Genomic DNA, 144,179 nt, shown 5'->3' on the forward strand with positions numbered 1-144,179 from the left:
AAGAAATTGAACACAAGGATGAGAATTTTCAAATTGAGCAGTAGGTGGACCAGAAACACAATGTAGGTCAGCGAACTCAGTGAGCAGGACTTGCTGTAGACTATGATACAAGCAGTAGAGTTTTGGATGAGCCCCAGTTTATGGAGAATGGAAGATGGAAGACCACCCAAAGAGCATTGGAATAGTTGTGTCTGTTGATAAAAAAAAGCATGATGAGGGTTTCAGCAGCAGATAAGTTGAGGCAGGGGCAGAGATGGGCAATGTTACATAGATCGAATTTGGAGATCTTTTTTGATAGAGAGGACATAGGGTCAGAAGCTCAGTTCAGAGTCAAATAGCAATGTTGTGGCACATTAGCCAGTCACAATACAACTGCTATGCATGTGTATATTTTTATTTGAAAGTCAAGAAAAATGTCAAATCTTCATTTCCATTTTTGTTCTTGCTTAGTGCCAATATACTAAGTTTTTAAGGGTCTTTTCAAAGAAATGTAAAAATATTAATTACAGTATCATGCTAAGATACTACAGAGCATAATCTTAAGGAATCCACTCCCAAATCCCTGCAGACTCATCCTATGGTCAGGTCATGTACTAATGTTTAATGAATGAATCTCGAAGAAGACATTTTTATGGTGCATTGACAACTTGGAAGTGATTTTGTGGTGGTCAGCAGAAGTGATATAAAGACAGCTTAAAAACAATTCTGAAACAGTGCAAAATACATGTACTTAAGTGGGAACAATTTACTCAAGAAAAGAAAGCATGGTGAAAACAATCCATGGAGACACCTCCTGCTATGAAGTCCACTGTGTTGCTGATACTGAATGTAAAGACTGAGCTGAGGAAGTCTCGACTGAAAAGTCAAGATTCTCAACCTGGTGTATTAGAGATCTATTGTTGACTCTACGGACGCTCATTCTGAGCAAATATCGGTCTCGCCAGTCATTAAAGAGATTATTGCAGAAAATTAGATGCTATTTTGATGTCAAAGAACGAACAAACAAATTTGGCTTTATTTTTGTCCCTCTGTCTTTGGAAATACAAAGGAATACAGAACCAGCAAGATGTACTTCATCAGGCAACTACATCACAATTCCAAGACTTAGCATGCAGCAACCCTTATACATCTACTCCCAGGATATAAAGAGTGTGAGGTAAAGCATGGAGGTGGAATCTCTAAGCACTGAAGAGCAGAAGCAGGAAGGGCAGGAGGATAAAGAGCTTTCATTGGAGGAGAGTTCCGAAGAAGGGTCACTGACCTGAAACGTTAACTCTGCTTCTCCCTCCACAGATGCTGCTAGACCTGCTGAGTATTTCCAGCATTTCTTGTTTTGTTTCAGATTTCCAGCATCTGCAGTATTTTGCTTTTATTTCATTGGAGGAGATTCTCTACTTCACCAACAGCTGCAGAGACTGTACATCCAGATTTCCATGGTCTTGCATTCAAAAGAAAAATGCTTTCCCAGCATGTTGCAATTATTGAGTGACAAGCTGAGCAGCTTCTGTATCATGGCTACAAGTGTGGAGTCCATATTTCATGTGTGACCTGCTGATGTACATGCGGATATCCTAGAAATGAGTAGCAGATTTGGTACTTTTAGCGGTGCAGCCCCCTCATAGCTGGGACCTTGTTGTCATGCTTAAATTGTCTCATAAATACTCAGTCTGCTGTGATACAGGCCCTTGGCTGCACTGTGGCAGCTTCCATGGGCAGGTTCACAGAAGAGAAAAATAGTGTCTGCCATGTTCCCTGCCAATCTTTTATAGAATCTGGCAACCTTTGGGCCTACAGGCAGAATATTAGAGAGAGCTGGAGTGGGGAAAGGTTGGAAGCCATTTGGATATTGATGCTCTCTCTCCAGATGGCTATCCTACTACAGCTATTGACTGCCAAGGGGCCTGAATACCTTCAAGGCCAGGCTGCTCCCACAGCAGCATAAGTGCTGCAGCCTGAAGCTGGCCCATCTGGTGTGCAAGCTCACAGTGATGGAAAGCCAGCTCAAAGAACAAAGAACAAAAGAACAAAGAAAATTACAGCACAGGAACAGGCCCTTCAGCCCTCCAAGCCTACGCCGATCCAAATCCTCTATCTAAACCTGTCGCCTATTTTCTAAGGGTCTGTAACTCTTTACTTCCTGCCCATTCATGTATCTGTCTAGATACATCTTAAAAGACGCTATCGTGCCCGCGTCTACCACCTCCGCTGGCAAAGCGTTCCATGCACCCACCACCCTCTGCGTAAAGAAATTTCCACGCATATCCCCCCTAAACTTTTCCCCTTTCACTTTGAACTCGAGTCCTGAAGTCTGACAGTATGAAACAATTCCCATCCTCCTGCTCAGGGAACCACGCAGATGAAGTATCAATTTAATTAGTTGAGCACAACGACATCAACTGTTACAAAGAGAAAGCACCATTTGGAAAGAGTTAGATTGATAATAAGAAGCTAGATTTCTGTGAAATGTAAGCTGGGATCCAGATGATGCTTTGTGCTGAGTATTTTACAGATCAAACGGTTAGGTTTCTGTAGTGTGCGTAATGTTGGTAAGAGGGACAATTGATGAATAAAGGCTTGACTTTGCATGGATATTTTTATTATACAAGATAGTTAGTAGGCAGGCCTGGAAAGGCTGTACTGTATTAGTCATGGAGTCACAGAGTTATTATGGGACAGAAAGAGGACATTCGGCTCTTTGTGTTCATGCTGGCTCTCTGTAGAGCAACCAGATCGTCTCATTCCACCGCTCGATTCCCATAGCCCTGCAAGTTTATTTTCCTTCAGTGCCCATCCAATTTCCTTTTAAAATCATTAATCTTCTCCGCTTCCACCACCCTTGGAGGCAGCGAATTCCAGATCATTACCACTCACTGCATAAGAAAGTTCTTCCTCACATCCCCCCTGCATCTCTTGCCCAAAAACTTAAATCTGTGACCTCTAGTCATTGTTCCATCAAGAACAACTTTTCTTTGTCCACCTTAACTAAATTTGTCATAATCTTGTACACCTCTATCAAATCTCCCCTCAATCTTTTTTTCTCCAAGGAGAACAACCCCAGCTTCTCCAACCTAACCTTGTAGTTAAAGTCCATCATCCCTGGAACCATTCTGGTATATCTACTCTGAACCCTTTCAAGGACCCTCACATCATCTCTAAAGTGTGGTGATCAGAATTGCACACAATACTCTACTTGTGGCCTAACCAGGATCCTATATGCTTTGCTAATTACTCTCTCAATATGTCAGACCACCTTCAAGGATCTGTGCACATGGACCCCAAGGTATCTCTGTCCCTGCACACTCTTCAGAACTGTGCCATTAAGTCTATATTGCCTCTTCCTGTCCCTTCTGCCAAATTACAAAACCTCACACTTCTCTGTATTAATTTCCATCTGCCACTTGTCTGCCCATTCTTTCTTTATTATTTATTTGTTTATGGGGATGTGGGCATTGCTGGTCAGGCCAGTATTTATTGCCCATCCCTAATTGCCCATGAGAAGGTGGTGATGAGATGCCTTCTTGACCTGCTGCAGTCCATGTGGGGTAGATACACCCACAGTGCTGTTAGGAAGTGAGTTCCAGCCAGCGACAGTGAAGGAACAGCGATATAGTTCCAAGTCAGGATGATGTGTGGCTTGGAGGGGAGCTTGCAGGTGGTGGTGTTCAGTTAGTCTATCTATGTCCTGTTGCAGTCAATTATATAATCCTCACTATTTGCCACTCCTCCAAGTTGGTATCACCGTCAAATTTTAAAATTTTTCTCTGTCCTCCCATATTCAAGTCAGAGTCATTCCAGCGCAGATGGAGGTTATGCAGCCCATTGAGTGCATGCTGGCTCTCTGTAGAGCAATGCAATAGGTTACACGCCCCCACTCTATCCCCATAGCCCTGCAAGTTTATTTCCCTCATGTGCCCATCCAACTTCCTTTTGAAATCATTCAGCTTCACTGCTTCCACCACCCTCGTAGCCATCACGTTCCATGCCGGCTGTCTGTAGAGCATCTCTACTTCAACCAATGTTTTTTGGCATCCTCTTCCTTCATAAGTACCGATACTCCATTGCTGTACTTTGCACTGGCGTCTTCCTCGGAGCTATAGTTAGCAGGATAAACTATTACAAAGCAAATGCCTCTTGTTATGTTACTCTTACTTTTGTTTTAAAATCTGTGGTGTACCTTTAAGGCTGTAAAAGGATCAGTACTGCTTTAAGAACAAGCAAGCCTCAGAAATTACTAAGAAGATGCATTTTGGATACAATCATACGGAGAGGGAACCAACCAGCTTCAAAGAATGCATCCTGGTTACCGGCAATAGCCATTCGGAGAACAAGGACAAAATATACAAAGTTACAATTACATTTTTGAACTGGCTTTTAGTGGAGACAGACTGTTCTAACAGACTCAGAGACACAGACAATCTGTCATCATATACTGAAGGAAAAGAGAGCTCTCCCTCTGTTTGTTTAAACCCTATTTATTATACTCTCAGAATTCTGATAAATCAAGCCAGATTAATTTCTTAAAAGAAAATAACCAATTACTTTAACTACTGAACTGTATTTGCTGACTTCATCACTGGAGAAGAAGAGCATCACTTCAACTTCTTAAATAAACTACTGATTGTCCGATTGTTGAAGAACCTTTTTTTCCCCATCGGATGGCTACGAGGCCTTCAAGCAACCTTGGACTGTTCCACATTGGATGTTCTACTTCGGCAGGAGCGTAGATCTGCAAGGACACTAATTTTTCTATTTTAAATGTTGTTTATATCTTTTAGTTTTTCCAATTAAACAGTTAATTTGTTGATCGAAAGACACCCGCTTTGGTTCACCTCATTCGGGGGTTAATAGATGGTTCAATTTGGTTGTAGTTTTCTATAATTTGGAAAGTTTAAAGTGATATGCGATCTGTGGAGTGGCGGGACTGATTTGACAGTGCGTTGCTCCCACCACAATCATAATCATATATTTTGACTGTGGGCTTTGTCTTGAGCGGTCGGTCGTAACACTCTTTAAGCAGCAATGCAAAGCGATATTGGATTATTTGCTTTTGCAAATCTCCTGAGGCATGCTTCACAGTATCCTAACAGCTCTACCTCTTCTCAGCAACCGCACCCCCCCACTCACCCCCACCTTTCTTATTGGAGGGAGCTTATTGCCACAACCTGTGACTGCTGTGTACTGTGGCAATGCTTCCTATAACACCATAAATGTGATGAAAGCTCCGAATGTGCATTGCCACACTTCATTGGCACTGCCCAATTGGGACCCTTAGCATTCATGGCAGGAAATACATGGGGAGCATTGTTATGGTGGAGACTCGGTGTCATGGATTCTTGACAGGTGGTTCAGTAAGGCTAAAGCTAGGAAAAAAATCAGTCCCTGTGTTCTATTGCTAAAAAAAACTGCAGTAACAACCAGATGTGCTTTTATTTGAAGAGATAAAATGGCACATGTACAAACATTTTTTTCACTGTAACACATTTACCGTACTCTGCTAAGACTCAGGTCACAGTGAGGCTTTTCTCTGGCTATAAGAAGAGTGCCCATCAGAAAACTCCTGTGCCATCCCTGACAGCTCAGATAATTTATTCATTGCACAATTGAGCCATACAGATCAGCAAGGTCCCAGATTCTGTCCTGAGTTTCCTCAATTGAGCCAAGGAGAGGGTGGGATCAATACAGAGTGGCCTCAACAACTCTGCATAAATGGAGAAATGGATAGATATGTACATGTGGAAATGCACTGGTATTTTTTTTAAACTGGTGGGATGTCAGTGGCGGTGTTGTCCAAGAATCTGTGCTGGAACTGCTTTTGTTTTCTATTTATATAAATGTTGCGGATATTTACCAGGGATAGGCACCAACATGTTGCACTATGGACATTTGACAAAATTATTGACTTACCCATGGACATGAGGGAAATTAATCTGTATATAAAGTGTGTAGCCAATCTAATGCCATCAAAACACAGTCCAATTTAAAACACATTTCTCCCTATTTGGTGAGATACCTAGTATTGTGTATGCTTGCACATGTAGTCAATGTCTGCCCGCACACGTGATGTAGCAATGCAGCGTATTCGGATAATTGTTCATCTGTCGTGAGTGATCTTGATCTCTCTCTCTCCCCTCTCTACATCTCTCTTCCCTCTCTTCCCCTTCGCTCTGCTCTCTGTGTCCACCTCTCTCCTCTCTGTGTCCAGCTCTCTCCCCTCTTTTTCTCCCTCTCTGTGTCCCCCTCTCTTTCTCCCCTCTGTGTCCATTGGTCTCCCTCCCTTCTCTCTCCTCTCTATATCTATTTCTCTCTTTTCTCTCTCTACCCTCTCTGTGTCCATATCTCTCTCTCTATTCCTTCGTTGTGTCCCTTTCTCCCCACTCTGTGTCCCCCTCTCACTCTCTCCCCTGGTTCCTCCCTCTCCTCCTGCTGTGCCCCCTGTGTCCCCATCTCTCTCTCTCTGCACTCTGTGTCCCCTTCTCTGTTGCTCCCTCTCTTTCCTGCCTCTGTGACCCCCCCCCCATCTCACATGTCTCTCCTCTCCCCCTCTGTGTCTCCCTCTCTCTCTCCCCCGCGTCCCCTATTTCTCACCCCTCTCTCCCCCACCGTGTCCCTCTCTCTCTACCCTCGTGCCTCCTCCCTCCCTCCCCTTCTGTGTCCCCCCTCCCTCTGTGTCCCATTCTCAGTCCCCCCTCTCCCCCATGTCCCTTCTCTCTCTTTCCGTGTCCCCCTCTCTCTCCACCCCTCTGTGTCCCCATCTCTCTCTCTACCCCCTTCTGTGCCCCCTTGCTCTCTGTGTCCCTTTTTCTCTTCCCCCCCCCCCGCCCCCCATGTCCCTCTCTCTTTCCCTCTGTGTTCCTCTCTCTCCTCCTCCTCTTTTCACCACCGCCCCCCCCCCCCTTCGCCCACCATGCAGCGGAACAGAAAAACTTGCTGCTCGGCGCTGGCCTGGCACTCTGAGAGAAACCAGGGCCTTTGGAGAGCTGAAAATGTGGACGGTTTGCCTTAAGAACAGAGCTTGCTCTGGTTCAAAGAAGTATTGCCTTTCCAGTTGTATCAATACTTTCATGTGCGTTATCCAATCTGGTCTACTCACACAAACACTTTCTATGGCTGATTCTGCAGGTCGGACAAGGACGGCATCAGTCTCCCCAGCGAATCCCGCTTACCCTACACTCCAATTTGATGGAGGTCCACACACAGGCAAACGATTCGCACTTTTGATTGATGTATTGGCGGGCCGGATCCAAATCAGAGGACCTAGCCCAATGCCCCGATGATTGAAATCCTTTGTAATGACTTTCGCTCCTGGTAACTTTAAATATCTTGCTCCAAGCTTTAAACATTTTAAAACATTTAAAATTACCACGGACCTCAAAGTTTTTAACACAGATACTGGTGTTAATGTATGGACATGTTGCCGACCCCTGATATTTGCACAGGAAAAGGGATATCAAAGTTTTATGACAATACCAAATTAGGAGCCACAATACACTGTGATGAAGATACAGAATTCAGGAGTTTGCTGGAGAACAGAGTCAGGCAGAATGAGGAAATCGATGTCTGATGTCATTCAAAGTAGAGAAACATGTATTTTAGGAAAACAGCAAAAAATAAAATCCATCTTTTGTGCCAGGATGTCTGGCTGTCAGGGTGAGGTTAGCCCATTGCACATTAAGCTGACTGCATGATTTTGCTTGGTCAAGGTCATTTAAATAATTGGCATTTGGGCGGCACAGTGGCGCAGTGGTTAGCACCGCAGCCTCACAGCTCCAGCGACCGGGGTTCAATTCTGGGTACTGCCTGTGTGGAGTTTGCAAGTTCTCCCTGTGTTTGCGTGAGTTTCCTCCGGGTGCTCCGGTTTCCTCCCATATGCCAAAGACTTGCAGGTTGATAGATAAATTGGCCATTATAAATTGCCCCTAGTATAGGTAGGTGGTAGGGTAATATAGGGACAGGTGGGGATGTGGTAGGAATATGGAATTAGTGTAGGATTAGTATAAATGGGTGGTTGATGGTCGGCACAGGCTCGGTGGGCCGAAGGGCCTGTTTCAGTGCTGTATCTCTAAATAAATAAATAAGATTTGAGCACAGTTTTGGACTTGAGCCAGCAGCTAGCCTAATAGAGCAGACAGAAAATCTATCTAGTAGCTCAAGTTTCCCCGACTGCATCGGATTGATTTCCTGACCCCCTCACACATGCCCAACTGTAACTTTTCCTTTCTGTGCTTCTGGTGCACTAGATAACCACTGGTGAGCAAGGACTCAGAAATCGACCTATTGTTCCACCCTTTGTAAAGATCCAAACAGATTTGAAATATTTGTCAGCTTTTTGCTAAGGCTGGAGTGCAGGAGGGAAAGGAGCACTAGGCAAAGCTGAACTGAAAGGAAAATGAAAGAGGAGGCACAAAACAGAATCTGTAGGCAACTGAGAGTGAGGCAGCACCTAATATCTTGTTTGATGACTGTCAAAATGGTTGTGCTATTGCACAAAGTAGGTGTGAGGAACATTGTTTAGCAGCCCAGGCTATTCCCTCTACAGGACAACAGTGCAATATGCATGCCAGGTGGTTGGGGCTAGGTTCAATAATCTGTATTGTCCATGGGTACCATCTGCCACGTTCTGCATTATCACTGGAACAGCTCTATGCCATGTAAAGCTGATCCTTCTGTTTCACAGAGAAAGTGATGAATATGTAGGCCTTTGTAAACAATGCCTTGATACATGTGGACTTATTTACATATCCCACCTTGGGGTGACTTGCAAGGATCCAATGATGTAAAAGTTTAATGCAGTAAAGACTTCCATATCCACAGGAAAAGCTGTCACTGTGGTGTAAGTGGTCTCCAGATTTGCCTCCAAGGATGGTATAGATTTATGGCAACCCCTATTTGTGACAGTGGCACTGAAAATAGATCTCTGAAATGCCCAGGGAAGACTGCCTGGGATAAAGATTGATGTGTACATAACACATGGTACAGTCAAGCATTATGTTACCTTTCCCTGTGTCTCCTTAAACTGCTCTTCCTCCTCCAAATCTAGGAGCATCATTAGAACATTCAAAGGAATTCGTAGCCTGATGACTTTGCTTGGTGTAAGTGAAATGAAGCAAGATTTTAAAATAAATGTGTTACAATACAAAATAATCAAGCATCGAAGCAACACAAGTTAATAAGCAATTAAAGTGAATTACAGTTAAAAAATAGTATGCAGGCACTTGTCTTTAAATTTGAGACACATTTTCTGCATGCTCCATTCAGCTAGCTACCAGCCAAAAGTGATAAAATGGTACTCAGCATTAAGATGTATATAGCTACTGTCCAAGCCATTCACACACCACTTCACCTCTTTCAAACGATCGAGCAGTGCTGCCAACAGGCAAGTAACAAGAGGGAAGGCGCAGCATGGGTGCCATTTAAATGAAAATTGTATGTTTCATGCAGGTTGCATTGGTTACTGGCAAAGATTTGATAATCCTGGTATGCACTGTGAAGCAGGCATACCAGAATGTACACAGATGAGGGTGTATGGCAGAAACATGGCGTTAAGGTAACAGCAATGTTTCGGGTGGGAGAAGACCCTTGTTTCATAACGTACATTTCCAATTCACCCATCAGCTTCTTTTTGAAATGCCATTCTGTATAAATGCCTGTATCTAACAAGAATTCATGCTATCTTTTTTGACATTCTGCTATGGCTTTCTGTCGGAGTTGTCATGCAGGCCCCCATCTGCCAAGAATGAGGCACACATATTTCGCCACATGGACATTAAGTTTTAAAATTGTTGCTGGGAAGAAAAGAAGGCCTATGACCAGGGGTAGCCAAGCCCCGACTGGAAAGACTTTTTTTCATAATAGCAGACAATGTTGGAACAAAGGAACCAGTCCTTGCCCCAATACACAGAAGAGACCTGGTCTAAGCACTCGGTCAAGTGACCATCTGCTGGCCAACTAGGGAGTTTTAAATTGGCGAAACAATGTTTGAAGACAGAAAGCTGTTTGCTCCTGGACTGGAAAAGACCTCTCTCCTGTCTGCTCTCATCTCATTCTCACCAGCTTCGGAATCCATTGAAGACATATGAACCCCGAGAGAGAAAAGTCTCCTACAGTGAACAAGGTTTAAGAAGAATACTGGGCCCCAACAAAAAGCAAAATCTATGTACAGCAAGGACTAAAGCGAGCTCGAAGCACAGTAACAAAAACCCCTCTTCAGAGATTGCCTCAAACCTCTCCACTACTTTTCTTCTGCTCTCTTCTGTCTCTATTTGCATGTGCATATTGTGTATGCATGCTCGTGTGTGGTGTGGCGTGTATCCGTAGGCGTTAACCGAATTAGAGTTTAAGTTTTCATAAATTTCACTTTTCTTCTTTAAACTTAAGAAAGCCTGTTTGTGCTCACTTCTTCGCCTTATAATTGGAAAGCGATGAACAAGGATTTACCAAAGGGGAGCCCAAAACACAGTGTGTTTAAAAACAGAACCTTTTTATAGTAAGAACAGGTGAAGGCTAAAAGGACCCCGAGACACCTTTCTCACCTGGTCATAACAGGATACATTGACCTCCAATCTCCAAATGCCTGAAGTTTACAATTCTGATCTTTGTGATTAAATCCCTCCATGGCCTCAGAGTTTCCTATCTCTGTAACCTTCTGCACACTAATACCCACACCGCAGACTCTGCACTCCTTTGATTCTGCCTCTTGTGCAACTCCCTGTCAAATTTCACCACTCCGCTGGCAGCTGTGCCTTTAGTCACCTCAGTGCCACCTCTGTACTCCCCCCGCCCCCCAACCTCTATGCTTCTCTATCACCCTCTCCACCTTGAAGATCATCCTTTAAACCCATTCTTAGATCAAGCTTTTGGTCACTCTTTCTAATATCTCCTTTTTTGGCTCCATGTCCATAAAAATGCAAGTTGCTGTTAAACCCTAGAGCAGTAAGTTCTTGCCCCAGTGATTTATGTTATGTTTTGTACCCCAAGCATGAAGAAACTAGACCCACGATTTTTGTGTGTGTAGGCTTTATTCAAGCTGGCTGCCTGGATCTGTCTTAGTTTCACTTTTGGAACCACACCCCCTTAGGGTTGACTGAAAGCATAGTGAGCAGTCTTACAAACATAACACAGAACAATCAAACACTGAGCAGACACAATAATTTACTTCTGTTTTATCGGACAGTTACATTTCTGGCCCACCATCCAATATTTGAACAAGCTGACCACATTAACTATGGTGAGAACAGGGACCAATGGCACACTTCACCAGTAGGTGGACGAGCTGCCCATCAAGCATCACTGTAGTGTAAACAACCTTCTGGATTTTTAGGCCCATGGATCTTGCAGATAAAGTTTTTAGGATACTGAAGCAACACTTGTGATGCTTGAACTGCAAAATTGGCTTTGCTGTATTCCCAACTAAAGTTGGGCAAAGATCTGAGTGTGTGTTGCATGCTGACTGACATTGCTATAGGGAGCCAAGATGGGTAGTGGAAAGGCAGGGAAATAAAAAGTGGCAAATAGCTGTTGGCAGGTGGAGAGTTGCTGAGGCTGGGATAGAGACGTGTAAGGGTTTTATAGCTTCTTTCAGTGCAGCAATGCCTGAAAATAAATTTGACCACTCTGATGTTTCTACTGCTCACCCTCACATTCCAGAACCTCTGTGTTGTAATGTCGCAGACCTCAGCACCTGGGAAGCAACATGCCATTTATAGAATGATATGCAGATATGGTTAAATGAAGTAGGAGAAAGCTTGTGTGGTGTATAAACACCAGAAAAGACCAGTTGGGCTGAATGGCCTGTTTCTGCACTGTAAATTCAATGTAAGTTTGATCTTTTAGCTTTAAAATCAATTGAGTAGACATACTTTTTCAAGAAAACGATGACAAATGTAAATTTGTATTTGCATTTCCTGTTCATATATTAGTATCTACGTGAATTTTGTATGCAGGTAGGGAGTAATTTTCTGTTTCTGGGTCCATTAAAACAAACTGATGGAAAATTGTGGGCAGTTGTGCTTAAATTGCCACGATGTGCTGTAAGCAGACAAACTGCCTATCAGTAAGGCAGACTCGGAAATTACATTTGTAGTATGTGGTCATTAAGTGCATGTATTGTAACTTTTTTTGTAATAATTTCTAGTTAGTTACTTCAGCTGCTTTAGAAGTGTGAAACTGACCATCGGTGCAAGTTGAGCAATTTCAAATGGGCAAAGGACTACACCTTAAAAGGGCAGGAAATCACCAGGAAAAACCTGGAAGCAGCAGCCAGTTTGAGGAAAAGCACCATATACAATGACAAAAGAGGAACATATACCCAAGCATGGTTGTCATTATTTAGCAATGATGGTGAATTTACATTCTAATTAGTTTCAATATGCAATTATATAACATTTAATCTGTTCATTCCAGAGTCTTAGAGTTTTACAGCACAGAAACAGTCCCTTCGCCCACCACCTCTGTGCCGGCCATCAAGCCTATCTATTCTAATCCCATTGTCCTGTACTTGCCCGTAGCCTTGTATGCTATGGCGTTTCAAGTGCTCATCTAAATACTTCTTAAATGTTGAGGGTTCCTGCCTCTTCCACCCCTTCAGGCAGCGTGTTCCAGATTAAAGGCCTGCTACCCAATCCAAACCCAACGGGACCCAACCATTTGTTGGGTTTGGGTTGGGTCGGGCCCCTCTTCCAGGTCCAGCTTTCGGGCTCGGGTTGGTCCTGGTCAGACACACATGGTAAGTGCTCTGCTGGTAAGTATTGAAATTTAAAAAAACTTACCTGAGCTGGGAGTCCGGGACGAAACTGAATCTGTGCAGTGAGCAAGTGACGTCACTATAACTTCATCATGCATGCGCTGCAGCTTCCTGGAGGTTCCGAGTCCAAAGGTAAGTAAAGGGATGGTCGGGTCAGGCTTGGGTCAAAAATCGGAGGGACACGGGCTGGGTGGGGCTCGGTCTGTTGTGGTTCAGTCGGGTTCTTTTTCCCGACCTGAGCAGGCCTTTAACCCCTGACTTGGTCCCCTTAAATGCTTCACCCTCTAACCATGCTAAACCTGAATATTGCTTAAAATATGCAATTTATATGCCTGTTACCTATTTTTAAAGTATGTGGCTGTTCCACATTTTTAGCGTCAGCAGTGACTCTGGTAGCATTTGTCTCCAAGTCAGAAGGTTGTGGGTTCAAGCCCCACTCCAGTCTTGAACCCATAATCCAGGCTGACTCTTCATATACGTTGCCAATCAGAACTAAAGGTTTGGAGTATTGCCAAATTTGGAGACGAGATGGCCCAGCCGGCAGTAAGAAATGTATAAATGTACACGGCGATTGGGGTATGTTGCTGTCCCTGCAGGCAGTTAAGGAAGATGGTAGAGCTTGGTCAACTCCACTGTGGGACTTACAAACACCATCAGCAGACCAACCGAGGGGTAATTGTAAGTATTAAGAAATTAAGTTGGGAAATTAAGTTAGGGATAGGGGAGTTTAATCTATGTTTAGCCTGTAGCAGGACAGAGTCCTGGTCACAAAATTGTAGTTGCAACTATAACTTGTGATTTCCGTCATGTACGCCTTCTAGAGCGCTTCCATCAGCACTGCCTCTGCAGCACCCTCAAGGTCCGCTGGCAGGACCGCATCACTGAAATCCTGGAAACAGCCAACATCACCAGCATCGTGGTCATCTTCCTGCAAAGCCAACTGCGTCGGGTGGGTCACGGTGCCTGGATGGACGACAGTCGCCTGCCCAAGATCATGTTGTATGGAGACCTGACCACTGGTAAAAGGAACAGAGTGGCCTCATGGAAATGTTTCAAGAGTCCCCGAAGAAGTTCCTTCCTGTGGGCCGCATCAACCATCGCCAGTTGGAAACGCAGGCCATAGATCATGATGCCCGGAAATGCGACATCAGGAAGGCTACAGACACCATTGGGACTGAGCAAAGAACCGGCATGGAAGAGAAAAGGCGGAGGAGGATAGATCCAATTGCCCCCAGCAGCAACTACACCTTCACTTGTACCCGCTGTGGGAGAATCTGCCGTCAATGGATAGGCCTGACTAACCATCAGCAGGCCTGCAACCTAGGAGTACAACCTTCCCAAAATCTTCATCTGTGAAGAAATGCCAAGAAACCTCTAGCAGGACGGGGTCCTGGGTCACATAATTGTAGTTGCAACTGTAACTTGAGATTTCTGAGTGTAACCCTTCTCTAAGGACTGTGGATAATTCAATAAAGTAATTGTGAGTTATCAGAAGAAACTTATCTCACTGGTCATTCGGGTGTCACAAACTCGAGTGTGGGAGGGGGTGGTCTTTAAGGAAGAGAATCTCCCACAACTGGATTTTTAATGGTGTACTAACTTCATAATTACTGCTAAACAGCATCATTGGCTCAGAGTAGCTAATTTTATATATTTGGAATGTCAAATTTCTTCATAATAAAAAATCCATTTAAAAAATGTAGTTAAAAAAATTATCTAATCCAATCAGTCATTTATTTTGCTTTCTGAAAATGTAAAGTGAAGGATATGAAGGGCTTTTAAATTCCTGGTTTGTTGTGCATGTATACTTCAATGTGATTGGTTGCTTACCTGCTTGCTAATATTACTGCTGCTGCACGCCAGGACATCCCTTGACTTGCTGCTAGATTTAAACTGCTGTTGGAGATGGGGAAAACTATTCCAGATGTCGCTAGATCTTTATAGGCAGCTTCCTTCGAGGTCAGTAGCGAGCACCGTTGCTTTGCTGCGGACTGCAAAATCCAGGCCTTTATTTCTAAGTGCGAGGAGCAGATATGTTGTTGTCTAGCATTTGCATCATAGTTCTCCAAAAATTTGTATGGGTCAAGCTATGAGAATGATCTGTGAATCCATGCCACTGATTACACTTGTGTCATTGCATTGTAATTGGATGTCATATGCCCATTCTTCAATCAACCTGTGTAATCCTGCAAAGTCTAAAACAGGCCGTTAGTGATTCATTATTCATTACGTTTTTGACATGCCCCCCAGAAAATTGGTCCGCATTGCACCTGTTTTCCATGCATGCCTGAAATACATACAATCCCATAGGATATGTTAATGCGGGCCTAACACCTACGTTAGAACCCCTCTACCAAATTGGGCTGCACTAAGCAGAGCAGGCACTGGAGGCAGCCGAGCAACCAACAGTCACCAAAGCGATAATTTCTTTTTTGTAAAGCTTGATGTAGAGTCAGGAGGAGTGCTCCTCCTGGCTCCTTGGCTTCCTTAGGGCTACCGGTCTGCTTTCAGCTTCTCCTTGGAACTTACCTGAGGGTTGCTTGCATTTCTCTGTCCCACCAATTGAGAATGGGCAAGCTGTCTCTGGAGGCAGTTGCCCAAAGTATTCAAATGAAACCCAAGGTCCAACTTAGGGTGAGCCTCATGCCTCCCAGCCCAGGCATATGCTGTCTACACATTATTGGCTGTGCACTCAGAAGTGGTTCACAATTCATTTCTACTACAATAACTCCTTTCCTGAAGAACAGGGGGAATGGAGCTATATATTTTATTTTTCTGCATTTATCAAATGGCCAGAATTTACTGTAAGTAGAGACCGAATGGCACCCAGCATTTGTTAGACTTACCAATGCCCATATATTTTCAATGAGCTTTTGCTGTAAGTTAGAGATTCCAATAGTGCAGTGCTCTCTACAGGGAATCTGGGACCTGTGTGAACAGGGCAAGTAACTACATGTCTCCTTCCCGACCCGAACTGACCAGACCCAACAACGTGTGTCGGGTCGGGTCTCTCTTCCAGGTCCAGCATTCAGGCTCAGGTGGGGTTGGGCTGGATGTGGACAGTGCTGCCTTGCTCCTGGAAGTAACCTTCAAATGAACATTCAGGATGTCAAGACGGGAAACGTGCAGTCTGGACTCCGCACTCTCCAATAAAGTCTGGTTTCCCGACCAAACCAACTACGTGTCGGGTTCGGGTTGGGTCGGGCATTTAAAAATATTAAAGGACACGGGCCCGGGTCGGGTTTAAATTTTATACCCGAGCCAGGCTTTTGATCAGATTGAAGAATCGTTAGTGAACAGCACAGATTCTGAAGGAGGAACAGTAAGTTAGAATAGTGAGTTCAATGTCAAATCAGGTTTAAATGATATGGTTTTGTTCCATCAATTTCAGATTGCCTAGGGGTTTTAGTTTTTCCTTAAAAGAGTGTTTATAAGTAACTGCTCAGTTCAAAACCAAAAAGAATCTTATAGTCCATATCAATTTTGCTTGCCACAAAATGGAGAAGGAACAAATTACTATTTTAAATTAATATCTTCCTTTATGTCTACTTGTTGCTTGAAAATAAAGAAACAATTACTGAATTATATTCCGGTTGGGATTTATTACTGTCGACACCAGGGAAGCGTAGAGACAGGGATGATGTAAACAAGATTTTAATGTGTATATATGTCATTTTTCTGGTCACATGGTGGACATTCCATCCACTGCTGCGATTTCACTTTTACAATTTTTGCTCATGAGCATACTATGGGTGATCAATTGTTACATTTTTACTAGTAACATAAAATCACGACGTGTGATGTGACACATCAACCAATATTACATAAAATTATTGTGCGTAATGACACACCAAAATCAGACATAGAACCAGTTAAGTTAGCCTGTTCTAAGACATTAAAGTAATAACCTAAACTATGAATGGGAAACATTCAACTTTTAACAAGTAACTGTAAGTATTGATTACAGACCTTCCAAATCTTTTGCTCCCACTGCTCTCAGAAAACTGTTTTACCAGTGATTTCATGGGTTTAACGCTAACTATATTCTTCCCAGTCATTACCTCACACAGATGCTAGAATCCCAATTATTGGAAGATCTCAATAGGACTTTGGCAATAAAATCTGAGTCATAGGTTCAGGAATTTTCTATCTGAACAGTGGGTTTCAGAAAAGTCTCTTACGTGTTATAACTGGTTAAAATGATATAAATGTTTACGGTCAGTATTTTTGGCTCAAGGAGTTTCCTAGAACTTTCCCTTAATAGTTACCTTTATACTTGTTATGAAGCATGTGCTGTTTTCTAGTTTCACACAGATCCACAATGCCAAACTGACAACCCTGTTCAGCCACTTCACGTTATGTGTGTCTCACAATTACTCTATTCACTTCCATTGCCGTCAGAACTTTGGCCTGACCTTGGAGCTGCCTGACCCAGTAGCAGCATGTTTTCTTTCCCCCAAGGTAGGCAGACACTGGATTGAGTGTCAGGGTGTTTTGAGGTGCGAACTTTCACTAAAGTGAATGGAGTCACTCTGGCACAGTCCAGGCTCTCCTGTAACATATATCACAGAGCTTAAGCAGAAATAAAACTGAAGTGTGGAAAGTCTGTGAGACTACAAAATCCCATATATTTTATAATAGGTAAAATATGACCATATAGGTTTACAGCACACAAGGACAAATGGTTCATTGTCTCTTGCCAGCTCTTGGGTGGAGCAATCTAAAACTAATCCAACTGCCCTACTTTCTTTCCATAGACCTATATTTTTTTCTGCTTCAAATATTTAGCTATACTGCCATACTGTAGCAAAGCATCTCATACATTGAGAACTCTCTGCATAATGGCATTTCTCTTAACATCTCCCTTCACTCTGACAATTTTAAACTGATGACACCCCGAACAGAAGAAACTGCCCTTTTCCACTTCACCCTACCCAAACACTTCATAATTTGAAAAAATCCATTAACTCTTCTCAGATTGCTCCAATCTAGTGGAAATAGTCCTAATATTTTGTTTTTCCTCATAACAATAGCTTCTCACCCTCAGTATCAAATCAGAAAGATAAATATTGAGAGCTGGGTGTCAATATTTTGTAAGAAAGTAGTCTCATGGTCTTTCCACCTCTTTAAATGTGATGTTAGATCAGGCATTAAACCAGTAGTAAAAAGTAGTAAAATAATCATTCATTATTCAACTTGCAAAATACTTGCTTTTACACGTGAAAGATTACTTCCTGTCTACTGACAATCAAGTTTCTCAAGACAAAATAACTATAACACAGAAAGGCACTGTATAACAAATAATATTTTGTAGATTGTTTCTGTAGGTTAACATTTGCCAAATGGGCCATGAAAGCACCTAAAGCAATTAATGCATCAGAGCATTGTTTTGTTCTTGTCCCTGGCGATGAATTTTCCATTATTTGCATCAATCATTTCTTTCCAGGAATGGTCCCCATGTACTTGCATATGATGGACAGCATGACTTCATCTGCACCAGCTCCTATTGACATCAACCTCATATCCCTCAAGGATAAAATAAGAAAACAGTCATTCATTGGCCTCACATACAGATATATAAATGCTTACATTTCTGTTGTATTTGGGAAATAACACATTGCAATGTCCAGCCAAGTGAAGCAATGTTACAAAGAGTGTTATAGAGCCAGAATTCTGACCCATTTTATGTTCCTCTCTGTGACCTATTGCAGGAGGTACCACAGTCTCAAGTGAGCATCTCTCACAATTCTAAATCAGTAAAATGACTAGGATAAAAACCATTTTGTTAATTATTTTAACTAATCGAAATATCTACGTCTTCACAGGATCATTCCTGTCTTTGATAAGTGGTAGAAGCATTGCCACACTCACAAGAAGTGCAGTGATGAAAATACAGAACCAAAGTGAAGAGTTATAAAAAAATTAGAACAATTTTTATAAGACTGAAACATGTGCTGTCAACAAAATGGAGGACAAGGCACATGACCCTCAGCATCTCTTGCACTCAAACCCACATCTGTACCTATTAAGACTGAAAATCAATTATGTCCCGTATGCATGGAAATGCGAAGATAATCACACCTGGGTGTGAGCTATACTCAAACAGTGAAACAAGACCTTTCTGAGACTGTTCGTCTTCAAATGACTTCCATTACAATGGAGTGTAAACCACCCTCATCTCCTCAGAATAGGGCCATCATCAAGGCCATTATACAGCCTAGGTAGGACTGAAACCTGAAGCCAATGGGCAAAAGCAACCCTTGTAAATTTGACCTTAAAAGGCAATCGTTTTGAGGAGCAAAGGGGGAGTCTTTTCAGGACAGGACTAGAGACATCGTCATTAGTGTGGTCTGTCCTCAGCACAACAAAAAAAAGAGGGGCAGGAGGGGGAGAGGGCGGGCGCGTTTTTTGTTTGGGTCATTGAACTGACCTGCCCCTTTAATTTTAAAATCTCCATTAAGAGCGGTAAGCCCTTTAGAAATGATGCTGGTGCCTACACATTGCCTGTGGTGGCTCGCCCGCTTTCTGCACATCATCGCAGGGGATGGGCGCTGCGGCCATGCACATGAGCCACCACGTTTGAAATCGCCGCGGTGCCCATGCGGGCGGGACGCATTTTTTTTTTACATCCGCCACTTACTTTGGTGGCAGACTCATAAAATCCAGCCCTACATTTTTCCTTCAGTCCATGTAGGATTCATTATTTTGAGAATAAAGTCATAGTTTACTCTGTTTCTCCATCACTAACGGCAAACTTAAAATCAGTAACTTACCATGTGAGGAACATGCTGCCAAGCAACTCTGTGGTTAAACAAAACCAGAAATGTACCAACTTTTTTTTTTAAAAGAGGGGTTTTGTGACCACTATTACAGGTTTTTCAGTTAGTAAAGTTACTTATATCAAAATGTTCTTCCTTCAATCTTGCAGAAATGAAGTTCCATAGGCTTCAGCTGCCCTTCTGTATGTTCATGAATTGAGAATGAGTGGTAAATTTAAAATTAAGTGTGTACTTCCAAAATAAAATTTGACATTTAAATCTCAGATTTTAAAAAATTGGAAATGTGCCATGACAGTTTCATACCATTGTCACTTTCCGTTTCTACATGCAGCCCAAAAAACATACTCAACAAGTACTGTAAAACAGCCCGTCTTTGTGCATCCCTTGCGATTTTAGTCACTCAACCCCACAGTTACTACCAGCCCTGCTTCCTGCCTGCTGCTTCTCACCTTCCATGTCTTGAACTCACCTGCTTCTCATTTGCTCCTTCTAACTTCCTTCCAGCTGCTTCCTCAGTGCCTCTGGCCCATCCTGTTTTTCTCTAAAGTTAAAGAGCACTCCCTGAATTTCAGGAGCACAGCAACCTATTAATTTAGAGGAGGAATGGAAGTCCTAAGGCTCCTGCAGAGGCTCACTCAGTATTTGAGGCCAACAGGTGAGCTGATTGTCCAAGCTGCTTGATCCAGCTGCTTCTAAAAATATAATTCCACAAACTGTCTCTAAACTGTATAAGCTTGTGTGGTAACTTCTTTTCATCTATACTGGCACTGCAAACAACACTAGAAGAAATCCACAATTAGTTTTAAAGAGTGAACTATGTTTGAGGAACATGAATTGGAGAATTGGGCTTAGAGATCTTGCAAAATTTACCAAGTTCGAAGATTCCAGTGCCATTCAGGAATTTGGATTGTATATCACAACAATCATTCACCAACAGTGAATGTGGCATCTTATTCATTGTCCATTGCTGCTTTCTGAGAACACGGAAATACTAATTTCCAGCTGTGTGAAATTGTTATTTTTGTGGGAACTATTTCATTGGACATCTAACACTGCTGCTTGTCTCCAATTGTTTTTAATTGTGAAACATTTGATTCAAGGAAAGGTTTACCAGAATGCCATTTTTTCAACCTTTCAAAACATACCATGTCTACATTTTTAAAACTTTTTTGCTTAACATAGGATTCTTTCTTAGGATGAATCAAATAAAATCTTATGTGACTAATGCATCCTCTCTGCTTACTCAGAAGTTGTAAGTATAATAATTTTTTTTTGAAAAATGGGTCAGGAATCCCAGGGTCCATACTCCAAAAGCAGAAGTGTGGCAGAGCGGGTATCCCAGACTCCTGCCTCAAATCACAGAGACTGGGACATCATTATCATGTTGGGCAGTCCACATCTGCTTTGCAGGTGCACACTCAGGAAATTAAGCAGTACCCAGCATAAGTTAAATTCTTCTTTTAGGTAACAATTTGAGGCATATATTTGAGGGTAACCCTGTTCCTACAAGATCAGTTACCTAAAGTCTTGGGGCTTTTACTAACCTCTTAAAAGGAATTCAAATCAGCTGTCAGCCTCCTTTTCTTCTCATAGTAACGTATCTACCTCTGTTTCAAATAGTTATTTATTCTTCCCTTAAGAAAAACACTCCCTGTGGCAATGCATCGCATATTCCAACTCTGCACAAAAAAATCTGTTACTTTCTCTCCTCAATCTTCTTGTGGCAATTTAAAATTGACAAATTTTCGTCACCAGTTCCCTAACCAGAGGAAAATGTCTTTTCCTATTCACTCTATCAAAATCCTTCATAGTTTTAGAAACCTCCATTAAATTTTCTTAGCTGTTTTTACTCCAGTGGAATTGTCCCAATATCTCAATTCTTTCTTCATATATATAGTTTCTCATCCCTGGTATCATCCTACTTGAATCTCTGGTTTTAAATTTATTTCTAAAATAAGGTGCTCATATCTGTACATAGTACTCTTAACTGTGGCCTAACCATTGTTTTGTACAAGTTTTGCATAACCTCTTCATTCTTGTACCCTATGGGCCCATTAATAAAATCCTTGCTGATCTTTTTTGAGACATTTAACTACCTGCATCCATAAACTCAAGGATTTGTACATCCCTAGATCTCTGTGCCTCTACTCCCTTCAACAAATTTCATTGTGTGGATATTTCTATTCCTTGTTTATCCTAAAATGCTTGACTTTACACCCATCCAAATTAAATTTGTCTGTTTATGGTCCTCATTGGGACTTTTACAGTCATCAATAAGTGTCACCTCTGAAAACCCGTAACCAATAGTGACTCCGGCAAAGGAAATCCTTGGAACTGATGGAACTGACACAAGTCTGTTGTTGTTGTTAATCACAGATGGTGTAATAAGCTTTTTGTATTTACTGTGACTCATCAGTTAACATCCACTAGTGTTATTCCCTCATCTAGGGTACCAGTCACTGGTACAGCACACTTACAAGCAACAGGGAGAAGTTCAGGATATTCAAGGGGAAAATTTGGAGAAAGATATAGCATGTAAACCAGAGGCACATAAAACATAATGAAAATAATAATTTGGCAGCAGGAAATGCACATCTCCAACCCTTTTTTCTATCCACAGTGTGACCAATGTGGTGCATGTGGTATTTTGGATAGAAAAGCCCCAAATTCTTCTGTTCTTAAAATCTATCCAGCATTCTATTAGCCTTTGTAAAAGTTTTGCTTTGCCACATTGTCTGGATATTAAAAGTAACATGTCTACAATTATTCTTAGGTCCCTGATTGGATTCCTTCTTATTCTGCATCCCATGCTTGCAGTTGCTTAATTACTTCAATGAATTGGGGGTGGGTGGGGGTGGGATGTTAATCATGTTATCTGAAGAATGCAAATTGTGCAAATTGGTTTGCTAAACTGAACACAACGAAAATCAGCTTGGGCATTTCCCCATCAGCACAGATGTTGTCTTATTCTAGGGTAAGAACTCCCAAGCAAAAATTACTGAGAACTGCCTTTTATTATAAAGACCTAGCAGATGTTTCTTTCAATATTGCAAAATTGGTGTTACAAATATGGTGAATACATACAGCCAAAAAAAACACAACCTGGACCTAATGAATTGTATTGGCTTTTCCTCCAGTGCTATGTTGTATGATTATAGTTGAATTGTCATCTAATTGGCAGGATTAAACTGGATAATATGCAGTATGAATCTGTACAAAAAACAATATGTGAAACAATGACAGAAAGATGAGTCAAGAATGCTGCAAAATCATCTGGTCATAATATCAAGAAACTTGGAACACCTCACAGATGTGTTTAATAATGATTTTCTAGGTTCACAATCACAAGAGCTGGAATGATAGAAAAACAGTTACATGGAGAAACTTGCTATTCAACCATCACTTGTTCACTACATCACTTGTCTCCTATAGCAAACAAGGTTTAAGAAGAATACTGGGCCCCAACGAAAAGCAAGATCTACCTACAATCAAGGACTCTACAGTGAGCTCGAAGAAACGTAACAAAAACTCTTCCAATATTGCCTCAAACTTTTCCACTATATTTTTCTTCTGCTCTTTTCTGTCTCTATTTGCATGTGTGTATCGCGTATCCATGTGCATGCTAGCATGGGCACGTCGTGTATCCGTAGGCGTTAATCAAATTCGAGTTTAAGTTTATTAAATTTCAATTTTTCTTCTTTAAACCTAAGAAAGCCTGTTTGTGCTGGTTTCTTTGCCATAATTGGAAAGCAGTGAACAAGGATTCACCAAGGGGGAGCTAAAAACAGTGTGTTTAAAATTACACCCTGTTACGGTAAGACCAGGTGAAGGCTGAAAGGGAACCCTAGTCCTCTTTCTCACCTGGTCATAACACAATAAATGATTGATGTTAACCTCTTTTGATTATATAGATGGAGTACTTTTGAAGACATGTGCTATTTGATCAGGACACTATTTGTCCAAAATTACTGAAGTAGCACCAGTAACTGCTTTTGCTTTTATTGCTATTCCCTCCCCTCCTGTCCTCTCATTCTCAAAGCATTGAGTCTTTCATGGGTATGTGCGAAGCACCAGAGGGTGCTGGCCATCCTCTCATACCTCATTCAAATAGGTATTTCTCAATAGGCCATTATTTATGTGTAATTCATGTCAATGAGTGTCAGAAAGAAATTTGAGTCCAGTGCACCTGCAGCTAAAACTCCTCCAATTTTACTCCTCCAATATTCCTCCTAAGGACTTAAAGCAAAGGATACTGGGTAGCAATGAGGAACAGAAACTCTGAACAATTTCTTGGGAGTGTGGAAGGCAGCTAAAGTTCTCTTAGTGCCACCCTGGCTGAGATCTGCTAAATCAGCATAGAGCAATGATCAAATATGGGACCTTCCAAGTTTGTGTGATTGAGCCACTGAGAGCGCTGAACTTTATTAGATCCATTATTCACTCATTATATGCACAAACTTGGGAAAACACAATTTGGATTTCCTGGGTCAGTGCACTGGATTATCTAGACACAGTGAATATTGGAAAATCCGTTGAGCCAGAGCACACATCTGTAAAGGAACCCATCCAATGCTCTTTCCATAATGAAAGGAAAATCGGATATCTTCCTGGACAGGAGTGCACTCTGAGCTGCCTGATTTTCCAATATTTGTCACACCTAAACAGACCTGGAAAAATCTCTCCTATAAACCAATTCACAGTCAAATGATATGATTAGAAACCTTATTTAACCTTATATTAATGGTAATTTATATACTTCACAACCTATCAATTACTGTTGGAATATCTACTTTTATAGATTGCTGTTTTAACAGACATCATTTTTAACGAATATTATATGTTGCTTTGAAAATATGAAGAAAATGTTTGTGGTTAAACACAGTGTATGTTTGCATCCTTTAATTTTACTCACCTGTACAGTCTGCTGATCAGCACCTCATTAGTAAAACCCATTCCTCCCCAGAACTGGAGACAGCTGTCAGTTACCTCACGAACCAGGCGGCCTGCCTTCAACTTTGCCATTGAGGCTAATTTTGTTACATCATTTCCTTGAATATACTGAGCTGAATGAAGAAGAGATAAACCTAATTATAACTACAATTTAAAATAATTCTTGTATGAATAAAGCATAACACAAAGTTTATGTGTGAGAAGACAGTATCATATTTGGTGGTAGAGTTGGGGTGGCGTCAGGGGGAAAAGCAAGGGGTTTGACATGACAGCATAAGCTGCGAGGCAATGCTTGGTTTAATAATATCACCTCAACTCACTGAAGTACTACTGGCTTGGCCAATTTCCAAAGTGTGCTATTCTTTGTAACATACACAAATTAAGAATGTTGTAACATTGCCTTTTTTGCCAGCAAAGTATCATGGCTGACAGTGACAGATAGGCTCCCTTGATCAAGTCAAGTAATTTGATAAATAGCGATGTCGTATCATGTAATTGTGACAAGCAGCAGTTTTGAGATTTATTTTAACAAATTATATTAGGAAGTGCCATAGTTTTCATATGTTACTATCATGTATACAAAATAATTCGAACACTTTACTATAATGGTGTAGCAAACTTCAAAAATTAATCCCTTTTTCACGTAATTTGCCAGAATTATTAAAAATGACAAAATATTCAATAAAAGAACATGCAAATGTTTACATTAAATACTATTAGGGTCTGAAAGTAGCTCAAGGCCCAAAAAATTGAGTTTAGATATATGTAAATAGAAGAATCTGATGTATAAAATATGTATAATTATAATAACATTATCTACTTAAAAAAACCTCGACATCATAAAGTGTCATTAGAGCTGAAGAGGCAGTCTATTCCAATATGATATATTTAACAACCTTTCTGAATTCAATTTAGCGAACCCCCTCCCATATTTTCCTCAAAGATATTCTTTTACTTTGGTTAAATACTTGAAAATAAAACTGTATGAAGTAAAAATGGTGTCCCTCCATAAATCTATATATGGGTGGCATCCTTCCAACTATGAAAGATGATTGACATGCAGCAAACAATCCATTTAGGTGGGGTGTCTTCTCTTGGGGCACCTTTGCTGATGGATGTGAAGGCCAATCTTTGAAAGGCAGGTTCTGCCACATGTGCTGCATGTCAATCTGCCAAGTGCCACTGAGAGTTGTTGTTTATGACATTGGCACCTGTTGCCAAGCTGCTGTTGCACCTGGTCATTGTGGTAGTGGAAACCAGTCCACAGGATGTGTTGCCATTTCCCTCTTTTGCCAGCTAGTGCCTCCCAGGTGTGATAGTCGACATTTAGGGCCTTCATGTCACGCTTGCAAGCATCCTTGAAGTGGAACTTTGGGTGCCCCACTGGTCATCCGCTCCCAGCTACCTCACCATATAGAAGATCCTTGGGTATTGGACCGTCTTCCATCCTGTGGACGTGTCCAAGTTTGATTAGTGTCAACACACTTGGGAGCTCTGCCTTTGAGAGGACTGCCACATTTGTGATTCTGTCCTGCCAGATATACCCATAATGCACAGCAGACGGCGAAGATGGAAATTATTGAGCTTCTTTTCCTGGTAGCTGCAAGTCGCCCATGTTTCACAGCCATACAGCAAGGTGCTGAGAACACAGGTCTTGTAAACCATCAGCTTGGTCCTAAGGGTCAGCTTGGTGTTACCCAATGTGCGTTTTGCAAGTTGGCCAAAGTTAGCAGATTGTCTGTCACCATGGACCCAAGGTAGCAGAATTTGCTAACCACTTCCAGTGGGGTGTTATTTAGTGTGATCAGGGGCGGAGATACAACACCTTGTCCCATGACCACAGTTTTCTTGACGCTTATAGTCAGGGGAAACTTTCTCCCAGCATCTACCCTGTCAAGCCCTCTCATTTTTCTAAACTCTAGGGAATAAAAGCAAACTTTACTCAATCTCTCCTCAGGACAAACCTCTCGTTCCAGGAATCAGTCTAGCGAACCTTTATTGCACTCCCTCTAAGACAAGTGTATCCTTTCTTAGGTAAGGAGACTGAAATTATACACAATACTCCAAGTGTGGTCTCACCAAGGCCCTGTATAATTGCAGTGACAATCTGAAAATGACCCATTTATACCCACTCTGTTTTCTGTTTGTTAACCAACCCTCAATCCATGCTAATATATTCCCCCAATCCCATGAGCCCTAATTTGTGTAATAATCTTGTGTAGCAATTTATAAAATTCTTTTAAAAAAATCAAAATACACTATGTCTACCAGTTCCCCCTTATCTACCCTGCTAGCTACAACCTCAAAAAACTTGAACAGATGTCAAGCATAATTTCCCTTTCATAAATTCATGTTGACCCTGCCCAATCATATTGTCGTAAGTGTCGTATTAACATGCGCCTAATAAGAGATTCTTGCATTTTCCCTACAACTGATGTCAGGCAAACTGGACTACAGGTCCTTGTTTTCTCTCTCCCTCCTTTCTTGAATACAGGGGTTATGTTTGCTAAGAACTAAGAAAATTACAGCACAGGAACAGGCCCTTCGGCCCTCCAAGCCTGCGCCGATACAGATCCTCTATCTAAACATGTCGCCTATTTTCTAAGGGTCTGTATCTCTTTGCTTCCTGCCCATTCATGTATCTGTCTAGATACATCTTAAAATACGCTATCATGCCCGCGTCTACCACCTCCGCTGGCAACGCGTTCCAGGCACCCACCACCCTCTGCGTAAAGAACTTTCCACGCATATCCCCCCTAAACGTTTCCCCTCTCACTTTGAACTCGTGACCCCTAGTAATTGAATCCCCCACTCTGGGAAAAAGCTTCTTGCTATCCACCCTGTCTATACCTCCTAATCTACAGGGACTGTTCAATGCATCCACTATCTCTGTAGCCACTTCTTTTAAAATCCAAGGATGCAGGTCATCAGGTCTAGGGGAGTTTTCAGCTTTTAGTCCCATTGATTATTCCAGTACTATTTCTTTACTAATACTAATTTCTCTAGGTTCCTCAATAATTAATAACATTGCTCCACCATTCTGATTGAGAGAGAATCCCATGTTTTTGTAAACTAGTAGTTTTAACAAAAGGAACAGTTATAGCAAAATAACATCAACACTAACTTACATAAGAAAACTAATTTAAGGGTATATGACCCTATTTTAACCCTCCTCCCCAACCTGCCTGACAGAAACTGGGCCGGGCAGATAAAATGAGGGGAAGGACTTAGCCCATCATCCTGTTGTCTTTCACTAGGTCCTGAAGTTAATGTGTTAATTTGATCAGTTGAGCAAGATGCCAGTCAAAAGCTGGCAGGTCATCTTTAAATATGTAGATTGGATCTCGATAATGACCCTGAGCTTTTCCCCTTACCCGATCACTTACGAACATAAATAGGAGCAGGAGTAGATCACATGGCCCCTCGAGCCTGCTCGGCCACTCAATATGGCTGATCCTTGGCCTCAACTCCACTTTCTGTCGTCTCCCCATATCCCTTGATTCAAAGGGACCAAAAATCTGTCTATCTTAGCCTTAAGTATATTCAACAATGAAGTATCCCCAACCTCTGGGGTAGAGAATTCCAAAGATTCTTTGCATGAAGAAATTTCTCCTCATCATGAAAAGTCATTGGCAAACAGGATTAAGGAAAATCCCAAGGCTTTTTATACGTATATAAAGAGCAAGAGGGTAACCAGGGAAAGGGTTGGCCCACTCAAGGACAGAGATGGGAATCTATGTGTGCAGCCAGAGGAAATGGGCGAGGTGCTAAATGAGTACTTTGCATCAGTATTCACCAACGAGAAGGACTTGGTGGATGATGAGCCTAGGGGAGGGAGTGCAGATAGTCTCAGTCATCTCATTATCAAAAAGGAGGTGGTGTTGGGTGTCTTGCAAAGCATTAAGGTAGAGAAGTCCCCAGGGCCTGATGGGATCTACCCCAGAATACTGAGGGAGGCAAGGGAAGAAATTGCTGGAGCCTTGATAGAAATCTTTGCATCCTCATTGGCTACAGGTGAGGTCCCAGAGGAATGGAGAATAGCCAATGTTGTTCCTTTGTTTAAGAAGGGTAGCAAGGATAATCCAGGAAATTATAGGCCGGTGAGCCTTACATCAGTGGTAGGGAAACTATTAGAGAGGATTCTTCGGGACAGGATTTACTCCCATTTGGAAACAAATGGACTTATTAGCGAGAGACAGCATGGTTTTGTGAAGGAGAGGTCGTGTCTTACTAATTTGATTGAGTTTTTTGAGGAAGTGACAAAGATGATTGATGAAGGAAGGGCAGCAGATGTTACCTATATGGACTTCAGTAAAACCTTTGACAAGGTCCCGCATGGCAGACTGGTACAAAAGGTGAAGTCACACGGGACCAGAGGTGAGCTGGCAAGATGGATACAGAACTGGCTCAGTCATAGAAGACAGAGGGTAGCAGTGGAAGGGTGCTTTTCTGAATGGAGGCATGTGACTAGTGGTGTTCCGCAGGGATCAGTGCTGGGACCTTTGCTGTTTGTAGTATATATAAATGATTTGGAGGAAAATGTAGCTGGGCTGATTAGTAAGTTTGCGGATGACAAAGGTTGGTGGAGTTGCGGATAATGATGAGGATTGTTAGAGGATACAGCAGGATATAGATCGGTTGGAGACTTGGGCGGAAAAATGGCAGATGGAGTTTAATCCGGACAAATGTGAGGTAATGCATTTTGGAAGGTCTAATGCAGGTGGGAGGTATACAGTAAATGGCAGAACCCTTAGGAGTATTGACAGGCAGAGAGATCTGGGCGTACAGGTCCACAGGTCACTGAAAGTGGCAACACAGATGGATAAGGTAGTCAAGAAAGCATACGGCATGCTTGCCTTCATCGGTCGGGGCATAGAGTATAAAAATTGGCAAGTCATGTTGCAGTTGTACAGAACCTTAGTTAGGCCACACTTAGAATATTGCGTGCAATTCTGGTCGCCACACTACCAGAAGGACGTGGAGGTTTGGAGAGGGTACAGAGGAGGTTTACCAGGATGTTGCCTGGTCTGGAGGGCATTAGCTATGAGGAGAGGTTGGAAAAACTCGGATTGTTTTCACTGGAACGACGGAGGTGGAGGGGCGACATGATAGAGGTTTACAAAGTTATGAGCGGCATGGACAGAGTGGATAGTCAGAAGCTTTTTCCCAGGGTGGAAGAGTCAGTTACTAGGGAACATGGGTTTAAGGTGCGAGGGGCAAAGTTTAGAGGGGATGTGCGAGGCAAGTTTTTTTTACACAGAGGGTGGTGAGTGCCTGGAACTTGCTGCCAGGGGAGGTGGTGGAAGCAGATACGATAGCGACGTTTAAGTGACATCTTGACAAATATATGAATAGGAAGGGAATAGAGGGATATGGGCCCCGGAAGTGCAGAAGGTGTTAGTTTAGGCAGGCATCAAGATCGGCGCAGGCTTGGAGGGCCGAATGGCCTGTTCCTGTGCTGTACTGTTATTTGTTCTATCTCAGTTCTAAATGACTGGCCCCTTCTCCTGAGACTATGCCCCCATGTTCTAGAATCCCCAGCCAGGGGAAGCAACTCTCAGTGTCTACCCTGTCAAGCCCCTTTAGAATTTTATATGTTTCAATAAGATCACCTCTCATTCTTCTAAACTCCAGAGAGTTTAGACCCAATTTACTCACTTTTGCTCTGACTGTCTGGGACAAATCCTGCAGGTTGCCAGTGGCAACCTTCAGAACTTCCACTCCCGCTGTCCGCAAGTTTTGTATCTGTCCGGATTTGAATGAAAAGTTATGGTAATGAGTTCCAGCCTTCATGCCCCTGGAATCCCTGGGTTCTACTTTAGGACCCACACGCACTGGACCTGCATTCCCCCATCCTTTAAAATCAGGGCTATAGTAACTAAAACCCACTTACCATGAAACGATAAAAATATTTGATTTTGAAAGTAATCTTAATTATTAAAGTTCCATACCAACACAACGATAAAGGAGAGAACGAACAAGTTCAATCTCAGTCTCAAGTTCAGCAAGACGGAAGTGTACTGTCTGGTTGTGTAGGACTGACTGGCCAAAGATTTTACGTTGGCGTGTATATTCGATAGTCTCCTGTATGATGTTCTGCATTGGAGCCAACACTGAAAGAGAAAAATAAAATTTTTACACAACTGTTAATAATTGTGAATTGTGTGCAGTGATGTTTGGCGTCAAGGAACTGCAGAGCCTGCTGTGAATCTGAGGTATGGGCCCAATTTGGTATCATATACATCAGCTAGCTCAATATGTTCCAGGTCCCTTATTCATTTTCCATTTGATTCTCAATAGTTTCACTTTGTGATTTAATTATTGGGTTTTTAACTAATTAGGCTCATTGAATGACTATTTTTACTTTTCAAAGTATTTATAAGCCGTAAGGCAAGGTATCATTACCCCCTCCTCAAAGACCCACCCTTGATGCCTTTGTTCTTGGAGAATACTGCCTCATCTCCAACCCCTCTTTTCTCTCAAGTCCTTGAACGTGTGGTCACCTGCCGAATGTGTACTTATCTCTTCTGCAACTCCTTAGTTGAATCTCTCCAATCAGGATTCCAGTACTACATCACCACGACAGTTCTAACCAAAGTCATGAATGACATTCTCTGTGACTGTGACGCAATATCTGTCCACGACCTTTTGCAGTCTTTGGTGAACCACTCCACATCCGTGCAATGCCTCTCCTCTCATCACTGAATCATAGACCATTTAGAGCACAGGAATCCATTCGGCCTATTGTGTCCATATCAGCTCTATGTAAGAGCTATTCAGCATTGGGGAGTGAGGTGGTGAGTTACTCGTTGCAGAATTCCCAGTTTCTGACCTGTTCGGCAAATTGTATAGTTTGAACAATTCATAGGAACAGAGGAGCAGGAGTAGGCCATTCAGCTTGTCGAACCTGCTCCTCCATTCAATTAGATCATGGTTGATCATCTATCTCAACGCCACTTTCCCACGCTATCCCCATATCCCTTGATGTCATTAGTATCCAATACCTATCGATTTCTGTTTTGAACATGCTCAATGACTGAGCTTCCTTAGCCTTCTGGGGAAGAGAATTCCAATGTTTCACCATCCTCTGAGTACAGAAATTCCTCCTCTTCTCAGTCTTATTCTAAGACTATGTCCCCTGGTTCTAGACTCACCAGCCAGAGGAAACATCCTAACTACATCCACTTTGTCAGGCCCTGTCAGAATTTTCTAAGTTTCAATGAGATCACCTCTCATTCTTCGAAATGCTAGAGAATACAGGCCCAGTTTCCTCAACCTCTCCTCATAAGACAATCCCGCCATTCCAGGGATTAGTCTAGTGAGCCTCCGTTGCACTCCCCTCTATGGCATCCTTTAGATGAGGGGACCAAAACTGCACACAATACTCCAGGTGCAATCTCACCAAGGCTCCGTACAACTGCAGCAAGATGTCTTTACTCCTGTACTCAAAACCCCTCGTGATAAAGGCCAACATAACATTTGCCTTCCTAATTGCTGCTGCATTTGCATTCTAGCTTTTAGTGACTCATGAACAAGCAACCCCCTGCCTTTTCCACGTAGCCCTGCAAGTTTTTGTTTCCTCAAATAATTAGCCAATTCTCTTTTGAAAGCCATGATTGAATCTGCCTCCACCACACCCTCAGGCTGTGCATTCCAGATCTTAAAGTTTTTCATGTTGCCTCTGCTTCTTTTGCCAATCACCTTAAATTGGTGTCCTCTGGTTCTTGATTCTTCCGCCAATGGAACAATTTCTCCCTATCTACTCTGCCCTGACACTCTTGTCCAGCTCAGTAGGACTGCCCTCATTGGTTCCACACTCACCTATCTGATCATAGCCAGAGCATCTTCTGCATTGGCTTCTCTACATGTCCTACAACATTACCTCTGATGTCCCCAAAGGATTTATCCTTGGTTCCATCCTCCTCTTCATCTATATGTTCTTCCTTGGGATAGCATCTATTGCCATATACACAACATCCAGCTCTACCTCTCTTCACCCCTCCTCGGCCTTTATCTCAGGCTGCTTGTCCAACATATAGTCTCTGATGAACCACAATTTCCTCCAGATAAAACTGATGCCATTGCCTTCAGCTCCTACCACAAACTCTGTACCTTACTATCCATTCTACGCCCACCCCCCCTCCCCCACCGTCAAAGAATGAGCCAGACTGTTTGCAACCTTTGCATTCTACTCAACATTTATTGACTTTCCAAATTCACATCCTCTTCCAACACAAAGACCACCTAATTCAACCTCTAACATCATAGGCACTTGATGTTCTTTCTTCTTTCTTTTGGGCCTCCTTATCTCGAGAGACAATGGATACGCGCCTGGAGGTGGTCAGTGGTTTGTGAAGCAGCGCCTGGAGTGGCTATAAAGGCCAATTCTAGAGTGACAGGCTTTTCCACAGGTGCTGCAGAGAAGTTTGTTTGTCGGGGCTGTTGCACAGTTGGCTCTCCCCTTGCGCCTCTACCAGTCATGGATGAGCTGGACATACAGCCAACCAAATCAGAACTCAGTGATGCCATTGATTCTCTAGCCAGTGGAAAAGCCCCTGGGAAGGACAGCATTACCCCTGAAATAATCAAGAGTGCCAAGCCTGCTATACTCTCAGCACTACATGAACTGCTATGCCTGTGCTGGGACGAGGGAGCAGTACCCCAGAACATGCGCGATGCCAATATCATCACCCTCTATAAAAACAAAGGTGACCGCGGTGACTGCAACAACTACCGTGGAATCTCCCTGCTCAGCATAGTGGGGAAAGTCTTTGCTCCAGTCGCTCTGAACAGGCTCCAGAAGCTGGCCGAGCGCGTCTACCCTGAGGCACAGTGTGGCTTTCGTGCAGAGAGATCGACCGTTGACATGCTGTTCTCCCTTCGTCAGATACAGGAGAAATGCCGTGAACAACAGATGCCCCTCTACATTGCTTTCATTGATCTCACCAAAGCCTTTGACCTCGTCAGCAGACGTGGTCTCTTCAGACTACTAGAAAAGATTGGATGCCCACCAAAGCTACTAAGTATCATCACCTCATTCCATGACAATATGAAAGGCACAATTCAACATGGTGGCTCCTCCTCAGAGCCTTTTCCTATCCTGAGTGGCGTGAAACAGGGCTGTGTTCTCGCACCCACACTTTTTGGGAATTTCTTCTCCCTGCTGCTTTCACATGCGTTCAAGACCTCTGAAGAAGGAATTTTCCTCCACACAAGATCAGGGGGCAGGTTGTTCAACCTTGCCCGTCTAAGAGCGAAGTCCAAAGTACGGAAAGTCCTCATCAGGGAACTCCTCTTTGCTGACGATGCTGCTTTAACATCTCACACTGAAGAGTGCCTGCAGAGTCTCATCGACAGGTTTGCGGCTGCCTGCAATGCATTTGGCCTAACCATCAGCCTCAAGAAAACAAACATCATGGGGCAGGACGTCAGAAATGCTCCATCCATCAATATTGGCGACCACGCTCTGGAAGTGGTTCAAGGGTTCACCTACCTCGGCTCAACTATCACCAGTAACCTGTCTCTAGATGCAGAAATCAACAAGCGCATGGGAAAGGCTTCCACTGCTATGTCCAGACTGGCCAAGAGAGTGTGGGAAAATGGCGCACTGACACGGAACACAAAAGTCCGAGTATATCAGGCCTGTGTCCTCAGTACCTTGCTCTCTGGCAGCGAGGCCTGGACAACGTATGCCAGCCAAGAGCGACGTCTCAATTCATTCCATCTTCGCTGCCTCCGGAGAATACTTGGCATCAGGTGGCAGGACCGTATCTCCAACACAGAAGTCCTCGAGGCGGCCAACATCCCCAGCTTGTACACACTACTGAGTCAGCGGCGCTTGAGATGGCTTGGCCATGTGAGCCGCATGGAAGATGGCAGGATCCCCAAAGACACATTGTACAGCGAGCTCGCCACTGGTATCAGACCCACCGGCCGTCCATGTCTCCGCTATAAAGACGTCTGCAAACGCGACATGAAATCCTGTGACACTGATCACAAGTCGTGGGAGTCAGTTGCCAGCGTTCGCCAGAGCTGGCGGGCACCCATAAAGACGGGGCTAAAATGTGGCGAGTTGAAGAGACTTAGTAGTTGGCAGGAAAAAAGACAGAGGCGCAAGGGGAGAGCCAACTGTGCAACAGCCCCGACAAACAAATTTCTCTGCAGCACCTGTGGAAAAGCCTGTCACTCTAGAATTGGCCTTTATAGCCACTCCAGGCGCTGCTTCACAAACCACTGACCACCTCCAGGCGCGTATCCATTGTCTCTCGAGATAAGGAGGCCCAAAAGAAAGAAGAAAGAACATCATAGGCACTTTGAGCTTCAGAAAGGTATTATATAAATACAAGTCCTTTCTTTCTTTTACTCCTTGGAAGATCTATTGTGGATAATGTTTTCTTTTTATTTTACTTTTGACTTTTTTATTAATCCATCAAGACTCATGCCTGATTAGCATTTCAAATTAGTTCTTCAAGCTTAAAATTACTTTTAAAATGTTCCACTTTTCCTCAACCGCAGCATTCCTCCATCAATTTGCTATAGTTGTTCTTTCCTTTCGTTGAAACAGACTTTTTAAAATTTATATACTGAATTCCTGCTTTTTTTTATTTGTACTGAGTCCCACAGCAGCAGATTAAACAATGTTTTGTTTTCCACCTAACCCATGGCTCATGTACAGTAGATATTACTTACTTCCTGCAACTCCCCACATGCGTTCTTCCTGGAATTGCAGCATTTGATAGGTGAAGCCCATTCCTTCATCCCCAATGAGATATTTTCTTGGAACCCTGACGTCTTCAAAAAAGATCTGTGCTGTATCTGATGACCTCATGCCCAACTTATCGATTTTCTTAGCCACATGGATTCCTGAAATTATAATTCATATAGAATCACAGAATGGTTACAGCACAAGAGGCCATTCGGCCCATTGTGTCCACGCCAACTCCCTGCAAGAGCAACTCAACTAGTCCTACTCCCCCAGGCACAGCATTCCTAACCACGTGCTCTGTAATAAAGTTTTTCATGTTGCTGTTGCTTCTTTTGCCAATCACCTTAAATCGGTGTCCTTTGGTTCTTGACCCTTCCACCAATGGGAACAGTTTTTCCCTATCTACTCTGTCCAGGCTCTTTATGATCTTGACAACCTCTATCAAATCTCCACTTAACCGTCTCTTCTCCAAGCAGAACAGCCACAGCTTCTCCAATCTGTCCACGGAACTGAAGTTCCTCAACCCTGGAATCTTTCTTGTGAATCTTTTCTGCACCCTCTCTAATGCCTTCACATCCTTCCTAAAGTGAAATGCCCAGAATTGAACACAATATTCTAGTTGAGGCTGAACCAGGGTTTTATACGGGTTCATTATAACTTACTTTCTTTTGTACTCTATGCCTCTATTTATAAAGCCCAGGACCTCACATGTGTTATTAACCACTTTCTGAACTTGCCCTGCCACCTGCAATGATTTGTGCACATACACCCCCAGGTCCCTCTGCTCCTACACCCCATTTAGAATTGTACCCTTTATTTTATATTGCCTCTCCTCATTCTTCCCACCAAAATGAATCACTTCACATTTCTCTGCATTAAATTTCATCTGTCATTTGTCCGCCCATTCCACCAGTCTATGTCCTCCTGAAGTTTCTCACTATCCTCCTCACAGTTCACAATACTTCCAAGCCTGGTCTCATCTGTAAATTTTGAAATTGTGCCTTGTACACTAAAGTCTAGGTCATTAATACAGACCAAGAAAAGCTAGGGTCCTAACACCGACCTCTGGGGAACCCCACTGTATATCTTCCTCCAGTCCAAAATACAACCGTTCACCACTACTCTGTTTCCTGTCACTCAGCCAACTGCGTATCCATGCTGCCATTGTCCCTTTTATTCCATGGGCTTAAATTTTGCTGACAAGCCTGTTATGTGGCACTTTATCAAATCTCCTTTGGAAGTCCATATATACATCAACCACCTGACCCTCATCAACCTTCTCTGTCACCTCATCAAAAAACTCAAATAAATTAGTTTGTCCTTAACAAATCTGTCTTGGCTTTCCTTAATTAATCCTCATTTGTCCAAGTAACTTAATTTTATCCCAAATTATCATTTCTAAAAGCTTTCCTACCACTGAGGTTAAACTGACTGGTCTGTAGTTACTGGGCTTATCCGTACAACACTTCTTGAACAAAGGTGGAATATATGCAATTAGCCAGTTCTCTGGCACCACTCCTATATCTAAGGAGAATTGGAAGATTATGGCCAGTGCCTCCACAATTTCCACCCTTACTTCCCTCAATATCGTTAAATGCATTTCATCTGGCCCTGGTAACTTATCAACTTTAAGCACAGCAAGCCCATTCAATATCTCCTCTTTATCAATTTTTAGCCCGCCCAGTGTCTCAACTGCCCCCTCTTTCGCTATGACGTGGGCAGCATCTTCTTCCTTGGTAAAGACAGATACAAAGTACTAATTTAGTATCTCAGTCATGGCACCTGTCACCTTGCATAAATCCCCTTTTTGGTCCCTAATTGGCCCCACTCCTCCTTTTACCATCCTTTGACTATTTATTACGCCTATAAATATGGTTAGCTAATTTAACAACACGGAAGTAAATTCCTTGTTCTCAACAGAAATAATTTCTCGATAAAGACACACAATAAAAACAAAGTACTGGAGGCTAGTCTACCATCAGTCAATAACAAAAACGCTGTGGGTTCTAAATCTCTTTACAAACTTGAGCACATAACCTTGGCTGACATTTCAGTACAGTGCTGAGGGAGTGCTGCATTCTTGGCGCTATTGTTTTTTTGAATTATATCAGATTTCAAATACCTGCTCAGTTCGACATAAATTTGAACAAGGAATTCAGTCCCTGCTCTGGTCACTCACAGGAAAAAGAGCCACCAACGGTTGCAGGTTGCATTTGAGGTGCGATTGTGGAGGAAATGGGGCCCTCACAGGCACTCTTTCCTTCCTCTCCCCAATCACTCAGGTCTCTTCCCACTTTTCATTCCAGTTGCATCCCTATCTCTTTTCCTTTCAACTATCTCCTCCACTTCCTACCACCACTGCAATTTCATCACTATTCCCAACCCTTCCCTATTGAGCTACTTGATTAAGCTTTGTATCCTCCAGTCACTTAGAAAGGCACAGGTTAATCAAGGATAATCAGCACGGATTTGTTACGGGAAGATCTTGTTTGACCAACTTGATCGAATTTTTTGAAGTAACAAGGAAGATAGATGAGGGTAGTGCAGTTGATGTGGTCTACATGGATTTTAACAAGGCTTTTGACAAGGTCCCACATGGCAGACTGGTTAAAAACATAAAATCCCATGCGATCCAGGGAAATGCAGCAAGGTGGATACAAAATTGGCTCAGTGGCAGGAAACAAAGGGCAATTGTTGACGGGTGTTTTTGCGACTGGAAAGCTATTTCCAGTGGTGTTCCTCAGGGCTCAGTACTGCGTCCCCTGCTTTTTGTGGTATATATTAACGATTTGGACGTAAATGCAGGGGACATTATCAAGAAGTCTTCAGACGACACAAAGATTGGCCGAGTGGTAGATAGCGAGGAGGATAGCTATAGGCTGCAGGAAGATATTGATGGTCTGGTCAGATGGGCAGAAAAGTGGCAAATGGAATTCAACCCGGAGAAGTGTGAGGTGATGCATTTGGGGAGGTCAAACAAGGCAAAGGAATACACGATTAATGGGAAAATACTGAGAAGTATAGATGAAGTGAGGGACCTTGAAGTGAATGTCCACAGATCCCTGAAGTTAACAGGTCAGGTCAATAAGGTGGTTAAGAAAGCATATGGAATCCTTTCCTTTATTAGCCAAGGTACAGAATATAAGTGCAGGGAGGTTATGCTGGAACTGTATAACTCATTGGTTAGGCCACAACTTGAGTAATGTGTGCAGGTCTGGTCACCTCATTACAGAAAGGATGTAACTGCACTGGAGAGGGTACAGAGGAGATTTACGTGGAGGTTACCAGGACTGGAAAAATACAGCTATGGGGAAAGATTGGATAGACTGGGGTTGTTCTCCTTGGAACAGAGAAAGCTGAGGGGAGATCAGATTGAAATGTACAAAATTTTGAGGGGCCTGCTTAGAGTGGAGGTGAAGGGCCTATTTTACCTCAGCAGAGAGATCAGTGACTAGGGGCATAGATATAAAGTGATTGGTAGAAAAATTAGAGGGGAGATGAGGAAGAATTTTATCGCCCAGAGGGTGGTGGGAGTCTGGAACTCACTGCTTGAAAGGGTAGTTGAGGCAGAAACCCTCAACTCATTCAAAAGGAGTTTGGATATGCACATCAGTGCTGTCATCTGAAGGGCTACGGACCAAAATGCTGGAAGGTTGGATTCGAAGGGGTGGATCATTTTTTCAGCTGTCACAGACACGCTGGGCCAAGTGGCCTCCTTCTGTGCCTGAAACTTTCTATGATTCTATTCTCTTCTTTGCTCTAGTCATTCATTGCACCCTAACCTTTCACTCACTTCACCCCTACCACATATGCTCTCTTCAGTGTGGGTGGCAAAAGGCTACAGGCCATCCCTCACTATTCCCTATTTTCCTCCTCCCCTCACCTACTCCCATCATTTCCTATCTGTTTGCTTCAAAGAAGATTTGTTTGCTCAACTTACTTTATTTTTCATAAATCAGATGAGAATGAAGAAATGCCTGTCTTTCTGTCTCATTGTTGCAAGAAGTTCACAATCAAATTTCCCAATGATCAACATAACCCAGGTGGATAAATGGTTGGTTCCAAAGTTCAACTGATTTTTTTTTAATTGATAATATTAATAAGGTCCCTCCCTTTTCCTACCCCTTGCTTGCTCTTTCCTTCTCTTTGTGTCCATCTCTTGCCCTTCACCATAACACATTTCTGATGTTTATAGAAAACACAAAAGCCTCAAAAGTTGAAAACACAAAAGCTAGAAACAATGTTCCTTCAGTACAGCCGACTAAGTAATACTGATGCATCCTGGGAAATTAGGTACAATGTAAGTGCTTAACCTGCAAAAAGCAAATTCAGATCACTGGGTTATAGCATTAAGCAAAAATAGCAAATCCAAGTCCAGACTTTGGGAGAGGCTGAAGCCTTCAAGCAAAAAATTTAGTGAAGGCATTAAAAGATAATTCAGTGGATACATTTAATAACATTATGAAATATGCAATTTTTGGAATTATTTATTTTAAATATCAAAAATTTCAGTTGCTAAGGAAAAACTGGCAGATAAAAAATATTCTCAAAAAGTATTGTGAGTGATTTATAGCCACATTGTGCAATCTCAAGATAATTTATTTTCACTATAAAATAGCAGCTGTGATATATCACATAACATGATATGTTTTATTATTGAACACATCTATAACAGTGCCACCTACAGGAATGACAGGTACTTCAAGTACCTATAATGGGTCTTCAATTAAAATCATCTCACATACTCCATTCGGAGTAGATGGTTTTGAAATCTAGAAAATTTCAGCAATTGAGAGTCAAATCTCAATCATAGAGGAGGCTGAATTCATACGGAATGTATGGGAGTCTAATGCTTCACAGATATGCTCCGATGTCTATTTATTTGTCAGCAATAGATAGGACAGTAAGATCTGCCAAAAAAACCCTCACATCAGCCTATATTTTATGTTCATTCTAATTCTTACCCGGTAATTTCATGGGCAGACATATGAGAGACTTGTTTCTGTGAAAAGGCCCATCATCAGTGTTTGCTAAAAGACACATCCAGTCAGCTTGATAACCATTAGTTATCCACATTTTTCCTCCATTTATTAGATAGTCATCTCCATCCTTGACAGCTTTGGTCTTGATGTCTGCAAAGATAGACCATTTCTCAAGACATAAAGCCTATAAAACCCACAAAACTACTGACTGAAAACTTTTTCTGAATTCAAAATGTTTCTTTTTATTTTAACCTTTTCTCCATGATTGAAAGAAACAAAAATTCAAGTTAGAAATTCTGGATTTGACAACAAAACAAAATTATTTATCCAACTTTGTATTGTACAAGGATGTATGAAGCTATTAGTTCCACTTAATTATAATAAAAATATACATTTAATCTGACAAGAGGCTCATCAGGATTAATGCAATGATTTATATAAAACTACAAGTAGATTGCGTTTCAGTGCTTTTATGATGCAGTCTTCCAAAACATTTTTGTACACAAACTTTGGCTACTGATAGTCCAAGAAGCTCCTATCTCATTGGTCCAACAGACTTTTTTCCACTTTGAAACTGAAAATAGCACTAATATTACAATAATAAATCTGATATCAAGAACAGCTTTACTGTTATTATATTAATCTCATAAAACCAAAATACTTCTCAAACACATCTGAAGCAAAAGTAAACAATTCCATTTATCCTGTTTTAATCCCCAATCATTCTACACTCCCATTCTCTATCTACATTATTTGTTAATACCAATTTTACTTTTTTTTTTCTACTTGTTGATCTTTCTTAATTTTTTGTCTTGAAAAAGGTCAAGGGCCGATTTTAAACTTTCTAATAGGAATGGGGCAAACACATGCCTAAAATGGCAGTCAGGTGTACAGTTCTGGTCACCTCATTACAGAAAGGATGTAATTGTACTAGAGAGGGTACAGAGGAGATTTACGAGGATGTTGCCAGGATTGGAAAGATGCAGTTATGAGGGAAGATTGAATAGGCTGGGGTTGTTCTCCTTGGAACAGAGAAAGCTGAGAGGAGATTTGATTGAAACATACATAAATTTTGAGGGACCTGGATAGAGTGGAGGTGAAGGGCCTATTTACTTTATCAGAGAGGTCAGTGATGAGAGGGCATAGATTTAAGGTGATTGGGAGAAAGATTAGAGGGAAGATGAGAGAAAATGTTTTCACCCAAAGGATGGTGGGGGTCTGAACTCACTGCCTGAAAGGGTAGGCACAGACATGATGGTCCAAGTGGCCTCTTTCTGTGTCATAAACTTTCTATGATTCTAGGTGCTTTCTGCTATATTCCTGATACGTTCATGCTTGCCACCGTTTTAACAGCATTGACTTTGGTTTTGAGAAAGGTACCAACCATAGCCAAGTGGGGCCACATTCATATGTAAAAGACAGGGTCCTAAGACACACTTAGGATCCTGACACGATTTTAACATCAGGCAGTGCAAGACGCAGAGTGCCGGATCTGCCAGTGATAACTGATAAAAGGAGTACCATAGCTAGAAAAGGCCCAGGTAAGTTTGAATTTTTTTTAACTTTCTCATGGCTTCCTTGAGGGATCCGAAAACAAAATGTTCTTCGGGGGCCTACTAGGAAACTTTGGGCCAAAGGTCCTGCTCTTGGCTTCTCATCCCAACCCCCCCACCCCCGCCAAGTGGTCCAACCTGGACCCCTACTACTCACTTCAGTGCCAGGGACCATTCTTCCCTTGGGTCCCAGCAGTGGCCTCCTGCCTCGCAAAATTGCACTTCTGTCCACTGGCTAGGTAGCTATTCTGACTTTTCAACATGGAGAAGGTACTCTGACTCTTCCCTTCCCTGACTTCTCTGTCTCCATTTCTGGGGATAGGCTATCAACCACTATTCACTATAGGACTTTATTCCCTTCTCCCAGTTTCTCTGTCGCAGTTGTTCAGATGATGCAACCTTCCATACTAGTGCTTTCGGTATGTCTTCCTCCTCCCTCGCCCAAGGACTCCCTCCCACCACTCCGGTTGACAGGGCCCTCGACCGTGTCCAATCTATTTCATGCACCTTTGCTCTCACCCCTTTCTCTCCCTCCCAGAACCTTGACAGGGTTCCCCTTGTCTTCACCTTCCACCCCACAGCCTCTGTATTCAAAGGATGATCCTCTGCCATCTCCACCACCTCCAACGTAATGCCACCACCAGAAACAGCTTCCTCACCCCCCCAGCATTCCGAAGAAACCGTTCCCTCCTCGACACTCCTCAGTTACCCCCAACACCTCCTTCCTTTCCTATGGCACCTTTTCATGCAAGCGCAGGAGATGCAACACCTACCTTTTTACCTCTTCCCTTCTCACCATCCAAGGCCCCAAACACTCCTTCCAAGTGAAACAGCAATTTATTTGTACTTTCAATTTATTATACTGTAGTCGCTGCTCACGATGTGGTCTCCTCTACACTGGGGAAATCAAACACAGACTGAGTGACTACTTTGCGGAATACCTCCATTCAGTCTGCAAGCATGATCCTGAGCTTCCTGTCGCCTGTCATTTCAATTCTCTACCTTCCTCCCAACTCTGACCTTTCTGTCCTTGGCCTGCTACGGTGTTCCAATAAATCTCAACGCAACCTTGAGGAACAGCACCTCATCTTTCGATTGGGTACTTTACAGTTTTCTGGACTCAACACTAAGTTCAACAATTTTAGATTACAACCACTACCCCCATTTTGTTCCTTTTTTGCTGGTTCAGGTTTTTTTTTCTCTCATTTCTTTCTAAATCCCTTTACTTTGTGTTTTGAAGGCTGTTATCCTGCCATTCACATCTCATCTAGACACATCTTTTGTTTCTTTACCTGTCCCATTACCAGTCCCTTTGGTTTTGTACCATGAAACTTTTGTCATTTAATTTGTCCTGCCTCTACCCTATCAAAGACCTTCTCTTTTGTTCTTCTTCCCAACCTTTTCCTTTTACTTGCTCAAGACCTATTACCTTTCTAAATTTTCTCAGTTTTAATGAAAGGTCACAGACCTGAGAAGTTAACTCTGTTTCTTTCTCCAGATGCTGCCAGACCTGCTGAGTGTTTCCAGCATTTTCTCTTTTGATTTCAGATTCCGGCAGCTGCAGTATTTTGCTTTTGTATTATATGGAGAAGGTAAAATTGCTTGGGCCTTATGCTGGTGCAAGGATGGGAGCTTCCCACCCACTGGCACCCAAATTAAAATCAGAGCTTAAGTTTCAAATCTCCACCTACCCTATTTCCCTAGGTCACGCCTTTCATTTTGGTGGTGAATGAAGTTTTCGTACAAAACATTTTCACTTTGTTGAAAAATAGCTTTCAATTATTTTCCACAATGAATTGACAGCCCATATGTGAATTATTTTTACTTATCAAATTAGTAAAAGGACTGCTGAATGAATACAATTTCAAAAATCTCCAGAGCTGAATAGTGCCTGGATGAACAAACTGTTCATTACATTTGGGATGGAAGTGTTTCAGTGCCCTAAAATTGGCTGCAATTTGTAAAGGTGATACAGTTATCCTCCGGGTGATATGAGCTGCAGTTTGTGGCCACTAGGTCATCAAAACCCAATGTACCTATTTTCATCTTATTGTCATTCTGATCATTTTTATTTTAAATTTTATTTTATTTTTTCTACCTATCCTGTTTCCATTCTACCTTTTTTTCTTACTTAAATATTTTTTTAAAAAATGATATTCATATTTTCTATCCCATTTTGGTGGTGGGCAACTACCTGAAAACCTACTTGGAGTCCCATTTTTCAGCCAATGGAACACCCAGATTCTAGAAACTGACATGGTGACAATTTAGACTCAACCAGTACAATCACTTTTGGGAAACTGCATCAAAATTAGCAAGCGCCTGCCATTGACAAATAAAGCAATCACTGGTTCTGGGAACTCAAAAGTACCCTGACAAGTATGCGTGTTTGTGGTACTGTAAAGTCTGATATTTGAAAATTGATGTGTTTGGTAGAGTTTCAAATACTGCTCACCTGCATTATTAAAGTTCAAAATATCAATATTTAGCCATTATTCTACAATACCTTAAATATATCTATTGTACTGTCTTTACTGAGTTATGCTTCATTTTTAGTTTACTAATAAATATATCTTACGTACTTGCAACATCAGATCCAGCTCCAATTTCACTGATTCCCAAACAGGCTACCATGTCCCCAGCAATGGTAGGTGCGAGGAATTGACGTTTCAGTTCATCTGAGCCAAATCTGGCAAAGAAATGACATCAAATTTTGAATGATTATTGCTATTTTCTTACATTTAGTCAACATTTTTATATAACTATATATGGTGTTGAAGTTTGATGGAAATTAAACAAAGAGGAATTGGTGTGTAATTCTGCAAGAAATAGGAATGTGAATTCATCAAGAATAAACTTCATGTTTTCATGGGATTTAGCAAGAATAAATCTTCAATAAAATGTTGAACATCCTGGTCTTTATCTTTCACAAACACATCTGTTGATAGAATAAATCATCCAAAATGATTTCAGCTCTGAAATTCTTGGCCTCCTGCTCTTCTTGCGGAAGTGTAGCAGGGCAGGACCTCCAGCTGTCCCTGCAGATAATGATCCTGCCTGAAATTCTGGGGTTACATCATTTGAACATCATTAGGCAAGACAAAGACAAATGCTCTCCCAGCAATAGAGCATTTACATCAAAGGAGTCCCAGAAAATTTGAAAGAAGGGCAAAAGAAGACAAAGGCCTAGGTGCGAAGCAATATTTAAAGGATTGCGGCAAATTAAAGGCCTCGAGAAAGCACAGAGATGGCATCTGAAAAATAAAGAGGAATTCTCAACTGTACCTTATAAACTATTGCTCAAATACAGTAATGGATTGAGTCTTACTTATATCAAAAACAAATCACCACTGTTAGCAATACGGCAATAACTTCAGACAACTGGAAAGAGTCCAAAAGTCTATAGGACCTTAAACTTCACAGTGCAATTTGGATGTACCAACAGGTGAATTAAGGCAGAGAAGCAATGGCATTCTGGTTCTGGAGGCAAGAAACCTGCCAATTCAGCTGCCTGTGTGATGCGGAAGGTGCTGGCATTTCCATATCCCAACAACTCCACTGTAATGACAGAAGAATGGTAATGATTTAACATGGGCAGCAAAAGACATGACAGTGCTTCAATTTTTAAAAAATTATTTTTGAGAATGTGTTTAAAACGGAAAATATTCCATGGATTTTTTTTTTTTACAAGGGTCACTGAGAGGTCCTGTTTGAAAACAACCTTTACTGGATCACATGCCTCAAGTTCAATAAACAGCAGAAATCTTGGTGACTTGGGGAAGATGTTTATCAGAGAAGTGACATGTCAAGATTTAAGATGGTCAGGCAGTCACTTTTGGGATATTGTTTTGACTTTCTGGTTGGGTTGTGGACTGTTTTGAGTTAGTTGGAGGTCAGCCTGACGAGAGAAACATCCAGCTCATCTCTTTCTTTGCTTCTCTGAAAAGCCCTAAGAGTTCAGTGTGTGTGAGAGCTACAATCCCTGATGCCGCATTTCTCCTGAGGAGCTGGAAAAACCTGCTAGATTAATCCTTGATGCTACCTGAAAAGAACTGCTCCAGAAATGCTCCCAGTCACCCGTCTACGTGTTCTCAGACACCAGACTGTATGCCATTTTGGGACACAATATCTCTCATCTATTTTCTTCAAGAATTAACAAGCATTCTTTTTTTGCCTTTTTTCTGTAAAAGAGCTTTGCAGAGAAAATTTCTTTATTTTTCTTTAACCTGTGTGTGTGGGTGTGTGGGAGAGGGGGGGGGGAGGTATTTAAAAAGGAACTTTCATCTTTCAATCTATGTGTTTAAGCTTGGCTTCATTACTGGATAAGTCTTGTTTTATAATAAACTCATAATTTTGTTGTTTATTAAAGAAACCTGGTTGGTACATTTTATTCTGAGATAAAGAGTAGAGTATATGATTGATCGTATCGATCACTGGGTAAACATTTAAATATATGTTGTGACCTGTGGAGAAGAGGAACTAGAAAAGACAGTGCACTTCTCCTGCCTCGGTCGTTACAAATTGCATGCCAACTAATGATGCCCTCAGGAAGAAGACATAATTCCTTGTCTTTAATTAGCTATGAGGAGAGGTTGGATAAACTCGGATTGTTTTCACTGGAACGACAGAGGTGGAGGGGCGACATGATAGAGGTTTACAAAGTTATGAGCGGCATGGACAGAGTGGATAGTCAGAAGCTTTTTCCCAGGGTGGAAGAGTCAGTTACTAGGGGACATAGGTTTAAGGTGAAAGGGGCAAAGTTTAGAAGGGATGTGCGAGGCAAGTTCTTTACACAGAGGGTGGTGAGTGCCTGGAACTTGCTGCCGGAGGATGTGGTGGAAGCAGGTACGATAGCGACATTTAAGAGGCATCTTGACAAATACATGAATAGGATGGGAATAGGGGGATATGGCTCCCGGAAGTGCAGAAGGTTTTAGTTTAGGCAGGCATCAAGATCGGCGCAGGCTTGGAGGGCCGAATGGCCTGTTCCTGTGCTGTACTGTTCTTTGTAATAGGAACTGCTGTTGGAGGTTTCCCGGAAGATATATAGCTTCATCATGTGTGTCTCGCACGTGGGTTGCCTACTTCGCCAACCCCTACATCCTGTCACGATAATAGCTCTTTGAAGTTCACCTCCTACATCCAAGTGTCGGTATTGCTCCTCCCAATTTACTCCAAACTTAGAAAGCTGGGACTCTCTTCAACTGGAGCTATCAAATTTGTATCTATTAGGTGGATGTAAAAGATCTCTTAGCACTATTCAAAGAAGAACAGAGAACTTCTCTTCAGAGTCCTGGCCAATATTTATATCTCAATTAACCATTAAAAACACATTATCTATCACCATCATATTGTTGTTTCTGGAACCTTTCTGTATGAAAATTGTGGTCGATGTGTTTTCCTACATTAGAACTGTGGCTATACTTCAAAAGTATTTCATTAGCTTTAAAGTGCTTCGGGGTGTCCTGAGGTTGTGAAAAAAAAAAGTGCAAGCCTTGCTTTTTCATTTACAAGACAGAATAAGCTGAAGTAATTAAGCGGCTGCAAGACAAAAATTTTAATATTTTTCATGTCATTATACGGCAACAATTTGGCTCACTGCACTGTATAGTAACACACTTGGTCAAATTGTAGTGCATGAAGTTTTTTTTTAATGTATATATTGACACACTGGGAGGAAATATGAATGTGAACTTTGATTAAGAATTTAATTTTTTTGCTACTGTTTACTTTAGACCCAAATCATAAATACAAAGTCAAATGGTGAAGGATAGGGAAAAATGTACAACACAAGTAAAGAATAAATTTACACTAAACAGCACAAGCCATGAATACATTATCAGGTACATTCAAGGAGGAAAAGCTAATGATTAGAAGTGAAGGTAAAAGCTTAAGAGACATGTTGCCAGCAGAAAAGCCAAAGAATGGACAAAATATCCTTCAAAATTGAAGGAAGCGAAAGGCGGCAAAAAAAAAAGCCACACGTGTTTTGCTAAATACTTCATGAAGTGCATCAGTACTCTGAATCTGACTCATCACTGATAGTATTATTATGTATCTTAATGTTGGCATTGCTCTTTAAATTTCATGCTGGAATAATAAGTTTTGATGGCTAAAGAATGTACATTCTCTTGAAGTGTTATGAAAATTAACTCCACCCTATTAATCAAATAATATCTTAATTTTATTTGAAAAACTTAAAGAAAAGGAACAGCTATCATTTGATTTCATTCATTTTACCATTAAGTTTTTTTTGCCAGGTTTATGGCCTGAGTTACCATGACAATTGAGTACTCAAGCCTGCTCATCCTTATAACCAAAGGAATGGAATTCAGAGTTGTCAGTGTGTGTAGGAAAGTTTAGGTTTTGAATCCAGAAATTTAAATAGCTAGCTTTTATTAACAACTGCAAAATTGAAAAATATTCACTCATCGTTAGCTACGGGTGAGGTACCGGAAGACTGGAGGATAGCTAATGTTGTGCCTTTATTTAAGAAGGGCAGCAGGGATAAGCCAAGGAACTACAGGTCGGTGAGCCTTACATCAGTGGTGGGAAAGTTATTGGAAGGGATTCTGAGAGACAGGATTTATATGCATTTGGAAAGGCAAGGTCTGATTAGGGATAGTCAGCATGGCTTTGTGCGTGGGAAATCATGTCTCATGAATTTGATTGAGTTTTTTGAGGAGGTGACCAAGAGGATTGACGAGGGCAGGGTGGTGGACGTTGTCTACATGGACCTTAGCAAGGCCTTTGACAAGGTCCCTCATGGTAAGCTGGTCCAGAAGGTTCAAACACATGGGATCCAGGGTGAGCTAGCCAACTGTATACAAAATTAGCTTGGTAATAGGAGGCAGAGGGTGGTAGTGGAGGGTTGTTTTTCAGATTGGAGACCAGTGGCCACAATGATTGCTGCTGGGCCCTCTGTTGTTTGTCATATATATTAATGACTTGGATGTGAATGTAGGGGGCATGATTAGTAAGTCTGCAGATGACACCAAAATTGGTGGTATAGTGGACAGTGAAGAAGGCTGATATAGATCAACTGGGAAAGTGGGCAAGGGATTGGAAAATGGAATTTAATGCAGACAATTCCAAAAATCTCTCAACCTCCTCCTTAAATACAAGACATAATTAAATATTAACCCCGTGGAGATCTGATGAAGGGTTTCACATAAATATCAGTCACTTTCTTGTTTGTGTTAGTAAAAAGAAACAGATCATGCCAATAGCTTTCACCTTACTGCAATTTTCATTACTTCTTTTACTTCTTAAAAAAAAGCTCTTTTCCTGTTTCTTAGGTTTTCTGCAACACTTTGAGCCATATGAGGATATAACACGATCCCAAGCATCTTCCTAAATTACTCTAGAACTAATTGCCAGAAGTGGACTAAGGAGTGGGATGCCCTGTCTGGCAACTTTCCTTCGCTACCTATGGGGACATGTCTGGCTTCTACTCAATGTCTCTCCCTAATAGTGAAATTGTAAGGACCCATCATTCTGTTAGAATAAAGCCACAGCATTTTCAACTAATTCAACAGAAAACTGTTAATGTCACTTGAGAAAACTCCATTTGAGGAGATCATATGAACATACAATAAGGGGAAAAAAATCATCAGGCTCTACTTGCTAATGGGAATTCTGCTGGGAGACTACGATGAATACATAATGACCCTAACACAGCAAACTGTGCCTGTGTCAGGGTGATAGATAGAAGGTCTGTACCTCAGGGCCCAGGATCAGGAAAATCCAGCCCAATGGCTCCAAACTGTTTATTGTATGCTTAATCATTTTCACTTGATTACTTGTGAAAATACATACAATTTCAATTGAATGGAATATTTCTAATTACGTTTATGCAGCAACAGAAGGCCAAATCTCACGTCAATGCTGTTACTTTGTAAAGTCATGACAACAAATTATTAGTTGTCTTAAATCGTTAACAGCACTATGCATTTTCCTATATCAAATCACTGTCCAAATAAACCTGCCATTGTGAAAAATGCAGTCAATACCTGGCTAGAGCTGGTGTTGCCATATCACTCTGGACGCCGATTGCCATGGGAACTCCGCCACACCGTATGTTTCCCAGTTCTTCTGCCACTGCGATATTGTAGCTGAAATCTAAACCAAGTCCACCATATTCTGGGAAAAGAAAGGAAAAGTCTTTCACCTGTATCAATGAGCTCCAGCTCAACGTATTAGGCTGAATCTTCACTCCCAAAAATGGGTGAGTTGGGGTTGTCAGAGGTGAAAATGCAAAAATCCTGGAACAGGAACCGAACCCACTTTGACCCCATCCACTTCCGGTTTTAATAGACAAGGGACAAACAACGAACACGCTCGCAGGTTGCCTTCATTTTAACTTCTATTTTTAAACCACAAGGGGATGGGTTTCCTGGCCTCAGGCAACTCAGCAGTTTAAAGGAGGTGAAAGAGGCTGAATCCATGAAGTAAATGCCATTCCAGAAGGAGGAGCAGAGTGCTTCCGCCAGGCCCAACAGACTACTTCACAGACAACACCCACTCCCTCGCCACCCCCTGCAATCTGTCTGCACCCTCCATAACCATCATCAGACCCCAGGACCACCACAGAACTTCCGCCTATGATTGAGACCCCTGGACAACAATGGAACCCTCCATTTGCAATCAGGACCCCAGTGGGACCCTCCCCCCAACATTCAAGAACACCCCCCCAAACCACCATAGGACTCTTCCCCCCACCAACCCCACCTCCCCTGAACCCCAGAACACCATGGCACCCTCCTATCTGGAAGGCTGTGATCCAGACCTCACCCCACAATCTCTCTCACTCCCCCAATACACCCACCTGCTCTCAAAGGCTTTGGCATTGTGAAGCAGGCTTGCCACCCTAAAGGCCTCCAGCCTATCAATAGGGCTGCCTGTGGGCAGGAACCCCACCAGGAAAAAAAATGCGGCAATGTTAAATTCTGCAGGACATTTGCACAACAGCCCCCAAAACAGATTTCAGCTACAGGCTAAAATCCAGGCGGTCATTTCTGTACGTTAGTGTGGTTAGCAAACAGCAGAAACAAGGAGATAATTCAGCTTTAGATGCAATATTCATTTTTTAAATTGCAAGATCACAAGGTTTTATAGATGGAGAATGATGATGATCAGGCTAATCAAGCAAGAGTTTTCTGAATCCATGTTGGTTACTGTTTACTATATTATACTGGTAATCCTCACATTTACTCTTGATAATTTGTTTCATTATTTTAGCCAGTCTGTAATTGCTGCCATCTGTTGCAGTGACATTTTGAAGAGGAAGCAGTAGATGGACAAGCAAGAGACCTGGAAGCTGGCCGGGGGTTCTGATAAAAGGATACAGACCTGAAATGTTAACTTTGTTTCTATCTCCACAAGTGATGCTAGAGCTGGTATTTCCTGCATTTTCTGTTTTTATTTTATACTTAGATGCAGTGTAGGGTTTGTACCACACTTATCCTTCCTTCCACCTCCACCCTATTCATACATTCACTAAAACCAAAGCATGTGTCGAACAGCAGGTCCATGATAGCATTATAGGCAAAGGCTGTATGCGACAAAGTTGCAACGAGGACATGTTGGTATCATTGTTTCTGTATATACTGCAGCAAAAGCTGCGGTAGATCCCAACTGTGCACCTCACAGCACATTTTGTCATTCATCGTGACCCTGGCAAGCAGAGCACCAATACTACTTAGATTCATTGGATAGATGTAAGTTTGAGTACACAGAGTGAAACAGAGTACAAGTGAGCAGCAGCAGGTGGTGGTGCCACAAAAGCGGAAGGAAACTGTCTGGAGAGTTCGAGCGCATTAATCCACAGCTGATGAAGGCAGGAATTCTGATCTCTGGGGCTTTGCTTTTAAAAGAATGCTGTCTGAGCATGAAAGATGTTTGGAGTCATTGAGGGGTGAACTTACCAGTTTTCCTCTCGTGGTAATGAGATGGAAGGATTCTACAACCCACATACATTGTTTCTAATGAGCAAGATTAAACCATCTGTAGTCTACCTTGAAGTGTGTGGCAATTCCCAGGGATATCTGTAGCAAAGGCCTTACTCACCATCTTTGCACCACTCATAAATGCTCAAACTGCTGCCACAAAGGCCATGAGCTGCACGGTCAGATCCTCCATGGAGTGGTTTGTTGATTGAATGGACAGGGCCATTACTGGTGCTGCGGTTTGCCACCTGCAGATTAGCTGGTACAGTCACACAGAGCCCGAGCACAGGGGCAAGCATGAACTGGCAGTATATGATGCTGTTATCTGTCCTGATGACAACATAATGTTTTACCACTCCCCTTGGATGACTAACATGGGTGAGCAAGTAGGCAGGAGAAGGCTACAGCCACAGCTGCAAAGTATTGTAACCTGTAGCTGGACATCTCAGGTCCAGGAGAGCACTGGAATAGTTGAGTCTGCAGGTGGCAAGGGCAGAGATGAAGAGGACTTGCATCCTGATCATTAAGGATGTCACCCAGTGCAGCTATCAGCCAGACCACCGAAGGGAACTTCATCCTAATTCAGGAATTTATTCAACACCACTAGCAGAAGGGTGACTAACTAAAGATATTGCCCCAGGTCAAAACAGATTTCTGTGAGTGCTGATTAAATATCATTGTGATGCTAACCAAGTAAATAAGCTTTGATTAATAAATTTGTTGAAATTAAATAAATAATTGTCGCTTAATAAGTCATGGCCCAGCGAGCATCACAGCTGGAAGCTGGACTCTCATGAAATGATATAAATTAAACCATTTCATACCCTTGGTGCACATGTACAATAGCCATACATTTCCTTTACATCAAGAGACATTAAATTACTTTGAAGTAATTAAGTTACGTCAGACACCGAAAACTCAATACTGCAGAAAGCTGACAGAAGTATAGAAAGTGCAGGGTTGAAATCGAAAAGGAAATTAGGAAAGCAAAGAGAGAGCATGAAAGAATATTGGCAAGTAAAACCAAGGAAAACCCAAAGAGGTTTTATCAATACATTAAGAGTAACAAGATAACTAAGTAAAGCGTAGGGCCCATAAAAGACTAAAAAGGTAAACCATGTGTAGAGGCGGAAGATGTGGGTATGGTTCTAAATAAATACTTTTTGTCTGTCTTCACAAAAGAGGGGGATGATGCAGGCATTGTAGTTAAGGAGGAGGAGTGTGAAATATTGGATGTGATAAACAGAGAGAGAGAGGAAATATGAAGATTAGCATCCTTGAAAGTGGATAAATCACCAGGGCTAGATGAAATGCACCCCAGGCTATTAAAAGATACCAGGGAGGAAATAGCAGAAGGTTTGACCATCATTTTCCAATCCTCACTGTATGCAGGTGTGGTGCCTGAGGATTGAAGGACTGCTAACATTGTACCTTTGTTTAAAAATACAGGCCAGTCAGTCTAACCTTGGTAGTGGGCAAATTATTGGAATCAATTCTGAGACACAGGATTAACTGTCATTTAGACATTTAGGTGGGGATGTGGTAGGAATATGGGATTAGTGCAGCATTAGTATAAATGGGTGGTTGATGGTCGGCACAGACTCGGTGGGCCGAAGGGCCTGTTTCAGTGCTGTATCTCTAAACTAAATTAGAAAAGCATGGAGGAATCAAGGACAGTCAGCATGGATTTGTTAAGGGAAGATCATGTCTGCCCAACTTAACTGAATTTTTTGAGGAGGTAACAAGGAGGATTGATGTGGGTGGTGCAGTTGATGTGGTAAACATGGGTTTTAGCAAGGCTTTTGACAAGGTCCCACATGGCAGACTGGCTTAAAAAAAAAAGCCCATGGGATTCAGTGAAATGCAGCAAGCTGGATACAAAATTGGCTCAGTGGCAGGATACAAAGGGGAGTGGTTGACGGGTGTTTTTGCGACTGTAAGGCTGTTTCCAGTGGAGTTTTGCAGGGCTCAGTACTAGGTCCTTTGCATTTTGTGGTATACATTAATAATTTGGACTTAAATGTAGGAGGCATAATCAAGAAGTTCGTAGATGACACAAAAATTGGCCGTGTGGTTGATAGTGAAGAAGGAAACCGTAGACTGCAGGAAGATATCAATGGACTCGTCAAGTGGGCAGAAAAGTGGCAAATGGAATTCAACCTGGAGAAGTGTGAGATGATGCATTTGGGGAGGTCAAACAAGACAAAGGAATACACAATAAATGGGAGGATACTCAGAGGCGTAGAGGAAGTGAGGGACCTTGGAGTGAATGTCCAGATTCCTGAAGATAGCGGGACAGGTTGATAAGGTAGTTAAGAAAGCATATGGAATAGTTTCCTTTATTAGCCAAGGTATAGAATATAAGAACAGAGAAGTTATGCTGGAGCTATATAAAACACTATTTGAGCCACAACTTGGGTACTATGTTCAGTTCTGGTCACCTCATTACAGAATGGATGTAATTGCACTAGAGCGGGTACAGAGGCGATTTACAAGGATGCTGCCAGGACTGGAAAATTGCAGCTATGAGGAAAGATTGGATAGGTTGGGGTTGTTCTCCTTGGAACAGAGCAGGCTGACAGATCTGATTGAGGTGTACAAGGTTGTGAGGGACCTGGATAGAGTGAATGGGAAGGACCTAGTTTCCTTAGCAGAGAGGTCAGTGATTAGGGGGCATAGATTTAAAAGTAATTAGTAGAAGGATTGGAGGGGAGATGAGGAAATATTTTTTCACCCAGAGGGTTGTTGAAGTCTGGAACTCACTGCCTGAAAGGGTAGTTGAGGCAGAAACCCCCAGGTGGCTGGATATGCACTTGAAGTCCCATAATCTCCAGAGATACAGACCAAGTGCTCGAAAATGGGATTAGGCTGGGTGGTTCGTTTTTCAGTAGGTGCCGACATGATGGGCAGAGTGGCCTCCTTCTATGCCATGAATTTTTCTACATTTTCTAAACATTCCAAATATCTGAAAATGAGGAATGTGCAGGGATGTGGGGAGAGGGCGGGCGAATGGCAGTACATGAACTGCTCCTTAGGTGGGCCAGTATGGATATGATGGGACGAATGGCCTTCTTTTGAAATGGAACTATTCTATATTCCTTCAATTCAAGATTAGATTGGATAGGTGGGTGAAGGAAAAGTAGCTCAAGGGATATGGGAACAGGACAGATAAATGTGATTGGAACAGTTTGCTGTCTCAACACCCTCCACTGCATCTGTGTGGTCACACTGCTTAACTGACATCCAGTATTAGATGAGGAGAAACTTCCTCCAATTAAGCATTAGGGAGACCAAAGCTACTGCTTCAGCCCCTGCTACAAACTCCATTCCCTTGCCACCAATTCCATCCCTTATCACTGACCTAGACTTAACCAGATTGTTCCCAACCTCGCCATCCTAATTGATTTGGAACTGAGCTTCTGACTCCATACCCCTCCATCACTAAGACTGCTTACTTCCACCTATCTACCATCTTCTGCCCCCGCCCATCTGCTGCTGAAACCCTTATCTATGCGTTTGTTACCTCCAGACTTGACAATTCCAATGCTCTGCCGGCCCTCTAGTCTAACAGTCTCTATAAACTTGAGCTCTTCTAAAACTCATCTGTAGTCTGGTGACATAGTTTGTGTCCCAACTAACTCCACTGCTCGTATCCTAACTTGCACCAAGTCCCATTCATTCATTGCTCACCTCCGCCAAAAAAATCTCATCCTAGTGTTCCATTCTCTTCATGGCCTTGCCCTTCCCTATCTCTGTAACCTCCTTCAGCCTTACAACCCTCTGAAAACTCCAATTTTGGTCTCTGATGCATCCCAGTTACTTTGCCCCATCACTGGGGACTGTGCCTTTAGCTGCCTAAGACCTAAGCTCTGGAATTTCTTCCCTAAAATTCTTCGGCTCTCTCCTCCTTTGAGAGGCTCCTTAAAACCTACCGTTTGATCAAGTTTTTGGGTCACCTGTTGCAAAAACATAAGAAATAGGAACAGCAGTAGACCCTACATCTCCTTGAGCCTGCTCCGCCATTCAATATGATCAAGGCTGATCTTTGGCTTCAACTCTACTTTCCTGTCAGCTCCCTATATCCCATGAGAGACCAAAAATCTGTCTACCTCAGCCTTAAATATATTCAATACTTCCACAACCCTCTGGGGTAGAGAATTCCAAAGATTCACAATCCTTTGAGTGAAGAAATTTCTCATCTCAGTTCTAAATGATCAGCACCTTAGACTGAGACTGTCCCCAGCCAGGGGAACAACTGTTCATGCCTACCCCGTCAAGCCCGTTCAGAATCTTGTATGTTTCAATGACAGCACCTCTCATTCTTCTAAACTCCAGAGAATATAGACCTAATTTACTCAGCCTCTCATCATAGGACAACCCTATCATCCCAGGAAACAATCTACTGAACAAATCCAGTGTCTCCTCTTTGGCTCGGTGTTAATTTTTTTGTCTGATTACACTCCTGTGAAGTTTAATGATTACATTCCTGTGAAGTTTATGCATTTTATAAATGCAAGTTACTGTTGTTACATGGACTATTTGGGCCAAACAGCCTGTTTCTCTGTAGTAACTTCTGGGCTGCATTTGCTGACAACACAACCACTAGTTGGCGCTGTACTAGCACATGCACAAATGCAGCCTCATCCACTTAAACGTCACTGTCTGCGACGTTGAGGCTGCTGCCAGCATTAAAGATGGCGCTGCTCAATTTATCACAGAAAAACAACTTCAACCCATGGCAGCACACAACGGACATGTTTGATACATGGAGAACATTACACTGTTTGAAGTCTCATCAGAAGGACAGCAGCTCTGATGCTGCTGCATATCCCATTCTCCGGCCGCTCACTCCACCCCCCTCACCTCCCCATCCTGCTCTCCAGCTGCTCACTCTCTGCTTCCAGAGAGTGGAAGGAGTTACTCTATAACTTCTATGCATTTCTATGAGCTGCTCTGGCTGCAATTGGATAGGTTAAGAACAAGTCGTAAGATACTTCATCGTGCAACCACTAATGTAAAGTAGGAAATGCAGCAACCTATTTACGCAAAGCAAGGAACCACAAACAGCCGTATTAGAATGACCAGATAATCTGTTTTAGTGTTGTTGGACGAAGGATAAATGTTGGACAGGACACCAAACTCCTCGGATCTTCTTCAAATAGTGCCACGGGATTTTTTACATCCACCTGAGGGGCCAGATGAGCATAAAAGGCTGGTTTAACATCTCATCTGAAATACGGTACCCTGGATAGTGCAGCACACCTTTTGCACTGCACAGGAGCATCAGCCTAGATTATAGGCTCAAGGCACTGGTGTGGGGCTTGAATTTTCAACCTTCTTGTGAAGAGAGATTGCTATCCACTGAGCCAAGGCTGACTTTTCATTCTTACTCTTAGCAAACCTTCCGCTCAATTATTGATTAAACTGGCCTTTTTTCCATACCTTTATAAATTGCATGTGTGCCAATGTAAATGTGAAGCGTGACAGACACATTTGAAAACTTATACTCTCTGGTGGGAGGGGGAAAACTGGGTCTGCAACTGTAATGAACACAGGGCCAGTCTTGCCATTTCAATTACTGTAAGCGGGAGCAAGCATCCTAGCCTCTGCCATTCTCCTGTTGTTACCACTTTGAGCTGGTAATGGACTTGTATTGGGAACTCCTCTCAGATGGTAAAATGGGCCCCATAGGGGATTCAGACTGGGAACAAGATGGAAAGTGAGTTTTAAGGAAAATATATATAGATAAACTATATAGAAATATAGTTTGAATCTGTCAGGGTACAACAAACAACTAAGGATAAATTGGAAATTCTATCCATTAAAGTGATATAGCCAAAATACAAAAAGTTCTGATGAAAGGTCACTGACCCGAAACGTTAACTTTGCTTCTCTCTCCACAGATGCTGTCAGACCTGCTGAGTATTTCCAGCACTTTTTTGGTTTTATATTAGCAAAATACTTAACTAATTAATTTGTATGTATTGTTACATTGAAGTATATTTTAATACACACGGGTCCCTTTTGCTGACTTTTTTTTTTAAAAAGAGATGAGAAAAATAGTTGTATATTTATTATAATTAATTTTTAGCAAATATTACAGTGATGTGCCTGGAAATGATTCTACTTTTAGCTCAATAACTGAAACAGCAAAAATAGTAGAACTGAAAGAAAACTTCAAGGGTATCCAGCAAGAGTAAACAATTGAAAAATTGTAAACTAGTTTATAACAATTTCACTACACTTAGTGCACAGAGGAAATCCTCCCCATTACGTGCAAGCCAACAATATTAATGAAAACAAGAACATGGCTAAAAACAAACTTGTTAGAATTGTTTGAAAATTTTGCATTAAGAATAATGATGAGGTTAATAACGCTGCCCGGAACAACATTCACTGATATTATGGAGTAAATCATACAGCAACTACCGGACTCCGCACATGCACGGTTAAATACAGAAGTCTGGAAGTTATCTTGTCCCTCCACAGGCATATAACAGTACGTTGCCAATAGAATTGGCGTTGAAATCAATAAGGATATGAAGTTGTGGTACTTACCCACAACATACAGCAGAAAAAATACCACTGCTGGTGCATTCAGGTGTAAGTGAATTTTTAACGCTGCAAGGTTTCATAATTATTGCCAAATAACCTCTCCGGTCCTTAAATTTTAATTTTACAGAAGTCTCATTCTTTCAGAATTTAAACAGTATTGCAGATTTAATGGATGCACTGTTCTTCTGAGAATGGGTAGTGGCTCCTGCGACCTCAGCCCTTCTCCTGGGCATGTGCTGATCTCACCACAGTGCGTCTTCGCTGCTGTGGATGTCGATGGTCTTCCTCGTCTGATGTGCTGTCAAAAACACATCCAAGGTGCCTCCCATCTGATCTTGTCAATTTGAAATACTCAAAAACTTGTACAACGCTGCATTCACACAAGCACTCTCCACCAAACATTTGCCAGAGGAAGCTGAGAGATCAGCTGCAATAAGTACATTTTTATTCAGATGGGACAATGAACTGCTGCTTAAACTTGCCACCATTTACCTGGTAAGTTTCCTGAGCTCCGGGCAACCCATGCTGCTTATGTTAAATTTGGATCCAAGTTAAAAACAATTTTAAAAGAGCTTATTTACGTGTGCTAATATGTTAACTGAGCCAATAAGTACCGCCCCAGGTATCCAATTATTAAATCCCCAGCTTCAGCATGTAGGTTTCTCACCAGCATCCAAATGTGCCTCCCTTAAAACCAGAAGTAGGCACGTCGGAGCTGGACAGGACTCCTGCTGTAAAAATCCAAATTCCACCCACCCCCACACGCCCCCGCAACTTGCTCTCAAACCACGCTTTCTTGGAGGTTAAAACTCCCTCCGTACTGTCTGCAGCTTTGCATAGTCATTGAATTGTGCACCACTTCTTGTTATTTTTGAAATAATGTTTTGAGGAAAAATATTTGAAGAAACAGATATAACCTTGGCCTATATTTTGCTCATTTTCCGATTGAGCTGTACTGAAACAAATCTTACATTTTATTTGTAAGGAAACTAATTCTGCCAAACACATATTGGGAATGATAACGGGCAAGAGGTCAACAACAGTTTCCATCTCCATTTGTCACAATACCTGGAACTTGGCAGAACAAAATTCTAAACAAAAACTTCCTAGTGTCTGTACTGGGTTTTGCAGGAATCAAAACAGCACACAACAAACAAACTAAAATCTTAATCTCCAACTGTTCAAATGAGTTTCAAATTAATCACATTAGTACTTCATTTTTAGTAACAGTTTTCACCCCAACATTTTGGACCTAAGGAAAAGAACTGAATAGCAATGAAAATACGCTCTTCCCAAAATCTAGCATTGAGAAGGTGGCATGGTGTCAGTGAAAAATTAAAATTAATTTCAAGTAAGTGAGAAACAGACTTCACAAAGAAAGACAGTCAAAAAAAATGAAAATGAATAACAATGATGATTAACAAGATGAAAGAGATAAAGGAAAATCACAGGAAATAGAACTTCAAGATTTGCAATCCTGAAAGGGAAGTAGCAGTGAACGAAATAAGCCTGAAAAAAATGGTGCTGATCTGAAAGACAACTTAAACAATAGCTTAGATTACAATGTTAGCTAAATGGAAATTTTATATTAAGTATATTATGCTTATAATTTTATATATTATTTGAGGATCGTCAAAATAGTAAAGATAATCAATTAATTCCACATTTACTTGGTGTTACAAGCTTGGGACTAGCCTCAAATATTCTCTTGCTTACAGTGGTAGTCATTCCCATTAGTGGCCTGAGGACTTACCTTTAGGGATTATGTAGTATTACAAAGTACTTACAGCACAGAACCAGGCCATTCAGCCCAACATGTGCTAGTGTTATCAAATATCTTGATTTATGATAGCATAACCTAAGGTGCAACAAATTGCTTGCCATTGTGATCTAAATTGGACATGTACGTCTTTTGCAAGTGGCCCAAAGTGTGGCTCTCAAATATTTTCACAGGATGACTAAGAAAATACTCAGTAAAGTGAGGCCAGATATGAGTTGAATAAGCTGCTTTACTTCACAGCAAATAAGCTACAGAGCAACAGTTAAGACCAGACTCACTTATTTCTTGGTGTAATAACGCAAAATAATGAATGCAATAAACTTCCCTACATCAGTAGGTTATATTGCTTGGCATAAACAAAATAACTTCAAACTACAATGACTACACTTCCTCACACCCTGTTTCCTGTAAGGACTCCCTCCCATTCTCCCAGTTTCTCAGTCTCTGACGCATCCGTTCTGATGATGCAACCTTCCACAACAGCACTTCTGACATGTCTTCATATTTTCTCAACCGAGGCTCCACCCCCACCCCGTGGTTGACAGGGCCCTCAGCAGTGTCCGACCTGTTTCCTGCACTTCTGCCCTCAGAACCCTCCCTCCCAGAACCGCAACAGGGCTCCACTTGTCCTCACTTTCCATGCCACCAGCGTACACATCCAAAGGATCATCAACTGCCATTTCTGCCACCTCCATCGTGATGCCACCACCAAACACATCTGCCCTTCCCCTCCCCTATCAGCATTCTGAAGGGATTGTTTCCTCTGCAACACCCTGGTCCACTCGTCCATCACCCCAACACCTCGGCACCTTCCCAAGCAATTGGAGGAGGTGTAATACCAGCCCTTTCACCTCCTCTCATCTCACCTTCCAAGGCCCCACACACTCCTTCCAGTTGAAGCAGCGATTTACTTGTACTTCCTTCAATTTAGTATACTGTATTTGCTGCTCACAATGCGGTCATCTCTACACTGGGGAGACCAAACGCAGATTTGGTGACCGCTTTGCGGAAAACCTCCACTTAGTCCAAAAGCATGACCCTGAGCTTCTGGTTGCTTGCCATTTCAACTCACCCCCTGCTGTCATGCCAACATTCCTGTCCTTGGCCTGCTGCAGTGTGCCAGTGAACATCAACACAAGCTTGAGGAGCAGCACCTGATCTTTCGATTAAGCACTCTACAGCTTCACAGACTCAACCTTGAGTTCAACAATTTCAGTGTGTGACTGGCCTTTTTCATATTTTTCTATTTTTTATTATTTAACCTGTTTTTTCATGTGGACAGAGTTGCTCATTACTCTGCCATTAACACTCTCTCTGGACTAATGCTTTGTCTTTCACCACAAGCATTAACACGCTCTTTGCCTTTGTCCCAAGACAGCTTTTTTATTTAATTTCTCCTGCCCTATTACACACCTTCCCTTTTGTTCTCTTCCCCACCAAACCCCTGCTCCCCTTCACTTGCTTAAAACCTAGTTCTTTTCTAACCTTTGCCAGTTCTGATAAAAGGTCACAGACCTGAAATGTTAACTCTGCTTCTCTCTGCCTGATCTGCTGAGTATTTCCAGCACTTTCTGTTTTTATTTCAGATTTCCGCCATCTGCAGTATTTTGCTTTTATTAACCTCAAACTACACTTCTGCATTCTAAACTAGTGAACCTGGCAAACCTTTGTATTAAAAACAAAAAGTGCTGGAAATACTCAGCAGGTCAGGTAGCATCTGTAGAGAGAGAAGCAGAGTTAACGTTTCAGGTCTGTGATCTTTCATCAGAACCCAAACCTTTGTATTCACAGCTTTCTGTTTAAAAATCTGACTGTGAGTGTACATTTATGACTCTGCTCTTAAATCCCTGTGTTCATAACCGAATGGGAAAGTAAATGCCAGAAAGCCCCAGCCAAGCATCCAGGGATAAGTATCTCCCATACATTGGATGTGAGATCAATTACTGAGACAGGACTAATGAATTTTTATAAAAGTCTTTAAGGAAAATTAGCACCTTAATTACCTTTTATTTGTCTTTTTAAAAAAAAGACTTTGCTTTAAAACTCCAAACATTTAAATGTAACCCTTTTCCAAATCACTTGTTAAAAATGGTCAACAATCCAAAACTGTGGTACTGAGTTACTGTCTGACTGATCACAAAAGTTATATAAATGAATTTCAAAGTTGGCGTTTTACCTTTCAAAGCTCCAGGAATGCACAAACTGCAAAAAATACATGCTGCTATCTCAGCAAAATCACGTATTATTGCAGTGAACTACAGTTTTAGATCCTGCATGTTCCTAAGTGTCTGTTGTGAAATTCAGGTTTCTAAGACAGCTGGTTCATTTGCTGATACACTGAAAAATTCTAATAATCTGAAGGAGTAACAGATGAATCAGACCTTACCACAGAAATATCTAACAAAAATAATTTGTCAGGATTTAGTTAGTTCTAGAATGCAACAGTATATAGACACTGTAATATCAGAATATTCCATTTTGAGCATCTGTATCAGAAAGGATAATACGCTCTATTAGTTTGGAGTTGTATCATAATAAATCAATATAAATAAATATGCATCAAAACTACAGAATGAGATATTTTTGATGTGAATCCTTTTTTTATTCTTCATGCTACAACTATTTCAATAGTAAATAATGCAGTTCAGTGTTAGGATTTCAGAAAGATTAATTGAAGAAACGATCCCTCTTCTCCCTCCCCTCCTCATATACTATTCTCTGACCAAAATGGACTACAACATGCCTGCAAGTGCATCGTTCTGCAGTTTTTGCCTTATATTTGTTTTCAGCATATGCACGACATTTTAGAATGCCAATATTGATGGAGCACCTCTTCCCATTTGTCTATCTGCTGTAAAGCTATCAGGTACTCAAAAACTTCACAGAACAATTTACCTTTCGACATTCCCTACTTCCCCTTAGACAAACAACTAACTTCTACCCTGGACTTTGCTCCAGTTCTGTAGTGTGGGGAATTGACAAGCAAGCTCAAAGCCTATCAAACTCATTCATCACCACACCACATTGAATGATATGTTCTTTGTAATTGAGAAGAGTCATTTCCTGACTAATCCAAGGTCTAAGACCAAGAGATTCCACAACAGCTTCTAGTTAAAACTGATTGTAATACTGAGATGATATGGTGCAAGTACTTCCCAGTATTTTTCATTGTAAGAACAGAGAAAAAGAACTTCAACATTAACAAGCCCCAAGCAAGGCCATCTATCAGCAAAGATTATTATTTTTCTTCCTAGAATAATGGATATGTGGAACACACGCTCAGCTAAAGCAGCCAATTCTATCTATATTAACCAGAGCTGTGTAAACTGTACAGGCCTTTGATGTAGTCATACCAGAGAGGTTAACTAACCAAAACATGTAAACATGGCTAAAAGTGGCATCTGAAAGCCAAACAAGTCTTCCATTCATTATCCATTTCTTTACAATAAAAAGTACATTGCAGAGAGAAACACTGAATTTCTAATTTGATATTATAAATCTGCCTATACATTTGTTTTTGGCAAGAGAATTATTTCCGTAAGCAAAACCTTTCTTTTATATATGTGCCTATCCCTAACACGCAAGCCCTTCAAATACATGTACAGCATCAGGGCAATGCATGCAGGGAGTTCTTGACGGTGGCACTAGGTGCCCAAAAAGAAAAGCATTCTATGCTACATTACTGACTTCCCTCACACTGATGAGCTCAAAATTCATCGCAAAGTAAAGGAAAATCAGCTGGAGTTCATGTTCTTAACTGGAGCTGGAATTGAGCATGAGTGAGCATTCAGTTGTAAAGTCTACCACTGTCAAATATATTGCAGAAATTCATTGTTTACATTCACACATAGAGAATGATTTAGACAATGTACCAGACAACACCTGGAAACACAGGAGAAGGAAAACGAAAAAAAAAAATCAGCAGAAAATAAAGAGGGAATAAACATGGAAGCAGGATAAAACACTATAAGAATAAGTATACAGAGACCATCACCACATTATTGAATCTAATTATTTCTGTACTGCTGAGGCATAAAAAATTATGGAAAATAACCAGAGCTGAATAATGGCAGTTGTAAGGTTAGATAAATATTATGGAGATTTTCTCTATTATCTTTGGGACTTCTGATAACTGTGTGGGTTGGGTAGAAAAAAATGATCGGCCAATCTGTGTATCATCTGGCAAAGTACCAAGCTTGATGAGCCAAAAGGCCTTTCATCAGTCCATGCTATCTTATGTTTTAAAAAATTCTCAGTGAATAATATAGTAACAGAAGGTTCTAGGTTTTATTCATTTTACATTTTTAAGATCATAGTAGCCTCATCTGTTTGGTACTTAAACTAAAATATTAAACATTTTTATAATTAGGTAACTTGAAACTTTTTCACATCATTTACTTCTTGGGTCATATTTTCCAGATTATTTAAGAAAGAATCTGGTAAACTAGTGAAAACATTGGCTGGTAATTCTACTAAAACTTAAGGAGACACTTTCATTAGTCACTCTACAACTTGAAGATATTAAGGGAGTAACCAAATGAAGCTTTAATATTTACTTTAATATTACCATTAATTGCTTAACACAACATTTCTCCAGGCCATTAATGAAAATGCATTCTTATTTGATTATTGATGCTGGGAGTGGCGGTATCCTGAAGTTCACACCACGGCACCAATGGGCAAGGGACTGTGCAGGAGGGAGCAGCAAAGAGTAGAAATGCAGTTATTATAGAAGATTCCATTGTCAGTGGACAGACAGATATTTCTGCAACTGTCTTCGTGAATCGCGCATGGTGTGTTGCCTCCCTGGTGCCAGGGTAAAAGACATCATGGAGAATGCAGGATATTCTGCAGGGATAAGGCAGTGAGCCAGAAGTTGTGGTTCACATTGGTACCAACGACATGGTAAGGGCAGGTATTGAGGTCCTACAGTCAGATTTTCAGGAGTTAGGGAGGAAGTTAAAGTTACCTCAAAGGTAGTAATCTCTGGATTACTCTCAATGCTACATGTTAGCAACAATAGAAATAGGAAGATGGGGAGGATCAATGCATGGCTTGAAGCATGGTGCAGGAGAGAGGGCTTCGGATTCTTTGGGCGTTGGGACCAGTTCTGAGGCAGAAGGCACCTATTTAAAAGGGACGGGTTGTACCTCAACAGGACTGAGACCAATGTCCTCGTGGGGAAGTTCACTGGTCTGGTTCGGAAGAGTTTAAACTAAATTGGCAGCAGGATGGACACCAGCATATAGAAGTAGACAAGTGGAATAAGGTGCATAATTGAGTGTGTTGGACAATATTAGAGAAGGAAGTAGTTCCATATTAGCTAGGAGCAGACTGAGTAGAGCTACGAGGAATGCAAAGACAGAATTACAATGTATGTACGTAATTGCACAAAGTGTGGTGAATAAGGTTGGTGAGCTACAAGCACTAATAGCAGTCTGGGAATATGATGTAGTGTCAAGTAAGGAAACGTGGCTTACAAATGGTGAGGACTGGGTGCTTAATGTACAAGGATATAAAGTGTCCAGAAAAGATAGAGAAGGAAAAAAGGGAGGTGGGTGGATGTACTGATTAGGGAAGACATTGTAGTGCTGGAAAGAGGGGATGTCCTTGAGGGAGCAAGGACAGAATCCATTTGGTCAGAGTTGAGAAGCTACTAGGGGTATTCTATAGGCCTCCAAATAAGTGAAAAGCAAGGAATGATATAAGATAGAACAGTGAGATTAGAAGAGGGCTAATTTCATTGCAATGAGGAGGGATCAAGGCCGTGGTGGGCCTCTCTCAAAGACATTTTCCAGCCCCCCTTCCCCACCATGACCCCCGATGTCAAGGGGGCAGTAAAATCCAGCATAATACGTTGAGAGGGGAGGTGAAATTGAAAATAAGACTGGCAAAGAGAGAATATGAGAGTGGAATGGCAGTCAACATAAAACATAACCCAAAAATCTTCTACTGGCGTGTAAATAGTAAAGCGGATAGTAAGATGTGGAGTGGGGCCTATTAGGGACAAAGAGGACAATATATGCTTAGAGGCACAGGGCAAGACTAGAATAATTAATGAGTACTTTGTATCCGTGTTTTCTAAGAGGAATCTGACAAAATAGCAATAGAAGCAGAGAGAGTAGAGGCAATGGATACAGTTCAAAATTGAGATGAGGTGGTACTGGAAAGGCTGGTTGTGCTTAGAGTAGGTAAGTCGCCTGGTCCAGATGGCTTGCATCCCAGGTTACTAAAGGTGCGGGGTGGAGATAGTAGACGGGCTTGTCATAATCTTCCAATCTCCCCAGGTATGGGGGAGGTGCCAGAGGTTTGGAGAGTGACAAATGTGACACTCTTATTCAAGGAAGGGTGTATGGACAGTCCTAGCAACTACAGGCCAGTTAGTTTAACATCAGTGCTGGGTAAGGTTTGAGAAACAATAATCAGGGGGAAAAAAATTGACACTTAGAGGTTTGAGTTAATTAAGGATAGACAGGCACAGATTTAAGGTGATTGGTCGAAGGATTAGAGGGGACATGAGGAAAAGCTTTTTCACCCAGAGAGTGGTGGGTGTCTGGAATTCACTGCCCCGAACAGTGGTGGAGGCAGAAACCCTCAACTCTTTTAAAAGATGCATGGACATGCACCTGAAGTGCTTTAACCTGCGAGGCTACAGACCAGATTCTGGAAAGTGGGATTAAATTGGATGGCTCGTTTTTTCAGTCGGCACAGACACAATGGGCTAATTGGCCTCCTTCTGTGCCATAACTTTTCTATGATTCTATGAGACTGCAGTAAAATGCAGATCTTGCTTGACGTTTTTGATGAAGTAACAGAAGGTTAATGAAGGAAATGCAGTGGATGTTGTCTAAGAAAGCGTTTGATAAAGTACCACACAAAAGGCTGGTTTTGGGGCTCATGGAACAGAAGAGTCAGTGTCCAATTGGATAAAAAAATTGGCTTAGGACAAAAGCAGCGAGCCATAGTAAATGGTTGTTTTTCAGACTGGTAGATGGTAGACAGTAGTGTTCCCCAAGGGCCTGTGCTCAGACCACTGCTTTCTTTTGCTATATATAAATGACTTGAATCTTGGAATACAGAGTAGAATTTCAAAATTCGCCGATGGAACTAAACTTGGAGGTGTGGCAAATAGTGAGAATGATACTAACTGCCTGCAACAGGACATAGATAGGCTAGCAGAATTGGCAGATAGAATTTCACAGACAAGAGTGAGGTGATGCATTTTGGTAGAAAGGATAGGGTGAAGCAATATAGACTTAATGGCACAGTTCTAAAGAATGTGCAAGAACAGAGGGACCTGGGGTGCATGTGCATTGATCCTTGAAGGTGGTAGCACATACTGACAGAGTGGTTAACAAATCATATGGGATCTTGAGCACAGGGTACAAAAGCAGGGAAGTTATGCTGAACCTTTATAAAGCCCTGGTTAGGTCCCAACTGGAGTACTGTGTCCAGTTCTGGTCACCACACTTGAGGAAGGATGTGAGGGTCCTTGAGCGGGTAGACAGGAAATTTACCAGAATGGTTCCAGTTACAACGATAGGTTGGAAAAGCTAGGTTTGTTCCCCTTAGATCAAAGGAGATTGAGGGGAGATTTAATAGAGGTGTACAAGATTATGACAGGTTTTAATAAGTTGGACAAGGAAAACCTCTTCCCATTAACTAATGGTACAAGGATTAGGGGGCACAGATTTAAGGTTATGGGCAAGATATGCAGGGGGAATAGGAGGAAGAATTGTTTTACGCAGCTAGTTATAATGACCTGGAACTCACTGCCCACGAGAGTGGTAGAATCGCAGATAATCAATGATTTCAAAAGGAAACTGGGTGGGCACTTGAAGGAAATAAACTTGCATGGCTACAAGGATCAAGCCGGGGAGTGGGACTGACTGGATTGCTTCGCGGACAGCTTCGCGGACAGCCAACATGGACTCAATGAGGTGAGTGGCCTCCTATGTGGTAAATGACTTATGACAGGGAACCAGGTAAGAGCAGTTCCACCCAGCTAGATGACAGTAGAGAGGCATTGGAGGAGGATGGTGTGGTCAACTGTGTCAAAGGCTACAGACAGGTCGAGAAGAACAAGGAGGGAAAGTTTACCTTTGTCACAGTCTCATACGATGTCATTTGTGACTTTTATAAGAGCTGTTTTGGTACTGTGGCGGGGCAGAAACCTGATTGCAGGAATTCAAACATGAAGTTCTGGGAAAGATGGGGACGGATTTGGGTGGCGACAGCACGTTCGAGGACTTTGGAGAGGAAAGGGAGGCTGGAGATGGGACGGTACTTTGCAAGGGTGGTGGGGTCAAGGGTTGGTTATTTGAGGAAAGGGGTGATGACGGCAGATTTAAAGCACAGAGGGACAATACCTGAAGAGAGAGAACCATTTACAATATCAGCTAACATGGGGACTAGGAGGGGAAGTTGGGTGATCAGCAGTTTAGTGGGAATAGGACCGAGGAACAGGAGGTAGTCTCATGGGCAAGATAAACTCAGAGAGGGCATGAGGTGAGATAGGAGAGAAACTAGAGAAAGATGTGAGTTCAGAGCTATGGGCAGGGGTGAGCATTACAGGAAGTGTGGCCAGGTGGGTTAGTGGAAGGCAGGGACGCGGCAGAGGCAGCTGATCGGATGGTCTTAATCCTAGTGAAAGTCCATGAGCTCCTCGCACTTATTGTTGAAAATGAGGCTGGAGGGGACCAGGGAAAAGGGTTTAAGAAGCCGGTTTGCTGTAGAGAAAAGAAGCCGGGGGTGGTGGTGGTGGGTATCTTTGCATGCCAAGATGACCCTGGAATAGAGAGCAGCTTTAGCAAATGACAGGAGGTCCCAATAGTGCATTATGTCCAGCCATATCTGGCAGTGGATGGTTAAACCAGTCATCTGCTATATCCTTTAAAGTCTGCGTCACTTGGACTTAAGCGAGTGGAGATGAAGGCCATATCAGGGGGACCGGCTAGGGGGAGAGAGACTGATCTTTTTACTGAGGACTGGGGGATCAAAGGTGGAGGTGAGGGTATGGTTGAGTAGCTACAGAAATGTTGTTCCAAACGAGGGCCAAAGGCTAGGGAGTTGACATTTTGAAAGTGCTTTTTCCAGGGACGGATTCAGAATGAGGTAGGATTGGGGTGTGGAGGGGGGATGTAGGTGGAGAGTGATGCATGGAAGTGATCAGAGATGGCCTTATCTGTAATTGTTATGATGGGAGTGGCAAGACCAAGGATGTAAAGTCAAGGAGCTGGCCGTGAATATGGGTTGGAGAGTTTACATGGAGGGAGAGATTCAGGGAGGATAAAAGGGCAGTGAACTCAGAGGAGAGAGCATGATGAGTTGAGACGGAGATTGAAATCTCCAAAAATGAGAAGTCGCTCAGTGCAGAGGCTGTGAAGGAAGCAGTGAAGATATCTCAGACTCATAGAAAGAGTCATTTACAGCACAGGAGGAGGCCATTTAGCCCGCTGAGTCCGTGCCGGCTCTCCACACAGCTATGCAGTCAGTTCCACTCCCCAGCTTGATCCCCGCAGCCCTGCATGTCTATTTCTCTCTGGTGGTCATCCAACTTTCTCTTGAAGTCATTTATCGTCTCCACTTCCACCACCCTTGTGGGCAACGAGTTCCTGGTCATTAGCACCCGCTGCATAAAAAAGTGCTTCCTCATATTCTGCCAGCATCTTTTGCCCAAAACTTTTAATCTATGTCCCCTAGTCCTTGTATCATTTGTTAATCGGAACAGCTTTTACTTGTCTAACTTAACTAAGCCTGTCATAATCTTGAACACGTCTATTAAATCGCCCCTCAATCTCTTTATTCTAAGGAGAACAAACACAGCTTTTCCAACCTAACATTGTAACTAAAATTCTCCAGCCCTGGAATCTTTCTGGTATATCTCCTCTGCACTCTCTCAACGTCCCTCACATCCTTCCTGAAGTGTGGTGACCAGAACTGGACGCAATACACCAGTTAGGGCCTAAACAGAGATTTATAAAGGTTCAGCATAACTATAAAGTTGATAAAATTTTTATTGTACTTGAAATGGCAGTACAGAACAATGATTTTGAAAGAGGTGAGAGGGGTGAAACATGGGGAGATGTTCGAAGGAGGAGAAAGTGCCAGAGAAGCAGGGGGCCAGGCCAAGGTGTGATCTGGTGATAAGCACCACACTGACACTCAACGGTCTTCGCAGGTCAAATGGTGGAAGATGTAGCCAGGCAAGGAGGCTTCATTAAGTGGAAAGGTGTCATCACCCCTCAGCTAGGTGTCCGTTAAGGCCATGATGTCAATGCAATCATCCACAATAAGTTAATGGATGGCAAGGGCCTTATTCACAAGTGAACGAACATGCTGGAGGGAGATGCATAGAGGGATAGTGAAAGCTGATCCACTGGCAGAGTCCACAGCGTCAGCAGTGTGAGGGGTGTGTTGGACAGAAAGACAACTGGCAAGATTAGCCCCCAGTGGGTGCACTGGGCAGGAAGGTCAATGACAGATTGGGATGGGGCAATTGGAATTGCTGCTCATAATGAGCCAGCACCGAGTGCAGTGATGAGACCATCGTAAGATGCCAAGAAAGGCACAGAGGAAAGCTGTAGGCTTATCTAATAGTGAGTCAAGCATTGGACAGTGGCAAGAGAGCAGGAAGGTCGAGGAACAGTTAATGCGTTGGTTTTAATTTTCTAAAATTCTGTAGATTCAGGCAAGGTTCCAATAGATTGGAAAATAGCGAATGCAACTCCTCTATTCAAAGAGACAGGGAGACAGAAAGCAGGAAACTACAGGCCAGTTAGCTTAACATCTGTCTTTGGAAAATGTTAGAAGCTATTATTAAAGACGTTATAGCAGGGCACTTAGAAAAATTCAAGGTAATCGGGCAGAATCAACATGATTTTGTGAAAGGGAAATCATGTTTAACCAATTTATTGGAGTTCTTTGAAGAAGTAACGTGTGCTGTGGATAAAGGAGAACCGCTGGATGTACTGTACTTAGATTTCCAGAAGGCATTTGATAAGGTGCCACAACAAAGGTCATTGTGGAAAATAAAAGCTCACGGTGTAGGGGGCAACATATTGGCACGAGCAGAAGATTGGTTAGCTAACAGGAAACGGAGCGTAGGCATAAATGGGCCATTTTCTGGTTAGCAAGATATAATGAGTGGTGTGCCACAGGGATCAGTTCTGGGGCCTCAACTTTTTACAATTTATATAAATGACTTGAATGGAGGAACCATTCCCCTCTCTCCTCCTAAGAAAAAGCACCTTTCATTCGAAGAAATCCAGCGCAAACATGAAGCTGCGGAGATCAGACGAAAGAGAGGAAGAGATGGTTGCTAAATTTGCTGATGACACAAAGATAAGTAGGAAAGTAAGTTGGGAGGACATAAGGAGGCTACAAAGGAATATAGATAGGTTAAGTGAGTGGGCAAAGATCTGGCAAATGGGGGAAAGTGCGAAACTGTCCATTTTGGCAGGAAGAATAAAAAAGCATATTATCTAAATGGCGAGAGATTGCAGAGCTCTGAGATGCAGAGGGATCTGGGTGTCCTAGTGCAAGAATAGCAAAAGGTTAGTATGCAGGTTGAGCAAGTAATTAGGAAAGCTAATAGAATGTTACTGTTTATTGCGAGGTTATGCTTCAGTTATACATGGCATTGGTGAGACCACATCTGGAGTAGTGTGTACAGTATTGGTCTCCTTATTTAAGGATATAAATGCATCAGAAGCAGTTCAGAGAAGGTTTACTAGACTAAAACCTGGAATGGGCAGGTTGTCTTATGAGGAAAGGTAGGACAGACTACGCTTGTATCTGCTGGAGTTTAGAAGAGTAAGAGTGATTGAAACATACAAGATCCTGAAGGGTCTTGACATGGTGGATGTAGAAAGGATGTTCCCCCTAGTGTGACAATCTAGAACTAAAGGTCACTGTTAAAAAATAAGGAGTCGCCCATTTAAGACAGAGATGAAGAGAAATTTTTTCTTTCAGAAGGTCATGGGTCTTTGGAACTCTCTTCCTCGAAAGGCAGTGGAAACAGAGTCTTTGAATATTTTTAAGACCGAGGTAGATAGATTCTTGATAGGCAAGGGGGTGAAAGGTTTCGGGGGTAGGTGGGAAAATGGAGTCAAGGTTACCATCAGATCAGCCATCATCTTACTGAATGGCGGAGCAGGCTCGAGGAGCCGAGTAGCCTACTCCTGCTCCTAAATCTTATATTTGTACATTTGAGTACTGAGAGACTGGGGTAGGGAATTGGGAAGGCAAAGTACCTGAGTGGGCAGAAGTGAAAGTAGGCATGACAATAGAAGAGTGTCTCAGCGAGGTAAAGAGAACTGACCAAACGCTTAACTGAACCAGACATACCAACACCACGGCTACAAGTGTAGGCCAGTCGTTAGGTTCTGGCTGACATTCTTCCCTCAAGCAACACCACCATAAGCAAATCACCTGGTCATTCATTTCAATAATGTTTGTTGGACTTTGCTGTGTGCAAACTGGCCACCATATTTGCCTACAAAACAACAGTGATTACATTTCAAAGGTAATTCATTGGCTGTGAAGCACTTTGGCGCTGTGCCATACAATTGCAAGTTTTTTTTTATTCTTTCATAGGATGTGGGTGTCACTGGCAAGGCCAGGAATTGTTGGTCATCCCTAATTGCCCTTCAGAAGGTGGTGGTGAGCTGCCTTCTTGAACCGCTGCAGTTCATGCGGTGCAGGTACACCCACAGTGCTGTTAGGGAGGGAGTTCCAGGAATTTGATCCAGTGACAGCAAAGCAACGGCGATATATTTCCAAGTCAGGATGGTGTATGACTTGGACGGGAACTTGCAGATGATGGTCTGCATGCGTCTGCTGTCCTTGTCCTTCTAGATGTAAGAGGTCATGCATTAGGAAAGTGCTGTCGAAAGAGGCGTGGTGAGTTGCTGCAGTGCATCTTGCAGATGGTACATACTGCTGCCACTGTACATTAGTGGTGGCGAAAGTGAATGTTTCAGGTAGCGGATGGGTTGCTGATCAAACAGGCTGCTTTGTACTGGATGGTGTCAAACTTCCTGAGTATTGTTGGAGCCCCCTCATCCAGGCAAGTGGAGAGTATTTCATCACACTCCTGACTTTGCCTTGTAGATGGTGGACAGGCTTTGGGAGTCAGGTGGTGGGTTACTCACTGCAGAATTCCCAGCCTCTAACCTGTTCTTGTAGCTACGGTATTTATGGCTGCTCCAGTTCAGTTGCTGGTCAATGGTAACTCCTAGGATGTTGGTAGTGGGGAATTCAGCGATAGTAATGCCATTGAATGTCAAGGGGAGATGGCTAGATTCTCTCTTATCGGAGATGATCATTGCTTGGCATTTATATGGCACGGATGTTACTTGCCTCTGATCAGCCGTAGCCTGAATGTTGCCCAAGTCTTGCTGCATCTGGACACGGACTGCTTCAGTATCTGAAGAGTTGTGAATGGTATTGAACATTGTACAATCATCAGTGAACATTCCACTTCTGACCTCATCTTGGAGGGAAGGTCATTGATGAAGCGGCAGAGATGGTTGGGCCTAGGACACTACCTTGAGGAACTCTTACAGAAATGTCCTGCAGCTGAGATGATTGGCCTCCAACAACCACAACCATCTTCCTTTGTGCTAGGTATAACTCCAACCAGTGGGGAGTTTTCCCCCTCGATTCCCATTGGCTACAACTCCTTCATGCCACACTCTGTCAAATGCTGCCTTGATATCCAGAGCAATCACTCTCACCTGACCTCACGTTCAGCTCTTTTGTCCATGTTTGGACCAATGCTGTGATGTAGTCAGGAGCTAAGTGGCCTTGACAGTACCCAAACTGAGCATCGGTGAGCAGGTTATTGTTGTTTAAGTGGCGCTTGATAGCACTGTTGACAACACCTTTCATCCCTTAACTGATGATCAAGAGTCAACTGATGGGGCGGTTAACTGATCAGATTGGATTTGTCCTGCTTTTTGTGGCTAGGACACACCTGGGCAATTTACCACATTGACGGGTAGATGCCAGTGTTGTAGCTGTACTTGAACAGTTTTGCTAGGAGCTTGTTTGCTAGTTCTGGAGCACAAGTCTTCAGTACTACCACTGGGATGTTGTCAGGACCCTTAGCCTTTGCAGTATCAAGTTCCTTCAAGCGTTTCTTGATATTATGTGGAGTTAATCCAAATTGGGTTGTTGCTCTTAACTCTCCAACATGTGGTTAACCTTCTGATGCCTCAAAGCCTTTCCACCATTTACAGATTCAAGTCAGAAGTATGATCAAAAGTACACCATTTACCTAGATGTCTGCAGTTGCAACAACACTCAAGAAGCTTAACATCCAGGACACAGCAGACTGACACACTTGCCACGACCTCAATATTCAACCCTGTTATCAAAGACACAAAGTAGTCACAGTATGTAAGCTCTACAAGATGCACTGTAGCCCTAAGCTCTGGAATTCCCTTCCTAGATGTTAACAAAACTGGACAGTAGGCAAACAAATGGTCTATCTTCAGATCATAGCCTCTACCCCCATTTTTTCAGACAGCAGCTGTTGGTGATGCCATTCCCGTATCTCATTGTTTGTAGAACCTTGCTGCACGTAGGAAGATGCAAAACTGCTTCAAGGGATTTGGACAGACTTAGTGAGTGGGCAAGAACATGGCAGATGGAATATAATGTGGAAAAATGTGAGGTTATCCACTTTGGTAGGAGGAATAGATGTGCAGTGTATTTCTTAAATGGTAAGAGATTAGAAAATGTAGATGTACAAATGACCTGAGTATCCTCGTCAATAGAGAATGCCAAAGATTCACAACCTTCTGAGTAACAAAATTTCTCCTCATCTCAGTCCTAGGTGTCTTCCTCCTCATTTTGAAAGTATAGTCCCTGGTTCTAGACTCCTCAAGCAGGGGAACCCTGTCTATCCCTTTAAGTATTTTGTAGGTTTATATGAGATCACCTCTCATTCTTCGAAACTCTAGAGAATACAGGCCCAAAAAGCTAGCATGCAGGTGCAGCAAGCAATTAGGAAAGCTAATGGTATGTTAGCCTTTATCACAAGAGGAATTGAGCACAGAAGTAGTGAAGTCTTGCTTCAATGATATAGAATCTTGGTTAGACCACACCTGGAGTGCGGTATGCAATTTTGCTCCCCTTACCTTAAGAAGGATATTATTCCCATAGAGGGAGTGCAACGAAGGTATACCAGACTTGTTACCGGGATGGTGGGACTGTTCTATGAAGAGAGATTGGGGAAACTGTGCCTGTGTTCTCTAGAGTTTCGAAAAATGAGAGGTGATCTCATTAAAACCTACAAAATATTTAAAGGGATAGACAGGATAGATGCAGGTAAGATGTTTCCCCTGGCTGGGGAGTCTAGAACCAGGGAATATAATTTCAAAATAAGGAGGAAGCCACTTAGGACTGAGATGAGGAGAAATTTTGTCACTCGAAGGTTATGAATCTTTGGAATTCTCTACCCCAGAGGGCTGTGGAAGCTCAGTCATTGAATATGTTTAAAGCGGAGATTGTCAGATTTCTAAATACCAATGACATAAAGGGATATGGGGATAGTGTGGGGAAAAGGCATTGAAGTGGATGATCAGCCATGATCGTATTGAATGGTGATGCAGGCTCGATGGGCTGAATGGCCTACTCCTGTTTCTAGGTTCCTATATCTCTCCCCCACCTCTACTTCGCTTTTTCACCTTAAAGATGCTGCTTAAAACCTATCCCTCAGACCAAAATTTTCCATCTGCCCTAATATTGCCTCACTGGCTCAGTGTCAAATTTTGTCTGATAACGCTCCAGTGAAGCGCCCTGGGAGGTTTTCCAACGTTAAAGGCGGTGGCGTAGTGGTATTGTCACTGGACAAGTAAACCAAAGACCCAGGGTATTATTCTCAGGACATGGGTTCAAATCCCACAGCAGAAGGTGGAATTTAAGTTCAATTAATAAAAAATCTGGAATTAAAAAGCTAGTCTAACGATGGCCATGAAACCATTGTCGATCATTATAAAAACCTAACTGGTTCACTAATATCCTTTAGGGAAGGAAATTTGCTGTCCTTACCTGGTTAGCTTACATGTGACTCCAGACCCACAGCAACGTGGTTGACTCTTACATGCCCTCTGAAAAGGCCTAGCAAGCCACTCAGTTGTATCTAACCGCTACGAGGTCAGTAAAAAGGAATGAAACCGGACAGACCACCTGGCATCAACCTAGGCACCGAGAACGACTACGGCAAACCCAGCCCTGTCGACCCTGCAAAGTCCTCCTTACTAACATCTGCGGGCTTGTGCCAAATTTGGGAGAGCTCTCCGACAGACTACAAGCAACAGCCTGACATAGTCATACTCACGGAATCATATCATACAGACAATGTCCCAGACACTGCCATCACTATCCCTGGGTATGTCCTGTCCCACCGGCAGGACAGACCCAGCAGAGGTGACGGCACAGTGGTATACAGAGGGAAGGAGTTGCCCTGGGAGTCCTCAACATCGACTCCGGACCCCACGAAGTCTCAAGGCATCAGGTCAAACATGGGCAAGGAAAACTCCTGCTAATTACCACCTACCGCCCTCCCTCAACTGATGAGTCAGTACACCTCCAAGTTGAACAGCACTTGGAGGAAGCACTGAGGGTGGCAAGGGCGCAGAATGTACTCTGGGTGGGGGACTTCAATGTCCATCACCAAGAGTGGTTCGGTAGCACCACTACTGACCGAGCTGTCCGAGTCCTAAAGAACATAGCTGCTAGACCGGGTTTGCGGCAGGTGTGAGGGAACCAACAAGAGGGAAAAACATACTTGACCTCGTCCTCACCAATCTGCCTGCCGGAGATGCATCTGTCCATGACAGTATTGGTAGGAGTGACCATCGCACAGTCCTTGTGGAGACAAAGTCCCGCCTTCACATTGAGGATACTGTTCATCGTGTTGTGTGGCACTATCACCGTGCTAAATGGGATAGATTTCGAACAGATCTAGCAATGCAAAACTGGGCATCCATGAGGCGCTGTGGGTCATCAGCAGCAGCAGAATTGTACACAACCACAATTTGCGACCTCATGGCACGGCATGTCCCTCACTCTACCATTACCATCAAGCCAGGAGACCAACCCTGGTTCAATGAAGAGTGCCGAAGGGCATGCCAGGAGCAGCACCAGGCATACCTCAAAATGAGGTATCAACCTGGTGAAGCTACAATCCAGGACTACTTGCGTGCCAAACTGCCTAAGCAGCATGCGTCAGACAGAGCTAAGCGATCCCATAACCAACGGATCAGATCTAAGCTCTGTAGTCCTGCCACATCCAGCCGTGAATGGTGGTGGACAATTCAACAACTAACTGGAGGAGCTGGCTCCACAAATATTCCCATCCTCAATGATGGGGGAGCCCAGCACATCAGTGCAAAAGATAAGGCTGAAGCATTTACAACAATCTTCAGCCAGGAGTGCTGAGTTGATGATCCATCTCTGCCTCCTCCTGAAGTCCTCAGCATCGCAGATGCCAAACTTCAGCCAATTCGATTCACTCTGCGTGATACCAAGAAATGACTGAAGGCACTGGATACTGCAAAGGCTATGGGCCCTGACAATATTCCGGCAATAGTATTGAAGACCTGTGCTCCAGAATTTGCCGCATCCCTAGCCAAGCTGTTCCAGTACAACACTGGCATCTACCCTGCAATGTGGAAAATTGCCCAGGTATGTCCTGTACACGAAAAGCAGGACAAGACCAAACCGGCCAACTACCGCCCCATCAGCCTACTCTCAATCATCAGTAAAGTGATGGAAAGTGCCAACAATGCCATCAAGCAGCACTTGCTTAGCAATAACCTGCTCAGTGACACTGAGTTTGGGTTCTGCCAGAGCCACTCAGCTCCTGACCTCATTACAGCCTTGGTTCAAACATGGACAAAAGAGCTGAACTCAAGAGGTGAGGTGAGAGTGACTGCCCTTGACATCAAGGCAGCATTTGACCGAGTATGGCATCAAGGAGCCCTAGCAAAACTGAAGTCAACGGGAATCATGGGGAAAACTCTCCACTGGTTGGAGTCATACCTAGCACAAAGGAAGATGGTTGTGGTTGTTAGAGGTCAATCATCTCAGCTGATCCCCATCTTCAAAGGGACAGGGATCCCGGCGCGGGACACTGAACCTTGAAAACACTGTAAGATCGCTCCAATAGGGTACGAAAAGCTTTTCCCCCACCTTTCAGCCTGATGCCAGAAGCCCCGCCTTCAACACAAAATTCCCCCCCCACGCTGACTTGGCAATTCATTGCAGTTCCTTCAAGGTTGCTGGAACAATATTCTGGAACTGCCTACTTTGTGAGAGTGCTATCATCACAATGGTTCAAGAAAGCCCACTACAATCTTCACAGGGCAACTAGAAATCGGTAGTAAAATACCTCTCACAACCCAAGCGCAAAATAAAAAGTGTGTCGTTCGATTCAATTGCTTCTAATGAGTCCTCAACAAAACTGCTATGAAACACCACTGCAGCAAGAAATTCAGGGAAGAAAGATAGGTGGAGTCTTAGTTTTACAAATGATATGTGATGTATACTTGAGGCTACACATTTTATATTTTATTTTATAAACAAATTCTGAGCGTATTTATATTACAACTTTTCTTATGCTCAAATAGTACATTGTCTAGAATTATAATTATAGAGTCATAAATGTGAGTTACCTATTGGTTTGTTAATACCCAGGAAGCCAGCTTTCCCAAGAATTTTGAAGACAGTATGGGCTGGGAATGCCCCTGCTTCCTCCCATTTATCAACGAAGGGATTAATATTCTTCTCAATGATCTGTTAAAATTGAAATCAATAATCATTTATCAGCATCTTTCAACAGATAAATATTGCTTCATTTTAATAAAAAATGCTAGGCCTATTTCACTTTCCTTATTTGACATATATTGGCCAACAATGCACTTCTGGCATGGCACTGTTGGGACCACTGTTCCTCAGGTACTCTGTGAGCCTGTGCCTCACTGACCAGACCTCACCCAATAATAAGATCAGCTCATTTAAATATATTTATGGCGCTCCCAGTGTCTAGAACATAATGTGATGAGATCGTAAGAATCAGTGTCAGGATGTTGAGCGCCAGCAGCTTGTGAAGAGCTGCTGTTGGCCACTTAAGCACTGCCATTTTTCTTTTAGATTAATGGTTTGGAGCACAAAGTCACTTTAATCCATTGGCCTATGGAGGCCAAAGAAGCGAGCTTTACTAATAAAGGGAAAGAGAGTACCATGCAGGAGAAAAAAAATCAACTCTTTTTTAACCAGTTTCCCAAAATATCCATTCCAAACAAGCACTGCCACAGGTGTGCTCCATTCTCACAACGGGCTTTAGCATAAGTTAACTAAAATTGGTTAGGAGAGGGGAGAGGGGCAGTGAGGTTTAATATGCACAAAGCACTTGCTTCCCATATTACAAGGAGAACTCAACAGTCAGCAACATGGAGCTAGGCACCTGAAGCAGTACAGCAGCTCTTTGTGCATCAGCCTTATAGTAAATTACCATATAGTTTTTGTTTCATAGAAAAATTTTTCATATAATTTGAAGAATCAGTGCAATCCAGTTATGGAGAGATCGTTAAATATTTAATTGAAAAATGTTTTTAAAATTATATATTGTTTACAAAACCTGGCCAACCAGTAAGTGCAATTCCCTTACATAGTACAAGTCCTTCTAAGATTCACTGGCCTCAATCCGTTACATTACGTACAGTACAATGCGAGTGTTGCTCTTGTTAAAGTGATTAACCTTATAAAAATGTTTAGCCTGATGTAGTTTTGGACTGTAATTAGATCTGGCTTAAGCATCTTAAGCAGTTGTGGAGGTCACATTTTGCACAAAAACCTCAGCTAGTTATAGAAGATACAGTTGCTTCAAAGGCCATTAAGAGGTCATCTCCTCCTTACCTGTGATTGTAGGAATTGGCTGATTTAAAACACGATGACCTAAATTTCCTAAAGATTGAGCATCCATCTTGGGTTGGTTTTAGGGCAGATGGGAAATGTGGAGGGAAATCCTTCTACTCGCTCCCTCACCATTACTTCCAGCATTTTCCATCGGACGCAATGGGTAGACACTATTTTCAAATAATAGGTGAATAAGAGAAATACATCATCGGATGTTAGAGGTCAAGAATATTGTATTCCTGATGTCCAGCATTACTAAGGAGGCTGGAGCTGGCGCAGGGGAGGTCAAAAATGAAAGGATCACCTGGCATAAAAGGTGGCGCAGGAGCAGAGGAACCTGGGTATATGTGTACATAAATCATTGAAGGTGGCAGGACAAGTTGAGAGAACATTTAATAAAGCATATGGTATCCTAGACTTTATTAATAGGGGCATAGAATGCAAGAGCAAGGAAGTTAGGTTGAACTTGTATAAGACAAAAGTTGGCCTCAGCTGGAGTATTGCATCCAGTTCTGGGTGCCGCACTTTCAGAAGGACCTGAGGGCGTTGGAGAGAATACAAAAAGATTCACAAGAAAGGTTCCAGGGAGGAGGAATTTCAGTTATGAAGATAGGGTGGAGAAGTTGAGACTGTTTTCCTTGGAGAAGGGAAGGTTGAGAGGTGATTTAATAGGTATTCAAAATCATAAGGGGTCGGGACACAGTAGACAGGGAGAAACTTTTTCCCACTCGTGAAAGGATTGAGAATGAGAGGGCACAGATTTAAAATAATTGATAAGGGAAGCAAAAGTGACATGAGGAAAAACTTTTACGCAGTGAGTGGTTAAGGTCTGGAATGCACTCCTTGAGAGTGTGATGGAAGCAGGTTCAATTGAAGCATTCAAAAGGTAATTAGACTGTTATATGAGAAGGAAGAATGTGCAGGGTTACAGGGAGAAGACGGGGGAATAGCACTAAGTGAATTGTTCTTTTGGACAGCCGGTACAGACAAGATGGGCCGAATGATCTCCTGCACTGTAACAATTCTGTTACATGAAAGGCCATCAAGGCAACTTGAAAGATTTAAATATATCTAAAAATGAAATAGGCCCGAATTTACATTAGGGTCCCACCAGACTCTGCCAGCAAAACCCATCCAGCTATGCCAGGTCCTCGCCAACTTCCCAGCCTGCCATGTAAAAACTGGAGCCAACCCTTCTACAAAGCTAATATAACAAAGCAAGCAGAGCCAAGGCCAGAGACTCCTTTCACCATTTCTCTCCAGGCTCGGAAGGGATTTGGTGTATTACTGGAGCCTGGTATGCTGACAAAGTGAAACATACTGGCTTCAAGACTGGTGCAAATGGGCCCCATTTTGGAAAGGTACAGGTAAGAGAAGTAATGGAACCACCAAGAATGGAGACAGCATTTTATTGAAAATTGTGGATTGGCAACCAAAGGAGCTGTATTATTGGCACCTCCCCTTTTTTCCAGGAGAACCCCAAAGAACTCCATTCCCTTTCTGGCAAGCCAGTTGAAAACATGCCCCCCTCCCCCCCCCCACCCCGCCCCACACTCTCATGCTCACACCTCTGTTCTGGGATTGCTGCAGTGTTCGGCTGCTTGTGGAACAGCACCTCATTTACCAATTAGGCACGCTACAGCCTGCTGGACTGAACACTGAGTTCAATTATTTCAGAGCATGATGGGCCCCCCTTTTTATTTTTGTTTATAGTTATTATTTTTTTGTTTATTTTATTTTAGTTTGTTTCTACTGTGCCTACCCACATTTTTTTTCATGTTTGTGCTTGGGACCAGGCTGTTCATTTTTCTGTCAATTAACACCCTCTCTGTACTAACGCTTAGTCTTTCACCATACTATTAACATACCATCTGCCTTTGCTCCATGCCCTTCTGGTCAGTTATTCTCTGTGACTCTGTCCTATCAACACCTTCTCTTTGGTTATCTCTTGCCCCACCCCCGCTTTACTTGCTTAAAACCTATTACATTTCTAATATTTGCCAGTTCTGATAAAGGGTCACTGACCTGAAGCATTAACTCTGCTTTTCCTTCCACAGTCGCTGCCAGACCTGCTGAGTATTTCCAGCATTTCTTGTTTTTATTTCAGATTTCCAGCATCTGCAGTATTTTTGCTTTTATTACCCTATTGGACCTACATTCTTTTACTCTTATGTTCTGTACGTTAGTTTCTCAAGAGTGGTCGTCGAGGAAAACAGTGGTTGGAACGGTGAACCTCAACAAAAAGTTACTGAAACTGTCCCAGAGAATAGGTTATCAGACAGAAGAGAATAAAAACTAACCTGACAGGCATTCTTTTCTCTCCATTAAACCGTGATTTCTAACACGGTCACAACCAAGCCACACTGTTAGTACTAATTAACACATTTGCTGTTAAATTATCTATTATCTCTTTTTCTTCTATGTAAAGCATGAACATTATTTGGTATATTTACAAATCAATTAAAAAGAGTTACAAACAAGCACCTATCCATGGAAGTCAAATGGGATACCCCGAAATGATGCAACCATGGCCAATAAGAGTGGTCAAAAGGAAAGGGTTTATTGAAGAGCTGAGAAAGGTAGTATAACTGAGGACTGAAAGGATTATGGAAAGTACAGATCGTGACCAAGAAAATAATAATGCAGGCAAAAAGAGAATATGAAAAATACACTTTAGAAGATATTGCGGCAATAGTAAGAGGAGTGGTAAAGACAGCATTGAGCCTATTAAAAACACGGTATGCTGTCTCCCCATTCCTCAGTCAATGCTGGCACTCTCGTTCTCCCCATTCCTTCTCAGTTAATGCTGGTAATCTCTCCACAGTACCAGCTGCTGTACACTGTTGACAGGAACTTCTGTTCTCACATGAATTTCCAATGACAGTACACATAGGGTGGGATTAATGGCATTGAAAAAAATGGGGCTTTAACAACTGAAGTCAAGTTGGAGTGGGGAATAGGGAATCGGTTAGTAGTTGGGGGAGCAGCAACTTGGGTATGAACAAAGAGAGGTCAAATGTACAGATATATAATTGAATACCTTGTGCTATTTTGGTTGCATCATAAATGCTTCTTCTAATCACTACTGCCCTTACATAATTTGTATCACGCCAAACTTTGTTCTTAACATATGAAAAGTGCAAAAATGGTTCCTTTTCCATTTAGAAAAAATATTGAGGATTTGGACTGACCTTGCATATGAGGAACTGGGTGCTTGGCAGTTGGGGCTTTATTCTCTGTTAACCCTGCCAGGTGTTCATAACAGTGAGTTCTACAGGGCTACAGAGAGGTCAAAAGAGTGAGAATAAAGGATGAGCTAAGAGTCAAACTGGAACAAGCTACAAGACAACAGGATATAAAAACAAGTTAAAGGAAAACAAAATCATAGCTTACAAAAAACAGGTTGAGCAATAACGGGAGATAAAGTAGGTACAATTTTTCTCAAACAGTTCCAAGAGGTGGCATATACAATTCTCAAATCACAGTTGGACATCACTGCTGATAATCCCTCATATACAAAATAAGGCACATTCATACACAGGCATGTATTTGTAATTGGCATAAAGATTAAGTGAGCGGGCAAACAAGGTGGCAGATGGAGTATAATGTGGGGACGTGTGAGGTAATTCATTTTGGTAGTAAGGATAAACAGAATATATTTTTTTTTAAAAAAGGTGTGAAACTTGTAAATGTTGATGTTCAGAGGAATTTGGGTCTACTCATTCAAGGAACACAGAAAGTTGGCATGCAGTTACAGCAAATAATTAGGAAGGCAAATACCCGGTTGGCCTTCATTACAAGGGGATTGGAGTACAAGAATAAGGAAGTCTTGTTACAATTGTAAAGGGCTTTGGTGAGACCACAATTTTGGTCTCCATATCCAAGGAAGGATATACTTGCCTCGGAGGCGGTACAGTCAATGCTCATTAGATTGGTTTCTGGGAGGAGAGGGTTGTCCTCTCCTGTTCTGGGAGGAGAGGCTGAGCAAACTGGGCCTATATTTTCTGGAGTTTAGAAGAATGAGAGGTGATCTCATTGAAACACACAAGGTTCTGAAGGGGCTTGACAGGGTAAACACTGACAGATTGTTTCCCCTGGCTGGAGAATCTAGGACACGGGGGCACAGTCTCAGGATAAGGGGACAACCATTTAGGACTAAGATGAGAAGTTTCTTCAAACAGTTGTGAATCTTTGGAATTTTCAACTCCAGCGGGTTGTGGATGCTCCATCACTGAATATATTTAAGGCTCGAGATAGAAATATTTTTGGCCACTCAGGGAATCACGGGATAGAGAGAAGGGGCGGGAAAGTGGAGTTGAGGCCAAGGATCAGAAATTATCATACTAAATGGCAGAGACCCTAGAGGGGCTGTATGGTCTACTCCTGCTCCCATTTCTTATGTTCTTACATACTTGTTTACATGTTCTTACAATAATTGGACGGTTCTAAACCAAAAAGAATAAGATTTAAATTACAGTAATATAAAATAAAAGCAAAATACTGCGGATGCTGGAAATCTGAAATAAAAACAAGAAATGCTGGAATCACTCAGCAGGTCTGGCAGCATCTGTGGAAAGAGAAGCAGAGTTAACGTTTCGGGTCAGTGACCCTTCTTCGGAACTGGGGTTTAAATTTAGATTTAAATTACCATCATTTGAATTTCTGCAGTTCTTTGCTTTAACAAATAAAAATTAAGTGGTCTTACTGCCATACCAATCTTTAGATGAGCCATATTGTTAATGTGGAACACTTTATCTGCTGACATGTTTGTCGAGTCTGATCCATTAAGCAGAACAGTCATCTAAAACCTATATATCCATTTAGTGTGACCTAAATAGCTTTCTGAGCTAATTAATTTAACCTTGAGTATTAACAAAGTATTCTATTTAATACAGAGGTGAGTACTTATTAAATAGCAAAATATCTCTGCAATTGCAATGTAACATTGTATGAGCACCGAAAGCAAACTCAAAGGATGTCAGAATTAATTAAATGTGAAGCAGTTGCCCTGATTACAACTTCAGCGCTCATGTACTGAAGGACATCTCAAAGAATATTACAAGATAGAGAGAAATAATGTACAATCAGCTGGAGTGAAACAAGGGAGGTGTTACGACCAGGTGAGAAAGAGGTCTAGGGGTTCCCTTTCAGCCTTCACCTGGTCTTACTGTAACAGGGTTTGATTTTTAAAACACACCGTGTTTTTTTTAGCTCCCCCTTGGTGAATCCTTATTCACCGCTTTCCAATTATAAGGCAAAGAAATCATCACACCGGGTTTTCTCAGGTTTAAAGAAGAAAAATGAAATTTTGTTAAACTTAAACTCTAATCCGGTTAACGCCTATGGATACACGACATGCCCATGCTAGCATGCACATGCAATACACACATGTAAATAGGGACAGAAAAGAGAAGAAAATAAAGTGAAAAAGTTTGAGGCAATCTTTGAAGGAAGTTCGTTACTGTGCTTCGGAGCTCACTATAGAGTCCTTGATTGTAGGTAGTCTTGCTTTTCGTTGGGGCCCAGTATTCTTCTTAAACCTTGTTCAATGTCTGAGATTTTTCTCTCTTGGGGTTCATTTGTCTTCAGTGGGTTTTGGAGTTCCGTGAGAAAGAGATGGGAGCAGGCAGAACAGAGGTCTTCTTAGTCCAGGAGCAAATAGCTTTCTGCCAGTTCAAACACTGTCTCTACAATTTAAAACTTCCCAAGTTGGCCAGCAGGGTGGTCACGTGACTGGCATAACCACTTCTGGCTTTGTGTATTGGGTGGGTCAGGGAATGGTCCTTTATTCCAGCACTGCCTGCTAATATGCAAAAATGTATTTCTGGCCAGGGGCCTGGCAATTCCTTGTAACAGGTCTTTTCTTCCCAGCAACAATTTGAAATTTAATGTCCATGTGGTGAAATTAATGTGCCTCGTTCTTGGCAGGTGAGGGCCTGCATGACAGGAGGATTAAAAAGTTGTGGGTGAGGGAAGCAGTTGCGAAGCTATAGTTAAAGAATGTATACGGAGACTTCTGAAAGCAGCCAGAAAGATAAAGGGACTTCACCAGAAACCATTTTGCACTTTATAATATTAAACTGAAAATCACGCCTTCATCTTAAGTGTTGAAGACATTTAAAATTCTCTTGGGTCATTGTTGTAGCTCAAAGTAAGCACAATCTTTATAAACAACACCAGTTAAAGATATTGTGCTTTCAATTTGAAGCCCTGTTATTGGAGTAAACCTTAACAAAGGACTTACATTGCTCAGTGTAAAAATGTACCAATATAGGACCTTGACATATTAGGCAAGTGGGGAAAACTGTGGTGGACGGAAGTTCAATATGGGGAAGTGTGAGGTTCTCCACTTTTGCATCCAAGAAAGACGAATGAAATATTTTCCTAATTTTCCGAGCTGTCCATTTATACAGATCACTAAAAGCTCTAGCACCTGTACAAAAAGTAATAAAACCTGATGGAATGATGGCCTTTATTTCAAGGGGCCTGGAAAAGAAAGAAGAGATGCTTCAGTTGTGGAGAGTTTTGGTTAGATCCCGTCTGGGGTCCGGGTTGGGGGTGGCAGGAGGGGAGGGGGGGGGGGAGCAGTAATGTATTCAGTTCTAGACATCATAGCTCGGGAAAAATATATTGGCTTTGGAGTAGGTACAGTGCAGATCTACCAGAATGACACTACAGCTTAAATGATTAAATTAAGAGAGCAGGTTGCATAAACTTGACTTGCATTCCCTTGAGTTTGGATAGAGTAGATAGAGCAGTTATTTCCCATAGTGGGGTAATGCATAACAAGGGGGCACAATCTTAAAATTAGAGCTGGGTCATTTAGGAGTGAAATCAAGAAGCACTTTTTCCATAGGTAGTGGCTATCTGGAATACACTTCTCTAAAAAGCTATGAATGCTTTTGGGACAAATGAAGTTTTCAAAACTGAGTTACAGATTTTTATTCGGTAAGGGTATCAAGGGGTATGGATTAAAGAGAAGTTGAGGTACAAATTAATAATGATCTAATTAAACGGTGGAATAAGTTCAAGAGGGGATAAATGGCCTACTCCTGTTCTTACATAAATCATAAAGCAAGGTATGTGCATGTTAAAAATTATACATAAAATTTATGAACATTTGCTGTGCAAAAGTGTAACAATGTACATTATGCGGTATGGTAAATCAGAATTTTTTTTATTCTTTCGCGGGATGTGGACGTGGGTAGCTAGGCCAGCTTTAATTGCCCATCCCTAACTGCCATTGAGTACATGATGTTGAGCTGCCTTCTTGAACTGCAACAGTCCACGTGATGTAGGTACACCAACAGTGCTGTTAGGGAGGGAGTTCCAGGATGTTGAACCAGCGACAGTGAAGGAGCAGCGATATAGTTCCAAGTCAGGATGGTGTGTGGATTGGGGGGAACTTGTAGGTGCTGGTGTTGCCATGCATCAGCTGCCCTTGTCCTTCTAGATGGTAGAGGTCGCGGGTTTGGAAGGTGCTGTCAAAGGAGCCTTGGTGAGTTGTTGCAGTGCATCTTGTATATGGCACACACTGCTACCACTGTGGTGGTGGAGGGAGTGAATGTTGAAGGTGATGGATGGGGTGCTAATCAAGTGGACTGCTTTGTCCTGGATGGTGTTGAGCTTCTTGAGTGTTGTTGGAGCTGCACTCATCCAGACAAGTGAAGAGTATTCCATCACACTCCTGACTTGAGGCTTGTAGATGGTGGAATACTGCTGCAAGTAAAATCTTTCAGATAAATGAGAAACCACAGCAGCTAGACTGTCAGAAATAAATGGTGGAGGAGTTAAAATTTGGGATAGAAATTTTGTTTCCAAAGGTGATTCGGGTGATTCATGAATAATGGCAGTATTCAACACCTCTGCATAATCACTTCCAAAACCACAGCAGCCATAATGATGGACTAATTGAAGTAGATGCATTTGTATAAAAATGAACATCTTTCAAAAGTGCAGTAGCGTACTGCAACAAAAGTAATAGATGATTAAATATCCATTTGGTTCAGTGTATGAGGAAAACAGAGATGTGATATAAATTACAAGCAGCTCTTTGCTCCAGGGTTCTGGAATAAGAAGCATTATTTTGTGTATGTGTTCGCATTGTGGATGAGAGCTGAAGAATATGTAGAACAAATTATATTGTGTAAATGTTTCTCAAAAAGATAGAATATCACATAATTATACTGTGAGCTTGTCTAGATCATCAGCAATGTGTCTTTACAATGTAATTTAAACATGTAAGCCGTAACTATTTCAAAACTATACTTTAGCGCTTGAAGGAGTTCCATGATCCTGCTCCTCTTAAAAAAAAATGCATCAAAATATCTACATCTTTGACTTGAGTTTGAAGTTTTCTGACATTTTAGAGAATTCATTTGTGTTTGACAAAAATCCAGAGAAGCAATATTCTGTAAAATAAACATGACAGTCATTGTAACAGTAGATGGGACTAAAAGAAAACACCAGATGTTCTTTTATCTTAACTTCAAAGAGTTCTGACATGAGGGCCCCAATAATTATATGGTGGTGGGGAAAGAGTGGGGGACGGAAGTAGTGAGGGGGCTGAATTTAACTGTTGGAGCACAATATCATTTTCTTCTTCCATTTCCCCTGGCAGCTGGCCAGACTGATAGCATAGGCAACCACCAAGCATGAAAGCCAGTGCTAGGAGATTACCCACCATTGCTAAACTAGTGAAATACTGCTAGGTATTTGTGTGCCAGGTTGGGGACAAGTTCAGCGATTTTTAAAATTTTAAACCCCTTTTAACCCAACTCTCTCTCACCCACCATGGCGGGAGGAAAGGGGTAGTGGCTGAAGTTAATATCGACCCTGAGCTGTCAGCCATACACCATAGAAGGAGCCATGGGCTAAGAAACAATGCCCAGACATACAAACATTTACATAGTATTACAAAGAATATACTGCACAGAAATGGGCCACCGGTCCAACCAGTTCATGATGGCATTTATGGTGTCACTTGAGTCTCCTTCCGCTCTTTCTCTTCTAAATATCAGCATACTCCTCTCTCACAAGCTTATTTAGCTTCCTCTTAAATGTAACTATACTGTTTGCCTCAACTATCCCCTGTGGTAGCAAGTTCCACATTCTCACTATTCTGAGTAAAGAAGTTTTACTCACATATTCCTTAATTCTCTTAATAACCAAAAATCTATTAACCTTTTTCTTGAATATACTCATTATTTTATTTTATGGTGTCAATTTTATATTGATGGCCTCTAATCTTGTTCTTCTCCAAAAGTGAAACCATTCTGTCTACTGTATCAAAACCTTTCATAATTTTAAGACCTCTATTAGGTCATTCCTCAGCTCTCTCTTTTGAAAAGAGACGCAGTCAAGCATCCTTTCGGAAAGGTATAATCTCATAGCTCTGGTAGCATCCTTGTGAATCTTTTTTGTACCCTCTCCAGTGCCTTGATATCCTTTTCATAATATGGCTACAAGAAAGGCATACAGTACTCCAAGTGTGGTCTAATCAAGGCTCGATACTAGTTTAGCATAATCTCTCTACTTTTCAATTCTATCCCTCTAGAAATAAACACTAATGCTTGGTTTGCTTTTATTATGGCCTTATTGATCTGTGTCACAACTTAGTGATTTCTGTAATTGTACTCCCAGATCACTTTGCTTCTCTACCTCATTTAGATTCTTATTTCCCAATTAATATGTGACCTCCTTATTTTTCTTATCAATTTAATTCACATTTATCTACATTGAAATTCATTTGCCAATTATATGCCCATTCTTCAAGTTTAGTAATGTCTTCTTCTAATTTGTTGTAGTTTCTGGCGCTGTCCGCAAATTTAGAAATTGTGTTTTTGATATCAGATCGAGAATATAAATCATGAACATCAGTGGTCCCAGCACTGATCCTTGTGGGACCCCACTTCCCATATTCTGCCACTGTGAATAACTACCGTTTACGCCTGCTCTCTACTTTCTGTCTTTCAGCCAGCTAGCTATACATTCTGCTAATTATTTTCTAACTCTGCATGCTCTAACCTTATTTGTTGGTCTATTATGTGGTACTTTCGAAGGCCTTTTGGAAATCTTGTTATATTACATCTACTGCATTACCCTTGTCTATTCTCCTTGTTACTTCCTCAAAGAATTCAATGAGATTAGTCAAGCAAGACTTTCCCTTTTGAAATATATGCTGACTATTCATAATTATATTTTTGGTTTCTAGGTGTTTTTCTATTCTCTCTTTGAGTAGGGATTCCATTATTTTTCCTATTACCAGTGTTGACTGGTTTATAGTTCCCGGACACATTCTATCACCATTTTTAAATATAGATTAGCTGTCTGCTGTCTTCTGGCACTAAAGCTGTTTCTTGCTAATTGCTGAATATGTGTAATAGTGCCCCTGCTATCTCTTTCCTCAATTATTTTAAAATACATGGATGCAATCCATCCAGGCTAGGGGTTTTATCCTCTTTGAGTCAAATTAATTTATTTAATATTTCTCCTGTTTTTATTTTAAACCAGTTATATCATTTATAATTTCATCTTCCAATGTCATGTCCACCTGATTTGCTGAATGAATTATTACTAGATTATGTTGATTTTGTGTTAACTTTTTGTTACTTCTGTGTTGCAAATAAGTCCCAATTTGTCGATTTCTCCCTGTTATTTAATGGTGGTGTTTAACTAGTAATGTAGTTCCATTCTTGAGATTGATTTCCAGTATTCCAGTAGAGTACATTCGCAGTCCATATTACTATTTGATCAGACCCTGCTTAGTGTACGACATTGACAGACTTGATTGCAGATTTCAAAAATCATTGCCTCATTCAAGCAATAATGAACTTTCCATTGCTGCCGTCAGGCTTAGAGGAACAGTTACATCAAGGTAACACATGTTACAATGTCTTATAATAGGAGTATCTTGCTTCACCCAATTCTATTCCATCATATTGACAAGATAGCATTTGATATTTTCAAACAGAGATTAGATTTCCAAGCAATGTATTATTTAACAAAAGTGTGAAATTTCATGCTTATTAATCTTATTTCCTTTATTTATACTGACATTTGTGCTGAAGCAGCAAGAGAGCATAAAAATTAGATTTCATAAAACAATATTGTTGGAGTAAGAAATAGAAACAGAAAATGCTGGAAATACTCAGTAGGTCTGGCAGTATCTGTGGAGAGAAAAACAGAGCTAACATTTCAAGTCTGTGACCTTTCATCAGAAAGGTTCTAGTTTTAAACAAGAGACATTAAGTTGAGGTCCCATCTGTCCTATCAGGCAGATGTAGAAGATCCCATGGCACTATTTCGAAGAGGAGCAGGGGAGTTATCCCCAGTGTCCAGGCTAATAGCTATTCATCAAACATCACAAAAACAGACTATCTGGTTATTACACATTGCTATTTGTGAGCGTTTTTTGTGTGCAAATAGGCTGCCACATTTCCAACACTACAACACTTCAGAATTACTTCACTGGCTGTAAAATGCTTTGGGGTGTCCTGTAGTTGTGAAAGGCACTATATAAATGAAAGTCGTTTGTTCTTTCTAGAATGTTTAATTGCAACAGCTCCACCATTTACATTTTATGTTAATTCTTTTACTCACCATGTACACATTTAAAAAAAAATATTACAGGTTGGCCGTGTGGTAGATAGTGAGGAGGATAGCTGTAGGAAGACATTGATGGCCTGGTCAGATGTGCAGAAAAGTGGCAAATGGAATTCAACTTGGAGAAGTATGAGCTGATGCATTTGGGGAGATCAAACAAGGCAAAGGAATACACAATTAATGGGAAAATACTGAGAAGTGTAGAGAAAGTGAGAGACATTGGAGTGAATGTCCACAGATCCCGGAAGATAGCAATACAGGTCGATAAGGTGGTTAAGAAGGCATATGGAATCCTTCCTTTTATTAGCCGAGGTACAGAATATAAGAGCAGGGAGGTTATGCTGGAACTGTATAACTCATTGGTTAGGCCACAACTTGAGTAATGTGTGCAGGTCTGGTCACCTCATTATAGAAAGGATGCAATTGCACTGGAGAGGGTACAGAGGAGATTTACGAGGAGGTTGCCAGGACTGGAAAGATTGGATAGACTGGGGTTGTTCTACTTGGATTAGAGCAGGCTGAGAGGAGATGTGATTGAAATGTACAACATTTTGAGGGGCCTGGATAGAGTGGAGGTGAAGTGCCTATTCACCTTAGCAGAGAGGTCAGTGACTAGGGAACACAGATTTAAAGTGATTGGTGGAAAAATTAGAGATGAGGAAAAACCTTTTCACCCAGAGGATGTTGGGGGTCTGGAACTCACTGGCTGAAAGGGGAGTTGAGGCAAAAATCCTTAACTCATTCAAAAGGAGTTTGGATATGCACTTCAAGTGCCGTGATCTGCAGGGCTACAGACAGAATGTTGGAAGGTGGGATGAGAATAGGTGGATGGCCCAAGTGGCCTCTTTCTGTGCCTTAAACTTTCTATGATTCTATAGTTTTCTGTTGATGTAATTGTCACTGATGGCAGGTAATTATAGACTACTTCGTCTCACATTATTGGAAAACTGTTAATTGCCATAAAAATGGATAATGAATGTATAAAAGTGAATCATGGACATTCAACACGGATTTGTAAAGGGCAGGTCATGCGTGACCAATTTATTTAAATTGTTTGAGGTCATTACCAAACATACGGACAGCATGAATGCAGCAGCTGATATCTTTGGACTTCCAGAAAAGTGATTCATAAAGTGCATGTAAGAGGCTTATTGCAAAGATTAAGGTCTGTGGTATAAAGATAAAGTGACAGTACTGACAGAGTGCACACTGAAGGATAGAAAACAGAAAGTATGAGCAAAGGGATGCCTCAATGTGGTGTGCTGAAGGAACTGTGCTTGGACCATTCATTCTCCATATACAAAAGAATTTGTTCTTGGACATGTAAAGAATACTACTGAAAATTATTGACAATAACAACCTCACAGCATGATAAACGATAAAGGAAAAGGTGAAAGATTGGAGAATACATACAGGTTGTGGCTAAGAGTGGATATGTGGTAAATATAGGTCATTTTAGGTCAATGTTAAGTGATAAGTTGTGAGAAAAGGAACAGAGGATAGAAATATATGCTATAGTGTAAAATTCAAAAACATATTCACTGGAGCAGAAATTAAGGAAGGTATTCAACAGAAGTATTTATGCAGAGTCTGACAGAGAAAATAGTGAAAAATGATTTCTGTTGGTCAGAGAACTGGTAACGAGAGGCATGAATTTACAATTGGCAGTTGAAGCATGAAGTGGAAGGTTAGAAGAATATTTTGTCACAGAAGGTAATAGAAAACGAAATGCATTACTGTAAATCGCTACTGAAGTCCAGTCAATCACAACATTTAACAGGAAATTAAATATGCTTTTGAATAAAGATATTAAAGGGGAAAGGGAAATGCTACATAAGCAAGCAATTTTCTTTTTTAGAATTTGTTGCTGGGCGGGGGTGTTGCTACAAGGAAAGCATTTATTGCCTATCTCTAATTGCCCTTGAGAAGGTGGTGGGGTGCTGCCTTCTTGAACTGCTACAGTTCATGTGGTGTAGATGCATCCACTGTGTGTTGGATAGTGAGTTCCAAGATTTTGACCCAGTGATGATGAATGAATGGCAACATGTCTCCAGGTCACGATGGTGTGTAACCTGCAGGGGAACTTGCAAGTGGAGGGGTTCCCATCCACCTGTTATCCTTGCTCCTCTAGGTGGATTTGCTGTCGAAGAAGTCTTGGTGAGCTGCAGCAGTGCATTTTTTAGATGGTACACACTGCAGCTAGTGTCTGGATAGCCTCAAACTTCTTGAGTATTGTTGGAGTGACACTCATCCAGGCAATCACATTCCAGATCTGTGCCTTATAGATGGGGCAAAGACTTTGGGGAGGTAGGAGAATACCCAGCCTCTGACCTGCTCTTGTAGCCACTGTACTTGTGTGACTGGTTCAGTTATGTTTCTACTCAATGGTGACCCCTCCCCCAGGATGTTGATGGTGAGCGACTGAGTGATGGTAAGAACAAAACATCAAAAGGAAATAGGAGCAGGAGTAGGCCACATGGCCCCTCGAGCCTACGATCGTGGCTGATTCTCGGCCTCAACTCCAATTGCCCGCCCTTTTCCCATATCCCTTGAATCCTTGAAAGACCACAAATCTGTCTATCTCAGCCTTAAATATATTCAACGATGGAGCATTCACAACCCTCTGGGTTAGAGAATTCAGAAGATTCACAACCTTTTGAGTGAAGAAATTTCTCCTTATCTCAGTCCTAAATGATCGCCCCATATCCTGAGACTGTGCCCCTGCTTTCTAGATTCTCCAACTGGAAGAAACAATCTCCAAGTGTCTACCCTGTGTCACGCATACAAGAAGTGGGATGATGGAAAAATTATGGACTAAAACTGAAGAGTTATAAAAACTGACTTTGCCTTTTAAAAGTTGGACCTTTTAAAAAGTGAACAATGTCCTCCAAAAATGACATCCGAAGGAAAAGGACTTGGCCTTTGTATATTCAAACTGCCAGACAGGGACAAATGAAAATCTTCAAAACTAAGGTGTCAATTGCACCCATCCTATTCCATTATCTGCATTAAATTCCATTTGCCAATCCCTTGCCCACTTTCCCAGTTGATCTATATCCTGTTGTAACTTTAGACAATCTTCTTCACTGTCCACTATACCACCAATTTTGGTGTCATCTGCAGATTTACTAATCATGCCCCCTACATTCACATCCAAGTCATTGATATATAATGACAAACAACAGAGGGCCCAGCACCGATCCCTGCGGCACACCACTGCTCACCGGCCTCCAATCTGAAAAACAACCGGCGCAACATCGAGGGCCGAAGGGCCTGTACTGCACTGTAATGTTCTATGTTCTAACCCTCCAGAATGTCACTTTCAAACTTAATATGGAATTCAATTGTATTGTGGTCACTTTTTTCCAGTGGATCTTTCACAATGAGATTACTAATTAACTCTGTCTCACTTCACTAAAATCGATTTATCCTTAGTTGTTTCCACAACATATTGTTCTAGGAAACTGTCACAAAAACATTCTACAAAGTCATCTTCCACATCACCTTTGTCAATTTGATTGGCCCGGTCTATATGAAGATTAAAGTCCCCCACAATTACTATATTGCTTTTAATGTCATTGAATGTCAAGGGAGGGGGGTTAGACTTTCACTTGTTGGAGACGGTCATTTCCCGTGAATGATACTTGCCACTTCTCAGCCCAAGCCTGAATGTGGTCCAGGCCTTGCTCAACATAGACACAGTGTTTCAATAGCTGAGACATTGCGAATTAGACTAAACACTGTGCAATCATCAACAAACATTCTCACCGCTGACCTTATGATGGAGGGACAGCCATTGATGAAGGAACTGAAGATGGTTGGGCTTAGGACCAGTGGAACAGCTGCAGTGATATCCTGGGGCTGAGATGATTGGCCTCAAACAACCACAACCATCTTCCTTTGTGCTAACTATGACTCCAGCCAGTGGAAAGCTTTCCACCTGACTGACGTCAATTTTGCTCAGACTCCTTGATGGCACATTCAATCAAATGCTGCCTTGATGTCAAGGGCACTCACTCTCACCTCTCCTCTAGAATTCAGGTCTTTTGTCCATATTTGGACCAAGGATGTAATGAGGTCTGGAGCTGAATGGTCTTGGCGGAGCCAAAACTGAACATCGGTGAGCAACTTATTCGTTGATAAGTGCTGCTTAATAACACTGTTGACGATATCTTCCATTACTTTGCTAATGATTAAGAATAGACTAATGAGGCAATAATTAGCTGTATTTGATTTGTCCTGCTTTTCTGTGGACAAATCTAATATTGAGTTATCATAGACATAATGGACCAAGTGGTTTCCTGTGATGAAACTTGTATGATTCCATAGGGGTGAAATTCAACTGAGTGCAGCATTAGGAATGGAAAGTTAAATCAGGTGGGATGGATTACGGGGTGCCAAAATGCTACCACCCATTTGCAATCTTTGGCAAAAGTAAAATTTTACCCTACACTTAATTTGAATTGGAATCCACTTTTTTTCCCTCCAAGATTTGCTTTCAATTTTCTCTCCTTATAACAGCGACTCATGCTCGGGTACTATTCCAGTGGTAGCACCTCATTAATAATTCATCCAAGTATAATTATCGATGGTAACTGCTGTAATTACAACCCTCGAAGTTTACATAGTAAAGTTCTATCATAAATGTGGACGCAGGAACTTAGAAAAAATGATATTAAGTGTGGATAGATTTGCATAGGTTCGCAGTGGGTAGTTAATTTCCATTAGAAAAAAGTTTCTCATGAAGAATTGTCTCATCAATATTATACACAACTGACTTTTTTCTGGAAACTTTACACTTGCTAGGCTCTTTCCTATTTGTGGAGTAATGGCGTTTTAAAAATAACCTCTGCAGGATCTATTTTGTTTTAAATATAAAGGTCCACATGTTGACAAATTAAAGCAACATTTAGTACACAAGTGGTACAAAATATCCAATTTTACAACTTAGATCATATCTAAAATGGACCAACTTATAATTTGGCAGCATGATGGGTATTCGAGACAAAGTTCAATCATCTCAAATAGGAAACATCTGCTACCTGTACTGATATCAGCAAAATAAATACTGCAATAAATATTGTAATAAAACACAGCAAAAAAGTTGCCATACAGGAGATATCAGATTTATAGGATTCTACATAAACAATCTTTTTGCAATGAGCTTTTGTAATACTTCTGCATATCAACTTGGACAAGTCATGTAAAAAACAAGCTTAGACGTCACAAATGTGTTCTGGCAATAAAAAGACAGTGTAAGCTCCTAAACATTTAAAATATCAAACAGTGTGAGTGCTTTCAACTACAATCATCAGCTTTCAGTTTTGATATCCTCGAAGAGATAAATGAAAACAACAGAAAGAATTACAGGAAAAGGTTTTCCCATTAATACTTTATTACCTTAAATTTAACCAAGTTCATCACATCCAAAAGGGCATATTAACAAGAAAAAAATATTAGTTCTGCTTCTGGCCAATAAGTACAGCAAAAGGAAATGGCACACCAAAGAGGAGGAAATGGCTGATAACAGACAATGCTGATTTGTCCACTGGGAATTTGCTACTTACGTAACTTTAACAATTAAGCATAGCAAATTACAAAGGCGACATTTATAGCCTCATAAGCTACAGTCCTTTTTCATGAATCATAAAAGCACCAGACAATATATTTTTCATTTCATGCCTGGACAATATATGAAGAAGCTCAATTAACATAAGCAAAGATAAAACATGCTTTAGTGATCTGCTCAGTTCAAATGTGACTTAATCAGCACTCTAACACTGCCTGATTCAGTAACTTCTCCACATCAGCCGCACTATAAATTCATTTGTGGTACTTGCCGATGAAAGATGATCTTAATTTTTTTCAATAAAAGTTACATTTCTAAAAGTACAAGTGGTGAGAATATTTCATATTGGTTGGTTAAATAAAACCTCACCACTAACCAGAGAGAGCCCTGAACACAGTAGAAAACAGTTCTCCAATAAGAAAATTATATCAGGAGTGACTAAGAAAAGTTAAATCAAGCTACTGTATGTCAGTGAAGTAATTTAAAATTGTATTCTTTGAAATTCCTCAGCATGTTTTTATTTATTTAGTTGACATGCACAGGACATTAAATTGGAACAAAGTTGTTGACACAAAGAAGGGACCTACAAAGTTACATAGTTGAACAAATTAGTGCCAGATGAAATTCAATACAGATAAACGCAAGGCTTTACACAATGGCAGGAAAATGGATGCAACAAGTATACAATGGAATGTGCAGAAATAAAGACAAAGCAGAAAGCCATGTGGATGCAGCAGCAGATTCAGCTCTTAGCATGTCAAATCATGGTCACCAAGGATAACAAACTCAATTAAAAATTGTTAAATGATGAGAAACAGAGTAGGAGGGTAAGTGCAGTTTTTCCATACTGGTTGGAGGTGGTGTCCAAAAGGGTTCAGTTCAGTCGCCATCTCTATTCATAGTTTACATCAATGCTTTGAATATGGGTCTATAGTGAGTCATGTCAAAATTTGCTGTTGATGGCATCATCAGAGGTATACTTAATTCTTTAGCAGACTAAAGAAAGCTGCAAAGGGATATTAATATGTGAAATGGCAGGTGAAATATAGTGGGAGGTGCCATATTTATCGATTTAAATGATCTGAATGAAAGTAGATGGCCCTGTAGAAAAACAGGAGGATTTGGGGCATGACAGGACATTAAAGGCAATATTCAAGGTCGATTAATGTCATTAAAAAATGCTAATGGAATTCTAGGTCTTAGCACCAGTGGGTATAGAATATAAAAGCAAAGATTCAAGGTTGAACCTATAAAATTTGCAGGGCTATGGGTAAGAGCAAGTGAGTGGGCCAATTGGATAATTCTTTCAAAAGCCAGCACAGACACAATGGGCTGAATGGTTTCCTTCTGTGTTGCATTGTTCTATGCTTCTATGATCTAAAACCTTAATTAACTGATGTATGCAACGTTGGGCAAATACAAAGTCAGACTTATTTGTGAGAAAAGTGGATTATATGGTGGCGAATTATAAATAATTGCATTTAAGAAAGAATGGAACAAGGTAGATGGAAGCAGCAGAGGGGCCTAGAATAAGGTGCCACAGATACAAGAAAGGAAAAAGGAAAGAACACGCATTGATGTAGTGCATTTCACAACTTCAGGATGCCACAAAGCAACTGACAGTCAGTTAAGTACATTTTTTTTTAATCAAGTATAGCAACTATTGTGATGTAGGGAAATGTGGCAATAAATTTGAGCCCTGCAAGATTCCACAAACAACAATGAAATAAATCTGTTGGTTGAGGGATGAATGTTGGCCAAGGCAATGGGAGAACTCTCCTGCTGATTTTGAAGTAGTGCCATGGGATCGTTTGTCATTGAGAGGACAGATGGTTTCTTGGTTTATTGTGTCATCCACAGATGGACTACAGCAGTTCAAGGCAGCTCCCCACCATCTTCTCAAGGGCAATTAGGGATGGGCAACAAATGCTGGCCTTGCCAACAACGCCCATATCCCTTGAAACAAATAAAAAAAGATAGCATCTCTGACATGGCAGCATTCCCTCAGTACTGCACAAAGTGCCAGTCCCGATCATGTACTCAAGTCTCTAGAGTAGGGCTTGAACCCACAACCCCGAAGTGAGAGGTAAATGTAAGAGATTAATAACAGAGAGCCAGAGAATTTTTTGTTTTTAAAACAAGGAGAGCTGTGAGGCTGTGAATTTACCTCCAAGATTGGTGGTTGAAATACTATGTCAACATTCAAATTTGGATTGGATAGGTGGAAGAAAAAGGGATCAAAGGTATATGGGAACAGGGCTGATAATATGATAAGAACTTTTTATTTATGTGGAGGTAAACACTGACATGGACTAGCTGGACTGAAAGGCCTGCTTCCCTGTTGTAATTTCTATGAAAAGTTGAGAATGACGTGCTGAGATTTCACCTTTAATATTCTTATACTATATTTGCTTGTTACACAAAACCTTTGCCTGGTGATACTTTTCAGGAACTTCTAGTCAAAATACCAACTGACGAGAAAACCACTGCATTGTAAGAATCAAACATTGTCTCTAGAACCTCAATTTCAAATTTAAAAGATAATTTCACAGATTTTATTTCCCAATTGTTTTACTTTTCATTTCAATAAATCTGGAAAATAATTTCATCAGGATCGGCACTAACTGTTCTGGATTTCTCTCAAATATATATGAACCAAATGTAGGCATTATTTATTCATTAAATACTGTTTAATATCGTTACAATTAAAGAAAAAGCTAGAGCTAACCTTTGACTTAAAAAGAGCCATGACTAGAGACAGAAGACTTTAAGATAAGGATATTGAGTGGCTAATAAAAGTCAAATAATGAATCTATTTTAGCATAAAAGCTGCCCTGATGTGACACTGTCAAGACTACTTAAAGATGGAAAGAATTCTTGAAGTAACTATGTAAGCAGTACTTAAGCACAATAAAAACTCAGTCCAATTAAAACTTATGTCTCGTGTACATGAAACATAGATAAATAAGTATGGTAAAAGAATAGGAAATATATTACTTAAAAAGGATGGACTCCATTCGGAAAATAAAGAAGGTGAACTGACATACAATGAACAAGTTCGAAAAAAAATCAGTATTGTTACGACCAGATGAGAACGGGATCTACAGTTCCCTCTCAGCCTTCACCTAGTCTTACTGTAACAGGGTTCAATTTTAAACACACGGTGTTTTTAGCTTCCCCTTGGTGAATCCATGTTCACTGCTTTCCTATTATAAGGCAAATAAACCAGCACAAACAGGTTTTCTTAGGTTTAAAGAAGGTTGAAATTTATTAAACTCTAATTCGGTTGATGCCTACGGATACACGAAGCACCCACGCTAGCATGCATACGCAATACACACATGCAAATAGAGACAGAAAAGAGAAGAAAACAAAGTGAAAAGTTTGAGGAAATATCTGAAGAGTTTTTGTTACAGTTCTTTGAGCTCACTGTAGAGTCCTTGATTGTAAGTAGATCTTGCTTTTCGTTGGGGCCCAGTATTCTTCTTAAACCTTGTTCGCTTTAGGAGATTTTTCTCTTTTGGGGTTCATGTGTCTTCAGTGGATTCAGAGGCTTGTGAGAAAGAGATGGGAGCAGACAGGAGAGACCTTCTCAGTCCAGGAGCAAACAGACACTCTCAGTTTAAACTGTTTGTACAATTCAGAAAAACTTAAGTTGCCAAGCAGGTTAGTCATGCGACTAACTAGTCTGACCACGTCTTGGATTGTACCACCTTAGTAGTCTTGGGAATGCGCCTCTTACACACAATACGTGGTGATCAAGGTCCAACATGGGTTGAATGTGTCGGGCAATGGTCCTTTGTCCTTCCAATCACTGTCTGTTAACATGCAAATGTATTTTCTAGCCACGGCTTATCTGTTTAACAAGTCCTTTCTTCACTCCAGTAACAGCTTAAAATCAATGTTCATGAAGAAATTAATGTGTCACATTCTTGGCAGGTGGGGGCCTAGCATGACAGCGTACAAGCTGAAAGTCCTTTGAATGTTCCTTGGCACTATGTAAAAAGAAAACCTGCAGAATTAAGAGTCAGATATATCTGGAAATGAGGTCTAAATAGACAGGCTAGGATTGGCATTGGGTATAGGGGAAATGAAAGGGCTAGGGAATGGTGACATTCAAATCAGCAAATATAGCCAGTGCTTCTGTAATGATAATCGAAAATCCTGTAAATAAATAGGTCAGTCAGCATCTGTAAAGAAGATGAAAGCTAGATGGGAATGCAAGCTGTGAGGAGGACACAAGAGGCTGTAAAGAGATACAGACAGGTTAAGTGAGTGGGCAACAAGGTGGCAGATGGAATATAACATAGGGAAGTGTGAGGTTATCTACTTAGGTAGTAAGAATAGAAAAGCAGAATTTTTTTTAAGAAGGTGTGAAACTTGCAAATGTTGATGTTCAGAGGGACTTGGCTGTACTCACAAAAGGAACACAGGAAGTTAGCATGCAGGCACAGCAAACATCAGGAAGGCAAATGGCATGTTGGCCTTTATTGCAAGGGGATTGGAGTACAAAATAAAGATGTCTTGCTAAAATTGTACTGGACTTTGGTGAGGTACAACTAGAGTAAAGTGTGCAGTTTTGGTCTCCATATTTAAAGGAAGGATATACTGACATTAGAGGTGGTACAACGGTCGTTCACTAGATTGCTTGCTGGGATGAGAGGCGTGTCCTATGATGGGAGGCTGATTAAATTGGGTCTATGCTCTCTGAAGGTAATGGGTAAGAGTTCAAAGTGGGTGGTGGATGTTCGTGGTTTATGGTAAACCCGTTGAATCTTCTACGTAGAAGAGTCTCTTTTAAAGGTGCAGGCCTTGAACCTGAGGTATTGCAGATTTCTGGTGGTTAAAATTTCAGACTGGAGGTGGCACTCACTTTCAGTTCTCTGCTACACCAAGTTGAAGTGTAGAATTAGCAACAGGGCTGCTGCTTTTTGTTTAGGCTGGATCTTTCCACAGCCCCTGGCTAGACTGCCTTTTCTGTGATGTTGCTGTGATCTCTCTCTCTCTAGAGGGTGACCTTTTAAGGTCAAAAATCCATCAAATTAGAGTCTGCTAGTTGACACAAGGCCTTCTCCCCTGGTGTGACGACAAAATGGACCAGGATGTGGAATCCATGGCTATCTATTAATGTCTGGATGAGTAACATTCTGCTATGATGCGTCTAGTTCACACCTTCTTTCTCTCAGAAGAAATCCATTCAATTCAGGAATGTCTCTTTATGGTTGCAGGATGGGTATAGTCGACACCTCTTAGTCTGGAACGTATCCCTTTGTCCTTTCAAGACCGTGAAGCAGTGTTTCATTACACAGGTCATCTGACCTTTGAAGGCCATCTTTTGCAGCACAGTATCCATTTTTTTTTTAAAGGAAAAGTCAATTTGAAAGACTCTACATAGAATAAAGTTCATATCTTAAAAATAGGAATATGACATGTCTTTACTAGGCATGACAACTGAATGAGTGATATCTATCAGTGTTGTTGCTGGACAATGAGATGCCGAGATAATCAACTTCAATGACGGATTAGAAAGATTCCAAGAAGACCAGAACTGAAAACTGGGACGATGTTAATCGGTTAGAAGAGAATATGGACAAAATATCAAATTGGCAAGAGACGAAAATGGATTAGAACAAAGATGTTAACTGTACAATATATAAAGCAGAAATGAAGAAACAAAAAACATAACATGGCAAATGACTACCGAGGAAAATATATCTAATACAGGGATCAACATTTGTACATCAATAAAAATAGTATGGGTATAGGGTATTGGTGACTGAAGGTAATACAATGAAGAAAATTAACACTATTATCTTACTAGACATTTATAAATCTTCAGAATATACACAAGTTTCAGAAAACTAAATTTATAATGGGTAGAGAGGTATATTGAAGAGACAGCATGTTATAGAATGTACTGATTTTTAAGAAATTATATAATCTCAGTTGGCAGAAGGTCTGAATCTATCTAGTTGGAATACCAAACAAAATGCTCACAAATAGAAACTATGTTGAAATTACAATGCATTACTATAATTAATGACAACATCCAAGAACAGTTTAATCCGAGTTGCAGTATGGCCAGTATATCCTGAAATAGGAAAGATAGATACAGCCTAAAGCAGAAGTAAAATGGTTTACAGAAACTGAAGAATGGCAAGATGGGAAAGTAGATAAAAGATAAACTAAGAAAACTTATAAAGTCAGTGCGGAGAATACCAATAATATTAAATTATCAAGTTGTGTTGCATGTCTTATGAAGAAAATGAATGTGAGATACTAAGAGTAGCTATGATAGGAACAAAAGAAATAAGAGCTGGAGTAGGCCATTCAGCCCCTTGAGCCTGTTCTGCCATTTAATAAGCTTATGGCAGATACACCCTCTCACACTACTCTATATACCTTGATTCTCTGAGTATCCAAAAACCTATCAATCACTGACTTAAATATAATCAACGACTGAGCATCCACAGCTCTCTGGATTAGACAATTCCAAAGATTCACAATCCTTTGAGTGGAGAAATTTCTCCTCATCTCAGTCCTACATGGCTGACTCCTTATTCCGAGACCGTGACCCCATATTCTAGACTCTCCAGCTGGTGTAACATCCTCCCAGCATCTAGGCTGTCAAGCCCCTTAAGAATTTTATATGTTTCAATGAGATCAGCTTTCATTCTTTTAAGCTCTAGGGAATATAGGCCCAGTCTACTCAATCCTCACAGGACAATCACCTCATCTCAGGATTCTGTGAGGCTAACCTTCATTGCCCTCCCTCTAAGGCTAATATCTTTCCTGAGGTAAGGAGACCAAAACTGTACACAGTACTCCAGCTGTGGTCTCACCAAGGCCCGATACAACTGCAGTAAGATGGACTTTACTCTTACATGCCAATCCCTTTGTAATAAAGGCTAAGATACCATCTGCTTTCCTAATTGCTTGCTGTACCTGCATGTTAACTTTCTGTAATGTGTGCGCAAGAGCATCCAGATTTCCGAGTACCAACACTTCCCAGCCTCTCACCATTAAAAATATATTTGGCTTTTCTGTTTTTTCTACCAAACTGGATAATTTCACACTTCTCCACATGATGTACCTTAAATTTTTATATATTTTTAACAGTTTGACTGTAGCAGATACTAGTGTCAGGCAAGCTCCCCACCTGCCAAGAATGAGGAAAATTAATTTTGCCACATGAACATTGATTTTAAACTATTGGTGAAGAAAGAACTTGTTTTAAAAACAATTGGAGACTTTGGCTGGAGAGAGACATTAGCTTATCAGACAAAGGAGCTATTCCCTGCTCCAATTTAAGCCACAATGGACTTTTGATTACCAGACGTTGAAGCGTTCCAAGTTAACTACTAAGATGGCTGAATACACAAACAGACCTGGTCAGGCCAGTTTGGTCACAAGACTGACTGTTGGAGTTATTTGAATTTGAACTTCCAACAGGGAATTTGAACTCCGAAGGTTGTTAACTCCTGGATTGAGAACACCTCTCTCCTGTCTGCTCTCATCTCACTCTCACCAGCTTTTCATTGCAGCAGCTTTTTCGGGAGCAGTGAGTGAGCGAGTGAGCAGCTGGGAAGGTCAGTTTGAAAGTAAATTTAATTTCCTTTTGTTTTTCGGCGGAGGCCAGGGGGCTGCTGGGTAAGTAAAACACTATATATTTGGGCGGTTTAAAATAACTTTCCTTTCATTGCAGCAGCTTTTTCGGGAGCAGTGAGTGAGCGAGTGAGCAGCTGGGAAGGTCAGTTTGAAAGTAAATTTAATTTCCTTTTGTTTTTCGGCGGAGGCCAGGGGGCTGCTGGGTAAGTAAAACACTATATATTTGGGCGGTTTAAAATAACTTTCCTTTCATTGCAGCAGCTTTTTCGGGAGCAGTGAGTGAGCGAGTGAGCAGCTGGGAAGGTCAGTTTGAAAGTAAATTTAATTTCCTTTTGTTTTTCGGCGGAGGCCAGGGGGCTGCTGGGTAAGTAAAACACTATATATTTGGGCGGTTTAAAATAACTTTCCTTTCATTGCAGCAGCTTTTTCGGGAGCAGTGAGTGAGCGAGTGAGCAGCTGGGAAGGTCAGTTTGAAAGTAAATTTAATTTCCTTTTGTTTTTCGGCGGAGGCCAGGGGGCTGCTGGGTAAGTAAAACACTATATATTTGGGCGGTTTAAAATAACTTTCCTTTCATTGCAGCAGCTTTTTCGGGAGCAGTGAGTGAGCGAGTGAGCAGCTGGGAAGGTCAGTTTGAAAGTAAATTTAATTTCCTTTTGTTTTTCGGCGGAGGCCAGGGGGCTGCTGGGTAAGTAAAACACTATATATTTGGGCGGTTTAAAATAACTTTCCTTTCATTGCAGCAGCTTTTTCGGGAGCAGTGAGTGAGCGAGTGAGCAGCTGGGAAGGTCAGTTTGAAAGTAAATTTAATTTCCTTTTGTTTTTCGGCGGAGGCCAGGGGGCTGCTGGGTAAGTAAAACACTATATATTTGGGCGGTTTAAAATAACTTTCCTTTCATTGCAGCAGCTTTTTCGGGAGCAGTGAGTGAGCGAGTGAGCAGCTGGGAAGGTCAGTTTGAAAGTAAATTTAATTTCCTTTTGTTTTTCGGCGGAGGCCAGGGGGCTGCTGGGTAAGTAAAACACTATATATTTGGGCGGTTTAAAATAACTTTCCTTTCATTGCAGCAGCTTTTTCGGGAGCAGTGAGTGAGCGAGTGAGCAGCTGGGAAGGTCAGTTTGAAAGTAAATTTAATTTCCTTTTGTTTTTCGGCGGAGGCCAGGGGGCTGCTGGGTAAGTAAAACACTATATATTTGGGCGGTTTAAAATAACTTTCCTTTCATTGCAGCAGCTTTTTCGGGAGCAGTGAGTGAGCGAGTGAGCAGCTGGGAAGGTCAGTTTGAAAGTAAATTTAATTTCCTTTTGTTTTTCGGCGGAGGCCAGGGGGCTGCTGGGTAAGTAAAACACTATATATTTGGGCGGTTTAAAATAACTTTCCTTTCATTGCAGCAGCTTTTTCGGGAGCAGTGAGTGAGCGAGTGAGCAGCTGGGAAGGTCAGTTTGAAAGTAAATTTAATTTCCTTTTGTTTTTCGGCGGAGGCCAGGGGGCTGCTGGGTAAGTAAAACACTATATATTTGGGCGGTTTAAAATAACTTTCCTTTCATTGCAGCAGCTTTTTCGGGAGCAGTGAGTGAGCGAGTGAGCAGCTGGGAAGGTCAGTTTGAAAGTAAATTTAATTTCCTTTTGTTTTTCGGCGGAGGCCAGGGGGCTGCTGGGTAAGTAAAACACTATATATTTGGGCGGTTTAAAATAACTTTCCTTTCATTGCAGCAGCTTTTTCGGGAGCAGTGAGTGAGCGAGTGAGCAGCTGGGAAGGTCAGTTTGAAAGTAAATTTAATTTCCTTTTGTTTTTCGGCGGAGGCCAGGGGGCTGCTGGGTAAGTAAAACACTATATATTTGGGCGGTTTAAAATAACTTTCCTTTCATTGCAGCAGCTTTTTCGGGAGCAGTGAGTGAGCGAGTGAGCAGCTGGGAAGGTCAGTTTGAAAGTAAATTTAATTTCCTTTTGTTTTTCGGCGGAGGCCAGGGGGCTGCTGGGTAAGTAAAACACTATATATTTGGGCGGTTTAAAATAACTTTCCTTTCATTGCAGCAGCTTTTTCGGGAGCAGTGAGTGAGCGAGTGAGCAGCTGGGAAGGTCAGTTTGAAAGTAAATTTAATTTCCTTTTGTTTTTCGGCGGAGGCCAGGGGGCTGCTGGGTAAGTAAAACACTATATATTTGGGCGGTTTAAAATAACTTTCCTTTCATTGCAGCAGCTTTTTCGGGAGCAGTGAGTGAGCGAGTGAGCAGCTGGGAAGGTCAGTTTGAAAGTAAATTTAATTTCCTTTTGTTTTTCGGCAGAGGCCAGGGGGCTGCTGGGTAAGTAAAACACTATATATTTGGGCGGTTTCTGAACCCGAGACACCACACTTGTCGTGTCTCCCACCCGCCCTCCTCCTCTAACCAAAAAAAAAGGACTCGGTGGGGTGTTTATAAGGTAAGGCTTTTTCGATTTCTCTGGTTTATTGTGATTTTTCGTTCCTTTTTCATTTAACTAAGTTAAGCTTAAGATTAAAAATGGCAGGAGATCTCAGACCCGTGTCATGCTCCTCTTGCTCAATGTGGGAGCTCAGGGACACGGCTGATGTCCCTGACTCCTTCACGTGCAGGAAGTGTGTCCAACTGCAGCTCTTGTTAGACCGCATGACGGCTCTCGAGCTGCGGATGGACTCACTTTGGAGCATGCGCGATGCTGAGGAGGTCGTGGATAGCACGTTTAGTGAATTGGTCACACCGCAGATTAGGATTGCTGAGGGAGAAAGGGAATGGGTGACCAAAAGGCAGAGAAAGAGCAGGAAGGCAGCGCAGGAGTCCCCTGCGGTCATCTCCCTCCAAAACAAGTATACCGTTTTGGATACTGTTGGGGGAGATGGCTCACCAGGGGAAGGCAGCAGTAGCCAGGTCCATGGCACCGTGGCTGGCTCTGCTGTTCAGAAGGGCGGGAAAAAGAGTGGAAGGGCTATCGTCATAGGGGATTCGATTGTAAGGGGAGTAGATAGGCGGTTCTGTGGTCGAAAACGAGGCTCCCGAATGGTATGTTGCCTCCCAGGTGCACGGGTCAGGGATGTCTCAGATCGGCTGCAGAACATTCTAAAGGGGGAGGGTGAACAGCCAGTTGTCATTGTGCACATAGGCACTAATGATATAGGTAAAAAACGGGATGAGGTCCTACAAGCAGAGTTTAGGGAGTTAGGAGCCAAGTTAAAAAGTAGGACCTCAGAGGTAGTAATCTCAGGATTACTACCAGTGCCACGTGATAGTCAGAGTAAAAATGAAAGAATAGTCAGGATGAATGCGTGGCTTGAGAGATGGTGCAGGAAGGAGGGGTTCAGATTTTTGGGACATTGGGACCGGTTCTGGGGGAGGTGGGACTATTACAAATTGGACGGTCTACACCTGGGCCGGACTGGAACCAATGTCCTTGGAGGTGCTTTTGCTAACGCTGTTGGGGAGGGTTTAAACTAATGTGGCAGGGGGATGGGAACCAATTGAGGTCAGTTGACAGTAAGGAGGTAGTAACAAAAGCCTGTAAGGAACTAGATAATGAAGTCAGTGTGACTAAGGGGAAGAACAGGCAGGGAGCAGATGATGAATATAAAGGGACTGGTGGTCTGAGGTGCATTTGTTTTAATGCAAGAAGTGTAGTAGGTAAGGCAGATGAACTTAGGGCTTGGATTAGTACCTGGGAGTATGATGTTATTGCTATTACTGAGACTTGGTTGAGGGAAGGGCATGATTGGCAACTAAATATCCCAGGATATCGATGCTTCAGGCGGGATAGAGAGGGAGGTAAAAGGGGTGGAGGAGTTGCATTACTGGTCAAAGAGGATATCACAGCTGTGCTGAAGGAGGGCACAATGGAGGACTCGAGCAGTGAGGCAATATGGACAGAACTCAGAAATAGGAAGGGTGCGGTAACAATGTTGGGGCTGTACTACAGGCCTCCCAACAGCGAGCGTGAGATAGAGGTACAAATATGTAAACAGATTATGGAAAGATGTAGGAGCAACAGGGTGGTGGTGATAGGAGATTTTAATTTTCCCAACATTGACTGGGATTCGCTTAGTGTTAGAGGTCCAGATGGAGCAGAATTTGTAAGGAGCATCCAGGAAGGTTTTCTAGAGCAGTATGTAAATAGTCCAACTCGGGAAGGGGCCATACTGGACCTGGTGTTGGGGAATGAGCCCGGCCAGGTTGTTGAAGTTTCAGTAGGGGACTACTTTGGGAATAGTGATCACAATTCCGTAAGCTTTAAAATACTCATGGACAAAGACGAGAGTGGTCCTAAAGGAAGAGTGCTAAATTGGGGGAAGGCCAACTATACCAAAATTCGGCAGGAGCTGGGAAATGTAGATTGGGAGCAGCTGTTTGAAGGTAAATCCACATGTGATATGTGGGAGGCTTTTAAAGAGAGGTTGATTAGCGTTCAGGAGAGACATGTTCCTGTGAAAATGAGGGATAGAAATGGCAAGATTAGGGAACCATGGATAACAGGTGAAATTGTGAGACTAGCTAAGAGGAAAAAGGAAGCATACATAAGGTGTAGGCGGCTGATGAAAGACGAAGCTTTGAAAGAATATCGGGAATGTAGGACCAATCTGAAACGAGGAATTAAGAGGGCTAAAAGGGGTCATGAAATATCTTTAGCAAACAGGGTTAAGGAAAATCCCAAAGCCTTTTATTCATATATAAGGAGAAAGAGGGTAACTAGAGAAAGGATTGGCCCACTAAAGGACAAAGGAGGAATGTTATGCTTGGACTCAGAGAAAATGGGTGAGATTCTAAACGAGTACTTTGCATCGGTATTCACCGAGGAGAGGGACATGACGGATGTTGAGGTTAGGAACAGATGTTTGATTACTCTAGGTCAAGTCGGCATAAGGAGGGAGGAAGTGTTGGGTATTCTAAAGGGCATTAAGGTGGACAAGTCCCCAGGTCCGGATGGGATCTATCCCAGGTTACTGAGGGAAGCGAGAGAGGAAATAGCTGGGGCCTTAACAGATATCTTTGCAGCATCCTTAAACACGGGTGAGGTCCCGGAGGACTGGAGAATTGCTAATGTTGTCCCCTTGTTTAAGAAGGGTAGCGGGGATAATCCAGGTAATTATAGACCGGTGAGCCTGACGTCAGTGGTAGGGAAGCTGCTGGAGAAGATACTGAGGGATAGGATCTATTCCCATTTGGAAGAAAATGGGCTCATCAGTGATAGGCAACATGGTTTTGTGCAGGGAAGGTCATGTCTTACCAACTTAATAGAATTCTTTGAGGAAGTGACAAAGTTGATTGATGAGGGAAGGGCTGTCGATGTCATATACATGGACTTCAGTAAGGCGTTTGATAAGGTTCCCCATGGCAGGCTGATGGAGAAAGTGAAGGCGCTTGGGGTCCAAGGTGTACTAGCTAGATGGATAAAGAACTGGCTGGGCAACAGGAGACAGAGAGTAGCAGTAGAGGGGAGTTTCTCAAAATGGAGACGTGTGACCAGTGGTGTTCCACAGGGATCTGTGCTGGGACCACTGTTGTTTGTGATATACATTAATGATTTGGAGGAAAGTATAGGTGGACTGATTAGCAAGTTTGCAGACGACACTAAGATTGGTGGAGTAGCAGATAGTGAAGGGGACTGTCAGAGAATACAGCAGAATATAGATAGATTAGAGAGTTGGGCAGAGAAATGGCAGATGGAGTTCAATCAGGGCAAATGCGAGGTGATGCATGTTGGAAGATCCAATTCAAGAGTGAACTATACAGTAAATGGAAAAGTCCTAGGGAAAATTGATGTCCAGAGAGATTTGGGTGTTCAGGTCCACTGTTCCCTGAAGGTGGCAACGCAGGTAAATAGAGTGGTCAAGAAGGCATACGGCATGCTTTCCTTCATCGGACGGGGCATTGAGTACAAGAGTTGGCAGGTCATGTTACAGTTGTATAGGACTTTGGTTCGGCCACATTTGGAATACTGCGTACAGTTCTGGTCGCCACATTATCAAAAGGATGTGGATGCTTTGGAGAGGGTGCAGAGGAGGTTCACCAGGATGTTGCCTGGTATGGAGGGCGCTAGCTATGAAGAGAGGTTGAGTAGATTAGGATTATTTTCATTAGAAAGACGGAGGTTGAGGGGGGACCTGATTGAGGTGTACAAAATCATGAGAGGTATAGACAGGGTGGACAGCAAGAGGCTTTTTCCCAGAGTGGGGGTTTCAATTACGAGAGGACACGAGTTCAAAGTGAAAGGGGAAATGTTTAGGGGGGATATGCGTGGAAAGTTCTTTACGCAGAGGGTGGTGGGCACCTGGAACGCGTTGCCAGCGGAGGTGGTAGACGCGGGCACGATGGAGTCTTTTAAGATGTATCTAGACAGATACATGAATGGGCAGGAAGAAAAGAGATACAGAACCTTAGAAAATAGGCAACATGTTTAGAGAGAGGATCTGGATCGGCGCAGGCTTGGAGGGCCGAAGGGCCTGTTCCTGTGCTGTAATTATCTTTGTTCTTTGTCTTTGTTTTGTTCAGAAACCATTGAAGGTACGAGAAAAATCTCCTACAGTGAACAAGGTTTAAGAAGAATACTGGGCCCCAACGAAAAGTAAGAGCAGTCTACAATCAAGGACTCTAAGGCAAGCTGAAAACACAGAAACAGTAACGTGAAACCTTCTTTCGAGACTGCCTCAAAGCTCTCCATTTTACTTTTCTTCTGCTCTTTTCTGTCCCTATTTGCAGGTGTGTATCGCCTGTGTATGCTAGCGTGAACGCGTTGTATATCTGTAGGCGTTAACTGTATTAGAGTTTAAGGTTTACTAAATTTCACTTTTCTTCTTTACACCTAAAGAAAACCTGGTTTGCTCATTTCTTTGCCTTATAATTGGAAAGCTGTGAACAAGGATTCACAAAGGGGGAGCTCAAAACACAGTGTGTTTGAAATTAAACCCTGTTACAATAAGACCAGGCGAAGACAATAAAAGACCCCTAGATACCTTTCTCACCTGGTCGTAACATTAGAAATATTCTCATGCAGGTAATCAAATATCAAACCGGCAGCAGCAGCGGTGAACTGGGTTGAGACTGAGTGCAGCGACTGAGGAGTTCAAGTCAGGAGAGAGGATGCCCTAAGACTCACCAGCAACAGTGGTAATGGATCTGGGTGCAGACTGAGCGCAGTGACCGAGGAGTTAAAGTGGGAGAAAACCTCTAGCAAAAAGAGATTTGTCACGAAGAAAATAGACTTACAGGGCTGTGGAGACCAAGGGGGTGAGTGGGACTGACTAAATAGCTCCTTGGAGAGGTGGCATGGATTCGATGGGCCGAATGGCCTCCTTTTGTGCTGCAAATGACTCTACGACTCTAAAATCTCCAAAAACAAAAGCAGCAACTGCAAAACTGTTATAGCAACAACCAGAAAAGGAGCTGAATGGTGAATAGCTGACAAGTGTTTCCAAATAATCTAGAAAGTAAAGACATGGCAGAGAATCTCAGCCCAGTGTCAAGCACATCCTGTGCCATGTGCGAAATCCTGGATGATTCTCATGACCTGGACAACCACAGCATACACCATGGGCCAAGTGGCCTCTTTCTGTGCCGTAAACTTTCTATGATTTTATATGCAGTAAATGTCGCCAGCTAGAGCAGCTCAAGCTCCAGGCTTGAAGTTCTGAGCCTCCCGGATGCTCTAGAATGACTCCAGCTGCCACTCAAGCACCGAAACCTGGAGCTTGAGTGGCAGCTGGAGTCACTCTAGGGCATCCGTGAGGCTCAGAACTTCGTGAATAGCATGTTGCTGTAGGTGGTCATTCTATGCCTTAAAAATTTGCAGCCAGAGAGGGACAAGCAGGATAGGAATCCCATGAGTGCACGTCACTCTCCATAAGTACTCAGTTTTGAATACTGGATTTGAGAGTGAGGGGCACAGACTGGCACTTCTGCAGCCACATTTGTGACTTCAGGATGGTATGTTGCCTCCCTGGTGTCAGGGTCAAGGATGCCACTGAGCAGCTACAAGACATTCTGAGGGGGGAGGGTGAACAGCCAGAGATCATGAATCGTGGGCCATATCAGCACCAATGACAAAGTAAGAAAGAGGGATGAGGTCCAGCAGGCAGAATTTAGGGAACTAGGAAAGAGTTTGAAATGCAGGGCCTCAAAGGTAGTTGTTCAGGATTACTCCTCATGCCACACGCTAATCCGTACAGAAATAAGATGGAGCTGATGAATACATGGCTGGAGAGATGGTATGGGGTGGGGGGGGCTTCAGATTCTTGAGGCACTGGGGCCACTTTCTGGGGGAGGTGGGACCTGTACAAGCTGTACTACAAGAAAGCCCCCAGCAAGTTAACATCTATAGTACTTAAAGTAGCCAGAAGCGCTGCACAAAGAGCAGCCAGGTGCCGTACAAATGAGTACTGGCAATACCTGTACAGTCGTATTCAGCTGGCCTCCAACATCGGAAACATCAGAGGAATGTATGATGGCATTAAGAGAGCTTTTGGGCCATCCGACGGGGAGTGTGTGAGCGATCACCATTTTGAAATGTGAAAAAAACACTGATAATTCATATTAAACTGAATAAATTAATTCTACAAAGACACCTTTAACCACAATCAAAGCATTTTAAAACCTGTCAAATTCATTGTCTTCCGCATCCAACACAAAGAGTTAATCAAATTAATTCTGAGCCGCTTTAGCTATGGCATCATCGTAAGGATCCCACTCTGGATCAAATGTGGTGCTTTCAGTTTCATAATCATCCCTCTACAAGAAATCATCTTCCTCTCCATTGGATATTCCACATTTTTGAATGATTTGATGACAGTTTGCACTAATAGCAACCCATGATTTGAGGACAAAACCCACACAAAACATCAAGTGGAGCAGCGTGCATATTTCCACTCTTTGTGAAGGTTTTTTCCTCCGTCAACCATCCAACTATTCCATTCAGCATGGACAACATCCTTGAATGGCACACACCCAAAGGTTGAACTACGGATGTTAGAGCTCCGGGTACAATTACAATGTGGGTGTTATTTTTTCACAAGCATCTCTTGATCTCATTGGTTATATGGGATCTGAACATGTCCCACATGAAGAAGCTGCATTCTTTACATAGGCCATTGGGGCACCTATTCCACATATTTTCGATCCATACCTTCACTTCGCCCTCATCCATTCAACCGTTATCATGGGCAAGCACAAAAGCTCCAGCAGGGAACTTGATGTTCGGCACGGTTTTACATTTGAAAATTACCATAGGCCCTAACTTCATTCTGTCGGCCATGCAAGCTAGTACAACCGTGAATCTTGTGTTCTCATGTCCTGTAGTTTTCAAATCTTTCCATTATACATTTCAGTTACTGGGCATATCGTGATCTGTGGGCCTTTCATCCATCTTACCAATGTGGCATAATGGGTACTCGTGTTTTGCTGCTGTCTGATGAAGAATCACTGGAAACTGGCAATTTTGGCAGAGGTCCTTTGGTAGTCTTAGAGCAATCTTGATCTTCTGTCGCAACACTAGACATTGTTGTTCCATAAAGCAGCTACACCAACTAGCTGTTGCTCTGAAATCTTTGCTGGACTCAGGATTTGATCCACTTACATGATTACATACGTCTTGCATTTCTGGTGACAATGTAACCATTCTGACAATTTGAGGACCCATTCTGATACATTCTACTCAAGATCAGGCCAGTGACTGGTCCCTGTTCTCATGGCGCATTTGGTCTTGGGCATCTTCTTCAGGGCAGATTCCTTCTTCTTCCATTCTCATACCAGCTTTTCACTAACACCAAACTCCCTCACTGCAGCAGTTATTTGACAAGTTAGCAAACATTACAACTTTTAGCTTGAAACTAGCTTTATACTTCATTTGTTTTGCTGGAGGACCCATTTCTCTTCGCCGTTCACCATGTGGGACCTGCTCTGCATGGGCATGTCTTAAACTCCCACGCATCTTCATAACACAGCCCCGATCGCCTGCTTGATCCCTTGCGCCCAGTTATAAGTAAAACATGTATTTGTGTGACAAAAAAAATTGAGGCTGCGAGTATAGCATGACATGGCTGAAAAGGGGAACTCGACTTATACGTCGAGTATATGCAAAAACATAATTTTTTGAGGCCCATTACACACTGCAATCTACGGTAAGTTAATTCCATTGATGCCCTTTGTGACTGGCTTTCAAGGTTTTCTTGGTTTATCTTTCATTTATTTTCCAATCTTGCTGTTCTTCACTTAAGTTCCATTAAAAAAAACTAAGTGCAGTAGAGCCGCCAATGATTATAAATGACAGACTTGCATTTATATAGCACTTTTTATGATCTCAGGATATCCCAAAGTGCTTTACAACCAATGAAGTACTTTTTGAAGTGTAGTCAGTGTTGTAATGCAGGAAACGCTGCAGACAATTAGCACGCAGACAGAAATGTAGTAATGACAAGAAAATCTGTTTGTGTTGTTGATTGTTGTTAGCCTGCTCCTCTTCAAAATAGTGCCATGGAACCTTCAGAGAGCAGACAGGGCCTCGGTTTTATGTCTCATTTGAACGATGATAGCTCCGACAATGCAGCACTCTCTCAATACTGCACTGGGGTGTCAGCCTAGAATTTTGTGCTCGAGTCTCTGGAGTGGGCTTAAACCCACAACCTGCTGACTCAGATGCAAGCATGCTACCAACAGAGGTACAGCTGACACTCAATAGCAATAGCACTTCTAAATTCTGAATAAGCTGACAAGTTATTTTGCTATACCAAAACTTGTACATATCCTTCTATTTGCAATTCTTACGTACAGGATCATATTTGCTGCTTGGCTATACAAAAGGTGCATGTTATTTCTACATATCAAATGCATTTGCGGCTCAAGTTAAACTAACATTTCAGCTACATGAAAAGTGAATTTGTGAAATGTCAAAAAAAAGTGTTTTGACTAAATGGTAATTCAACATATATTTTTATTTTCACTACACCACTGTAAAACTCAGAACAAGTTGAACGATTAACTACAGTAATAATGAGGCCCTGATATTGGACCTCAAATATACACCTTCATAGCCTTCCACTGTGAGGTGCAGAAGAGTGTTTTAAATAGAATCGGCGTTTCTCCCTGTGCTCAGGGAGCAAATGCCACAGGCCATTTCTCTGCACAAAACATCTGAAATTGGGAATTTGTTGTGTAAAAAATCTCAGTCATGATCATGAGTTAATGGTGCAGGCATGTTGGAGCGCTGATGTATTATCACTCTAAAAGTTAAAGCAAATTAATTTGTGCACATAATAGAGTGCAACAGTTTATTGGACTATACCACAGGACTGTTGGGAATTGCTCAACCGGAATGCCATCTTACCTCAACTCCAAATTTTTGTTTAAAGTTCACTGACAAAAATCAATTTCAAAAAACATTAGTGTTGACAGCTCTCAGCACTTTTGCTGTATAAACAAAAAAACCCATGGCTGTTCAGTATTTGTACTGGTGCATTTGATGAGGCATAACATGCTTGCTACATTTTAGACAAATACAGTATTTTAGGAGTTGGCATGGGGTATTCTCCATGTGTGCAATAATCTGCTAGCATATGTACAAACAGTAGCGTTCCGAGAGAGAGAAAGCAAAGCCTTTGACTGCTGACAAACACACAACAGGATGAATTATATTGCTACCCGAAATGATGAGCCTTAAAAGAATTATCACCATTTCAGATACTGTTGATAATTTTACATATTTTAGTGCCAACACAGATTTTTAAAACATGATTGACTAGCCAAGTGTGAAAATTTGCCATGAGCTGTGAAATTGACAAAACAATTGAACTCAGTGCAGGCTCGAGGCTCCATCAATAAACTTCACACAAATGTTTGTAACCTGTGGCATCCAGTGCACTGTTATAATCAGTGCTGATGAAAAGTCACAGACCTAAAACGTTAAAACTCTGCTTCTCTCTCCGCAGATGCTGCCAGACCTGCTGAGGATTTCCAGCACTTTCCGTTTTTATTAGAATTCCAGCGACTGTAGAATTTAGCTTTTATTCCCCATTTAACGGAAGACCGTGATGAAGAGCTGCTTTCTGCGGCCTCACCCATTCACCCCACCTCCCTCCCCCGGGCGGCCTGGCATTAACGCGAGCCCGGGAAGCGCCAGCCCAACTCTGGGGCTTCCGGGCCAGAGCGGGTAGACGTTACCTTTCGGAGCGACTCTCTCAGACTGTAATGTTCCCGAGTGTAGATGATGTCCTGGCTCGGTGAGGAGGAAGCAGTTTCCCGGGCCACTTTCTGTGAGTAATGCCTGAGCCCGGAGGGCCGGTAGAACGCGAAACGACTCCGGATAAACAACCGCCAGCAAGTGGAAGCCATTATGACTGTCAGTACGCAGACGCAGAGCGCGAGGACAGGGGATAAAGATCAGTCGGACGAGAGTCAGTGCAGGAGCGGAGGGGGGAGGGAGAAAGGAGAAAGATAATGTGGATAAATGTGAGGTTATCCACTTTGGTAGCAAAAACAGGAAGGTAGATTATTATCTGAACGGCTATAAACTGAGAGAGGGGAATATGCAGTGAGACCCAGATGTTTTCGTACACCTGTCGCTGAAGGTAAGCATGCAGGTGCAACAGGTGATAAAAAAGGAAAATGGTATGTTGGCCTTCATAGCGAGAGGATTCGAGTACACTAGCAGGGATGTCTAGCTGCAATTATACAGGCCCTTGGTGAGGCCACACCTGGAATATTGTGTGCAGTTTTGGTCTCTTCTTATCTGAGGAAGGATGTTCTAGCTATAGAGGGAGTGCAGCGAAGGTTTACCAGACTGATTCCTGGGATGGTGGGACTGACGTATGAGGAGAGATTGAGTCGGTTCGGATTATATTCGCTGGAATTCAGAAAAGTTACGGGGGATCTCATAGAAACCTATAAAATTCTAACAGAACTTGACAGGGTAGATGCAGGAAGGATGTTCCCGATGGTGGGGGAGTCCAAAACCAGGGGTCATAGTCTAAGGATACAGAATAAACCTTTCAGGACTGAGATGAGGAGAAATTTCTTCACCCAGAGAGTGGTGAGCCTGTGGAATTCGCTACCACAAAAAGCAGTTGAGGCCAAAACATTGTATGTTTTCAAGAAGGAGTTAGATATAGCTCTTGGGTCTAAAGGGATCAAAGGGTATGGGGCGAAAACGGGAACAGGTGACTGAGTTGGATGATCAGACATGATCGTAATGAATGGCGGAGCAGGCTTGAAGGGCCGAATGGCCTACTGCTCCTATTTTCTATGTTTCTATGAAGGGGAGGGAAGGGGGAGGGAGGTCAGGGAGGGGATCGGTGAGGGGCAGGGGGTTGGGGTCGGATGTTGGGGTCGGATGTTGGGGAAGGGGGGAAGGGAGGGGGTCAGAGAGAGGGGTCGGGAGAAGGGAGGGGGTCACGAGAGGGGGTCGGGGGAGGGGTGAGGGGCAGGGGGTTGGGAGAGGGGGGTCAGGGAGGGGGGAGGGTGGCCGGGGTGGGGGGGTTGGTGGAGGGGGTCACTGCAGAGGGAGGGGGTCGGTGCGGGGGCGGGGGGATGGGAGGGGATCGGTGTGGGGGCAGGGGGAGGGGTTCGGTGCGGTGGGAGGGGATGGGAGGTGCGGGAGTGGGGGGTTTCGGTCGATGCTGGAGCAATGAGATGGAGTCAGTGCTGGAGCAGAGAGACAAGGTGACTGCAGGAGTATACGTACAGGATCAGTTCAGTATCAGTGTGACGGGGTCACTGCTGGAGCAGAGGGACAAGAGGACGGGTTCACTGCAGAAGAAGGGGGACTAGGTCTCTTGAGCATCCCCAATTTTAGGTAGCAGCCCACAGTGCTGCCTATTCCCAGGGAATCAATAAAGTCTGCATAGCACTGCTCAAAGTAGTGCTACGTGAACTAATTTCTCCCCCTTTGTATGATTTGTATCTCATCCATTTAATTCCTTATTTTGTATATCGATCTATTTAGTATATTATATTGGCACCATGTAAAATAAGATTTTTGTAAGTAATTGTTATTTTATAAATATTGCAAAGTGTGCCAGGCTGACAATATGTAGGTGAAACAAAAATTGTCACCATATGAGAGATGACATGATGGAAGCTGAAAAAGGCATATTTGATATTTTCCTCCTGACATGTCAGAGTCTCATTAATGATTATATAAATTATTTATATGTAATAAGGAGACAGCAAAGTATTCTTTGACTGAATGTTAGCATTCATCTGAGTCAGAAGGCCAAGGGCTCAAGCCACACTCCGGATAGTCAAAGAGTTCTGGTCTCTGAATATGGGATTGACGTCCAACAGGATGTTCACATCTATGGAACTGGCCCACCACCCCATTGTATCTCCAGTGAGCAGAGACTCATGCGCTGTTAGGCACAGAAGAGAAGAAGAATGAGGAGACAGCAGAGGCAAAAGGATTCAAATTGTTTAGGAAACAGCTAGATGTACAAAGAAGAATGTAGATTCATTTTTGAGATGAACCAAGATCGACTGAAGGCCTTGTTTACCCATGCAGAGTTTTTTTTTATTTTTTCATGGGATGTGGGCATTGCTGGCAAGGTCAGCATTTGTTCATCACAAATTGCCCTTCATATCTAAGAGGCTTGCTAGGCCATTTCAGAGGGCAGTTAAGAGTCAACCAGATTGCGTGGGTCTGAAGTCACACACAGGCCAGACCAGGTAAGGACAGCAGATATCCTTCCCTAAAGGGTATTCGTGAACCAGATGGGTTATTATGACAACTGATGATAGTTTCATGGCACCATTACTGAGACTAGTTTTCAATTCCAGATTTGTAGTAATTAATTGAATGTATCAATTAATTAAATTTAAATTCCACCAGCTGCCATGGTGGGATTTGAGCCTGTTTCCCCAGTGCATTAGCTTGGGCATCTGGATTACTAGTTCAGTGATATTACCACAGCACCAACACCTCTTTTAAAATCTTCCTTCAGCAAAATATTACACACTTTATGGATAATTTACCACATTTGCATTCCTGGCGCTGATCATTGGCTACTACAAAGGCATATCAGCAATTGAAATATGGAGATCAGCAGGGCCTGTAGAATTTTTTGTCCACAAATTTTAATATATGGGGTCCCACAAACCCCTGCCCCCAAACTCCAAAATGTTGCCCAGTAGATGAAGCTCCATGCCTGGAGCATGGATTTATAAAATTTATCCTCTTGTATTAGTATATAGTGGTTTCAGCTTCACAGCAATACAAAATGTTTGCTATAACTCAGGGATAAAATCACCCAGATTGAATTTCTGCAAGCTCTATTAGACCCCTTGTAAGGATGAGCTTTGAGGGGCCAAATGACTTGTTCTTACCTCTCAGTTTTCTTGTCTTCTTTTGTGCTTAATATATATCCTAATATACCTTTGACACAAAAATCACTTGTAAGTCTTTATCTGGCATCTTATCTCTATGCAAATTTGACTTGTAATCTTCTTTGTCAACAGCAGAATTTAAATGTTAGGTATTCCAGAGTTCCATCTTCAGGTTTTCCAACTCAATAAAATGTATTATTATCGTGTAAAGTAGCATGGTACAGTACTTTACACCTAATCCCATGAAACAATTCCTAAACCTAACACATTTATGGCTCCCATCAGAAATCTGAGCACCTTAGTCCCTGACTCCATTCCTCTCCTTGGCAGCACATTCAGACTGAGTCTGATAAGGTGTAACCTTTGTGCTCTGTTTGACCCTCAATGAGAATAAACTTCAAATCTCATTTTCTAGCATTACCGAGCTCCCTATTTCCACCTCCACAACATTACTTCATTTGTCCCTTATTTTACCACCTCCAATGCTCCTAAATAATTAATCCATCGTTATCACCTCCAAACATAATTCTTCGAAAACTTTCCTTGCTGGCCTCCTGATCTCTAGCCCTCACAAATAGCTTACTGAAAACTCCACAGCCAGCCTCTTATCCCACCCTGACACCTCTATCCTTGTTACTGTTCACATCCCCCAAAGCATTGATTTCAAAATCTCTACTCTCGTTTACAAATTGATGAACATATGAATTAGGAGCAGGAGTAGGCCACTCGGCCCCTCAAGCCTGCTCTGCCATTCAACAAGATTATGGCTGATCTGATTGTAACCTCAACTCCACATTCCCACCTACCCCCTTTCACCCCCTTGCTTATCAAGAATCAATCAATCCACCTCCCTACATCTGCTACCTCCTCAAGCCCTCTGTTCCTGTGCATGCTCGAAACTTTCTCAATTGTGTTTCATTATATTCCTCACTCGCTTCTCCACCTTTGACCACAGACACTTCAGCCTTCTTGGCCCCAAATTCTAGAAAGCTCTTCCTAAACCACTTTATGTTACTACCACTCTCCCCTCCTTTAAAAGCCTGCTTCTTTGATCAATCCTTCAGTCACCACCCTAATCCTTTTTCACCACTGTTTGGTATCCACATTATCACGAAGGCTGCTTACTTTCACCTCCTTAATATTGCCCGACTGCACCCCTGCCTAAGCTCATCCGCTGCTGTAACCCTTATCCATGCCTTTGTTACTACTGGACTTGGCTGGTCCAATGCACTCCTGGCTGGTCTCCCATGTTCTACCCTCCATAAATTTGATATCATCCAAAACTCTGCTGCCCATGTTCTAATGCGCACCAAGTCCTGTTCAGCTATCATCCCTGTGCTCACTGACGTAAATCAGCTCCCGGTTAAGAAATGCCTCAATTTTAAAATTTTGTTCATTGTTTTCAAATCCCTCCATGCCTCATCCTCCCTATCTCTATAATATCTTCCAGTTGCACAACTCTCCAAGATATCTGTTTATGTAATTCTGGTCCCTTGAGAATCCCTGACTTTAATTGATCCATCATTGGTGGACATGTTTTCAGTTGCCTAAGTCCCAATCTCTGGAATTCCTTCCCCAAACCTCTCGACCTCTCTACATCTCTTACCTTCTTTAAGATGCTCCTTAAAACCTACTTCTTTGACCAACCTTTTGGCCATCTGCCCTTGATATCCCCTTATGTGACGATGTCAAATTTTGAACACAAGAATTAGGAGGAACAGTAGACTATACAGCCCAACGAGTCTGCTCCACCATTCAATATGATAATGGCTGATCTTAGGCTTCAGCTCCACCTTCCTGCCCACTCGCCATATCACTTGATTCCCTGAGAGACCAAAAATCTGTCTATCCCAGTCTTAAATGTATTCAACGATGCAGCATCCACAACCCTCTGGGGTGGTGAATTCCAAAGATTCACAACCCTTTGAATGAAGTAATTTCTCCTCATCTCAGTCTTAAATGATTGGCCCCTTATCCTCAGACAGTGCCCCGTGTTTTAGATTCCCTGACCAGCGGAAACGATCTCTCAGTGTCTACCCTATCCAGCCCCTTCATAATATTGTATGTTTCAATGAAATTGCCTCTCATTCTTCTAAATTCCAGAGAATTTAGATTTAGAGATACAGCACTGAAACAGGCCCTTCGGCCCACCGAGTCTGTGCCGACCATTAACCACCCATTTATACTAATCCCTGTCACCAGGTTTCATGGAGGCACCCAAGATCGCGCCGTTGGCACCAGCTAGACCTCATTGTCACAAGGCGAGCCGCCTTAAACAGTGTTCAAATCACACGCAGCTTCCGCAGTGCGGACTGCGACACCGACCACTCCCTGGTGTGCAGCAAGGTTAGACTCAGACCAAAGAAGTTGCATCATTCCAAGCAGAAGGGCCACCCGCGCATCAACACGAGCAGAATTTCTCACCCACAGCTGTTACAAAAATTTCTAAATTCACTTGTAACAGCCCTTCAAAACACTCCCACAGGGGATGCTGAGACCAAGTGGGCCCATATCAGAGATGCCATCTATGAGTCAGCTTTGACCACCTACGGCAAAAGTGCGAAGAGAAATGCAGACTGGTTTCAATCTCATAATGAAGAGCTGGAACCTATCATAGCCGCTAAGCGCATTGCACTGTTGAACTACAAGAAAGCCCCCAGCGATTTAACATCCGCAGCACTTAAAGCAGCCAGAAGCATTGCACAAAGAACAGCCAGGCGCTGCGCAAATGACTACTGGCAACACCTATGCAGTCATATTCAGCTGGCCTCAGACACCGGAAACATCAGAGGAATGTATGATGGCATGAAGAGAGCTCTTGGGTCAACCATCAAGAAGATCGCCCCCCTCAAATCTATATCAGGGGACATAATCACTGACCAACACAAACAAATGGACCTCTGGGTTGAGCGCTACCTAGAACTGTACTCCAGGGAGAATGCTGTCACTGAGACTGCCCTCAATGCAGTCCAGCCTCTACCAGTCATGGATGAGCTGGACATACAGCCAACCAAATCAGAACTCAGTGATGCCATTGATTCTCTAGCCAGCGGAAAAGCCCCTGGTAAGGACAGCATTACCCCTGAAATAATCAAGAGTGCCAAGCCTGTTGTACTCTCAGCACTACATGAACTGCTATGCCTGTGCTGGGACGAGGGAGCAGTACCCCAGGACATGCGCGATGCCAATATCATCACCCTCTATAAAAACAAAGGTGACCGCGGTGACTGCAACAACTACCGTGGAATCTCCCTGCTCAGCATAGTGGGGAAAGTCTTTGCTCGAGTCGCTCTGAACAGGCTCCAGAAGCTGGCCGAGCGCGTCTACCCTGAGGCACAGTGTGGCTTTCGTGCAGAGAGATCGACCGTTGACATGCTGTTCTCCCTTCGTCAGATACAGGAGAAATGCCGTGAACAACAGATGCCCCTCTACATTGCTTTCATTGATCTCACCAAAGCCTTTGACCTCGTCAGCAGACGTGGTCTCTTCAGACTACTAGAAAAGATTGGATGCCCACCAAAGCTACTAAGTATCATCACCTCATTCCATGACAATATGAAAGGCACAATTCAACATGGTGGCTCCTCCTCAGAGCCCTTTCCTATCCTGAGTGGCGTGAAACAGGGCTGTGTTCTCGCACCCACACTTTTTGGGATTTTCTTCTCCCTGCTGCTTTCACATGCGTTCAAGTCCTCTGAAGAAGGAATTTTCCTCCACACAAGATCAGGGGGCAGGTTGTTCAACCTTGCCCGTCTAAGAGCGAAGTCCAAAGTACGGAAAGTCCTCATCAGGGAACTCCTCTTTGCTGACGATGCTGCTTTAACATCTCACACTGAAGAATGCCTGCAGAGTCTCATCGACAGGTTTGCGGCTGCCTGCAATGAATTTGGCCTAACCATCAGCCTCAAGAAAACAAACATCATGGGACAGGACGTCAGAAATGCTCCATCCATCAATATTGGCGACCACGCTCTGGAAGTGGTTCAAGAGTTCACCTACCTCGGCTCAACTATCACCAGTAACCTGTCTCTAGATGCAGAAATCAACAAGCGCATGGGTAAGGCTTCCACTGCTATGTCCAGACTGGCCAAGAGAGTGTGGGAAAATGGCGCACTGACACGGAACACAAAAGTCCGAGTGTATCAGGCCTGTGTCCTCAGTACCTTGCTCTATGGCAGCGAGGCCTGGACAACATATGTCAGCCAAGAGCGACGTCTCAATTCATTCCATCTTCGCTGCCTCCGGAGAATACTTGGAATCAAGTGGCAGGACCGTATCTCCAACACAGAAGTCCTCGAGGCTGCCAACATCCCCAGCTTGTACACACTACTGAGTCAGCGGCGCTTGAGATGGCTTGGCCATGTGAGCTGCAGGGAAGATGGCAGGATCCCCAAAGACACATTGTACAGCGAGCTCGCCACTGGTATCAGACCCACCGGCAGTCCATGTCTCTGCTTTAAAGACGTCTGCAAACGCGACATGAAATCCTGTGACATTGATCACAAGTCGTGGGAGTCAGTTGCCAGCGTTCGCCAGAGCTGGCGGGCAGCCATAAAGACAGGGCTAAAATGTGGCGAGTCGAAGAGACTTTGTCTTTTTTCCTGCCAACTACTGAGGCGCAAGGGGAGAGCCAACTGTGCAACAGCCCCGACAAACAAATTTCTCTGCAGCACCTGTGGAAGAGCCTGTCACTCTAGAATTGGCCTTTATAGCCACTCCAGGCGCTGCTTCACAAACCACTGACCACCTCCAGGCGCGTATCCATTGTCTCTCGAGATAAGGAGGCCCAAAAGAACACTAATCCCATATTCCTACCACATCTTCACCTGTCCCTATATTCCCCTACCACATACCTATACTAGGGGCAATTTATAATGGCCAATTTACCTATCAACCTGCAAGGCTTTTGGCTGTGGGAGGAAACCGGAGCACCCGGTGGAAACCCACGCAGACACGGAGAACTTGCAAACTCCACACAGGCAGTACCCAGAATTGAACCCGGGTCGCTGGAGCTGTGAGGCTGCGGTGCTAACCACTGCGAATATGGGCATAATTTACTCTGCCTCTCATCTTAGGACAACCCCCTCATCCCAGGTACCAATTTAGTGAACCTTCACTGTACCGCCTCCAATGCAAGTATATCCTTTCTTAAATGTGGAGGCCAAAACTGCACATAGTACTCCAGATGTGGGCTCAACAAATTGTAGCAAGACTTCTTTATTCTTGTGCTCTAATCCCCTTGCAATAAAGGTCAACATGCCATTTGCCTTCCTAATTGCTTGCAGTACCTGCATGTTAATTTTCTGTGTTCCTTGTACAAGCACACCCAAGTGTCTTTGAACATTAACACTTATAAGTTTCACACCTTGTAAAAAATATTCTGCTTTTCTATTCTTGCGGCCAAAGTGAATAACTTCACACTTCCCGACATTATACTTCATCTGCCATCTTGTTGCCCTCTCACTTAACCTGTCTACATCTCCTTGCAGCATTGCTGTGTCCTCCCTACAGCTTACCTTTTCACGTACCATTACATCGTCAGCAAACTTAGATACATTACGTTTTGTCTCTTCATCTAAGTCATTAATATAGATTGTAAATAACTGAGGCCCCAGCACTGATCCTTGTGGCACTCCACTATCCACTGTCTGCCAACTTGAAAATGCCCCATTTATGTGCACTCTTTGCTTCCCGTCCATTAACCAATCCTCTCCTAATGCTAATATATAATCCCCGACTCCATAAGCCTTTAACTTGCCTGTTAATCTTCTGTGTGGCACCTTATCGAATGCCTTTTGGAAATCCAGGTATACCACATCTACTGGTTCCCCGTTATCTAGCCTACTAGGTACATCCTCAAAAAATAATAAATTTGTCAAACAGGATTTCCCTTTAGTAAAACTATGTTGACTTGTTCTAATCATACTGTGCTTTTCTAAGTGCTTTGTTAAGACTTCCTTAGTAATAGATTCCAGTATTTTTCCAATGACTGATGTTCGGCTAACTGGCCTGTAGTTCACTGTTTCTCTCTCTTTATAACACTGCTATGAAATGACATGGATCATTTTTTTATGTTCAAATCACCATATAAATAGAAGTTACTGTTGTTGTTTACCTGTACTATGGGATATTTTATTTTGTTAAAAGCACATTGTAAGTGAGAATTGTTGTGGGTTATTTACAAAAATTACACCAAACAAGAACTACCACCAAAATTTGATACAATTTTTCTTGCTGTTGAGATCACTAAATTTATGCCCTAACAGTAAAATTATCAGTGCAAGTTTTCAACAGAATGAGATACTTTCATAAAATTAGTTCACTAAATTTAAGCAGAACTGTTACAAACAACTACAATCCTTTTTGTAAAAGCCTTTGTTATAATCTAAGTCCAACCATAAGATAGGTCTACACTTAGCTGAATGTTACAAGCTGTCTTATGATTAGTCATACAGAGACCATGTGAACACAAAGTTCTGGACACAAAGTTCCGAGCACAATTTGTTATCTTACTGCCTCTCAGCAGTGGTTTCTTCTGTTTGCTTGCCAAAGCTATATCTTGAAACTTTTTCAAATTTTTCTTTCTACTTTGCACCCATCCCATTAGTTCAGCTGATTACTCTTTTACAGAGCACACTGATTTTTTTAAAATTCATTCATGGGATGTGGGTGTCACTGGCTATGCCAGCATTTATTGCCCATCCCTAATTCCCCTTGAGAAGGTGGTGGTGAGCTGCCTTCTTGAACCGCTGCAGTCCATGTGAGGTAGGTACACCCACAGTGCTGTTAGGAAGGGAGTTCCAGGATTTTGACCCAGCGACAGTGAAGGAACGGCGATATAGTTCCAAGTCAGGATGGTGTGTGACTTGGATGGGAACTTGCAGGTGGTGATGTTCCCATGCATCTGCTGCTCTTGTCCTTCGAGGTGGTAGAGGTCGCGGGTTTGGCAGGTGCTGTCTAAGGATATTTTAGGCTTACTTTTCTCCATTGAATCCAACCTTGCTGATTTTTGAAAAGGATCTTCTTCAATTGTCCATTTTTTCCTATTACCAATATTACATTTTATCACTGCTCTGTCTATCAGACTTTCCACTCTCTGAAATCAAGTAAAGTCTATGGTCCCAACTACTTAAAATTACACCCTTGAGGTCAACAGTAAAATTATCTGCACAAATTATAAACAGAATGCGGTACCTCGTTAAGCCTATCATCTTAGAAATCTTTGCTTTCGACTTGCCCTACTCCCATATTGTTTCTTCAGACTCTCTCTCCTAGTCATATTTTATGAAGAGGTGTCACATAAATTGACAGAAAAAAGCCATATAAAGAAAAAAGTTCTCAGGATATCTGCAATGCTGGTAAGGCTACATTTATTGTCAACCCCTAATTACCCAGAAATTCTCCTTACGGTGATGGTGCAAGGTGCGAAATACCAGTTGTAATGAAGTATTGACAATATAGATCCAAGTCAGGATGGTCTGTGCACTAGGATGGAACTGGGACATGATGGCATTTCCACAGCATTGCTGCTCTTGTTCTTCTTGGTCGTAGTGACTGTAGGGGAAGGAGGTAATGTCAGTGCAATCTTAGTGAGTTGCTGCTGTACATTTTATAGATTGTACATCATGCAGCTACAGTGCAATGGTAATGGAGGGTGGATAATTTTTTTGTTCATTCACAGGATGTGGTCATCACTGGCAAGGCCAGCATTTATTTCCCATCCCCATACAACTGAGTTGTACATTGAGAGGGCAGTTAAGAACCAACCACATTGCTGTGGGTCTGGAATCACATATAGGCCAGACGTGGTAAGGACAGCAGATTTCCTTCCGTAAAGAACATTAGTGAGCTAGATGGGTTTTAATGACATTCTGGTAGTTTCATGGTCACCTACTGCCACTTCCAGATTTTTGAGTATTGCTGAAAACAGAGACATTTTGTGGAAACTTTTCATCTTGCACTCATCAGGACAAGTCACAAAAATATTAATATAAGGCAAAGCAACAAATTTATACCACATGAGAAAAAGAGTGCTGATTGGTTGGCAAGTGGACTCTGATTGGTAGAGGCATTGTCATTGGAGAATGCACCAGCTTATGGTGACCGACAGTTAACTGCCAGTCTATGTTTGAAACTTAAACCAGAGAGCTTGACTCTGATAGGTCAAGGCGTTGCCCTGAGGAGTGAACCAGCAAGTGGCTGTTACTTATTTTGTTTACCTGAAACAAGAACAATGTGTGTACATGTTTTTTCTGTCTGTAAAGAACAAGGCAACTTCCAGTGCATGCAAATGCCTCACATTGCGAGCCCGACTGACAATCTTAAATTGCTTGTCAGCGTAATTCTTAGCACACTAAGGATTATTTAGCAAATGTTGCCCCATCGCGGAATCACATCTAATGTTGGACACTGTGTTTTGAGTTTTGCATGCATGGGATGGTTGGGTACGGTCTGTACCTTGCCCATTGCGAACAGCAGAAGGGACATGTTGTTTGATACAATCCGCCAGTCTTTGAGACATACGGCGTATATACTCAGCATCACACTGGCATTGAAATTCATATATCACATTACTCATTTGTATGATAGGCAGAACATCATTTTGGCTTGACGGCAGCATCCTGTTAGTGACGAACACCACATGTGTTGCTACTGCATAATAGTAGCGTGAAAAAGCCACGTAAATAGGGCCCGAGCCATTTGCTCACCCTGCAAGCTTGATGCTGAAATAAGGCTAATCAAAGGCATCATGTGTGAAAATGGCTACCCTGATCAGATCATTTCTCGCTATATATCACGCAATGATGCGGTTCTTTGTGATGGGGATGTGAAACTTCAAGCTCGGATCAGGATGTCTAGATTACAAATAATCTTATTCAGCTTCAGACACAGGACTATGTGGTGAAGAGTAAAGATGATGGTTTCCTGCTGTTGGAGAAAGTTGTGACTTATCCAAAAATTGCAAGCAAAAGCACAGAGGCAGTTGTGAAAGCTGACTTCATGCTTGCAGATAATATTCTGAGAGGCAGCACCTAGATAAGGAAAAGGGGACTGTAGATAAAACCTTGGGGATTCATGAGGTGACAATGTGAGATTGCAAAAGGAAGCCAAGGATGGAGATTCATTGGTTACATCCAAATAAGTGAGAATGAAACTATGTGAAGGCAATCCCAATGAGCTGGATGTAGGAATTGTCATGAAGACGTCCACCTGCCAAGAATGAGTCATATTAATTTTGTCATATGAACATCAATTTTAAACTGTTGCTGGAGTGAAGAGCTGACTTGTTTAAAGAGATCAGCAGTGGCTGGAAAAACATTTGCATACTAAGAGGCAGTGCTTGGAGAGACAAAAGAATTGCTCACTGATTCAATTAACAGAGATTGGTCTGGGCAATTGTGATCCACATCTTGTCTGTGTAAGAGACAGCACTAGACCCCACCCCACCCCACCCCCCCCCCCCCCCCCCCCCACACCCAACCAAGAGCTTTGGAATCCACAAACACAGCAGTTTGTTTAAAAAAAAAAGAATTACCTGACTAACCTGCTGGCCCAGGTCTGGTTTTGTAGAGGGTAACATGATGAGATGTATCCCAGGCTGTTATGTCAGGCAGAGAAGAGATAGCAGGGGCTCTGACAGAAATTTTCAAATCCTCTGACCACAGGAGAGGTACCAGAGGACTGGAGGACAGTGAACATGGTACCATTATTCATAAAGGGTAGCAAGGATAAACCAGGTAATTACAGGCCGGTGAGTCTGACATCAGTGGTTGGGAAACTATTGGAAAAAATTCTGAGGGACAGGATTAATCTCCACTTGGAGAGGCAGGGATTAATTAAGGATAGTCAGCATGGCTTTGTCAGGGGGAGATCGTGTCTGACAAACTATATTGAATTTTTTGAGGAGGTGACTAGATATGTAGATGAGAGCAAAGCAGTTTATGTAGTCGACATGGACTTCAGTAAGGCTTTTGATAAAGTCTGCATGGGAGATTGGATAAGAAAGTAAGAGCCCATGGGATCCAGGACAATTTGGCATATTGGATCCATAATTTAGTGGCAGGAGGCAGAGGGTGATGGTTGAGGGTTGTTTCTGTGAGTGGAAGCCTGCGACCAGTGGTGTATCGCAGGGATCGGTGCTGTGACCCTTGCTGTTTGTAGTGTACATTAATGATTTAGACGTAAATATAGGAGGTATGATCAGTAAGTTTGCGGATGTCACGAAAATTGGTGGTGTCGTAAATAGTGAGGAAGACAGCTTTAGATTACAGGACACTATAGATGGGCTGGTAAGATTGGCGGAGCAGTGACAAATGGAATTTAATCCTGAGAAGTGTGAGGTGATGCATTTTGAGAGGACTAACAAGGCAAAGGAATATACAATGGATGGTAGGACCCTAGGAATTACAGAAGGTCAGAGGGACCTTGGTGTACTTGTCCATAGATCACTGAAGGCAGCAGCACAGGTAGATAAGGTGGTTATGAAGGCATATGGGATACTTGCCTTTATTAGCCAAGGCAAAGAATATAAGAGCAGGGAAGTTATGGAGCTGTATAAAATGCTAGTTAGGCCACAGTTGGAGTACTGTGTACAGTTCTGGGCACCACACTATCGGAAGGATGTGATTGTACTGGAGAGGGTGCAGAGGAGATTCACCAGGATGTTGCCTGGGCTGGAGCGTTTCAGCTATGAAGAGAGACTGAAAAGGCGAGGGTTGTTTTCCTTAGAGCAGAGAAGGCTGAGGGGGGACATGATTGAAGTATACAAAATTATGAGGGGCGTTGATAGATTAGATAGAAAGAAACTTTTTTCCTTAGCGGAGGTGTCAATAACCAGGGGGCATAGATTTAAGGTAAGGGGCAGGAGGTTTAGAGGAAATTTGAGGAAAAAAATTTTCACCCAGCGGGTGGTTGGAATCTGGAACACACTGCCTGAAGAGGTGGTTGAGGCAGGAACCCTCACAACATTTAATAAGTATTTAGATGAGCACTTGAAGCGCTATAGCATACAAGGCTATGGGTCAAGTGCTGGAAAATGGGATTAGAATAGGTAGGTGCTTGATGGCCGGCACAGACATGATGGGCTGAAGGGCCTGTTTCTGTGCTGTATGACTCGATGATTCTAAAACCCTAATTAATTAATAAGTAGAGGAGTAACTAAACCGGAGGGAGGAGATTACTGTATTTAGCATTTAATATCTATAGTAGAAATCTAGTGCTGCGGACCATATAGTTAATTGTAACTTAATTTAGTAAGGATTTAGTAAGTATTTAAGTATTTATTTTAAATTAATTTATTAATTGGTGCTAGAAATGTCAGTTAGAGGGGTAAAGTGAGATGTGGGAGGTCTGTGATGCTTCCAGCGTTTTGGACGACTACATCTGCAGGAAGTGTACCCAGTTACAGCTCCTCACAGACCGTATGGATCGGATGGAGCAACTATTGGATGCACTTAGGAGCATGCAGGTGGCAGAAAGCATCATAGACAGGAGTTTTAGAGACTTGGTTACACCAAGGTGCAGGCAGATAGATGGGTGACCCCTAGAAGGGGCAGGCAGTCAGTGCAGGAATCCCCTGTGGCTGTCCCCCTCTCTAACATGTATACCGTTTTGGATACTGTTGCGGGGGGGGGAGGTGTGGAATGGCCTATCAGGGGAAAACAACAGCAGCAGCCAGAGCAGTGGCACCACAGCTGGCTGTTGTTCAGCAGGGAGGGGCAAAGCGCAGAAGAGCAATACTTATAGGGGACTCTATAGTCAGGTGCACAGATAGGCGCTTCTGTGGACGTGAAAGAGACTCCAGGATGGTATATTGCTTCCCTGGTGCCAGGGTCAAGGATGGCTCTGAATGGGCAGGGGGCATTCTGAAGGGGGAGGGTGAGCAGCCAGAGGTTGTGATACACATTGGTACTAACGACATAGGCAGGAAGAGTGATGAGGTCCTGCAGGGGGAGTTCAGGGAGTTAGGTAGAAAGTTAAAAAACAGGACCTCTAGGGTTGTAATCTCGGGATTACTCCCTGTGCCACGTGCCAGTGAGGCCAGAAATAGGCATATAGTGCAGTTAAACACGTGGTTACACAGCTGGTGTAGGAGGGAGGGTTTCAGATATCTGTATCATTGGGATCTCTTCCGGGACAGGTGGGACCTGTACAAGAAGGACGGGTTGCATCTAAACTGGAGGGGCACAAATATTCTGGCTGCGAGGTTTGCTAGCGTCACTCGGGAGGGTTTAAACTAGTGTGGCGGGGGGTGGGAACCAGAGCAGTAGGTCAGCAGGTGAAATAACTGAGGGAGAACTAGTAAATAAGGCCAGTAAGACTAAGAGGAAGAGCAGGCAGGGAGATGTTGCTGAGCACTGCGGGACTGGTGGTTTGAAGTGCATTTGTTTCAATGCGAGAAGTATAACAGGTAAGGCAGATGAACTTAGAGCTTGGATTAGTACTTGGAACTATGATGTTGTTGCTATTACAGAGACTTGGTTGAGGGAAGGACAGGACTGGCAGCTAAATGTTTCGGGATTTAGAAGCTTCAGGTTGGATAGAGGGAGATGTAAAAGGCGGTGGGGGGAGTTGCATTACTGGTTAAAGAGAATATCACAGCTGTACTGAGGGAGGACACCTCAGAGGGGCCATGCAGCGAGGCAATATGGGTAGAACTCAGGAATAGGAAGGGTGCAGTCATGATATTGGGGGTTTACTGCAGGCCTCCCAACAGCCAGCGGGAGATAGAGGAGCAGAAGTGTAGACAGATTTTGGAAAGATGTAAAAGCAACAGAGTTGTAGTGGTGGGTCATTTTAACCTCCCCTCTATTGACTGGGACTTACTTAGTGCTAGGGGCTTGGATGGGGCAGAATTTGTAAGGAGCATCTAGGAGGGCTTTTGAAACAATATGTAGATAGTCCAACTAGGGAAGGGGCCATACTGGACCTGGTATTGGGGAATGAGCCCGGCCAGGTGGTCGAAGTCTCAGTAGGGGAGCATTTCGGGAACAGTGACCATAATTCCGTAAGTTTTAAGGTACTTGTGGATAAGGATAAGAGTAGTCCTAGGGTGAATGTGCTAAATTGGGGGAAGGTTAATTATAACAATATTAGGCAGGAACTGAAGAATTTAGATTGGAGGCGGCTGTTTGAGGGTAAATCAACATCTGACGTGGGAGTCCTTCAAACATCAGTTGATTAGAATCCAGGACTGGCATGTTCCTGTGAGGAAGAAGGATAAGTTTGGCAAGTTCCGGGAACCTTGGATAACGAGGGATATTGTGAGCCAAGTCAAAAAGAAAAAGGAAGCATTCGTAAGGGCTAGAAGGCAGGGAACAGACGAAGCCGTTGAGGAATATAAAGAAAGTAGGAAGGAACTTAAGCAACGTGTCAGGAGGGCTAAAAGGGGTCATGAAAAGTCATTGGCAAACAGGATTAAGGAGAATCCCAAGGCTTTTTATACGTATATAAAGAGCAAGAGGGTAGCCAGGGAAAGGGTTGGCCCACTCAAGGACAGAGGAGGGAATCTATGCGTGGAGCCAGAGGAAATGGACGAGGTGCTAAATGAGTACTTTGCATCAGTATTCACCAAAGAGAAGGACTTGGTGGATGATGACACTAGGGAAGGGAGTGCAGATAGTCTGGGTCATGTCGTTATCAAAAAGGAGGAGGTGTTGGGCGTCTTGAAAAGCATTAAGGTAGATAAGTCCCCAGGGCCTGATGGGATCTACCCCAGAATACTGAGGGAGGCAAGGGAGGGAATTGCTGGTGCCTTGACAGAAATCTTTGTATCCTCATTGGCTACAGGTGAGGTCCCAGAGGACTGGAGAATAGCCAATGTTGTACCTTGGTTTAAGAAGGGTAGCAAGGATAATCCAGGAAATTATAGGCCGGTGAGCCTTACGTCAGTGGTAGAGAAATTATTGGAGAGGATTCTTCGGGACAGGATTTACTCCCATTTGGAAACAAATGAACTTATTAGCGAGAGGCAGCATGGTTTTGTGAAGGGGAGGTCGTGTCTCACTAACTTGATCGAGCTTTTTGAGGAAGTGACAAAGATGATTGATGAAGGAAGGACAGTGGATGTTGTCTACATGGACTTCAGTAAAGTCTTTGACAAGGTCCCTCATGGCAGACTGGTACAAAAGGTGAAGTCACACGGGATCAGAGGTGAGCTGGCAAGATGGATACAGAACTGGCTCGGTCATAGAAGAAAGAGGGTAACAGTGGAAGGGTGCTTTTCTGAATGGAGGGCTGTGACTAGTGGTGTTCCGCAGCGATCAGTGCTGGGACCTTTGCTGTTAGTAGTATACATAAATGATTTGGAGGAAAATGTAGCTGGTCTGATTAGTAAGTTTGCGGACGACACAAAGGTTGGTGGAGTTGCGGATAGCGATGAGGATTGTCAGAGGATACAGCAGGATATAGATCGATTGGAGACTTGGGCGGAGAAATGGCAGATGGCGTTTAATGCGGACAAATATGAGGTAATGCATTTTGGAAGGTCTAATACAGGTGGGAGGTATACAGTAAATGGCAGAACCCTGAGGAGTATTGACAGGCAGAGAGATCTGGGCGTTCAGGTCCACAGATCACTGAAAGTGGCAACGCAGGTGGATAAGGTAGTCAAGAAGGCATACGGCATGCTTGTCTTCATCGGTCGGGGCATAGAGTGTAAAAATTGGCAAGTCATGCTGCAGCTGTACAGAACCTTAATTAGGTCACACTTGGAATATTGTGTGCAATTCTGGTCGCCACACTACCAGAAGGATGTGGAGGCTTTGGGGAAGGTACAGAAGAAGTTTACCAGGATGTTGCCTGGTCTGGAGGGTATTAGCTATGAGGAGAGGTTGGATAAACTCGGATTGTTTTCACTGGAACGACGGAGGTGGAGGGGCGACATGATAGAGGTTTACAGAGTTATGAGTGGCATGAACAGAGTGGATAGTCAGAAGCATTTTCCCAGGGTGGAGGAGTCAGTTACTAGGGGACAAAGGTTTAAGGTGCGAGGGGCAACGTTTAGAGGGGATGTGCGAGGCAAGTTTTTTTACAGAGGGTGGTGAGCGCCTGGAACCTGCTGCCAGGGGAGATGGTGGAAGCAGGTACGATAGTGACGTTTAAGAGACATCTTGACAAATACATGAATAGAGGGATACGGACCCCGGAAGTGCAGAAGGTTTTAGTTTAGACAGGCATCAAGAATGGTGCAGGCTTGGAGGGCCGAATGGCCTGCTCCTGTGCTGTACTGTACTGTTCTTTGTTCTTTGAACAACAATTTTAAACTGTTGCTGGAGTGAAGAGATGACTTGTTTAAAGAGATCAGCAGTGGCTGGAAAACATTTGCCTACTGAGAGACAGTGCTTTGAGAGACAAAATAATTTTGCACTGATTCAATTAACAGATTGGTCTGGCAATGGTGATCCACATCTTGTTGGTGCAAGAGACAACACTACATTCCCCACCCCCCACCCGCCCACGACCGAGAGCTTTGGAATCCACAAACACAGGAGTTTGTTAAAAAAGTGAGTCACATGACTCACCTGCTGGCCCAGGTCTGGTTTTGAACTGCTCACAGGACAGCTTGGGTCAGACTGCAGATTGCAACTGAACTTGGAAGAAGAGAGCCTCTCTCTCTCTCTCTCTCTCACTGATTTCCAGATCCACTCAAGACACTTAAACCTTAAGAGAGAAGACTCCTACATCGAAACAAGTTTGAAAGCATCCACTGGGCCCCAACGAAACAGCAAGATTTACCTGCAATCAAAGACTCTGCATCAAATCAATTCGATTCACTCCGCGTGATATCAAGAAACGACTGACGGCACTGGATACTGCAAAGGCTATGGGCCCTGACAATATTCCGGCGATACTACTGAAGACCTGTGCTCCAGAACTTGCCGCACTCCTCGCCAGGCTGTTCCAGTACAACACGACAACACTGGCATCTACCCTGCAATGTGGAAAATTGCCCAGGTATGTCCTGTACACACAAAGCAGAACAAGTCCAACCCGACCAATTACCGCCCCATCAGCCTACTCTCAATCATCAGTAAAGTGATGGAAGGTGTCATCAACAGTGCCATCAAGCAGCACTTGCTTAGCAATAACCTGTTCAGTGATGCTCAGTTTGGGTTCCGCCAGGGCCACTCAGCTCCTGATCTCATTACAGCCTTGGTTCAAACATGGACAAAAGAGCTGAACTCAAGAGGTGAGGTGAGAATGACTGCCCTTGACATCAAGGCAGCATTTGACCAAGTATGGCATCAAGGAGCCCTAGCAAAACTGAGGTCAATGGGAATCGGGGAAAACCCTCCACTGGTTGGAGTCATACTTAGCGCAAAGGAAGGTGGTTGTGGTTGTTGGAGGTCAGTCATCTGAGTTCCAGGACATCACTGCAGGAGTTCCTCAGGGTAGTGTCCTAGGCCCAACCACCTTCAGCTGCTTCATCAATGACCTTCTTTCAATCATAAGGTCAGAAGTGGGGATGTTCGCTGATGACTGCACAATGTTCAGCGCCATTCGTGACTCCTCAGATACTGAAGCAGTCCATGTAGAAATGCAGCAAGACTTGGACAATATCCAGGCTTGGGCTGATAAGTGCCAGGCAATGACCATCTCCAACAAGAGAGAATCTAACCATCTCCGCTTGACATTCAATGGCATTACCATCGTTGAATCCCCTACTATCACCAACCTAGGGGCTACCATTGACCAGAAACTGAACTGGAGTAGCCATATAAATACCCTGGCTACAAGAGCAGGTCAGAGGCTGGGAATCCTGTGGTGAGTAACTCACCTCCTGACTCCCCAAAGCCTATCCACCATCTACAAGGCACAAGTCAGGAGTGTGATGGAATACTCTCCACTTGCCTGGATGGGTGCAGCTCCAACAACAGTTGAGCTCGACATTGTCCAGGACAAAGCAGCCTGCTTGATTGGCACCCCATCTACAAACATTCACTCCCTCCACCACCGACGCACAGTGGCAGCAGTGTGTACCATCTACAAGATGCACTGCAACAACGCACCAAGGCCCCTTAGACAGCACCTTCCAAACCCGTGACCTCTACCAACTAGAAGGACAAGGGCAGCAAATGCATGGAAACATCACCACCTGCAAGTTCCCCTCCAAGTCACACACTATCCTGACTTGGAACTATATCGCCGTTCCTTCACTGTCGCTGGGTTAAAATCCTGGAACTCCCTTCCTAACAGCACTGGGGTGTACCTACTCCACATGGACTGCAGCGGTTCAAGAAGGCAGCTCACCACCACCTTCTCAAGGGCAATTAGGGATGGGCAACAAACGCTGGCCTGGCCAGCGACACCCACATCCCATGAATGAATTAAAAAAAACTCAAAGGACAGTAAACAAACCCCAGCTATTGTTTCAAACGTTTCCCCCTTTATTCTTTCTACTTTCCTGTCTCTATCTGTGTGTTTTTATCGCGTATGCATGCTGGCATGGTTGCATCACGTATTTGTAGTTGTTAACCGAATTAGAGTTTAAGATTAATAAACTTCCACCTTTATTGTTTTAATCTAAGGAAACCTGTCTGATTGATTTATTTGCCTTACAATTGGAAAGCAGTAAACAAGGATTCACTGAGGGAGAGCTAAAAACACAATGTTTTTACAATTAAATCCTGTTACGGTTAAACCAGACAAAGACTGAGAGAGAACCCCTCCACCCCTTTCTCACCTGGTCATAACAGAATGATGTTGAAAGGGAATGGTGTGGTGGCCAATTGTATTGAATATTGTGAACTGGTGAGGAAGTCAATGAGGAAAAGTGTTCCATAGACACAGAGAATGCCATGTGTGACTTTGTCTAGAGACATCTCAGTGCTGTGAGACCAGTGGAAGCCAGATTGGATGGATTCATATAGGGTTTCAAGAGTGGTGGGATTGAATGGGAAGTTATTACCTTCTCGAGAAAACAGAGGTTAGAGATGCACTTATACTTGGAGAGGACAGAGGTGTCAGGTGTGTTTTTTTAGGAGGGGGGTGATGATGCAATATTGAAGAGGAGAGCAACAGTATCTGAGGAAAAGGGATCATTAGAAATGCCAGCTGTGAGCCAAGAAGGAGAGTTGAGGGACTAGATGTTAATTCAGCAGGGGATTGAGGGAAGAGGCAGTGGGTTTCATGGACAAAATAAATTTAAAATAGGGAAATGTGTAAAAAAAAAAAAAAGGAATCCTGGCCTCAAGTGACCAAGAGACTTGGAGGAAGATGGGGCCATTGAGAAAAGGAAAAGGAGAAAGCACTGAATGTAGCTGCAAGGATGGTCATGGACCATACAACAAAATAAGAATGAGCTCCTCGGATGGTTACGATTCCAGTGACATTTGTAGCTGAATTTTAAGGGGCCGTTGGAGATGGGAACAGAGAGGGGGTCAGGGGGGGTGCGGGGATGCGGATTGGGGGTCATATAAAATAGGGACGGAATAAAACTGACCGGAAGTCTGATGTCTTGACATCTCTTCTGCATTTGATTATTGGCGGCTGATATGGAGGACAGATGTGTCATGTCCACGTGTGGGAAGGCAATTAAGGTATTTAAGAGCTCAATAGACAACAATTTTTATTTGCTGGGTCTGACTTAACTAACGGTGCATGGTAACCATGGATCTTCAGGGCTTCGCCTGCTTAAAGGAGTTGACAAGGAGGTGGGAGCTCAGTGTTGGCTGCACTGGGAAGCCATTAGCTGAGGCAGAGTCACTTGACAGAGAGGCTGGAGGAGGGAGGGCATTGGGAATCACTGTCAGGAGTGGGGGAAAAGGTGGTAGCTCTGCAGTGGAGCCGTACCAGGGTGACCATTGGGGGCAGTGCCACCTTAACAGAGGTGACAAGTGAGGTAAGGGGGGGGGGGGTGCAATTGCTGTGAAGGACTTGCACTCAGAAGCAGGCAATCTATCATGGGCCTTATTTACCCTGGCTTCGAGGCCCCCATTGAGGAGTAGGAGTAGCCTGGGGGGGAGGTGCAGGTACCAGCAGGGATACACCAGCAAGTCAGGGACCCACAGGAGGGATAGCTTGGGAGCGGCAAACCAGAGAAGATTGCAGAGAGGCACACCATAAGCCTTCCTGCGCACAGAAGCTACCCTCCAGAGAGGGTCTACCGGCCGAGGCTCAACTACCTGCAGATGGTCACTGTTGAAGGTCACCATGGCACTGAGATACGTGTGGAATCTCACAGTCTGCATTGTATCGGCACATCAAGGAGGTCACCAATGCCATGTTCAAGAAGGCCGATGACTACGTGCGCTTCCGCGCCAATCCAAACTGTCAAGCTGAGAGGATTATACGATTTCTCTTGATGCAGAATGTCATTGATTGCATGCATGTGTCCATCAAGGCTCCCACTGATCATCCACTGGAAGGGCCTCCACTCACTCAATGTGCAACTGGTCTGAAACCACCGCAAATGGAACCTGGAGTTATGTGCACATTTCCCAGGAAGCAGCCATGAGGTCTACATATTTTGGCAATCCCAGGTACCAGAATTTTCCCTTCCCCCGATGTGCCTTCAGTGATGGATCCTTGAAGACAAGGGCTACCACTGACAACATGGCTACTGACACCTGTGAGGAACCCTCGCATAGATACAGAGAGTTACAACACCTGCCACGGGTCAACCTGAGTGACCATTAAGCAGGCCTGGGCTGTCACTGCCTCCATCAGCTGTTCAGGCGTGTTTGTGATGTGCTCACCAGCTTGTGTGCTGGAATCTAACTGCGAACAGCTATTCATCAATGTGAGAGTATCTGCGCTGGTGGAGGGTGGGGGAATGATGTGACGCTGCACTCTCTGAGGCTCCATACTCCTCCTCCGAGCTGGCTGGCTGTTTCCCAGTCTCTCCAGCTCTTTGTTCTTGTTGTTCATCTTGACCTACATAAGAGAACAGAGACATTGAAAGCAAGCTTGATTGGAACCCCATCTACAAACATTCACTCCCTCCACCACCGATGCACAGTGGCAGCAGTGTGTACTATCTACAAGATGCACTGCAGCAATGCACCAAGGCTCCTTAGACAGCACCTTCCAAACCCGCGATGTTTACCAACTAGAAGGACAAGGGCAGCAAATGCATGGGAACACCACCACCTGCAAGTTCCGTTCCAAGTCACACACCATCCTGACTTGGAACTATATCGCCGTTCCTTCACTGTCGCTGGATCAAAATCCTGGAATTCCCTTCCTAACAGCACTGTGGGTGTACCTACCCCAAATGGACTGCAGCAGTTCAAGAAGGCAGCTCACCACCACTTCCTCAAGGGCAATTAGGGATGGGCAATAAATTCTGGCCTGGCCAGCGACGCCCACATCCCATGAATGAATAAAAAAAAAATTCAGGAAGGCACTCCTTTCACCAAGGCAGTAGTGAATGCAAGGGACATGCTGTTGAGTCAGATAACAGTGCCATCGGTGCACCGTATCTCACCTCTGCTCCTCGTTTGCACAGGTCCCACACGGCCCCTTCCTCAATTGACTGTCCGTTGCATGATTGTGGTCAGCCAACCACATTTCACTCATGTGGCAATAGCACACGCTTCCAGCGCCACTGCCAAGACCTGCACTGTTCGATCTAAATTCCAGCCTTGGTCTTTGAAAAAAGTTTATCATTGTCCACCAGAATGAATCTGGACTAATAATCATCATTGGTCAAGGAAAGCAAAGCAAATCAAGGTAAATGTGACAATTGCTAACCAGGGCACTTGTGTCCAGGAGACAGTGGTGGAATGAGATCCAGTTCAGGACAAAGATGTGAGGCTAGCTGAGGAGAAGCTTGGCTGCAAGCCAGGTGAGATCAGCAGTGCTGGAACAGGAGGAATGAGTCTAGGGCTGGACTCCTGGAGAACAAATGAAGAGATCCCTCAGCAATGGAGTCAGAGCGAAGCAAAGTTCAGTGAGAGGTTGTAGGAGTGAGGAACGGCTGTCTCTGATGCCAGCGGGGCAGTGACAAAGAGGCAGTGAGACCAACCGAATGCCGAGCGAGATCAGTGCATAACAGCAACAGCTGATCCAATCCATTGATACAACCAAAGACTCTGCTATGGCTATGATAGATTTTGCTATCAAATCTGAATTGTGCTTTAGAATATTTGTACAAATATTTGCCTTCTGACTTGTGTGGCATAACATTTCAATTGTGGAATAAAGTGAAAATGTATATGGTTAGAAATAATGATCATTAGAAGTTAAACTTAACAGGATTTCTCATCAACCTGATAACACCACTTTCAGCAAGTTTCAGCAATTTGCCATTCCACAAAGGAATTTTGCTACTTGCATTTCAGTTTCAAAATGTTATGGTAAAATACTTAAATGAATCAGGACAAAATTGGTTTACAAACATGAAAGTATTATTGTGCTCCTTTTCATTAGTGATTTGTATCTGTATGATTGCAGTGCCATTCACAATACATTTCAAGTTTGTTTACTGCAGATTTTCCGAACTAAATTCTTCAAGAGTAATTGTTTCCATTTTCTTCATTGTCAATGGGCTAGACCACCTCCCTTATCATCATTTCTTGTTTTTATTGGCTTATTTAGTTTGGACATTGATCTCTCATATTTTCATTCCAAACAGACCCTTTATTCTTGATTAGCTCCAAAAGTCCGATTAATTATGTGTTATCTTTTTTTGGGGGAAGGCCAAGGACACAATTTGCACTTCCGATGAGATTCTTATTCCAAGAAGTATTGTTGTGCATTAACATCCCAGACAGAAGAGTGTCTGCAGAGACTCATCGACAGGATTGCGGCTGCCTGCAACGAATTTGGCCTAACCATCAGCCTCAAGAAAACGAACATCATGGGACTGGACGTCAGAAATGCTCCATCCATCAATATCGGCGACCACGCTCTGGAAGTGGTTCAAGAGTTCACCTACCTAGGCTCAACTATCACCAGTAACCTGTCTCTAGATGCAGAAATCAACAAGCGCATGGGAAAGACGTCCGATGCTATGTCCAGACTGGCCGAGAGCGTGTGGGGAAATGGCGCACTGACACGGAACACAAAAGTCCGAGTGTATCAGGCCTGTGTCCTCAGTACCTTGCTCTACGGCAGCGAGGCCTGGACAACGTATGTCAGCCAAGAGCGACGTCTCAACTCATTCCATCTTCGCTGCCTCCGGAGAATCCTTGGCATCAGGTGGCAGGACCGTATCTCCAACGCAGAAGTCCTCGAGGCGGCCAACATCCCCAGCATATACACCCTACTGAGCCAGCGGCACTTGAGATGGCTTGCTCATGTGAGCCGCATGGAAGATGGCAGGATCCCCAAGGACGCATTGTACAGCGAGCTTGTCATTGGCATCAGACCCACCGTCTGTCCATGTCTCCGCTTTAAAGACATCTGCAAATGCGACATGAAGTCCTGTGACATTGACCACAAGATGTGGGAGTTAGTTGCCAGTGATCGCCAGAGCTGGCAGACAGCCATAAAGGTGGGGGCTAAAGAGTGGCGAGTCGAAGAGACTTAGCAATTGGCAGGAAAAACGACTGAAGTGCAAGGCGAGAGCCAACTGTGTAACAGCCCCGACAACCAATTTTGTCTGCAGCGCCTGTGGGAGAGTCTGTCACTCTAGAATTGGCCTTTATAGCCACTCCAGGCGCTGCTCCACAAACCACCTCTAGGCGCTTACCCATTGTCTCTCGAGACAAGGAGGCCAAAGAAGAAGATGTTGTAATAGACGTTAGTTACTATTCATTTTAACTTATCTTCAAAGTTTACTAAAGGGGATTTCACCATTAATAACGCTTTTATAAATCAGTTACTAAAACCACACAGAAATTAATAGCCATTATTGTTGATATTTTTTAAATAATTGATTAAACAGTGAGGAAATAATGAGGGACTTTCTTTGGAGGAGTTACTGGACTGGATGATGAAGCTGAATTCTTATCAGCAGAGATACTGGCATTAACCTGTGAGCTTCAACAATGGATCATTTGCAGAGTACAATAATTCAAATTCCTCATATCAAAAAAATAACAGTCCTGCATTGATATCATTAGTACTTAGTGATTAAACTAAAATGTTAGCAAAATGTAGCTCACAAATCAGCAGTATACCAAGACTACATATGATCTGGTTCAGCCGAGGGCAGTGGCAGGGGAGTGAAATGTGTGATCTGAGTATAAACAATGACTTTGGTCTTCCTGATGTAGAAATGAAAACAGTTGTGACTCATCCAAGACAAACAATCTGACTGCACAGAGACAGTCAAGTAGTCAAGGACAGTTATGGAAGGGAATATCAATGTGTTCTTGAAATATGCTATTGTCATGGTCCTGTAGTTTTTGGGGGGGTGGGGGGTGGAATATGCGGTTTGCCTTTAAGGCTTGCAGAGGATCAGTATTGCCTTAAGACCGGCAAGCCTCAGGAATTATAGAAAGGTGTATTGTTGGTTGCTATTGGAAACAGCCATTTGAAGACTGCGATTCAAAGGGTGCATTTTCGTTACCATAGAAACAGCCACTGGGAGTAAGTCTCATGCGATACATTTGTTACAATTCAGTTTTGAACTGGCTTTTAGTTGAAGACAGTTTGTTCTAACACAGTCAGAGACACACAGACACAGTTGTGGTGATAGAGCTCTCAGTCATTTAAACTGAAGGAAGAGGATTTTAGTCTGTTTATTATTCTCTCAAAATTCTTAAAAAGTCAAGCTAAAACAGAGATCTCTGGTAATTTAAACTGAAGGAAGGGAAGTTAGACTGTGGTAATCTTTTATCCCTCAAAACCTCTAAAGTCAGATTGATTCTATTGAAAATGTTTGCAAGTCGTTAATTGTTGAAATTCGCTGGAGAAAGAAAGCATCACCTCCTGTTGAAATCAGACTGTGGAAGAACCTTTTTTCCACATCGGACATATGTGAGGACTTCAGGCAACATTCTGTGAGGACTTCAAGCAACATTGGACTGTAAATTTGCAAGGACTCTAATTTTTTTCTATTTTAAGTGTTGTTTATATCTTTATAGTGTTTAAGAATTTAATTCTTCTAATTAAAGAGTTAATTTGTTGATTTAAAGACACCTGGTTTGGTTAGCCTCATTCGGGGGTTAATAGTTGGTACAATTTGACTGGGTCTTTCTTTAATTTGGGAAGATTTAAAAGATATGTTAGGCGATCTGTGGAGTGACGGGATTGAATTATCAGTGCGTCTCTCTCGCCACAATCAGAATTG

General features: G+C 42.6%; 1 protein-coding gene across 1 annotated transcript; it reads right to left on the bottom strand.

Moving 5' to 3' along the window:
- Window positions 1-16,377: 16,377 nt before the first annotated feature.
- On the bottom strand, window positions 16,378-117,045 carry zgc:85777. Its single transcript, XM_068009966.1, has 9 exons — window positions 116,843-117,045; window positions 78,677-78,797; window positions 49,721-49,850; window positions 44,291-44,397; window positions 40,138-40,305; window positions 35,158-35,331; window positions 30,420-30,581; window positions 24,431-24,581; window positions 16,378-18,265 (listed from the first exon to the last, which is right to left on the bottom strand). Exons 1-9 carry the CDS (start codon window positions 117,011-117,013, stop codon window positions 18,172-18,174), a joined length of 1,278 nt encoding a protein of 425 aa, XP_067866067.1. The 5' UTR covers window positions 117,014-117,045; the 3' UTR covers window positions 16,378-18,171.
- Between the last annotated feature and the right edge of the window lie 27,134 nt (window positions 117,046-144,179).

Source organism: Heterodontus francisci, chromosome 2 (genome assembly GCF_036365525.1).
Source record: "Heterodontus francisci isolate sHetFra1 chromosome 2, sHetFra1.hap1, whole genome shotgun sequence".
In the NCBI taxonomy this organism is placed as follows: Eukaryota; Metazoa; Chordata; class Chondrichthyes; order Heterodontiformes; family Heterodontidae; genus Heterodontus; species Heterodontus francisci.

Coding starts and splice junctions, on each gene's coding strand:
- zgc:85777 (XM_068009966.1), bottom strand. CDS start 117,013: ATGGCTTCCACTTGCTGGCGGTTGTTTATCCGGAGTCGTTTCGCGTTC. Junction 44,398..49,720: donor GCAACACCAGCTCTAGCCAG/GTATTGACTGCA, acceptor TTTCTTTGCCAG/ATTTGGCTCAGATGAACTGA. Junction 24,582..30,419: donor TCTCCTTTATCGTTGTGTTG/GTATGGAACTTT, acceptor TTCTTCATTCAG/CTCAGTATATTCAAGGAAAT.